At 46.4% G+C, this 124,690-nt stretch overlaps 2 protein-coding genes and 2 long non-coding RNA genes across 4 annotated transcripts; 1 reads left to right on the top strand and 3 right to left on the bottom strand.

Moving 5' to 3' along the window:
• The first annotated feature begins 30,133 nt into the window (after positions 1–30,133).
• Positions 30,134–36,537, top strand: LOC144163148 (uncharacterized). The gene is made up of 9 exons (XM_077693973.1): positions 30,134–30,279; positions 30,627–30,669; positions 32,987–33,083; positions 34,034–34,067; positions 35,314–35,379; positions 35,451–35,500; positions 35,574–35,605; positions 36,233–36,266; positions 36,398–36,537. Exons 1-8 carry the CDS (start codon positions 30,236–30,238, stop codon positions 36,251–36,253), a joined length of 387 nt encoding a protein of 128 aa, XP_077550099.1. The 5' UTR covers positions 30,134–30,235; the 3' UTR covers positions 36,254–36,266; positions 36,398–36,537.
• A 273-nt stretch (positions 36,538–36,810) lies between these two features.
• LOC144161756 (receptor-type tyrosine-protein phosphatase kappa-like) lies at positions 36,811–96,279 on the bottom strand. The gene is made up of 31 exons (XM_077692359.1): positions 96,114–96,279; positions 94,317–94,481; positions 88,644–88,774; positions 87,810–87,996; positions 84,627–84,700; positions 80,421–80,625; positions 76,188–76,478; positions 71,121–71,374; positions 70,570–70,645; positions 68,893–68,999; positions 66,872–67,052; positions 65,189–65,285; positions 63,987–64,299; positions 58,040–58,082; positions 55,472–55,568; positions 52,245–52,318; positions 51,835–51,998; positions 50,733–50,820; positions 49,075–49,151; positions 48,961–48,997; positions 48,648–48,745; positions 47,035–47,300; positions 46,187–46,322; positions 43,006–43,155; positions 42,780–42,879; positions 42,409–42,467; positions 41,638–41,775; positions 40,082–40,201; positions 39,055–39,197; positions 38,543–38,678; positions 36,811–38,167 (listed from the first exon to the last, which is right to left on the bottom strand). The coding sequence occupies exons 1-31, from the start codon at positions 96,277–96,279 to the stop codon at positions 38,090–38,092; spliced, it is 4,251 nt and encodes a 1,416-aa protein (XP_077548485.1). The 3' UTR covers positions 36,811–38,089.
• Positions 96,280–97,401: 1,122 nt separating this feature from the next.
• LOC144163150 (uncharacterized) lies at positions 97,402–109,919 on the bottom strand. The gene is made up of 3 exons (XR_013320842.1): positions 109,767–109,919; positions 104,008–104,124; positions 97,402–98,273 (listed from the first exon to the last, which is right to left on the bottom strand). It is a non-coding gene; the product is annotated as an uncharacterized LOC144163150 (long non-coding RNA).
• A 135-nt stretch (positions 109,920–110,054) lies between these two features.
• Positions 110,055–121,607, bottom strand: LOC144163149 (uncharacterized). Its single transcript, XR_013320841.1, has 4 exons — positions 121,529–121,607; positions 117,092–117,155; positions 115,187–115,329; positions 110,055–110,122 (listed from the first exon to the last, which is right to left on the bottom strand). It is a non-coding gene; the product is annotated as an uncharacterized LOC144163149 (long non-coding RNA).
• Positions 121,608–124,690: the final 3,083 nt, after the last annotated feature.

A 124,690-nucleotide genomic window follows, 5' to 3' on the forward strand; every position in this document is an offset into this window, starting at 1 on the left:
ATTATTTGGTCCCCTGGTTTACAAAAGAACAGGCAGTGCGTTTTCTTGCAGTGAAGGGGCGTGTGGTGTCAAGAAGCACTACGGGTGTGCTGCTAGAAGTTGAGAGGGTGCGTTTAAATTACTGCTTTAGTCGATCAAAATTCGAACACTTCTGCATTTACGTTCCCATTTCTACGCTCGTGTTTCCCTTGCGGCTATCAATTTTGAAATTGAACCACGCTGCTCAGTGTTACCTGTCAACGCTTTGGCCAATCCCCCCAGTGTACTACGCACTATCTGATTGATTGTGGGGTTTAACGCGCCGACGCAACGCAGGCGATGAGGCGCGCCGTAGTGGAGGGCTCCGGATTAATTTTGACCACCTGGGGATCTTTAACGTGCGCCGAAATCTCGTACACACGGGCGTTTTTGCTTTTCGCCTCCATCAGAAAAGCGGCCGCCGCGGCCGGGAATCGAACCCGTGACCTCGTGCTCAGCAGCGCAACGCCTTAGCCACTGAGCCACCGCGGCGGGTACTACGCACTATCTCACGCATAACAACAATCCCTATAGCTGAATACTACTACTACTTCTACTTCTACTACTACTACTACTACTACTACTACTACTACTACTACTACTACTACTACTACTACTACTACCCCACCACTACTACAAATACATATCAACAAATCTTTGAGCCCAGCGCTCATTAATCTTTAAAGGAGCCATGGAGACAAAATACAAGTTTGGTCCAGATAACAATGATAGCAATTCTATGGTAAACCTTGATCAAATAACTGAGATATTAAAGAAAACGTATGACGCAGTGGCGAGTTCTCTATGACGTCACAGATCTCTGCGCGTTTGATGGACGCCGACCAATTGCTTGGCTACTGTAGAGGGACCTATAGTTCGGTTCGAACTCATCACTTGAATGTAAATGAGCAGTTATCCCACTGACAAAACTGTTCCTCTACTGCGTCACTCCTGCACATAAAACGTCCCTGCGGCGCGAAATTTGAAAGTTTTTCATTATGTCGCATTTTTTTCCCGGTTCAAAAGCGTCTTTCACAGCTCGACTGAAGCTGCGTGAGTTACTAGGGGTTATTTGTATGATTCCAGCTCAACGAAGCTTTGTTTTGTCTTCATGACGTCCTTACGAAGGTGCAGAGAGACGAGTTTTTTATAACACCAGCCCTGACTCTCTGGATGGCTCGTGGGCGGGCCTCGAGCGTAGAAAACGAGGTCGAAGCGACGGCCGCGCGGGTTCAGCGCGTGCCACCTCGTTCCTCGGCGGAGGCGACCGGCAGGTTTTATCGTTCGCATCGGCACAAGTAGCCCCGAGAACGCAGGGGCCGCAGCCGTGGGCCGTCCGATGTGTCTCCGCCTCCCCTAGTCCCCCTCCGGGATCGGTACGCTGCAAAGCCCGACTGCACAAGTGAGTGACTCTTATCCTGGGTTCCTCTCAAGGCCTTGTCAGATTGAACGGTGTGCTAAAGAGCTTTCGATATGGGTTCATTATCATTTAATAATGCCGTGGCCATGCAACTTCGTCCAAGAGCCCAACGGCTCACGAGTGTTCTTTTTTGTTGCGTAAGCTACACTAGCCGAGGTTGAGCCGTTTCGCGTGGACCTTGAAGGGCCGTGCTGCGCAAGCGCGAGGAGCATTGAATTGGATTGGATTGGATTATATTTGAATTGGATTGCATTGGATTGGATTGGACTCCAATCCACTTGGAGTACGGGTGTGTAGAGAATTGGGTCTGCACATTCCAGAGCAGCGACGTCATAGCCGCGGCAGACGCACTGGCGCCGCCGCGTGTCTGCGCCCCCGTTGCGAGTAGCCAAGTCTGACGCTGCGCCGGAGCCGCTTGATAGCCGTTTCGCGTGGCTCCTGGAGAGCCGTGCTGCGCATGCGCGAGGAGCAGTGACTGGACTGGACTGGTCCAGACGACTGGATTGGATTGGATTAGACTGAATTGGATTGCTGAAACGAAGCTCACGCAACGTGTATCATGGCATAGCCGAGCTAAGCCACTGCTAATTTTTTCCCACAGACATCCACAGTCAGAGTGGGTAGAAATGGGCTTTTAGCTTCTGTCAGCTTCTTGGGAGACAGTGCGAGTGTGTGGTCAGCGCGCTCGCTTGCACCGCTCCGGTGCAGAAAATACACCTGCCCGGTGGCGTCGCGTTCACACCAGGCCTTGGAGAACTGCTTCGCCGTCGAAGGCGCCTATATTGCTACTAGAAAGAAGAAATCGGCAATGCTCGGAGCAGGTTCTGTGCGGTTAAACACATTTGACTGGCGCCCGCTTCGGAGTTCCGTTGTCGATAGTAGCAGCCCGCGCCCTATTGTATTGTATATACTGCAATATGTCGTCTTTCCTTCTGTCTAGTAACATTAATCAGCTCGAAAGCCCTTCGATGTAGACGAAGGAAGAGGTTGCACTATTTTGCTTGCATAATTAACGAGCGCAAACTAAACGGGACGAGAGAGGAGTACACAACAAGCGCTCGTGTTGTGTACTCCTCTCTCGTCCCGTTTAGTTTGCGCTGTTAATCATGAATGTGTACCAACTAGCCAAGTTTTCGACCTTGTTGCATCGTTGCTTGCCTTCTGGTCAGATAAGGAAACATTTTGTGTATGGGACTGCACCTAACATGCACTAGAACCGCGGCTAGGTTAGCGCCAATACGCTCGCTCCAGTCCTGCCAACCATTGGCTGCCGGCTGCCGTCGCTCCCACGCCTCTCTCTCTCTCTCTCTCTCTCTCTCTCTCTCTCTCTCTCTCTCTCTCTCTCTCTCTCTCTCTCTCTCTCTCTCTCTCTCTCTACCCCCTCCCGCACCTCGGATGCTGGCCTGACGCCCCTATTTCCGCTCGCGGACATTTTCTTGCTCGGTTACCACCACTGGGAATGCATGCGCGGCATTCACGTCGAGGTAAACATCGAGGTAAACAGCATCATTGCAAAAAATTCACACTATCACGCGCCACCGGCTAATTGACAGTGCTGCTGCAGGCGCGAATCTTATAGCGCCGAGATTTATTTGACTTTTTTAAAAGCTATATTCTTCCTTGGGCTACCCAAAAGCGCTACTTTAAATCAAAATCTGTCTGTCTGTCACCCAATTCAACTGCCAGTCAGACTTGAAATAAATCCTCAACAAGAAGTACTTATAGGCAAAACTATTATAAATAAAACTACCGGAATAAGGGATACATGTTTACTCTGTGCAGTGCCAAATAAAGAAAACAACCGACAGAAGCAACGTCCTTGTAATTAGGAATGCACGCGTAGTTGGTTTTACTGTAGAGGAAAAAAGGCGTTAAAGGAGGAGGAATGTTGCGCGATCTCCGCTCAGATGGTTCGCAAGTAGTGCGAGCGCGGGAAAATTAAAAATCGGCGTTGCATTAACAATGGGAAAAGCGCAAGGGGAAGCGAACGGCCCGTTGGTTGGCAGGGGGAGAGACGGCGGGCGTGTTACGTTCCAGTGGAGGCAGAAGGCAATTGTGTTTCGACAAAAGTCGAAGCGGAGCAAGCATATACGCGGCCATTTTTACCGTAAAATATGTCGTCCTTTCAATGATTTCGAAAACGTGAGGATTCTAACGCCTACACAAAGGCCACGACGGGGCATTTTGCTGTCTAATTAATGCTAGGGATTGAATTCTTATAACTGTGGTCTACAATGTGCTTTACCCCTTACTTTAATGGCGTTCTCTCTCACAAAAAAAAATGAGGCATGGTCCTTTCTGCAAGCAACCGTTGCATTTTCTGGCCTAAACTGGTCTACAGAGTAGTCTGTAGTTCACAAGGCCGCCTGCCGTGTATCTCCTTTTTTATACCTACCTGCTAATTTAATCGTGTAGCTTCCACTTCTTTGGTGCCCTGCAACAAGAAGGCGCTATAAAAGAATGCGAACTTTGCGAGCACTCGTACTGCTTTCTAATACAGCGGTTTGGATTTCGCACGAAATATGAAATGAGCGAAGAAAGGTAACAACTTGCTCGACCCCTACAAAAGCCTTGCATTTCGCTTTCAGGTCATTCCATGCTGAGGGTCCCCCTCGCCCAACGGCAGCGGATCGATCTGTGTCGAGGCATCTTCCTCTAGAACCGTTCGAATTTAAAGTAGCTCGCCTGCTGCCCGCTCACGATGGCCGAAGCTCCTCCGGGCCCACCGCTCGGAGGTTCGCAAAATGCGGCTCCCATCCGGCCCCCTGGGCAATCCCCAGGATTGGGTCCCCCGCCACCTCCGGTCCCAGCTACCCAAGGTGTCCCAAGTGCTCCTCCCCCGGCTTCGGTCACGCCTGCTCAAAAGGGATCCGGTCTTGGCGGTCTTGGCCTCTCAGCTTCTGGAACGCCGACTCGGCAATGGCTCGCTCAGCCTCTTCCCCCGGCTTCGGCCACGCCAACGAGGCAACCCCCCGGTCCCCCTCCCCCGGCTTCGCTCACACCGTCTCGGGAAGGCCTTCGCGTTGAACCACCACCACAGTACGCTGCGCCATCTGCGCCAAGGACGCCCGGGACCAGCCAGCAGCCGCAGCAGGAGGGGGCCGGCACCGCAGCCACGGTGCCAGGCGGGCCGTCCGAGTCTCCCAACAAGGAGTACCTGTTGGCGGTCAAGGCGTACGAGCAGCAGCTGGGGCCGAACATTCTGCGAGCCAAGGTGTATATCGAGAGCCTGCCTGCGAGCGCTGTGCCGCCCGAGCAGAGGTTCTCTACGCGGACAGTGGCGCCGGGAATGGTACCGGGTATGGCGCCCGGAGCGGAGTGCCGGTACAACGTGGCCATGGGCCTGGGACCGGGTCAGCACTGCGGCTACGGTAGAATCATGCCCATGGGCGGCGGCTCCAATGGCATGGCGCCCGGAGCGGAGTGCGGGTATAACGTGGCCATGGGCGTGCGACCGGGTCAGCCCTGCGGCTACGGCAGGGACATGCCCATGGGCGGCGGCTACGACCCGGGTAGGCTAATGGACGGCGGCTACGGCCAGCCCATGGCCACGGAACGACGCTCCAGTGGCACGACTTTGGCCGCACAGCGTAGCCGCGAGAGGTCTAGAGAGTTCGCGGAAATGGACACAACGCTGAAGTTTTCAGAGCTCGCCGAAATGGGGCCTGAAGTCAGAAGGCTGATAGACATGGGAGGCAGTTGAGAAGAGATTATGAACGTTCCCCGAAATTACGAGGGACCAATGGTCCCGCCTGGCAGTGGCTACGCCGGGACGCCCATGAGGAGGCGTGATCGTTTTGATAGACCAATGAACGCGCCAGGGGGCTTCGGAAGACAGCCCATGCCTGGATATGACGCGCCGATACGACTGCCTCCCCATTACGGCGGCCCGCCAGATCGCTACGACGGTCCACCTGATCGCTACGACCGTCCACCTGACCACTACGATGGTCCACCGCCAAACGCGAGGTATTACGGAAGACGTGCTTTCTCTGGTGACAATTCGCGAAGCATTACGGAAGACTACTAGCACTCGAGGGAGGCCGCGTCATAACAGCCACCGCAGAAAACGGCGTCGGACCTGCTGCGCAAGATACGAAAGGACATCGAGGAGCATTGCGCAGACATGTATACGGCCGCTATATATGCTGTAGCTGTAGCCCCCAAACACAACTGTGGACGATGAATTGCGGTAGTGTCGCACACAATCGTGTATTCAAAACGCAAATACGCTATATGAGCTCGTATTGAAGCGTTAGCTGTTATTACACGTAGAGAGCATTATAATCGTCGGTCACGAGGTTTCGGTTCGAAGTGCATTCTTTTCACGAGCCAAGCATTTGTGCGGTGGCTGCTTCGATGATGGCGAAGATGCTGATGGCTTACCGTCCCCTCCTTTCGGGGGCATCATGATAAGCTTGTCGCTTGCTACTGTCTTAAGATTTGTAGCATTGCTTTAAACCAGTTTTGCTAAATAATATTATACTAGAACCAGTTTCTTTTGACCGAATATTATGTGCGAAATTCACATTACCCGAACAAAAATCAACACTAGGATCTGATAAATGCACATACACTTACCTCAAGAAAGCGTAGAAATAAATGTATTGTGAGTGGAGCCATCGAGTCAGCCAGCAAGATAGATAAAAAAAATTCCCTCGCACTTCCCCGAGGGGGAGAGTGTGTAAGTGCGAATGCACGGTTGTTGATTGCGCGATTACGGTGGATATCGTGATCTTGGAGTGGAGAGAAGGCGCCCAACACCCGCAGTCACTGAGCGGAGAGAGGAGGAGGAGAGTAGCGCGCCCATCTCCCCCCGTTGCTAGGGAAGACGAGGAGGAAGACGAGGAGCGCGCGCACCCGCAGCTATTGCTATGCGGACGACGGCGGCGGACGATTCAGGCTCGCTTAAGAAGTGCATTCGCACTTAAAATGGGCCATCCAGCAGATATTCACCGCGCTTGAAAGGCATGGGCTCCGAAAAGGAGCTAGTGCTCAGTAGGGCTGCGAAAGGAGATGCAACGCTATAGGCCGCGTTGAGGCGCAGCCGTAAATCGGCCCCCGCCTACTGTGCAGGATCTTTGTCATTAAAGTCTCTTCCAATCCAATCCAACCCAACAATTCCAGCGGTGAAGGTTGGTAGAGCCACCATTGGTGCGGGGACTCTGGACTGCTCACGATGCTCCCCCTTCATCTGTTCACTATCATCACCCTTAGCTGCCGCACCAGTACTTCGTCCTAATCTCTGTAGGTGCTCATCATCATGGTGTGTGCGCAGGTTCCTCGCTCGAGCTTCCGAATAAACGGTCGCCCTGAACATCGACGTCTACAGTTGAACATTGTCTTCTGAATGTTTACAATATTTACGAGACGCGTGTTGGCACCACCAAAGATGACAGAGCCAGCAACGTCTGCCGCCTCGATCCTGATCAACCAGAAACCAGTCCCTCCAAAGCAGCGGCACCATCATTACCACGCCAACATAGGATAATTGTCGCCTGACATGACCGAAGCAGTTTTATTACAACTTTCTTCTTTTGCTTCACAGGTATACGCATCAATACGCGGGAAAAAGTAGGACGTCATATTTTCCCAATACTGCTAAGACGTTTTATTCACTAGGAAGCCCTAAAGCGTCCATATTGGGTTCGCAATGTCCTGAACTGAGCGAAAACGTTTCAGAGCTACCGCGAGAACGACTGCTGCCCGCTGCCTTGCGTTTCCCTCGTGGGCAGCGTTGTACCATTGCGCGCGCTCCCATGGCACCTTTGAAGGCGCCCTCGACTTCGCGTTCTTGCAACCCACGGCAGCCGTCGTCTTCGTGGTCTTGGCCTTGACGTTCGAGAGGCCGCGGCTCGGGGACGCCGAGCGCGAAGTCCCTGCTGCGGACCTGCGTGGCCGCCGCGTTGCAGAACGGGCGCGACCCCCTCTGGTCCCGGACGTCCTGGCCTCCTCTCTCGGGACCTCAGCGACGGCCTCAGCCTTGCTCTTCCCAGTGACGGCCCCGTGGCCCCGAGTCGCATTTCGGCACCCGGAGCGGGATTTGGCGCTGGTGGAACGCTTGGCCGTGGCCCCGCCCTTTGCTTGGACGAAAAGGGGACGCCGCTCTGATGCAAAGAGGGGGAGGCAGAGCAGGCGCATCACCTCCGGGATGGCCGGGGGCATAACGAAGAGCTCTTTGCGAACGCGCACTGCCAGCTTTGCCTGCCGAGTCGTGGTGGCGTGGTCGAGCTCCTCCAGAGGCGGGATCGACGTTCACGGGCTCGGGGGGCTTCGATGTGCCGCTCACCGGCCTTGGCTTCCCGTCGGGGGTCCAGTCGCGAAGGTCGGTTTGCGGTGGGCCGCTTGCTTCGATCACCGGCGTGGCTCGGACATTACTCGGCCTGAAAAGGAACTTCTTCATAGGCCACGCGAAGCACGAGACAGTGGCTAGTGACGACGACGATGATGATGATAATTATAATGACCGCACTTCAAAAACGATGCATACCCAATCAGGAGGCAAGGAAAACACAAAACGGCCGCCACTGTGACAATCCCCCCCCCCCCTGTCGAAGTAATTGTTCTAGTAGGTAGCGGACAGGCCAGCCGACCAACCTCGCACCAGTTCTGATAGGTGGTGAAGACCGGGGAGGCCAGAGAATCCCAGGCCTACCTCGACCACGGTCCCAACATCAGCTCTTGCTGTATAAAAAGTTTATTCTTTCTGGCTCCCTCTCCAAACAACTTTGCCGAGTGATGTTGGTGTAAACTAGAATCGGTAGTGACGTGCCAACAAAAACACTCGTTCTAATTATGATCGCGCCACACATCTGATAAGGATCGCCGCAGGCGATAAAATTTGGTTGGTTGGTTGGAACCAAAAGTCAGTGGCGCGTACCCACTCTGGGGGATTGGCCAAGTCAGATCGGGGAAACTGCTTCGTTCATCTTATTTCTTTATCTTCTTCATCTTCCTTCATCATGGTACGTCGCGTGGATCGGAAAAATGTGTCTGACCCTTTCTTTGCCACTTATTCTGTCTAATTTTGGGGCCGCAGATAGGTTGCGTAAAAAGTGAGATTTACAAGTTTATTAAAGCTAACGTTATTCCGACAGATTGTTTGAATGGTTAAAGAAACCACATTGTTGGTTAATTCTGGTTTCCATCACAGGGAGCTTTGTTTCATACGCCCCTATTTTCTTCTCTGGTGTGAGACAGGGATATATTTCTATTCGGAAAATAGATAACTGGCGCCTATAAGCTCTAACCGGAGCGCAGTCAATGCTTCATCACTCGCCGAACGCATCGAGGCCGTCATCAACACCATCGTAATCAACATCAGCGCCGTCTGCCGCGTCAGCTCGTTCCAAACGCTGGCTTCTAGAGAACCGTACGCTTCTCTGCCATTCTACTACACCCTCTGCTTTTCCGTCTGTCTCCGGCGAGGAGCTTGTACCCGATGGCGCCCAATAAAACGAAGACTGTCAAGCCTTCCTTGGCACCCCCTGGCAAGCAGCGCTGCAAGCAGACGGGCGCTAAAGCCGGTCCACACCCCGACACGTCGAACGACACCGGGCGAAACTCTGCGACACGCGACCCCTCACTGGGTAGCCCCTGCAGTACGCAGACGACGAGAGCCACGCAAGGAGCGCCACAAGACGTCGTTACTTACCCTTACCTACAAAAGGCCACGGGCTTCGATGACCCGGACATCGTGATGGCGGTGGAAGAGGACGGAACCGTTTGCTACTTCCTCCGTAGAGACTTGGTCATGCGTCTGCACAAGGAACTTGCTGGTGCTTGTTAATATAAGCCTGAAGTTGTTCCTTGTGCTGTGATTCCGCTAATAGGTGTGTCTCAACGAATTTAGTTCTCGTGATATTGTCATGCTTTCAAAAGAGCTTGAATAAATGGGTGATGTTGCATTTTTCTGGTATTTTACTTGTGTCGCAGGTGAGCCGAAAGGTAATTTTATTGCAACGGCCACATCAATTCGTCAGTCAAGGCGGTCATTTACGAGCACTGTGGTGGTGTCTCTACTGACTCGTAGTGCGTATTGAAGCCTCGATTGAAGCATTTGACCAGCGCATGCATTCCAAGAGCCACGGCCAAAGAAACTGAAGAACTTGACATCGCTCTCGCCATCGCGCAAACCAACACCACGACCGTTGTCACAGACTCACAAGAGGCATGCCGCAGCTTCATGTCGGGATGGGTATCACCAATGACGCTACGCATCCTGAAAAGCAAGACGCCGGAGAGGAAGGTCGCAATTGTGTGGACACCGGCCCACTCCTTCATGAGAGGCAACGAACACGCCCATCTCTTGGCCCGAGATCTCGCACACCAGGCCGTGGAGGAGACACCGGAACCCACGCCCCTCAGAACCTTCTACAAAATTACCCAACACTACAGGCTCAGTAGAAGAACATTCCCGACACCACACCCAGAGCTCAACCAAGAAACCACGCTTCGACTAATACAGACAAATACTATTCCACATCCAGTCAGGATGCATCTGTTATTTCCTACACAATTCGACGCACAATGTAAATTCTGTGCTAGACCAGGCACTCTACGGCACATAATATGGGAGTGCGTCAAGAACCCAGACCTGCCAGCCCTTTTTCCTTCCCCTACCCCGGAGCAGTGGGAGATATTGCTGTCCAGCTCCCTCCCTCAAGATCAACTTCTGCTGGTCGAGAGGGCCAGTCGAGCAGGGACGGCACATGATTACCTGAAATGAGGAACCACCCCACCTAAACTCAGCTCAATAAAAAAGTTTTGTCTCTCTCTCTCTCAATGGACAAGGCTAGCGCAACAAGTTCAGGTGCCTTAAAATGCGGCGCGTTGTAATTTAAACTCGCCGTTACTGCAACCAATAAACGCTTTGGGAGCTTTTTGGACCCGCCGGTCAAAAACTAAGAAATTGAATCCAAGCTGCGCGATCACAAAGTGCGATTTTCGTCTCTTTTCTTTAAGGCGAAAGACTAACTAAGTGGTTTATTGAGCGACAAAGCCGGCGTCTTTGGCGTCTGCAACGGGAGAAGGGCTCCTACGTGACATCGAAGCGTGCCATGGCTCGAGCTTCACTAGCATTAATTTTTTTTTATTCGAAAGTTTGCCCTGTGGCATAATAGATGTAGGCGCTTACAGAAACACGAACAAGTTAGTTTCGTGTATAAAGTTCAGGAGTTGTCGGTGACACGGTCCATGCACCCAGCGTTGCAGGTCAGGAGGGCGGCCAGGGTGGAGACCGGCTGCACGAAGATGCCGCAGGCGAACTTGATGCAATACCGGGCAGGCCCAGAGCAGGTGCTGCTCATTCACGTCCACAATGGCAGTAGTGCAGAATGGACAGGTGGATCCGTATGGGCAGCGGTACTCCGATGGCCAGGAGGGAGTCACGGACGGCGTAAGGGCCACCCCAACGCGTAATCTCCGCAGCGCAACCTCCTCTCGGCGAGTTAAGTCGCCAGGGAGGTTTGAACCATACGGTGGTATGAGTGCTTATGTGGTGCGCCGAAGATTTTTCTTTTGTCGTTCCAGGTGCCAGCGAGCGTCTTTGGGGAAAGGTAGTAGTGGCCGCATGACGGTGCTCGGGCGGCTAGCTGAGTCTGCCTCCGTATTGCCAGGCACAGATGAACGGGGCACCCATTCGATGCGTATCAGCAGCGCCGTGCTTCTTGCCAAGCGATGAATGGCATCTGAGAAGGCTGTCGATTGTGCCACGCGACGAATGTCATGTATGGCTTGCTTAGAGTCAGTCCGGATGATTAGTCGTGAGTACGGCCCCTCCCTGACAAAAGGTAGTAATGAGAGCAGTCCATCATGTATTGCAGCTAATTCAGTAAGATACACGGGTGGGAGTGGATTGGCGGCATATGAACAGGTTTGGTCAACCTCCGGTAGCTGGGGACAAACCAGTGCGGTGTGTACCATGCCATTTTTAGCGCTGGCATCTACATACGCAATGATTGCGTCGGTGTCTGTACAATAAAGACCAGAGACCTGTGACGTGGCCTTGCGAGGGACTGGGCGACGGAGACGATCGATAGGTTTGTTTTCTGTCGGCTGTACTCGCTGCCATAGAGGGAGTTCTGACCCTTTCACGGTTGTATCTGCTACAACAAAGCCCATGTAATGGGCTAGTGCAGCAGCTGCACCGATGTTCGAGAGCTTACAGGTGCGGGAAGAACGGCGTTGATGTACCAGCTCATCGATAGTGTTGAGCTGGGCCTCGGCCTGTAGAGTTGGTACCGGGGTCATTCGGGCAGACCAGTAACAGCCCGCATGGCATCTCGGTTGATTGCTTCGAGGCGATCCCAGTCCCTCATCGTGAGATGGTGGAACTGGGCCTGATACACGAGTCTGGGTTGTAAAATAGACTGCACAAGGAGGCGAGCAATTCTAGTTCGCGACTCGCCAGCCTTCGTTGCTATTCTGCGTATCAGGTAGATTGTGCGTGAAGCACTCTCCTTTGCCCCCTTCACCCATGGAGCCGCAGATCCTGACGAGGCAACGTCGAGGCCAAGCACCCGTAGACTTAAAATTTCTTGTAGTGGTTGCTGATCAATAAACAACCGGACAGGCCGGTTCCCAAGTTATCCGCTCACTGGTACGACCCAATGCAATCCCAATTTCCCGCCTTCGCAGTGCTCGCGCACCCCCTGCCTGAAACTGCAGCAGCCGGAGTTCTGTTCTTTTTGTGCTCGCTTTTCCTCCCGCACGTGCCGGCATTGCGCTGCCACTTTTTTTTTCGCCTATCGTAAAAACCAACCCAACGAGCGTTCCTAACTAAATGAACGCGGGCACTGCTCGGCAACCTCCGAAAAGCAAGAATGGTACTTCTCTCCCCATCTAAATTCATGTCACGGAGACACGCTACATATATTAGACAGGCGCAGACATTGTCCCTCCCCTGTGATCTGTTCCTCCACTACATACAGAAGTCACCAGGCCATCCGCACTGTCAAGTATGCGGTGGCTATCCGGACAATGAACATACATATTGGCGCTGTGTACGGGCGACCTCGTCTTCCACATTTCTGTCGACCAACCCCTTCCCCCCTGATATTCCCTACTCGTGGTCTAGCTGGGCCGCTCCCCCTGAAAATCTACGGGCAGCCCTGTGGTCCCTCTTGGCTGCCCACATTGAAACTCTTTGTGCACCTCCGCCAAGCCCGCTACCGTCGGAGGACCATGGGACACCCCCTTCCTCCGAGGACTCATAACTCCGCGGCTCGGACTTGAGCTGCAGAATAAAGTTTCATCTCTCTCTCTCTCTGCCGGTTAATTACGTATATTTTGCTTCAAGTGTACCTGCAGTTTTCTTTGCACTAAACAACGGGGGCAGGTAGGACAAGCGCCAGCGGTTCATGAGTTTCGAACGCGTATGACTATATAAGCCGTTTAGCTTTCGAAGCCTCTATGGAACGCCATGAAGACAGAACGCCCTGTGGCTCTACTTCGATCCAGCGAGCGAGCTGCGACGACAAGGCGAGCCCCTAAAGTGCTAAAGAAAATCTCGCCCGCGTCCTTGAGCTCAGCAGCACAACGCCTGAGCCACTGCTCTTCTAAGTCACGGTCATGAAAATTATGTCATGTAATCATGTTTTCGGGCACTTGTTTGGTGTTTCATTCACAATTGAAACTGCGGCGTATTCGAGTAGCTGCGGCACACCCGCCCCGTGCAGTCCACACGAGAGGTCTGCTTGATGTTGAATTGTAAGTTGAAATGGAGAACCTTAACCTGTGCACCGCTTGTGTGATCTTCAGTGAGTGGTTGGATGACGGCGTCATCGTGAGGATGTTGTCGACCAGCCTGGCTCTCGGTTGTTCCGGGCTGAAACATTGGAGTTAGGGGCGCAAAGTAATAATTGTTTCAGGCAAAGGGCTCGAGCTCTTCGAGCTCGAGCTCTTATGCATACTTTCTATGGGCCCGTGAGTTGCCGCAATATCGGCAGGAACAGGTAAGGGCACCTACCGAAAGCAAACCACCCTCCCCACCCCATCATTCTTTGCCCATCGTAGTCACCAATATCCTCTTCTGCAACATCAGCTGATAATGTCAGCTGCACGAGCAACTTTTTAAAGCGAAGCCTTCAGCCTCCTACTGATATCGTGTAGTCCACCCCAAAACTCGCTCCAGGAAACGCAGCCTTGTCTGACGACGACGATGTACAGACGCAGACAAATGAACCGCTGGCACGAAAATATGAACCAAAACACAGGAATGGCGCGATTTCTTTCCATGTGAGTCAAAATGACGCGTGGATTAATTACAAGAACTATGTTGCGAGATGTGTCTTTCCAAATACGCCCATTGCGCGTGTTATCGTCGGACCCCTGCAAATAGTATTATAGTCAGTTTCGCCCTCTCGGGTTCGTATTTTTGTGTTTTCATTTCATTTTTCCATGACTGTGCGTGGGGGAGGTGAAGGACACAACGCTACCCGCGGTGGAAATCGAACCTGGGTCCTTCGCATTATGAAGGTAGGGTATTACCACGGCAACCGTGAGAACTACTCTCACGGCAGTCACCTCTCATTGGCTAAGAACGTCATTCGGAGATTCTGTGGGATAAATACTCTCTAAAACTCCGTGCTTGTAGCCACCCCTGTAGCGCTGTGATATAGTATTTCGCTTTAAGTTCGAAGGCTGAAGTTCGAGTCCGACTTCGTGATGCTTTTTTTTTTAACTTTCGGAGTTTTTCGGTCATCGTGATTCTGTTAATGCTTTTTTTTACTCAGGTTTTTACTTTATCAAGATATTGACGCACAGGACTCCTAGAATGGGTTGAATTACGTTTAATATAGGTTGTGTTCTGTGTCGTTGGGTTGTGTTATTAGGTTAGTTCGCAGTTTGACTGGATTTGGGTAGGTTATGACGCGTTCGGTTAGGTTACGTTAGGTTCGGTGAGGTTATGTTACGCTAGTTCACGTTAGGGCGTAATATTATTCAGCAAATTTTAGCCCAGCCAGCTTTCATGGAAACTGCCGTGAGAATTTCCCGGTGGTAATTCTCACGGCTGCCGTGAGATTAGACACAGCCCATTATAAAGCCGACGTCTATGCCATTGCGCAATTCCGGCATGGTCGAAGCAGTTTGGATTTAGGGAGGAGTGCATGGACGTGCAAAAAGCTCCCTGTTCTCCCATCGTTGTCGTTTCGGCAGAAGCGTAGTTGATCTTTTCTTATGTGTTTACAACTGCTTCTGTGGATCCTGCGTTGTTGGAATCCATTTCCTGCACCACTTACCCCAAATTTTCCTATTAAATCCGTCTAGTCAATTGTCTTGCCCTACATTTAGCCTCGTCTCTCAATAACCAGTCTTTCAAGGAATGGTCACTTTGTAGTCAGTTCTCTAAATTACATATCCGGCTCAAGTCCACCTCTTTCTTTTAATTTGAGCTAGCATGTCTTCGACCAGACGTTTTTTCCTAGCCTGCGTTACCCGCTTTATTTACCGCTCACCGAACAAGCTTGGGGTGTGAGCGAAATTATCGGCGGAGAAAGGTTGTACAGCTGAATAACAACATATTTTGCGGCATCACGGGTTTCTTCGCTGTTCACGTACCCCGGCGCGAGTTCTCTGCTCTTCGAGGAGAAGCAGCCGCGAAGGCAAGGCACTGCAGAACGAGAATAGTTACTCGGTACGGTGGCTGTCTCAACATGGCAAGAGCAGCTTCACAAAACGTGACGTCAGGAGATCTCCTAACTATAATATTGGGTTTTCTGATCCCAGCACTTCCATGGTCTATCACCAGGGGGCGGGGACCCGGTTATAACAGGGTGCCTGAGAACCCGGACATACACGGGTATCTGCAGGCAGCAGGATGAAGCATGTGCATGCTGCGGCAGTGATCAGGAAACTAAAGACCATATTGTCAGGGGCTGCACAGAGGGGCGACCACCGCGGGGGGAGGGGGAAACGACGTTGGCGGAGGCTTTGGGATTTGGGGCGAGGGGAACCTCAACTTTAAGGTAATAGAGGTGACGAGCGTCACTAAATAAAGGCTTTTAGAGTATCGGCACTCTTTTCTCTCATGGTTATGTGCCGCCGGGATTTTCATTGATCGTTCGGCAACACGGGATACGTGCTTACATATGGGCGCAGCCATTTTGTTTCTGGGCACCGCCCCTCTCTCTCTCCCTCTGCTGCGCGGACGCTAGAGCGGTCGGTCCACGGAGAAAGAAGTATTTCAGGAGGGGAATCTGCTGGGCTGGGACAGCGCGGGCGGGCTGCGCGTTAATGTCACTGCCTGGCGAGGAGGAAGTGCAGCTTGCGGAGCAGCACGACAGATGGCGCGTCAAGCGCGTTGCCATAGTTTACATGTTCTTCTAGCGACGCGACGCACAAAAAACGTAATATCAGCGAATATATTGCGAAAATTGCCGGATTTATTTCTGTAAACTAAATAAATAGAAGTGCTGACATTTTAGCAGCAGTTATTAATAAATACTGCCCTAGTTACAAGCCGTACCGCGCTTTAAACGAAGCACTCTTCAGAAGAAATCTCGGAGCAGACGACGTCTGCCGACGGCGCCTTCCCGCCACAAGTGGTTCACTCACGCCGCTCTCGCCTCTCGCGGGCGGCTTCTCTGATTTGCGAGCGCTTTCCATGTTGCACAGGCAGGGCGGGGAAGTTAGGACAGTCTAAATATGAACCAATGGCATAGAAGATAAGAACCATCATTCACGGGAACTAATCATACCCAGCTTCTCAACCCCGTGTTTTTTTTATTTATTCTAGGTTTCGCGTTCTACAAAAATCGAAGCCCCTTCGTCCCACGAAAAATGCTTGAAACGATGATTTCTTCCGCCGCAAACCGACTCCAATGAAAGTCCAGTCGCGCGAGGGATTCGTCGGCGTCGTCTCCCCACGACGGCAGCCGGCTACGCACTGACTGACCTTGAACCGGCGAGCCTTTTCCCTTTGGCGCCTCGCGAGAGAGGGCGCGTCGCTGCCGTGCCCAGCGCCGTTGGCATCGTGGCTTTATCGCGCCGCCAGAGCAAGCCCTGTTTCGCCTCCTCAATACTTCTTGCTCCGTGGGTCGGTCACACTCTGCCCGGTTACAACCGGCGGCGGTTTCGTTGGCAGAGATGGAAGCACTGCAAGACAGAAACAAAATGGCCCCCACACGCTTCTGGGTGCACGAAGTGGCGGTACTCTTAAGCGTAGCTTATCTAGTGACGCTAGAGGTGACGAAGAGGCGACTGGAGTGGTGGTGGAGGAAAAGTAGGGAAGGGATGGGTCCGCAGGCGGAGTAATTATACGGATGAGAATATAGAGCAGCGGGGGGAGAAAAAGGGGTTTGGGAGCGATGATAGTTTAAAACGGGGGTGATGGGAGATTGGGGGGAGTAAGAAAATCTATTAGGTTAGCTAGGAGTAGGGCAAGTAAGTGAAATCAAACAGGCAAGTCGGTTGCTGACAACCGACGCCCCGATTTAAAGGGAGAGTCACTAATCATCATCATCATTACAGGCGACGCCATCTTGAGCAAAGGTCCTCTTGGATTTCCCCTTCAATAAGCGTACGTCGTCTTTCTATTCCTCCATGTGGAAGAGCGATGGACGGACATAAAATTGCTCGGGCTGCGCAAATAAATTCGCGCCTATAAAAAATTGCGCAGTGATTTGATGAGAGTGCTTACCTCCACTTGAACTGGGGCTGGCTCCGGCGTCCATTCAACGATAAGTTGTTTGTCTTGGACCTTCGCGGGTCATGACTCTTAATCTGAAAAATAAAGAAAATGACTTGGATGATTTTCACGTGTGCTCACTTTTCGCTAAATTTAGCCGTAAAAACTTGTTTTCTGATTGGCTGGTTTACCACGGGGCGTGACCCTAATTCACGCAGCCGTTTTTTACCCCGTCACGTCACCGTCGCATCACCGTATTCCGTCATGGGCGACGGTTTCTCGGACGATTTCTCGCCGAAAACGGTGCTACGGTGACGGGAAGCCGAGCTCTACGTTTCCATTCCGTCAACGCGACGGGACCACGCCCCCTGGTAAACCAGCCAATCAGAAAACAACATTTTAAGGCTAAATTTAGCGAAAAGTGAGCATACGTAAAAATCTAAGCCATTTTCCTTACTTTTCAGATTAAGCACGCTCAATTCTAGGCTAAACTGATCACCAGGCAGACGACCCTGTACTCTGACGGGGTGCTCCAGCCTCCAGTACGAACGCTACTCCGTCACGTCTCCGTCGCGGTTTTTTGACGTGACGGTGCCGTGACGGAGAAGGTGACGGCTGTGTGATTGAGGCCTTAGCCACACAGCCACTGCGACGGGTGTCATGGTAAATCGTAAACTGAAACATCCCAGGAGAAACGGGGCCGAAAAGCATATCCCAACTGTTCTGGTTAACGTAGCTCGAATATCGCGCCGTAACAGCCACGTCTCGAACGATGAAATTCTTCCTTCCGCAGCCCTAGCTGTAGTGAATGAAAGGTTACTTGGTGCAAAACGTTGCTGTTTAACAAACTTCGCGTACTTCTAGTCTTAGTCATAACTCTACTAGGAGCTTTTAATTCTGCCTATGCAGACGCGAAGGGAATTCAAATGTTCACGCGCGGAGAAACCAAGGAAATGCGATGCAGCGTGTTCCGGAACTTCATCTTTGACGCTCAGCGCGCTCAGCCTTGGTAAAGTTTACGAAATCTATTTCATAGCCCCCCTTTTTGGCGCTTCAAATACTAGGAACCATACTAGAAATCCTAGTAGTTTGTTGCAGCATATCGTGACGTGTTCGTTGCAGGCGCTCCTAAAAAAGCCACATTAAGCAGACGATCTCGCGGGTTGACATCCAAACCGTGCAGTTCAATTTAAAGCTCGCGCACACCTTTCTATTTGATTCTCAACGTTGCCAATGTTTAACAAAATTATTTCAAAGCCATTTATTTAGGTGTTTCAAATTCCACTAAAGCAGGCGATCTAATAATCCCATAAGCCCGTCGCCGCGCATCGTGTCGTGTTTTGTTGCAGGCGCTCGTAAAAAGCCACCAGCCGATTCAGCAGACGATAAACAAAACACCTAACGTGTTAACATCCAAATCGTGCAGTTCAATTTAAAGCTTTCGCATATCTTTTTATTTGATTCTCAACGTCGCCAATGTTTAAAAAATTTGTTTTAAAGCCATTCATGTGGGTGTTTCAAATTCAACTAAAGCAGACGATCTAATAATCCCATAAGTCCGTCGCGGCGCACCTTGTCGTGTTTGTTGCAGGCGCTCGTGAAAAAGCCACCAGCCGATCTGGCAGACGATCTCTCAAAACACATCAACGTGTTGACATCCAAACCGTGCAGTTCAATTTAAAGAACTCGCATATCTTTTTATTTGATTCTCAACGCTGCCAATGTTTACAAAATTAGTTTCAAAGCGATTCATTAAGGTGTTTCGAATTTCATCAAAGCAGACGATCTAATAATCCCAGAAGTCCGTCGCCGCACATCGTGTCGTGTTTGTAGCCGGCGCTCGTAAAAAAAAACACACCAGCCGATTGAGCAGACGATCTTTCAAAACGCATCAACGTGTTGACACCCCAACCACGCAGTTCAATTTAAAGCTCTCGCATATCTTTTTATTTGATTGTCAACTTTGCCAATGTTTAAAAAATTTGTTTCAAAGCCATTCATTTAGGTGTTTCGAATCCCATCTAAAGCAGACGATCTAATAATCCCAGAAGTCCGTTGCCGCGAATCGTGTCGTGTCTGTTGCGCGCGCTCGTGAGTTTCAGTTTGCACTTTAATTTATTGTTTAAGTATTGCGGCGATTAAATTAAGTGAGTGAGGTTTTATCTAGCACACCCGCTGGCAGCTTTTTGATATTTTGGTTGCCCTAAACTCAGTCAGAAAAACTCGCAATGAACAGACTGGTTTATTGCAACAACTGCTTCTCCGATTCCTCGAGTGCGTCCTCGTTGTTCGTTACAACATGCGCCCACGTCTACTGCCAGAGCTGCAAAGAAGACTGTGAGCATACAATTACTTTCTTTCCTTTTTTTCTTAAAAATTACCTCGCAGAGTTTTCTTTAACGTTGACGTTTATCCTTCGGCGCAGGCACTCGAAACGCATGCAAGATGTGTGGTGCGACTTGCTCGACCGCTGCGCTCACGCAGAATGTGTGTACCATTCATGATGGCGTGAGTGCCCGCCGTGTAAAAGAACAGTTCCTAACGCAGGATTATTTCAGATGAGCCAAGATGTTCGCGAACTTTTCAAGGATCCTAAGCACATCTTGCAACGGGCATTGATGGTGAGTCTACTCTAAAGGCAGGCATAATCTAATCGTCTGCTGTATTGACCCCCCCCCCCTCCCACTTTATTTTTTGTTTTTTGTGTGCCTTTATAGATATCCGATTTCCAAGTATCGCAGCTCGTCAGGCTGTCAACATATCTGAAACAGGAGGTAAGAGTCAACAATGTTGTGCAGTATTCGTTTAAACCCGGTAGTCTTTCTTCGGCTCCTTAAACCCGAAAATTTTGGTCACATTCTGTCTGTCTGTCTGTCTGTCTGTCTGTCTGTCTGTCTGTCTGTCTGTCTGTCTGTCTGTCTGTCTGTCTGTCTGTCTGTCTGTCTGTCTGTCTGTCCCTCGGAGCCTTCGGGCCAAAAGTTGATAGTATGCCTGAACGAGAGATTTATATAGGTACAGCTTTTACAAACCACTCGATCCGGAAACGCACTACATACTTTGTAAACATTGTTCAGCAAAAAGAAAACATCAGGCATATTTGAGGCAGAACATCATTACGTCAGTGGTATGGAGGCGAAAAGCAAAAACGCCTGGGTGTACGAGATTTCGGCGCACGATAAAGATCACCAGGTGGTCAAAATTAATCCGGAGCCCTCCACTACGGCGCGCCTCATCGCCTGCGTTGCGTCGGCGCGTTAAACCATACAATCAATCAAGCAAGTGGTATTTGCAGTGTTCTTTTATTAAATATACAGGGTGGTGCGACGATAACTGGAAAACTTTAAAAAAATTTCCGGAGTGAACCGCCGCTCTGTTCGCTCTCAAACTTCAAACGAAGGTCCCATTTTGTGGTCTATTTTGTTTGATACGGGAACAACGACGGTACTTACTTGTTTATTCTTAAAATAAAAAAGAAAACTTTTCGCCTATGGGAAAATGGCGGCTGATTGGGACGTGCGACTAGCGCAAGCTGATGTTGGAACGGCGGCGCCACCTGGGGCATACAGAGCGAAACACACGTTTGGGATTCACGGTAGGAAGGAGCCAGACGGTGTAGCAGACGATCAGAAAATGTGAAACCGGGTTTTCTGATCGTCTGCTACCTCATTCCTAGATTCATTTTCTGATCGTCTGCTGCACCATTTGTCTCCTTCCTACCGTGAATCCCAAACGTGCGCTTCGCTCTGCATACCCAAGGTGGCGCGACCGTTACAACATGAACTTGCGCTGGCTTGCACGTCCAAATCAGCCGCCATTTTCCCATTGGCGAAAATCGTTTTTATTTATTATCAGAATAAACAGGTAAGTACTGTCATTGTTCCCGGTGTCAAAAAAAAAAAAAAAACCACATAATGCGACCTTCGTGTGAAGTTTGAGCGTGAACAGAGCGGCAGTTCTCTCAGGGAAAATCATCGTCGCACCACCCTGTACATAACTGCCTGAATTTTGCGATAGGAAATTTTTAAAAATACATGTTGAAAACATTGTTCCGACCCAAAATACAAAACAAAAAAAGCGCTTGCGGCTATGAAACGTGGCGGCTTTCCAAGAAGTCACCCAGTAACGGAAGGTTCCAGAAGATGGCGCTAGCAGCGGCACGCGGGAAAATTGGATGGGCTTTAGCAAACCCCCTCCCTGTTTATCTTCTGAGGAACGAAAGTGCGCAGAAGAGCACGAGGACTGGGAAGGGGAGAGAAGAGGGGCATTGTGGCACAGGCGGCAGACGACTGTAGTCGTTCGATAATTGGCGGATCCAGAGGGGGGAGGGGGTGTCCGGACGACCTGACTCCCTTTCCCCTTAATTTCTGAATTTATGCCCCTATTTTTTTGTACTTGTTTTTTTTTTTGGGGGGGGGGCATCCAAAATTTCCTTGAATAAAAAAAGGCTACTATCCTCCTCCTTCTCTTAACCATGATCATCATCACTGACAGAAGCTGACCCCCCCCCCCCTTTCCCCACCCCCCTTAGAAAAGAAACCTGGATCTCGGCCTCCTTTCGATGAGATTTCAAGCGAAGTGAACAGATACGCGGCCATTTTTTTTTACTTTTAACCTTGAAACGGTGGTGCATCCAAAATGGCCCGCCATGCTTGGAGGCTGCAGATATGGCGGGAAGACAGGGGGCGTAGTGTCAAAGCTCGGGCCCGAACGAGGTTGGAAGATGCGCGCTGTAGGCTCAGCAGTGCTACCTTTAGAATTCGCTGGCCCTTCCTTATTAAAGCGAAGTTATAATGTCCTCATTGAGGCCGTTGTTCCCCCATTCGCCCTGCAGGAAAGCCAACTTTCTCTGACGATAATGGTGAATGACGGTGGGTGAAGCGAAAGAAGAAAAAAAAAAAAAAAACGCTTCCCGTGGCCGCAATCGAAAGTGGGTTCCACGCGTTGTGAAGCCGGTGTCTATCCGATGGCTCCTTTTCGTCTTGGCCGAAGCGAACGCCAAGCAGCAGGCACCGATTCGCGCCGTAAACCCAAAAGCGGAACGTTAGGCCTACGGAGTGCACAACTGAGAGTTGTTGTGGGTACTCTAGAAAATTGGTGCGTACCTCCAGAATAGCACATTCCCGCAGTGGGGGATTGACCGACCAAAGAATCCACCACGTGAAACTTGGCGTTCAACCATCGACGTCGTTAGACGGAGGGGTGCACTGTTAGACGAGAGTCTTTCTTGGGCTACTAAAACGCAGAAATTTTAATCTGTCTGTCTGTCTGTCTGTCTGTATGTCTGTGACTTGATTCAGCCACCCGGCCAAAGAGCAATATAATTTGCGCAATAGTCTTATATACTCACAGCCATAATTTGAACACCGAAGTCCGGTGTCAGTGTTCATACTTGTCATTATTGTTGAACACGAAGAAGACATTACGCAAATATAAGGCACAAAATCAATATATAAGTGATATCAGCAGTGTTCCTTTATTAAAAATTCATGGATGCTTGATTTTTGCGAAAGCAAATGAGATGCTACATGAACGCCAGAAAACCGTCGCCTGCTGTTGCCAGCGCTACCTCCTGGCGGCATTTAAGAAATCAAACTGCAATTGCAACAAAAGGTTCCACTAGATGGGATCCACGTTCCGCTTGGAGCGCTCGTGTAGTAGGACATCGTTCTATAAATGTTGTAGTATGGTGTCTCAATTCGTGCGCGTCTCCGCTGCACGGCAGCGCTGGCATCGAGACACCCGGCCTAGAACAGTGGAACGCGGTAAATTTAAATTGACTTGATCAAACGTCTAGCAGTTATTTTGGCAGGAACGATACGGGCGAGGAAAAGCATGAGATGTGAGCTGGAAAGAGAATGGAGGCCTTTACTTTACAGGGGCGTCAGTCGACTATCGTCTTTCGGCGACCTTGCAACAAAAGGAGCAGATACGCGGCCATTTTTTTTTCTTTGAACCAGTCACTGACGTAAAAGCCCTGCTATGGAACAAAATGGCTCCAATGGCAGAGGATGCGCCAGCGCAGAGCGCGAGAACTTCGACTGCCAATAAAAACAGTGCTGCCGTAGCTTTCCGGAGGAGTGTACCGCTGCCGGCCGAGCTATTAGGGCGGCAGAGCACGGTCTCTCACTTCCAATGTAGTCATAGAACGCATACTCGTACTCAGCACGTGGTCACCGCTCTCATCGCAACTCGCTCGACGTATTGAGATATCTAAACGTACCCGAGATGTCTTTGTAACGTGCTTAATGTTTGCTACAATCCCGGCTAAAGCACTGAAGTGACGAGAATTCCTCAGCTACCGCAGATGAGGATCCTGGGTGACCACTAGAATAGCATCGGGCCAATAGGAGTATGGACAGAAAGGACGTAAAAGGCTTGGAAGTGACACGTTGCGAAGCCCTCCCCGCCCCTTGACCTGCTGTCCAAAGCCCAGCAAACCACACAACCACTTATTTCCCCCCAATCGCTTTAAAATACCCTCTACGGATGGTTTTCACTGAGAAGTTTAGCTGTCAATTTCTTCGCTTGGCAACACGGGAAACGGCCACGGACATGGCGCGGCTTGTGCCGCTGGGCCCGATCACTGCAGAAAAAAAGAAACACCGGCGTGCGTCGTCTGCTCCGTTTCAACCCGATTCTCAACGGTGGTGTCAACACAGATGTTATTAATCGCACTCACATTGGAGTCGAGGCATTACTCTGCGTTCGGTGGGGTAGAGTTCGGAACGTCCAGCACACATCATGTGCTTAGGACGAACAAGTGCCGCCATCCCACGGAGCCCGGCGTAACTAGTGACTGCACACTCACAGGGTTGCCTGCATGCGTGCCTCGCCAGTGAATACAACGTATACGAACAGTCTAACCATACTTGCTGCTTTTGCTGTTTTCACTCTCGTCTATGGTCTAGGTGCAGATGGTCAGAGCGAACCTGCAGACGGTCAGAGCGAACCTGCAAAAGGCGACCGAACTGGGCATCAAATACAAGCAGTGAGTACCGCATGAGTTCTTGCGCCTTCCAGCTAGTGTACACTTCGTCGCGGAGTGGTAAATAAATGTTTGTAATTTCGCGCATAAGTATTGGTTTCACGATACCACTTTGGTTTCTATTAACAGCCACCGGAAGAGCGGTTCTCTCGCGCTGCTAAAACGAAACTATGCACATCAGAGCAGTTCTAGCTTCAATAACGAACTCAGACTTGTCATCCATTGCGTACCAAAGGGGTGGAGAAGCCTGCAGCCCATCCCAATAAGTTAATAAAGAGTAAGAACGGCGTCGGAATTAGTTTTTTGTCGTTGCTTCAAATACCTCGGAGAATGCAAACAACGATTTGTTGTGCACAGCTGTGATGCACAACGTGATCAGAGCTTCGGTTACGGCGCGAGGCCTCTTAGAAGAAATTTCTGGTTGCAAGTGACTCGCTAGGGTGACGAAAGCCGTCTATTTCGGCGATAGATCTTATCCGAAACGTATAATCACTACTATACCCTCCTTTCTATTACAGCATGATGTTGTGCCACACGGCGTTTCGTGCTGGATGATTCAAATTACTGAGAAAGTAGGATCCCGCCTTGACCGCGTACCGCGTACAATCTCTTCCAGACAAGCCGAGAGCCTGCGCAAGGAGGTCGCCGCACTCAAGAAAGAGTTGGCCAAGCGCCAGCAAAATCCCGGGTAAGAAATTGTTAATTTTGGCAACAATTTGTTATTATATGATTTTACGTGTGGGGAACAGGAGCCGAAAACCACGAACGGCATAGATTCAGTTTCATCGGTGTACGAAAGCCCGTAAGCTTGCTATGCCGCCTAGCGCAGGACGAGGGCACTGGTGATAGGCTGTCTTTGTCGTCCTCGTACGACTGGTTCGAGAACAGACAGCGCTTGGGGTGTAGTAAAAAATGGTTCCGGAACTAATGGTCCCGGAAGGAACGGCTCTTGGGTTGGCGTAGTTGTGGTAATAGTTTTCTAGTGCCGCTGCTGGCTTTGGCTCTGTGCGCAGGGTGGCTACACCATGAAGCAGAGCCCCTAATCATCTATGAGCCGAGCGAACGCCGGAACTACCATCTATTAACGTTGGGACAAAGGTGAAGGAATAAACGGGCTCCCAGCGCTTGTCCGAACCTCCTCTAACGCAAAAAATGATTGGCTTCGACACAGAAAGCAGGGCGAGTTGCTTTTAACTGAAGTTGACGAATAACTACACCCCGCTTATATTGGTGCATGCTACGTTTGCCTTCGAAAAAAAAAATGGCGTAGTTTGAACTATAGTGGTGCAAAGGTGGAGAAACAGCAGAGCTGGCGGCCCCTCTGCCTTCATCGCAGACCCGCCTGTTGCACCTCTCATGGATTTCCGAACTTGCCGCTGAAAGGTCTCCATGACTGACGGGCGCGGATCGTTTTGTCCGCAGCCTTCCTCCGCCAAACTGGACCGCGTTAGCGCGCGCCAGAACCGGCGACAACCAGCTTCGCGTACTCGGCGTCGGTTCCCCCCAGTTCGGGCGCGAGCGCATGTGAACTGGCGGGGAGAACAGCGGGCGAGAGAGAGAGAGAGAGAAATCACTTTATTTTCCAAGCAAGTTTCTAGGAACGCGTGGTGGCCACCAGCAAGGCTGGCGGCGACGGTGGTGGCTCGATCAACGAGTAGTAGTTGCATCCCCGGTTGCGATCTGCCCAGCGCGTCCTCCCACTGCTCGATGCTGGAGATGGGGGGGAGGGTGTCGAGAGGGCAGGCCCACATGGCGTGGGTTGGTGTGTCCAGGGAGTCACAGAGGAGACAGTTTGGTGAAGGGAGCTCAGAGGGATAGATTTTGTGGAGGCGGGAACGACTAGCGAGGGCATGGGTAAAGTGTTCTCGATGGTCGAGCTGGCCGACGCAGGGTCTCTTCACGGGGCGCACGCTCATATGCGCTTGGTATTTTTTGCGAGCTCCTCACGTGGCGCAATTCCTCGCGCAAGCCTAGGCGACGACGGGCGCTCCCCACGAGGCGCACTTGAGCGTGCGCTCGACATTTTTTCTTTGTATCTTTTTATGTTAACGCTATGCGGCGGAACTAAAGCTTAAACGGCTGTTAAAGTCCCAGACAACATGGGCTGCCAGTCGACCGGGAATCGTATGCGCCACGCGGCGCAGCGAGAGCGTGGACTATTTAAGGGCGCGCATGTTTACATGCTTGTTTTATAGACTTCAGTATGTGGAAAATTAATTCGTCCTGAACGTTGCCGCAGCCGACGAAACGCTTCCGTGCGGCCCTTGTGCGAGAGATGCAAGATGGCGTCCGCGTTCGGCGCAGGAGACTGCTGGCTTCCCTTGAGCTGTGCTTTGCTCGCTTGCTTGCTTTTCGGCTTGCTTGCTTGCTTATCTTACATTTGTTCACTAAAAATTAATAACTATTACAAGCGGGTTTATTTTTTTGCTTTTTTGGCAGGCACGCGGTGTCGCAAACGCAAATGTACTAACCGTCCGCAGCGACCGTGCAACGGCTCCCTGTCGCATTTTATGCCTTGCTTCACATTTTTACATTTTAGAAGTCTGCCGAGTTTCTTGTCAGAGTGGATGATTGTGCGTGGCAGTTGCATTTTACTGCCCTGCCCTGCCTGTTCTTCTGGTGGTCTACGTACGTTGCGTGTATGTATTAACGCAAAGCTGTTCAGTACGTATTAGCCGACGTGACAAGGCCTTTGCGAGCCCACATATCCCCCTACCCCCTTATTTATTTTCCCTTCCAGCAACGCGGCCGTCAAAGTGCACGGCGCATCGCCCCGATTCCTGACCCGGGACTTCCGCAACCCCCCGGCGTTCGGGGAGACCGGTGTGTTCCCGCCGTCGCGCCAGGACTCTTCGTCCAGCGGTGGTGAGGAGGAGGGTAGAAATAAAGTAACGCTGGCTCGGAACCACGTGGTCCATTTTCTGTTACGTGGATGCCGCGGTAGTGTGGTAGCCGCGGCAATCGCCGTCCCCACACACGGCAGCAGAGAGGCTAAGCTGTACTTCTCTGACACTTTCATGGCTTTCTTAACCCTTTTCCCATTATTATGAGGCCCTACGTAGAACCAGGGGCAGCAGCTGCCTTCCATGTCGATGGAAATGCTCTTCAAATAAAGTTCTGCGAATTCAGACATGGTGGGTTATTAGCCCTTTGAGGGTCGAATTTTTTCGCCAAATGTGACCCCTCAGGATCGATTTTTTTATTGCTGATTTAAATTCTTCGGATGAATCGATTTCGAGAAAAAAAGTATCGTAATTTTTTAGGGTGACCATAAAGTGACAAAAAAATCGTTTGTGTCGTTACATATATGTGGTTTATTTATGAGTAACTCAAGAAAAATTCTAAATAAAAACGAGAGAGTAACAAGCCGGCACCTTTTGAGCGAATCAAAATCAGATAGACATCAGTTTCGCGGCGCAAAAAGCGGGAAGCGCCCGGAGGACGATACCGAAACCAGCCGCTGCGCGCGCGCAAGCGCGCGCGGCCGGATGAGGGAGCGATAAACCAAGGTAAATATAAATGGTAGCGAAGGCTCGCGCGAAAAGCGGTTCAGAACCTATTGCCAGCAACATCAGCATGGGGGCTTATGGGAGTAGCGATTGAAGCGCGACTAGGTGAGGAGGGAACAAACACTAGTAACAAAAAACCAAGTTTTATTCAACAATAAAGCTACATTTATATTTTACGAACTGTATTTATTTCTGAATCACATTTATTTAGGCACAGTGTGCAAAGAACTTATGAAAATGTTGTTCATTCTTAAAAACCTTTCTTGTAGCGCCCTCTGAAGAATGGCACATGTCATTTTTCTGTGATGCAGTCATTGTAGTGTTCGGAAAGGAGCACCTAAAGTTCGTCTGCTAGGAAACGCCCCTCGCGTGTTTTGGTGGTGCGCATTTGCATTCGTTCTTCCTTGTTAATTTAGTGTGCCCTTAATTTTTGCTGTGCGTGGAGTTGCGATGTGCGTCGTATCGTGGGTGAACACGTTTAGTACCGTGCCCGGCGGGCACGGTGAACTACGGGACGATGCTGCCAACGGTTGGAGCGGAGCGCTTTCCTCGGTACCTACGGAAACGATGTGCTGTACAAGGTTTCAACAGCAACTCCCGTACGCCTGGCGGTTCACTGCACCATTTTCCTCTCTTTTTCACAGGTAACGCGAAAATATGGTACTGTTAATACGTGCACGGGGGTTGTGTAAGGGGACGTGGTGGTGCTTCGAAAAATAGTGGGTCTAAAGCTTTGTTATGTCACAGTTACCTCTTTATTTCACCTCAGGTTGCATCGGAGCAAGTGGTGTCAATTACTCTAGGACTTCTCAGCGTATTCACACTTGAATTCAAATGATTCACTTTAATTGTCGATCTCAGTGCCTTCTTTATTGCATTTCAACGCTTGTAGTGATCGTTGCTTCCCGCAAGCATTATTCCCATCGCAGTACTGTGTTGTGCTGCTCCGTGCTGCCCTGCTGCCAGATCTTTCCTGCTTTTTTTACTTATCTGTTGCGACACTTGCCTAAACAATGCAACCATGAAATTGCCGGCGTGAATCTTGGGTGAAGTTCTGAGAAACCCATGTCTACTTGATAAGACGCCGGAACAGCTGCGGTGTGCTCGCTTCACTTTCGTGAATCCGCATTACTGCGGCCCGGTTTTCGGCGTCAAGATGCAGTGCCTAGTTCTTTTCAGTTGTTTCGAAGTAGTTCTGCTGTTGAGGCTTTCATTGCTCATAATGCTATGTGTTACGGGTAAAGTCAATTTTTTGGCTCGTAAAAAAATCATATGCATGTGGTTTCCACGAACATTTTGTACTTATTGTATACGTGCTGATTTTGTACAGTGTGTTAAAGTTCTTTTATGTTCATGCTGGAATAAAATTCAAATATCTTGGTTATAGCTTGACTATGCGTTATTTCTTCTCTTAGAACTGAAGCACACAAACCGAGCAAGCATTATATAACATTGATCTATATACTTAAGGCACGCACGCAACCTGCGTATGTGCGACGCAATTAAAGAGCCCAGTAGTGGCGTTGGTAGAAATTTGTATCGGGGTGAGGAGTGGGCACATTTTTGGTATGAAGGGGGGGAGGGGGTCGGGGAGAGTGGTTGAGTGTCATTTTGTGCTCTGCATCCTATGGCAGAAAAAAAAATTCCGGTCGGGGGTGTACGTGCCCGGTTCCCGGTTTGCCACCCACTGCAATCAAAATAAACAACTGATTGCTTTTGTACAGCAGTTGAAGACATGAATACAGAATAAAGTTTCAGAGATAATGCAAGATGTTTTCAGCAACGCCGAGGTTGATCATACGACAGTATGCTTAAGTACGTTTCTGCAGTCACGAGTCTGTAGTAGTTAGGCCGGCGTTGACTGGAAGCACACACGCCAACGGCTGGCCAACTTGCGTCAGATGGCAATGACATGAGCCCTGAGTGATCGGAGGCGCGCTAAAAATATTTTGAAGTCAAATTTTCGCGCTAATGCCACCAAAATGACGTCACTTTTTGACCGGATCTTGCTTCACATCCGGTTTATTTTTTGTTCCGCCGGAAGTGTTCCCTCCTCACACAGATGGCGCTAAGCCCCATGAGCAGCTCGAGAGCCGCCATTTTCTGAACGTATGGGCTTCTATGGAACCTTCGCTACCAGTTACATTTACCTTGGATAAACGGCGCACCTCCCATAAAATACAAAAAAATGGAGAAAAGAACCTCATCGGTATCGCAGGCGACCTTGGTCTGTGGCAGGCGCAAGAAGTGAGAGGCGCCGGGGGCCCGGTGGGCGATACCCAGCGCGCCGCTGAAGTAAATCACAAAAAAAGAGCCATCGGCGCAAGAAAAAAAAAAAAGACGTATTTCCGAAGTGTGGCAGCAGTTTAGTAAAGTACGTTGCCAAGCAAGAGAAGTTGGCAAGCAAGAGAAGTACGTTGCCAAGCAAGAGAAGTTGGCGAAAAAGGCGCGCTTTTTAAAGATACAAGCAATGCCGTGCATGTACGGCCGTGACCCTCAAAGGGTTAGAGCCACCCATTGGTGCGACGCGGTGCGGCAGGGTGATAAAAGTGCCTGTCCCGGGCACCCGGCTGTGTACATGGATTTCAGTTTAATTACGCCTTCCATTCGAATTAGGCACATGTGATTCATGAAGGTATCGCCATTCCCCTTTCTCCCCTTGTGCAGTGTTCAGTATGCCGAACTCTGCGAGCCACAAGCACACGTCCCTCAGTCACGGGTAAGTGTGTGTGCTGGAAGACGCACATCCTGCTTCAGCAACAGTGCTCAATCAAAAGCAAAGCAGCGCCTCAGCTGGGTTCATCGCAACTCCGGTTGTTTGGAGCCCACAAGTTGCTCGCAGTATTAAGCTTCTAATTACGTGAGAGTAACGGCATGGGTGGGGATTATGCTATGGCTGCGCTGCCCATGGGGGCCAAGTCAAGCTCATGCTCACACCAACTCTAATCACCCAAAGTGCCCCAGTACTACTCCTTGTAATGTAAAACCTCTTAGCCACAACCTTCTTGAGCTCGCAGAAGCACATCACATCCCAGTAATCCCCACCCTCTCTCCTTTGTTCCACAGATTCACCCCAGGCCGACGTACCACTGCTATGGTTTCTCCCATGGTGAGCCCGTGACAACACATAACCGAAGTGTGGCTTGAAGCGACATATGAATAACCTGTTGCGCAGTTTACGTTGATGCTCACTGTCATATTCTTACAACACAGATTTACAGTAAAAGCTCGTTAGTTCGAACTTGGTTAATTCAATTCGAACTTATGGTTAATTCGAACTGACGCCCTGTTCCCAGCACAGCCGTGTGTATTTCAATGGGGGAAAACTACCGATAATTCGAACGCGTCGGTACCACAGCGGTTAATTCGAACTGGGATCCTCTTGTTTCCATCGCTCCTCGCTGAAGAAGTTGGCCCACAGTGATTACAATGTGTTGTAAATCCAAGCCAAACCAAAGTAACTACAAAAGCCTAACAACGAAATAGAAAAACAACAGCGCCGCGCGCGCGCTACGGTGTTGTTCTTCTGTTTTGTTCTTTTGATGCGACAGCTCATTTCGCTTCTGCAGCGGGCGTCGCACCGCCGGCGCAAGTGCTCCTGCGCATGGAGGAAGAAAACAAAAATTACGCCCATCTTCCCGCGAGGGAACCCTGATGTGATGCGACGCATCGGGGGGGGGGGGGGGGGGGGGGTCAATTGGCGTTTCCATTGGGTTGATTCTCTAAATCGCGTGAAACGTGTTGTGAACGCGTATGAGGCATTCCATCACATGCGGGTGTTCTCATACGCGGGAAGATGGGCGTAATTTTACTTTTCATGCACATGCATACGCGACATGAGAGAGTTGCCATGAGCGTTTGGATTGACGCTGGTGCTCGATTGTGTCAAAATACTTGCTGATGGGACTCTTGCTTCCATCGCACTACATCGGTAGAAGCAACGGAGTCGTCGTCGTCAAGCGAAGCACAAGCAAAGTCAAGCGCAGTCAAGCGAACGCACTTGACTGAACCGGCGCAGCGCGCTCACCGCTTTATATTCAGCACTTGAAGGAGAGGAGGTGAACGGAGGAGAGTTGCGCATGCGCAGCGAGAGCAAATGCGAGAGAGAAGCGTCAGCGAAGCGCGCACAGCTGTTATGATAATGAGACAGAGAGAGCGCGTTGCACACAGCTGTTGGCGAGAAGAACGGATGAGAGTTTGCGCATGCGCAGGTGGTGTGCGGACGCCACCGGACTACGCCGGAGGGACAAGGCGGGTGAAAGAGATGCGTCGCATCTAAAAGTTAGGAGACGGCATGACGTCACGCAGCTAGCCTTCGCAAGGCCACCGCCGTTGACGCCGCACCCTCCGCCGTTTCCCTTTATCAAGCCGCCGTAGTCGGCCCAGCACATGACCCCCATGGTCGGCTGCTCCATGGTCGGCTGGGCCGGCGGCGGCGGCGGTCTCCGACTCCGACGCATCTCTCCTGTTTTGTTGACGGTAGCTTTTACCCGACCTTCCTGTATTCGTCTGCTCGGCGATCTCATGCCGGCGTGCGTGCGGGTGGGCGTGCGAACGTGCGAAAGACGAAAGCCGTGGGAAAAAACCAAAATATAGCGGGCTTCGCGATAACGTGCCGCACAGTAGTTTCGAGCAGACGAAATTAAAGAGCGCGTGGGGGCCCATAAATCCCGCCGCGCGCACTCAGACGGCGGCGCGCGGCGGCGCGGTGGGGTCACGTGGTGCAGTGACGCCATGGGCTGACTTCGATTTTACTTTTTATGCTTCTCCGGTGGCGCCGTCTCCTACTTTTTCCTTCCTCCATGCTCCTGCGCATGCCGTTGCCGGTTTTATTTGTGCCGCGGTCGCTGGTCTGGGTCTGCGATCACGTGGCGTGCGCAACAAGCTCAGATGTTGCTTGCGCGGCGGCCGTTGGTCGTCGTAGTCCTGCTTTTGTTTTCGCCGCAGTGGGTAGCCAGTTTCTGGTGTCACCTCCTTCGTTGCCTTGGCGCTTCGTCACCAACACCTCAATAACTGTACCAGTGATGGCAAGTCCTGGAAAATACTCGGCGAAGCGAAGGACAGCTCCTAATTAGCAATAGCGAGTCAAGAGGTGGCTTCCTTGGGCTCTGCCGGCTCAGTGTGGTGCAGTGTGCATTCATTCTAGCGCCCGAACGCTAATTCGAACTCTGCTTAATTAGAACAATTTTATGGTACCCTTCGAGTTCGAATTGACGAACTTTTACTGTATCCCCTGCCTTCAACTTCTGAAGGTGCTTTCCTTGAAAGCAAATAAACTGTTAAACAGAGTGTAGATGAGGCTGCGCACAACACAGGCGCGCATTTTGTGCACTCCCATCGTTGCAAGTGTTTGCTGCATGCACCCATCAGCAATACATGTGGACCTGCCCGGCCAGTCTGTGATGAGGTCACGGACATATGTGCAGGGCCTGACTCAGCTCAGCAGCCAGCATGCCTATGCAGACGGCAGCCAGCATGGGAGCCAGCGTGGCAGCGTGGTACACACGACACCGGTGTACGAACGTAAGCGGAAACTACTACCTTTACCCCACCTCCCCCATTTTTGTGTGTTTTTGTAAAGAACTATAAAGTTTAATGCATGACATGACAGGCTAATTGATAGCGGCTTGTGAGTTATTCAGAAGTGCAGTATGAGAATATGCAACCGTGTTGCAGCCCTCACTGAGGAATCTTCCCAAGGTTCCAAACTTGTTTCGAAAAAGGTAGCTTACATGTTACACACCCGTTGCAGGAGCCAAGGAAATGATCAAAGTATGCCGTTAAAATATCTATCAATTTATAACAGTATTATAATCATGGGTTGATGTTTACAGGTAACTCTCATTACCAGTAGCCTTTTTCTATTAAGTCTTTTTCTTCTCTCTATTATTCCAACCTAGAGTCTTGGCCAAATGTCCTTTGTAGGCATATATATAGGATTCCGTAACGTAGCCGTAATGCTGAGCCTTATTATACGACAAGCAACATCAACCTCATTTTACACAAAGCTGCGGGTACCAGTTGACAACGTTACAACTAAAAACATAAGGTTAGGCTTAATGTGAGGTTGGTAGTAGTATAGTAGTGGTTCAGACCTTTATCTCGCATAAAAATAGGTGTGGTTCCTCAGTCCAGGAGCCCGAGTAACCCCAGTAATAATTTGGAAATCTCTGCCGTGGATATGCCCTCCTTGGAAACTGCTCAGCTGTTGTGACTGTGCTGTATGATCACAAATTCAGTTGTTGCTACATGGTGCGCTGCTCACATTAGGCCTAAGAACAAACCTAATGGCGACATTATGCGCAGCTCCAGTCCCATGATGTGAAGCTATTAAATCGGTACAACCTTCGGCTGCAAGTACTGGCGGTAAAGCCAAAGCTTTTTCTCCGCTGTCCTTCCTTGCAGGACCTCGGTCATTTATTTGTTCACAGAAGAGTATTACACAACAATGTGTTCTCTTTTATTTCTTCCAGGTTTTTCAACTGCAGAGGCTGGCGCACACCGCAGGTAACAAGACCACTTCTTTTGGTACGACCATTAAGGGGACATGGCTCTTAAAACTATTTCTTTTAATTTCTAAGTAAAATCAGGGAAACTTGCCAGTCTTGCTACTTTTTTCCACTGATATTGAATATGCCATTATTTCTTGAGCCAGTCAATTATTCACAAAACAATAAGAGATATTTAGACATTTTTGGAGGACCAATAGACAAAACAGGGTTGGTCATAAAACTGAAATCTTTGCATTTCCCAATACTATGAACCCTGGTGAATGCAAGAAAACAAGCAGTTTTGTGATGCGCTGCTTGGAAATAATTTTGCAATTCATTGAACTTTTGTGGCAAGTTTCACAGAGTTTGCTTAAAAATTAAAGGGAGCTGATTTAAGAGCAGTGTCCCCCCTTAAGAGCGCACCCTGAAATTTTAGATGCATTTCTTGTTTCCTTCAGCACTGGAGAGGAAAATTCGTGCAAAATTCTCAGTACCTTAGCATCTTCAGGCATGTCATTTAGCACAAATTGAGTTGCCTTTTTATCTCGGGTATTTTTATTTGAAAATTTTGCGTCCCAAGCCAATTTTCTTGAAATTTCGGTTTTAGCCACCCATTGTAAGAACTGGGCCAGCGCTGTCTCGTTACACTGTCCAAGCTTTTGTCTTTTGATTTTTATGCATCATATTAATAATTTAATGCGTCACAAAAAGCCATGTACATGTCGTCACCATTTTAGGGCAATGAGTTAGCACGCATTTTGAGAACAAACCATCTGATCATGGAGCATAAGTAGGTAAAACCAATCAAACCATGGGAAAAGTCATCGAGTCCGATTATCTCAGCAGCTGCAATGAAAGCGCTGGCTGAGAACCCAATCAAGCCGGCTGCAAACCACCTTTCAAACCGAATTCAACTTGATGCGAAAGATACTAAGCCTTACACAGGGTCAGTGATTACACAGAGCACAATGATTACGACAGCAAGCTTCGGCCTTGTGAACAGAAATTCCTTGATGGTTTGAGCCCAGTTTTTTCCTGCCAGGCATTTCTGATGCCCCCAAGGCAAGGAAGGAACATTCTGTGGCAGCAGCTTAACAAGCGTCACCAATGCATTTTTGTTAGCAAGCAGGTTACACCTTCCCGCTTTTCTTTCCTTTTTTCACACGCGACAAACAGTTTAGGGAACAGATTGCCACGCGAGGTATATGCAGCTCCTCCCGACTGATTATTCGCTGATGGGTTCATGGCCGGAACATTCACAGGTCACCCCCCCACTCTGGGATGTCCATGTCCAGCATTTTCCAAACACCAAGCACCGCTGCATCGCGGTGAGTGTGCAGAAAAAAAGAAATAGAAGAAAAAACAACATTCCCTTCTCCAATGTTTCCTGATGTTTCAGTTACAGCACAGGCATGCCACCAGTCGCCACTCCAGCTGACATAAGCGCCCGTACGTGTGCGTTCATCCCTGCTTTTCAGTAGCATGTGCTTTGCATTGAACAAAAAAATGGTTTCCATCGCAGGTTCAAGGGCCTACTTTAATCCATCGGTTCCGGTGAGTTTTTGTACTTTCTTGCTGCCTGCTACCTAATTTTGGGCAAAAATGTGAGCACATAATAACTGCGTACTCACTCTGTGCCAAATGGTGGGTTTGCTGAGAGCTCAGTCGCAGCTGGAGATAGTACTACGGTTGTGAAAGAGACAGGTCATCAAGGTGTGGTTGTTGCAGAGAGGAATCTAAAGCTTTCCTCACAAATGTCACTGGTAACCTCGAAGATGTGATGAATACAGTACGAACAAACACACGTATTTATGATGCCGATATATTAAAACGATGCATATAAGTGGTGCTGTATGAAAAACAAATGCACCATGATTGTCTGCAAAGTGCTTTTCTCTGTCACTTGAAGCGACAGGGGAAGGTAGCCTTCAGAATGTGTAATGTTTGTAGGTGCACTACCACTTGGTGTCATACCACAGCACCGAGCCGGACACTGTAGATCCATTATTTTGTTTATTGCAGATTTTAGCTAGAAACCCACTACACTTGCTAGCCACTTTTTAGAAATATCAGGTAGGGCACACTGCTTGGCAAAGAACAGCGAGTAAAGCTATTTGGAATTTTATTTCGTCATTTGCAACACGAAGTCAGCTGCATGAATACCCGCCTTCGTTTTTACAGGTGTACAATGACAGGCGCTAAAACTGGAACACTGGTAAGTATATTACAGCCCCATGCTTCTTTCGTTGAATCGGTAGTCTTTTTATAAACATCTGACATTCTCGCAACCTCAAAAAAGGTGTTCTAAAGATTCACTGACAGCTGACAGTTGGGATTTTCTGACAGCTGGTGGCAACACCTTACGATATTGGACGAAAGAAGACACCACCATCAGCACCTAGCTCACACAGGTGTTGAAGCAGCGGATTACAACTGTGTCAGTTTAGACAGGGTCATGTTTCCCAGGTTGTTTATTCCACCTCACCTAGTGACATCTACATTGGACCCTCTGGGAAAAGCAGTACACCAAAGACTACTGCTGCTGGAAGAGTTGTATTTATTAGTTTGTTCCATAATACTATGAAATGTACTGGACACATGATAGGTGGTACTTTTATTTCACATTCACGTCTTTAACTGGGTACAAAACGACGTGAAAAAAGGAACAGCAAGAACATGAAGGGACACCGCGTTGTGTGTTTCCACTTGTTTCTTGTCCTGTCATTCCGTGCACTGTTGAAGATGTATATGTACATTTTGTCATAGTTCATGGGTGTACTGGTTTTATGAACCTATGGCAGACACTGCTCCTGGGTTTTATTTATTTGCATCTGTTCACCACTGCGACATATGTCAGACGTGGAAGTTTACTGCTTTTGTTTTATAGTTCACTGGTTTTTGAAACCAGTTACATGTGTTGTTCATTGACCTCACTTGTGAAATAGTCTAGCTTATCCGTTGGTTTGTTCATCGTTATAACACATGGCAGATGAGCGATAGTTTGCTTTTTTTCCATAATTTGTTGGCCTCACAAATTAATCATACATGTACTCTTCGTTTATTTTACTTTTGAATAAGCTTTGCTTATTTGTTTTTTCACCACTGCGTCATGCATCTGACATGAACTAGTTTACTGCTTTTGCGTTATATTTCGCTGGTTTTATAAACCAATTGCACGTACTGTTAATTGATTTTACTTTGAAGTTGTTTCATTGTTTCAATTATTATAGCATATGCCTGACGTGTAACAGTATGTTGCTTCTGTTTCATAATTTACTGGCTTTGTTGCGTTCTTTAAGTTGTAAAGAACGCAAAATTCGCAAGTTGTAAAGAACGAACGTTCTTTAAGTCAATGGGATATTCTGTTTGTTAGTTCACAATATTTGTTTGTTCACTACGAAAAAACATGCTATAGATGTTATAGTTTAGTTTATTTCGTACTGCAATGGGTTCATTGGTGTCTTACCCAGTTACATATGTAGTACATGTTTTACCTCTTCTACTCTTCGTTGGTTTTAACCACTGTACCGTTCTTGTTGTTAATAAAGCTGAACCTTGTTCCATTGAAAAACGTCTTTATTCTTCAGCCGCACTGTCTTCGTAAATAAACACGGGCTTTGCGCGAAAAAATGGAGCACATACAGAGAGGCCTGTCTGTATGTGCTGTATTTTTAGCGCAAAGCCCATGTTTGTTCACCAAGACGCATTAACTCGCCCAACAAGTTCTTCCATACTGTCTTCAACCCGAGAGTGTGAGGTTTGGTTACCTGACTTCGCGGTCTTTTCTTTTTTGCTGCTTATTTTACTTCAGCATCCGCAACCTATGTCGGTATCCTTTAGCAAACAATTTTCCTGGGTTATCAAATCAAAGGAATGCAATCATATATCATAACTACTTTAGTTTCTAATTTGTGACCCAACACTGTTATTAATAGGCACATGTTTTGTTTGGCAGAATACTTTTTTCAGAGAGACTGTTCATTGCGTGTGGTGAACACAACTGTTGCAGGTGGCCCTTCTCCTTGTCTCATAATAGTGTCACTGCCTGAAGTTAGCGTACATCTCAAAGTTATCGAGGTAGGCGATGGCTGCGTCGTAGCAGAACTTGTACTGGTCCTGAAATAAGGAAAAGGTAATGTTTTTATTTCGAAATGCCCACTTTGGGAATGTATTTAGAAACAATCAGTGCGTGCATGAGTTATACTTACATCTCTGCAAGGATAAACAAAACGCATCCTAAGAATAACTCACCAAAACAAAAGCTTGCACAACAAGCATTGCTTCTTTTGCACACACGGGAGCAGGAAACACCACAAACACCTTGCATAGAAAGTGAAGTTGGTTTTTTATGCTGGCGCAACACGCAGGAAATCGCACAACCTTGCAAAGTGCACTTTGGGGCGGGCCATTTTTCAAAGTGAAGCTCAAGTTGAGAGCACCATCTTCGGCCAGAATGTGTCTCTCTTCGGTACGAAAAAGAATTGGGCTTACGATATCGACGATGAATTGTGGCCTGTTTTCTCGAACAATCCTCGTGGCATAGAAGACGTCCACCTCTTGCTCGCACTTTAGCTTCTCCAAGACAAGTGTGCAGCAACAGAAAAGCCCACTGGCAACGCATCCGTTCCTACACAAGAAAAACACAACCGTGCCTTAGGAGATGTGCGCTGATAGGCGTCATTTCCACTAAACTTCCACCCTCGCATAAAGACCTAGAAGCATATCACCGGGTGTGAAAATTATGATGCTTGGCACACTACAAATATTGGTAGCGGGGTTTTCCCGATTCTGCCCTCTATTTGTAACAAAATATTTGGCACTGAAAACACACCGAGTTTCTATTCCCCACTACTGTCACCTTAGCATCAAGACAACAGAGGAAACCAGTAATTATCTCAAGAGGGTCGAAGTAAATCATGTCACCACCAAATAATGGCCGCGCTTCTGCCCTTAGGTGACTGGGATGAAGAGGAACGAAGCATGTTACTGCCCCGCCACGCTACCTGCACTGCACTAAGATGATTTTGTCGTCAGACTGTTGCTGCCAGCGTTCCACGTGATACACCAGGTCCACCATCTGTTCTGGGTTCTTCCAAGTCGAGCGATGGAAGTGCCTCACTGTCACTGCACCTGAAGAACCGGGTTCCTGAAAAGAATCGTGCTGGTACACGCTGCCACTCCTTTCACCAGCCGTTTAGGTCAACAGCTGAAATGGCAAACTTTAACTGAGAAAAGTTTCAGCAATTTATCTTGCTAGTTCGCTTCGAATAGCACAACGCAAGACCTTCATAATAATCTGATCGAAACGCAATGTGAGCTCACTGAATAAGCTTTGTCAAAAGAACCCCTGCCACTCAAGGAAGTAGCTGTGACTAAGGTTCTGCCAACGTAATCTCTGGTACAACCTTCAGTGGTACAAGGTGCAAAAAAAAAACAATGCAAGCCGGCACTGTGAGGTCAGGTTCTACAACTGCAATGCTAGGCAGCCAGTATATCTACTTTTGTTCCGCTCAAGAAACATCTGCAGTGAAAATATAACCGCAGAATATTGGCACACAGGGAAAAATTCACGCGTGCGTCAATAACTCTCCCGACAGCCATTGTCACAGTTGTGCTTGAGGCACACTGGTAACGATAGAATGTTCCTTTTAATGCCACTGCTTAGCTAGTGCTATGCGTCATTATATAGCCAACAACTGATGATATAACTTGGTGAATGGTAAAATAAATCTTCTATTGCACAGTTAAGGGGAGCCCGCAGTACTACAAGTCTCACACCTTTAAGCTAGTTGTATTCAATGGGGTTGTATTTATAGGCCAGTTAATGAAATCACTCACTCCATTTCTGCATGTTCCGCAGCACGGCTTCAAAAGATCACAAAAATTGTGCTCTCTCTCTCTTGCAACAGAATCAAGCTGTTATGTCCTAACTTTTTCTCATACGTGAGCTCTACGGCTCTAGTTGGTCTGGTCTTTGCTACAGTCTGCTAATGCAACCAAACTTGCAGTAAACAGTCACACATGTCCCACCTTGTGTTTGGACGTGATCTTGAACACCTGCACAGACATGTCATTCACGTTCTGGCTCTCCAAGCACTCGACCCTGTGGTCCCCATAGCAGAGGGAGCCTTCTTTGGGCCAAAAGGGAACCTGCGGTGGATAGACCGACAGAGGCTTACAACAATTGTGGTTGGGTAGAATTGCAACAGCTTCCCGTAAAATACTTTTGAGTATTGCAAAGTATCAAGCATGTACACACTGAAAACTTGGAGATGATCGGGGGAAAATAGGGAGGGAGTGCTTGTACAGGGCAATAGAGAAAATGGAGGAGCGCGCGATCACATGGGCTCTTCTTTGGTCCAACTGCAAAAATAAAAGTGGTTGCAGCGTTAAGTTTGCAACTGAGGTGTTCTTTGTAGCCCTGACCAATAAAAAAAGGGGGAGAGTGAGGGATGGGGAGGGTCATTTCAGCCCTCGCCTTGGTAGACACCTATTAGGAAGGGCAATGTAATCTCATGATGTTCGAACAAACGAGCAATTTACGAGACACGCTTGCCATGAAAGGGCAACTATCTTAGCACAACCTTCCGGCTTTAGTGATCCAAAACTTGTAACCACACCAGTTCACTTATTTAATGGCTAATGATCAATTGAGGTGTCATTCTGTGGTATTACTGTAATTGTTCTTACTGTCTGAAAGTGGCCATGTAGAAAAAACAAAAGTATAGTTCATTCGAAAAATCGCCTCATTAGAAGCATAGTGACGCCATTTTTCACGTACGCTTCGCTCTAATAAGCCGTATAATTAGGAAAAATGCCAATGGCCACGCGACCCGCTAGCTCATTTCCCGCAACGGAACCTATGATATCATATGCCCTGCTGTGTGATTGGCTGAGGCCAGCATAAGCAAATGAAAACTAGGCACGGCTTAAAAGCTTGCCGAAGGAGCTGTCTGCGTTTAAATGTGATGCATATTTTTTTACAGTCGTAAGAACGGTGGAGTAAGCAATGCAAGCTACGAAAATGCACGTAAACATAGAAGTAACGATGCGGACTGCTGTTGGTAGTGTTCACACTAGGCTAGTCCGCCGCTATGGAGTTGCCTTACATGACACTGGCCGATCGACGTAAGAGATGTCGTACGTGACCCTGTTTGTCGAGCATACCCCATGTTTCACGAAAAGATTACTTTCTACCGTAACAAAAACAACCAAGGTGCAAATACGGTGAAAAATAAAGCAACGGCGGTCAACGGTCTGCGGCTCCGTATGGTATATGCACCTGAGGGGATTGATGTTAAGCAAGGCTGCAGAGTCTAATGACGCACTGGAAGTTCGTTTGAATACCCGCCCCTGTGTCTTCATGGCGAACGTCACGAAAACACGTGATCTGGCGGGATAATGAAAATTTTAAAGTAAATTGATCAATTTCACAGTGAATGCGGCATCTTATGCTGCCACACAAGTGGTGGGGCCGCTCAAAAACAGAAAATCTTTCGAATAAAACAAATTTAAATTTTGTCTGCATGGCCCCTTGAAACTTAAAGCTCGCCTGAATGGGCAATCAGTCTGTGCGGTCAACTCACCACCTCGCTGTCTTCACCAAAGACGTCCAAGGTGACGATAGTTCTCGTGCCCGACTCAATCACCATCTTCCAAAGGTCGTCGACGTCCCTGCTCGAAGGCGTCTGGGTCACCAGAAATTTGTCCTTCTTGTGGAAGCCCTGCATCAAGAACCAGCCGAATGCCTAACAGATTCGAATTCCAAGTTTCCACTTACACTCCCGTTCGCACATGCAAAGCACAAACAAGTGCACACACTTACAGAACCCACCGAACACAAAGAGTGATTGTGTCAAAACACGTTCATCGCCTTTAATTTTCTCTGCGTGTTTGGCTGTGTTTGGGAACAAGAAAAAAAGACAAGTTCAAACAAGCCTGTCTTTCATATATGCACTTATAACAGTGAAATAGTGTTATCATCAAAATTTAAAACACGCGGGTCTCACAAGAAGTGGCTGCGATATGTATAGCTGCAAATTCAATGCCATTTACATAATATGAAAACTGCCCACAGTCGCTCCAGTGGGACAGAAATTCTGTGCAAAGGAAGGGGAAGAGGAGGGATGGAGTAGGAGAGAACTCTGCCTCATCTTGGAGCAACAAGGCTTTCGATGCCATTTTCCATCCTCCCACCAGTACATTAGTACCATAGAAAAACACGACTTCAGTATATACTACTCTTTAAGCAAGCGTACCACCGCGGCGAGAATGTTCAACAATTATTTGCAATGCTGCCCTGTTGATGACTTCCACAATAACGATGCCGCTATGCGAAACGAAAAGAGCTGACTTACATTGACATACACGGCGTTTACAAATGTCCCGTCCCTTAGCAGTGGGCGACACCTGTCCGCTACAAAAGATAAGACATGAACAAAATAAGTGGGAATGTGAGCTGCAATACATGAATGAAGATGAAAATCACAGCCACCATCGAGGTCTTGTACAGAAAAGCAAGGTTCAAGTGGACTGTTACATGGGTGAGGTTAATTAAACTTTATAAAAAAGGTGGAGGGAGGAAAAACTTACGAACACGGAGTTCTCGAACAACACAAGATGCCCCTCAACTAATAGTACATCTGATCTTTTATGTGAGGCTTTAAAATTCATACACCTCCATTCAAAGTAGATGAACTACACCACAACAGAAGGTGCATTATCTTACGAGCAAGTATGGGCACATCCCGGCTTTTTCTCAGGTTTGCAGGGTCGTTGGCTGCTGTAAAATCGGCCGGACTAAAGCAGGGCTTCAGAGACCGGAGTTCCTGCGTGAAAATGTACGTTTATTAGATTGGTTCATTCCAACTTGCCTTATACCTATTAAACAGCAACATAACAAAAATTCTGAAGTAACTAAAACCCAGCTTCAGTTTCTTTTCGTAGTCTCATACCTCGAACTCCTTATCCAGATGGGTCTTTCCAGACACATCGTCCACCAAGAGCAGCTCTCGGTAACGTTGCACCACTTTGCTGCAAGGGACACTGTGGTCCCGCATACACACGCTTTCCATCAGGGCCCGGTGCACGAGGTTGTACTGCTCCTAAAATTGACAGGAATAAAACAAAGTTCGAGGTTAGACTTGTACGCAGAGAAGAAAGAAGCGTAATGCATTGACCCATGCTTCACACTTGGGAATTGGATAGCCAAACAGTTCAGGCAAGCATCTGTACTCGGCTCTGCAGAAAGGGAGCTCTGGCAACTTAAGCAAAAACTATTTCTTTAATTTTTATGTAAACTCCATGAAATTTGTTAGCCTTTGTTCTTTTACCCAACTAATTTCAAATATGCAGTTATTTTTTGAACTTATTAATTAGTTCCTAAGATAATTAGAGATAATTATCCATTTTTGGAGGAACAATAGACAAAACAGTGTTGATCATAGTACTGTAATCTTTAAATTTTCCAATACTATGAGCACTGGTAAATACAATACGAGAAGCGGTTTCTTGATGCACTGCTTGGAACTAATTTTACAGCTCATTAAACTTTGGTGGCACCAGTGGCAAGGAACCATTTCAATCACCCATTTCAAACACCGAAGTTTAATGAGCTGTAAAATTAGTTCCAAGCGGTGCATCCAGAAACCGCTTCATTTAATGCATTCACCTGGGTAAAAAAATGAAGATTACAGTGCTATGACGAACACTGTTTTGTCTATTGTTCCCCCCAAAATGGCTTTATTTATCTCTAATTATCGTTAGAACTAATTGATTTATTCAAAACCTAATGGCATATTGAAAATTAGTTTGGGGAAAGCAGCAAGACTGACAATTTTTGCAGAGTTTACTTAAAAATTAAAGAAGTTTTTACAAGAGCAGGGTCCACCCTTAAAGGCTGCAAAAAATCAGGAAACTGACTCTGCCACTGGGAATATTCACAAGGTACAACTTTTGCCGCAGTTGAGCTTAGCCATGAAGAAAAGCTAAGCCAGAACACCTGTTTTGTTTCACAGTTGTGCAGCCTTTATAGTACAACGCATGGTTCGATGATGCTCTATCGGACACAGTTTGAAACCGACTTAAACTGAAAAAAAATCTTGCCCTGCAGTTAAAACTTTGGGGGTAATTTTTAATAAGCATTTAACTGGGAATGACCATATTGAGCGCACCGCTAGCTTTCTGGAGAGGACGTGTGGTGTGTTGGGCAAATTACGACAGGTGATACCGTCCAATATTAAGCTTTTATTTTATCATGCATTATTTTCCTCTCACTTAAGTTATTGTTCTCTTGTATGGGGAACAACATCACGAACCAACATAAACAAGCTAGGTGTACTGCAGAACAGAGCAATCCGAAATATAGCTAACGCAGCATATGATGCGCATACCTACGAAATTTTTTGCAGCCTCAATGTAGTACCGATTCACCATTTATATGAAACTAACCTCATGCTCAAATGCAAACAATTTTTCCAATATAACAAGAAAGCCTTTATAGGTCTATGTAACCTAAATAAGCCAACTCTAGTACCGTATAGTTTTAGGGAGAGAAACATGTGGTCACAGCCTTTCTTGCGTACGAACTACGGATTTTCAAGATTGCAGTATCGTGTACCGTGTTTAATAAACAAATTACACAGAATTGGCCTAGAGTTAAGTAGTATCTCGAGGAAACGATTGAAATCGCATATGATTAAAAATGGAGGCCTTGCCTAAAACTAGCAAATAGTTATCTTTTGTGTGTTTGTCATTGGCTTGTATTTCTGCGTTTCAAGCCTATATACCTGTGACTCGCGCTGCGGCCTATGTTACTTTGTATAATTTCAAACACTCAATTTTCTCTGGTTGAGATTACGTGAAATATTGCTGTGCATTATACATAATGTATGTGCTTATCAATTCTGCCCTTAGTGTGCAAAGCATAGCATCGATGCAACAAGCTACATGCATATATTATTGATATTATGCTCGTAATACCATTGTGTTTTGTCCCAGTACAGCTATACTATGAATGGGCTACTATTCGTGCGGTAGCATCTGTTACGCGTTTGTTGTAGTTTTACTGCATTTTTCGTATCTATGAAAGAGTCCATACGCTGTATCCGTTGCAGACAACGGGGCAAGGACCTCGTGAAGCTGCTGTACTGCGGCTTTTTGTTCTTGTCCCAGCACTCCTTTATGAAAAGAAGGCTAAATTAAAGGTTGACTGATTGATTGTGAGGTAACTTGTCTTTACTTGAAGCGAAGGTCAAGTATACACCCAATGGCAGAAACAGTCATTTCAACTGTGACTCGTGAATGATGCTGAAGACAGCTGTAGACAACTCACAAGGCATCATTTTCAAATTTCGCAAAAGCTTCTGCACTCGTGTGCTCCAAACTGTACATGTAAACCTGCACACCATAAGCCTAGTGACTCATTCATCTGTGACAAAAACTGGCATATGCATGCTACAGGACACGTCACGATTGATTTCTGTCAGCGTATCAAAGAAAAATTACTCACTTCGATTCAATAGCTTGGCATACTTGTAACACCTGTACATTTTTATGCCTAATGTAAACTGGGGAGGCGTACGATGTAAAGCTGCTATAGTAAAAACCCTAAATTACATAAAGGAAAGAAGAAGAAATGCGAGTGTGGAAATCTGCACTACTGGTAATAGAAACACTTGACTGCTCTGCCCTGTTCCTTCCAAATTTTCACAAGGGAAACAATGTCGCCCACCACATTTCGGCACACAGCAGAGAGTGATATACATAATTATACTGTGTAATTGTTGAGTGAAAGTTTGTTGCTTTTGTTTTAAGCTCACAGGCCAAGACGTGTTTCAGTTAACGTTACGGTCCATTTGTGAATTTCTTGTGCAGCCCTGTTAACATCTTATGTCCCCATGGCACACTCCCCCTCGTATATTCTCTTGTTAAAAATCATCAGTGCGCAGACGATTCAGGTGTACAAGCCTACTTACGTGACTCCTTACCAATGTGCAACATCAGGGTAATTGGCAGAGACAGAGAGAAAAAAGAATATTACAGTTTTAGGTGTGGCTTATACGGGTGCAAGAAACCAACTCGCTGGGTGCAAAACATGCCACGCACGTTGTTTAAAAACTCAAAAAGAAAACGTACCAGTGTCTCGACGACGTTCATTCTGTTATGGCGCATGGAAGCCAGCTGGCCAACGACGTTAACCGCACCCTCAGCATCGGCTTGTTCCAGGACGTTGTCAAGCAGGATGTAGGCGCCAGTTCGACCAATGCCGGCACTGGAAAGTGGGCCTAGTTTTAGGTTCATCCCTTAAGCTAAGTGCACTGCCTATGCTTTATTCCCTCAGAAATTGCTACTCACTTTTTTCACCATTTTCCCGTTCCCCGTTCCTCATTCTTTTCAAAGAAAGAATTCAGACTGTTAATTAAAGCACCAGCTAATGGCGAGGTTGTTTGTGTTCATTACTTATGCTGCAAGCAACGGAATATTTGATGGCGGCGATTCACTTTACAACAAAATGGTGAGAAAAGGAGCAAAGTTGTCCCGCCGAGACCTCAAATGGGCACATCTTAGCCTTATGCGCAAAACAATCATACTGCAGATGCTCCCATTAACGGTGGTGCAAAATATGAACTATCGTTCCAGGAACAAATTGTTTATACAAAATATAGTGAGGTTTTTACCACATACACTTCACTGGAGGCTAGACCAGACAGGGGTGGCGAGTTCAAGTCATCCCAAATTTTGAATCAATAACCTTTTTCGCAATGACTATTAGGCAATAGTCAGGAAAATGTGTTGTTGCTACTTCAAACCAAAGAAAGGGCAAAGTTTTTCAAACCACAAAACTGAATATACTGTTCACCAAAATCCCTTGAAGAAAAAGGTCAGTGCAGTGGCAACTCAACAGTAGCGCTGAGTCACAGCAATGTGTTTCAGTTACTCGGAAAGCAAGATAACGGGCCAACGAAACGCCATTCCCCGCTGACCTGCAGTGGACTACGACGGGGGCCTCGTTGAAGGTCCTGTACTGGTTGACCTTCTTGCGGAAGCTGAGCAGCACGTTTGGGTAGAGGGGCACGCCGTGGTCGGGCCATGACTGCATGTGGAAGTGCTTCACCTCTCGCGTCGTGTCGGCCAGCGTGATGTGCAGCTGGTGCACCGTGTAATCCGGGAACGTCTCCTCTGCTATGAAGTGCACTTGCACCTCCCCGTAGTTGGCGCTCTTCTTCGGCCAGTACTGCTCGCACTTGGTCTGCGATGACGCGTAAAAAAGACCGTAACCATGCTGGCCACCTGAGAGGGCTATCAGTGCAGCACTAAACACTATCAATTTTAAATGCAGAGCATTTCTTTAACTCACGATGTCACCCGTTCTAGTTGTCCATCGTAGTCCGCACCCCTCCCCCTACACTATATAAAAAAATACTTACCGGCGCCTGGTTTCGATCCCACGACCCTGCGGGCGGAACGCAAGGTACATGGTGCTCTACCTACTGCGCCACAAAGCCGACACAGAATGGAGGGCTACGAACGCGCCTTATATCCTTGACTCATTCAAACTACGTCAAGAAGCTGCTGATACAACGCATTCACTACCTGTGGGCGGAACGCGAGGTACATGGTGCTCTTCCCACTGCGCCACAAAGCCGACACAGAATGGAGGGCTACGAACGCGCCTTATATCCTTGACTCATTCAAACTACGTCAAGAAGCTGCTGATACAACGCATTCACTACCACCAACTCCCCAAACACTAAACGTTAACGCAATACACCCACACCCTATGCGACGCATTTACTCGAGTCCCCCTCGCGGGGAGATGGGCCCAATTTTTGACAGGCCCAGGACTGCAAACTCAAACTTGTTGGCAGCTGCATTCTCACACACTTCATTGAAAAACCCGTGAAGAAAGTTAAAAGGTTTACTTTTCCTCGTTTTTACGCAGCGGGGCAGGACAATCTGTTAGGATGATTTGGTATTTGGTATTTGTGGTATTTGGTAGTGTGGTATTTGTTATTCAAAACGCCTAAAACTACTCACAATGTGCAGCAACAATCGCAAGGAAAACTTTCAAAGGTCAAGATCACTCGATATAACGTATGGTTTCAAAAAACAGAAGTAGAAGCACTTAGCTATTACTAAAGGCATTATGTCATGCTGCCAAGCAGCAAGCAGAGTGCACTTTTTGCAACTGCAGCATTGTTACATTCATTCCTTCTTTCATTAATTAGTTCTTCTATTGTTACATTCATTGTTACATTCATTACATTAATGGTTACAATCATTTGCAAAGTCCTGCATAATACATATTAGTTTAATTTTAGCATGCCTGAAGATACACCGCAAAGCAACATGCCATAATGCAAAACATGCAAAATTTCCCCTTATAAAAATACGTAGTTAGAATGAAGGAAATTACAGGTTAAACCAATAAAACAAAGTACTTTGTAACGTGATCGCGGGAAGGAGTACGAACAGGTATTGCCACTGTGCTACACTATTCCGAGCAGGCATCCCGTGTTAAATCTTGAAAACTCTCCGCTTTAACGCTGCAAAATCCTTACAAATTCTAAAGAGACATTCATGGAATAATGCATACCTTCCCATTTTCAACAAGGCCAGTCAGCATGACAATCTTACAGACATTTTCTTGCCACACCATGCGCCAAAAGTCATCGACTGTGCGAGAGTTTGGACCTGGGGAGAAAATGTTTCAAGGGCTCATTGTTCAACAACTATCTGGTATAGCACAAGCTTCTTCGTAAGTGCAACGTCACAATACCACTCAGTCACGTTCATAGCTTGCAACACGCACAGTTTACAAAGACGCGTTAGCATGCCCTCATGCTTTCTCTCTTTTAGTTGAGGAAAACAAAACAGAAAAGCTTTGATTCAGACTGTTCAGAAAATACCTTGCGTGGCAATGTAGCGTTTTGGCCGACAGTAGCCCTGAAAGGCAAAAGTGAGCACTCAATAAAGCAGATAAAAGTAAACAATAGTTGCTCTTGGGTTTTTTTTTCACTCACATCAATGTAGTTGGCGTTGATGTAGTCCGAGTATGGGACACCAGTAATTGGCTTCAGTTTCACACGGCTGTGGTCATCTGGGTAGAACAAGATGAGTATAGATATGTTACTCAAGCAACATGAAATTATGAAATTTTCACAAATTTTTTAGAAGTTCATAGGGTTTCTCACAAAAACTGTGTGAGAAGCCCTATGCCGAAAGCAAGTAGCACAGAGCAAATGCGAACATTATTACCTCCACGACTCAACTCTGCGCATGCAGCATAGATTTAACCATGCTTCACTGAAATGTTAAGTTTATCTAGTCAAGCTAGATATGTGTGAACTGAAAATTCTGAAGGGATTCTCAGAATTCTATGTAACTTGCTTAAAGAAACTTTGCTGAGTTTATAAAGAAGTTTGTTTTGCTGAGTTCATCATCTGATGCAGCAAAATTTGATGAGGCAAAAATTCGCATTGTCTAGGGTTTCTTGTCTTGCTGCTACCTGGCTTCATCTGCTCTTGCTTTAAAGGTGCCGTGCAGAGAAAACGCAAGTGTGGTTCATTCGAAAGATTACCTGGTTACAATCACATGACACGTCATTTAGCGTAAACTTCACTGAAATGACCTACATAATTAGAAAAAAGGGAATGGCCATGCAACTCACTAGCTCATCTCCCGCGCTAAAAGATATGACGTCATATGCACAGCTGTGCGATTGGCTGAGGCCGGAAAAAGCAAACGCAAGTTAGGCAGTGATTATAACCTTGCAGAACAAGATATTTTCACCTAATTGTAATGCGGATTCATTTTATAGCAGTAAGAATGGTGGGGTGAAACAATGGAAGTTACGAGATAATGGAATTTACGAAAGTACACGTAAATACAGAAGTACCAGTGCGCACTGCCCTTGGTACTGCTGTTGTTATGGCTTGCAAAGCAGTGTTTGCATTGTGATTGTCTCAGACGACAGTGGCAGGTTAGGGTAAGCGGAATTGTCTTACAGGACCCTATTCGTTGAACATACCCCATAGTTCACGAAACGATTCACAAAACAAGCCAGGTGTACAAAAACAAGCGAGGTGCAACTACGGTCAGAAATAAAGCAAAGGTGAATAGCGGTGCAGAGCAGTATGGTGGCGCCACCTAAGAGGACTGATGGCAAACAAGGCTCCGCAGTCGGCTGCAGACTGAACGGTGCACTTTAATTTCGCTTAAAGACCCGTACATGTGACGTCATGGGAAACGTAACGAAATATGATTTGGCGGGAGAATCAAAACTTTAACTTAAATTGATTAATTTCTCAGTGAATAAAGCATCTTTTACGGCCGGAAAAGTGCTGGGGCACTATAAAACACCAAATCTTTCAAATAAAACAAACTTGTATTTTGTCTGCGTGGCCCCTTTGAGCCTTCTTAGCATGCTTAGTCCCTGTGAAATAATTACAAGCAACCTGTTCCCATTTACATCCACCGGTTCCTGAGTCAATCTAACTGCCGTCCAGATGTAACTTATTTCGCAGTAAATAGAGGAAGAACTCATATGCATAATGTTGCAAAAGCCATCTGCCCCAAAAGAACAGCAACTTAAATTTGCCACCCCATCACTGCAACATTGAGACCACAGCCCCCTTATGATACATTTCGGTTCAATTTTTTAGCGACACTGTCAACTCACAGGCAACAAGGTTTCCGTAGCGATTCTTGATTTTGTTCTCAACTCTCTGGGCTTCAACTGCTGGGTACTGACGGCCTTTGGGTTGGCTCTGAAATCAGTCCACATGACAGAGTTTTTAGTTCCCCACAGCAAACTGTGTGCCAAGGAATACCTAGTAGACACAGTAACCGGAAAACAGTAAACAGAAAGATTGCTTTTGTATTCTTTGAAAATAGAAATTATAGCTAACACAACGAGGATTTGTGGTAAATTTGATCACTCTAGGCTTCATGATGGATCTCGTACAGCACAGTGCATATCGTGGCAAATAAATACTTCCCACGTATGCATATGGTCCATAGGTGCAATCTGAGCCATGGAATGGTCTTGGTACCGCCTATTGTTCCGGTGTACAGTTTGATCAAGAGATTCAAGAGTCCCTTTATCTTTCATTCTCTGACATTTAGTAGTCATTATTTAAGGCTGATTTCAAATTAACTGGGCTTTGAGAAGCTCTGAACACTTGTGCATTTACAGTGAAACTTGCTTATAACGACACTTTCTAAACACATCTGCTCAACAGAAGTTCCTGCACAGATTTATTTTACATTTACACGCTTTCATGTTTGTTTTGGGGAACTGCGGAGACAATCTCCACCAATGCCGTTTCACCATTCATGGTTTTTGATGTCACAAATCGTAGTATGACAAGCACATGATATTGCAATAACTGTTCTCATGCTTTCGGCATTCTGTACAATAATAAGCAACTAATGCTGCTCGGAGTGCTATACAGAAGGACCCCGCTCGGTTCATACGATTTCGCCGGTTACTACGCTCTCAACTGTAAACACTAAAAATTCCCAATTACACGTTTCTTACCCGCTAGTACATTGCCCCGGATTGTACGTTTCTCCCTAGCATTTAAAAAAAAAACGTATCAACGAGGTTCTACTGTATTTGCATTCACAGCACTGAAATCTACCGACAGTTGTCAACTTGTCTCCACGCTTTAGTGTCTATTTATTTATACACACATCTGCGTGCCCGAGGGGACAAAATGATAACTGACAGAACGCTCTGTCTCTCTATCAGACATGGGAGTAAAATGCGCATGGCTTACGATAAACTCTGACTTGAGGCCATCACAGGCAAGCATACGCTGCACATAATCCTGGAGCTCAGACACAGGCAGTGGCTTTGAGCTGGCTCCGTTTCTACTACCACTGATTTCTTCAATCTCAAAGTCCAAGCCATCATTCTCGTCCACGATCGAGAGGCTTCCAGCTGCAAAAGAGAAAAAGTAAAACTATGAAAGAAAATGGTGCAGTGGCAGACAACAGAATTGTTTACAACGTTCCTGTTCGCCAACTCACAGCATGTCGGTTATCCAGCAAGGGTGAAATAAAACTCCGCACTTAACTGGAAATGGACGGGTTGTTACTTCTCCGGGCTAAAGTTATCGCGCTCTGGTGGTGCTCCATATGTGAGAGCTTCATTAGGCGTAGATACTGAACAGGCAAGTTCTCTCACCATCGCTAGCCGGTGGCTTGGACCTCTGACGGAACCTTCGCGGTAGTCTCCCGACGAGCTTCCCCCGGAACTTCCTGCATGTTTCCAACAGAGCCACATGTGAGCTTCCCTTCTCCAACGCAGAGCAAAGGAGGGTCCGTCGCACTCCGATGCTCTCAAAATTCGCGGGGTGCTGCAACATTACTACAGACATTCTCAAATATTTTTCTTGGGAAAATCTTTCGGTCACAGGTGCTCAAATTTTTCTCAGTGCTCGCTTTTATGACCTATTTCGTTCATTAGCACTGTGATCGGTGGTTGCAAGTGAAGCAAAACTAATTACTACGCACTATCACACGGGTGTTCGAGCCAGCCCACAGATGCCTGGATGACACATGATAATTACGTTTTCATGCTCACTTGTAGTGGAAAGAAAGCCGTTACACAGGTGTACAACTGCACTGAGATGTACTTTTATCGCATTGTGGTGTTTTAAAATACAAACATCGGCAATAAACTTTGTTGGTACGGTATAACATTAGTTAGTTTGAGTGTGAATGTAGTGATTTGGGCTTTATTTGGGATTGTAATTGTGGAGACTAATACCGCATTTTCGCGATTTTAAGCCCTCCCCCAACTTTGAGACAAAGAAATGAAAAACATTTTGCATGCGAATCTAAGCACCCCCTTTTTTGCGAGGAGGCGCGCCTTGCCCAGGCTAGAGAGTTAGTAACACGGCCAAGGCCGCCAAAACACTTTCTCACTTTGTTCTTGAGCCTTTCACTTCACTTGAGTCATTTGAAGGTAATGTTTGATGGAACAAAAGGCGACCGGCTGTTAATTACTCAAAGCAGCGGCTCAAGCGGTGCTACTCACTTGAGTGGACAGCGGTCAGACGTAAGCGGTCAGTTCACTGTATCTGCCTATTTTTTTAATGTTTGCTGTACAAAACATTATTCTTTGCTCCAGTCTCATCTAGCTACTGCCGCGAAAAGAGTGTGTATGGGGGGGTCACTTCAGATTTCTCGAGTTAGTACGAGCATTCGTAAATATAAATAAACAATAAACAGTGATTCCGGCTAGTCGGTGAGCGGAAGCGGTCTGGACGGTTGGGTAATGAATCAAGAAAGACCGCTCTGAGCACGAGTTGGGAAGCTGGCGTTAGGTTCACGTCTTCTCTTGACGGAACGTTACAGCTGCCGTTCCGTCAGGACGGAACTCACTTTTCACTTTGGGTTCTGCCTCGACGGCACTTTAGCATTCCTTATCGTTCCAGCTGAATGAAGCTCTAGACGCAGGCTTTACGAAAACCCTTTATTGATGAAACTGCCTTACTTCCACGCAAAATAGCTCTGTACCTTCTTCTGCTTGAACAGCCTCACTGCCTGAGACAACATGAACTTCCCCACATTGTCTATAGAGTCGGGCAGCTGAGGCCGGAATAGGAGGCGAAACGGCCCATTGCGGCGAGCGCCCAGATAATGGCACAACGAGACCAGCGCAGACTACGAAGCTTCGAAGCCATGACAGCGAAGGACAGGGTGGGCGGCTCCAGCGCGGTGAAATGCCGATCTCGGCGCCCACGCAGTTTCTTCCACCGCGACAGATGTCGCCAGCGCACCCTAGGCCAAGGGGATATGACGTTACCTGCCCGCCTTAGAAAGCGCCGTTTTCCCTCCTGTCTTCTTACTCCGTGCGCCGGACTAGTTTGAGTGCACTAATCACCTCGGAGGATGTCGGCAAAGGACCGTCGCTGCGTCCGTTTTCACTTGCGCTCGATGCAATGTCAGCAATGTAGCCCTAACATCTCTGCCGTGGTCGTTACGCGAGGTTCCCGTTTGAACCCATTCCCGTTTCATCCTTCCCTCTCTTTCCCTCCCGTTCCAACACAGCTTGGTGGCGCAGTGAGGCGAAAGGAGCAAGCGCTGCTGCCCTTTCGCGGCCAGCCTAAACCACATTTAAAGTTCGCCGGTGGAATTTCTCCTCCACTGTGGGGGAAAGACAACCTAAGGGGGCACTTCTGCGGCATCTATGCATCGATACAGTTAGACCTGGGTGTAACGAACCTCTGTGTAATGAATTCCTGGATTTAACGAAGTTTTTAATTCCCCATTTCTGCACTCATTGAAGCCGACCTCTATGTAACGAAGGCATTGCTGCTGTTAACCTCGGTGTACAAAACTCGCTAAGCTGATCAGTCAGACTTTTTTGAGCTTCTGCTGAAAAATCGGCTTGCAAAACGCACTAACATACCGAATACTAGCACTACTTTAAAAAGCCAGCAGCCACAAAAACTTCTAGAATCGCTGTAAACAAAATTAGTTGTGGTGATGACGATGAACAGAGCGGCTAGCGCCATCGGATGGTTAACGTAGCATCCATTTGAGATTTCGCTTGTGTAGCTAGACACCACGTTGCAAGGGTAGATACCTTTCGCTTTTTTTGCCCGCACCACAAACAACCGTGCGTTCCCACTACTGGGTCTGCCTGTCGGTGTGTGGTCCCGCATCTCCACTGCTATCTGTGGTGTTGGTTCATCTGCGATGAGTTCTGGTGCCAGAAAACGAAAACTTCGCTCTTTTCAAGTCAAGCAAATAAATGCCATCGCCACTCGGTACAGTATCCGAGCTAGCACCCTCTCAATACTTTTGAGTGCGGAACTGAGCATGAGGTTCACGAAAAGGCGCCCTGTCAGCATAAGGTTTACTCTTCAAACCCGTTTTGAACCAAAAATTTTTGAAAGCAAAAGTGATAATTAAGTTATGCTCGTTAATACGGGGGTAAATGACCTTGCCTCTTTTGAGCGCCGCGTAGTGCCTAAGCTCTGCAGTTTTGTACTGTGAAATAAGTCCTTGAAGGGTGAGTTCACCTTCACTGATGTCTAGCATTCTGGTTTAGTTTCTGCTTCGTTCACGCGTCAACTCGAAACCTTCATGTAACGAAAACCAGTGGATGTGACGAAAAATCGAGAGATTTTGTCAACTTCGTTATATTTAGGTTTAACTGTATATTCGGAGTCGCCGGTTTTTTGTTCAACGTAGGCGTAATGTTTTGCTATATATTCTTATTGTAACCATACGAAGTCCGGAAATAGTTCGTTTCAAAGGATAACTTGATGCAAACGAGTTCAATATAGTCAGGTTCGACTGTTGGCCATGAAGTCCGACATTCGCGCACAATGTCAAAGAAAATGAGTGAGCACGGTGTTACAAAATGCACACGAAAAAATAAAGAAACTGAGAACCCACCACAAGGCCGCTATCACTGCAAGCATGAGAATGACGATGCAGACGATGGCAGCGGTAGGTCCAGAGGAGGAGCCGGTGCTAGGATCCTGCTTCCGTACTGAAATTAGCACATTGCAAACACCTGTGACCTCTCAAGGTCACTCACAGAAGTGCCTGTGCAATGGCAATACCCGCACACGAGGCTGCTGACACAGAAGTAGAGTTATGCAGTATGTCCCACATTGATGTTATTAGAAAAATTTAAAGGCACTCTGCAACACTTTTCTCAACTTTTTTTTAGAATCTTAAATGCTTGCAGAACATAGTAACCCAACACACCCAGTAGTTTGATTAGGGTGTCGCAAAGTACCTAAGCCAAAAATTGCTGCTACATGCCCACCAGATAACTTCGAAACTCGCTCAAGAGATTCTTCTCTATTTCCCGGTCTTGACGTTCTTCGGCGGTTTGAATTACGTCACTAGGGCCAAGTAGCAGCTATTGGCCGGTTTTTATTCAGTTGCAGCACTGAACGCTTCCCGACAGCAACTGAGAAAAAGTCACGAAAACAAAGCAGAAATAGAAGGCGTATCTGCTGCGACGAGCAAATCCTGCAGTGCCGCTCCGTGCTGGCGATAACTATAGCGTTCGCAGTGGTTCCAGAAGCGAAAACGAAAAAAAAGAGTGAAAGTGCTTACCGAAAGTGTTGCAGAGTCCCTTTAAATGGACACTGAAGTGATTTGTAAACATTGCGGGATTACTAGCGCAAATTGTAGTCCGGATTCCATAGTCCATGTTTCGACCGCTCTGAGTGCGTTTACGCGAATTTATTTAGTAGAAAAATTAATTCGAAAATGCGGTCCTCCTCTCTGCATTCTCGCCCGATTTTGTGGCATTTTAGTGTAACGTCAGGAGGTAATGACTTGGCTTGACTGCGCTACTGCACGGCTCGCCGGCCTTCCGACAGAGTCAGTCGGCCCAGCGTTTAGTCCGCCGGCCACCGACGGGTCGTCGCAATTCGCTCGCTCAGTTGAAACTAAGCCACGACACGTTTGTGAATGGAAGAATGTGCCTTTCTTTACTTTGTTAGTTTGTACACTGTATCAAGCTCCAAGTCCAGGTCGCTCCACACAAGCGCTCGCTTCGCTGACTCGTACGCTAGTAGAAAATCCAAGGCCACTTGAAGGCAGGATAATAGTCATTGAAGTCAATATAGGTACTAAGGAAATATAATCAACTGAATCTTTTACCGTACAGCGTAAAACTAGGGAGCAGGATGCCCTTTTTTAGGCTGGGTGAACAAGAACAGTGGTCAGCAGCACGACCACACATCTGCGAACGCTTTTCCGTCTAAGAAATGGAATTGCTAGACGTGAGACACTGTGGAAATTTGGGGACGCTTACAGCGCGAGCGCAATACAACAAATAGTCAGCTAAGCTGCTTGAAATGCTAAAACTTAATAAAAGTGTAAACTGGTTATACATTATATACCTTATATTTGCAATGGCGGCAGAGCTGGCTCGCGGCCGAGTGGTCTTAAGCGCTTGGTATATGATTTTGTATGTCGCAAGTTCAAATCGACGGGGGTACGTTCGTTTTTTTGTAAGTTGATTTTTTTTGTTTTCGGCCGTTGTTTTGTATACTGAGTTCACCATTTTTGGGCCGTAACGCCCACTTCTTCCCGAGCGAGTTCGCAGAATGCGCGCAGACTGACACTGACGCGCTAGCGAGTTCTTGTTGGCATGCTGTTGCCATAGGCCAGAATCAACAGACCCTTGGCCTTGTGCGAACACGCTTTCTACGATACAGGCATGAGTGAGACAAGCTCCAAATATGGGGGGAAAGCGCACGGCATTTGAGCGTCTGCGGGGATGCGGAGGGCGTTCATCCACTGCGTAGGTTTCGGCTAGTGATTGCTACGATTCCAAGCTGTCCTGGGAGGCTTAAATTAGGCATTTTACAGCCGACAACATGGTAGAAGCGCGGTACGGCGATTACTGAGATATCGAGAATGCCCATCCAACGATGGCATCGGATGTCAAGCATGTTGTTTTACAGAACCGGAACCCAAACTTGCTTGAATGCTAATCTTGGACGTCGTCTAATCACGGTGCACCTCCTCCTGACGTCACAGCCTTTAGTTAGTGCGGCCACCGCAGACAGCGCATGGTAGTTTTTCTTCTTTCGGGCTTTATAAAATAATTACCGACTTCTCAACCGCATAAAAGATAAAAAGTGTGTTAATTTGAGCCTGTCTAAGCAGTGCAAGCAAAAACGGGAGTTTGACAAATTCACTTCAGTGGCCCTTTAAAGAATTGATGCACTCGAGAAAATCTCCGCTAACGCATGCATGAGCAGACAGCTTGTACATTTATTGGACATGTGTAGGCTGTTAACAATAAATTACAGCCCTATGATAAGGTATTCCGAAATGTAGTACTCAAACTACATCATTTGAAAAACATTCACAAATAACGATTTGGCTGCCTGAGTGAGTTCTGAAAAAGAAAGGATGTTTGCATGCATACCACAACACAGTTACCTTTTGTCGCCCTGATTAACATAAAAATAAAACCTGATAATCCCTCACCTGTAATTGGTTCTGTCAGGAGTTGATATGATATCCTTCTGTCCTGAAATACCAAAAATGTGAATGAAGTCTCTCTTGGATATTTCACACCAGGTGCTATTTTATGTTTCCTGCACACATTTGCACTAAAATTTACCGAAAAATACAGCCTCCGTGAAGCACGTACATACCCACTGTGACCATGCTAACTAGATCTTCAATTGGCCTTTGACGTATTTTCCCTTCCAGATGACAATGTAGTCATTAAGCCATTCACTTCTTCCTCCCTTTTCTTGGCACTTTGGCACCTTTTTTCTACTACTGCCACTATTACAAGCCGCATCCTTAGGTATCGCACTTTATTTTGTAGGCTACACGAATGTGTAGACGAATGAGAGAACCTGGATTGGCAGCCCTCAACTCTTTCGTGACCGCGGGAAAATTGACCGCGCTTCAGGGGTCCAAGAAAACATTTTTTCGACTAAACAATTGGTTAGGCACTAATTACTTGAACAGAAAATTCAGTATATTTAACGACATTTCCAATAACACCAGTTTTTAAAATGTTTTCATACATCATAGTTTCGAAAAAAATATCAAAATAAACCTTTTTGTCCAGTTGTCGAAGGAAATTATAAAGGAGTTGTGTATAACAAACCACCGGTAGTAGAAAAAACTTAGTATACGCATTTTGTAGAAGAACATTTAAAAAACACACCTAAGAAAAAATGCCAACTTGCGCCGGACAGTTTGTCAGATATATAAAATAAATGTTAGCATGCATGGTGCTCGTGCTATGCGGTGAAGCCCGACCTTCATTTCAAAATGTACAGTTTCGGGTGGTTTCCTGGAACAAAGCTGGCGGTTTGACATTATCAGAGGCACCAATTTGCCCCCACTTAACGTAAAAACATCTTGTCAATGACGGACGTTGCATTTACGGCCAGCACAGTATTTGGACAAGCAGGCGATGCGGAAATACTTGCATGAAGTTGAAAACGGAACGCCGTGGTTGATGCTTGTTGACGTTCACACTGCCCGTTACCTCTCAAAACATGAAGTTGCGCGGTATTATCATCTTCTGACTCGCAATTGTAGCCTTGCTTGCAGGAATGAGGTGCGATGCCCTAGAATCGTGCCCTGCAAACTTTGGCCGAATAGCTGATGTGCAATAAAAAGACCAGCACTAGAAGCCTTCTGCATTGCAGTGCCATCTAACATTTTTTTAAAATGAAACAGTACAAAACCTTTTGGAGGCTCCGTCCGAATAGACAGTTCAACTAAGACGCAACACTAGACCCCCGGAAAACGAAAGTTGCACGCGAACAGCTGGCGGTGTGTAAGGCCGGTTTGAAGCGCTCTCCTCGTCGGAACAGACATCTCGCGACTGGGTGTTATCTTTCGACTTAATCGACCAGATTTAGGGGAAATCCCCAAGGTGGAGTAAGTTTCTGTGAAGGAAAGTTTGACATCCACCTAAATGCAGCCATACGGCTACAAAGGAAAGCTATACAGCTTTCTCAGAAACTTCGCAGTTGAAGAAAAATTCGTCCTGGTCCAGGATTTGAACCCGGGACCACTGCTTAACCGGAGCAGTCGCTCTACCAACTGAGCTAACCAGGAGGCTAGTCGTTAGTAGCGCGAAAGCGAATTGATCAACAACTCGAAGTGAAGGACAGGTGTTAATCGACCAGATTTAGGGGAAATCCCCAAGGTGGAGTAAGTTTCTGTGAAGGAAAGTTTGACATCCACCTAAATGCAGCCATACGGCTACAAAGGAAAGCTATACAGCTTTCTCAGAAACTTCGCAGTTGAAGAAAAATTCGTCCTGGTCCAGGATTCAAACCCGGGACCACTGCTTAACCGGAGCAGTCGCTCTACCAACTGAGCTAACCAGGAGGCTAGTCGTTAGTAGCGCGGTATCTTTCGACTTGCATGAAAAGTTTTAATCGAAGAAATCGGGTTAGCGTTGGGTGAAATCAGGAGCGCGATTCTTTTTTCGAGGATCAATTGCGGACCCTCAAGGCGCCATGGCAGGCGGGCTTGAAGTTGGGTAACCTAGCGCCAAATATGAATTTCATGATGCAGAAACAAGACCGAAACTGTTGTAAACTGTTCGCGAACGGTCCTGTAGTAAGTAGAACTACAACACAACTTAGAACAACGTCTCGAAGGCAATAAAACTGCCTAAAATCATAAAGTAGCTTTGCAAACAACACTGCTTGACATTTTCAGGCGATTTCAGGGATTATTACTGGAAGAGTGCAAACCTGACGACTGAAAATATCATTTTCTTATTCAGCATTCGTGCCCTGATAACAAAAACCAAACGCTGATGCATAGTAACTATGAGTAGAACGCATTCTTCTTTGGTAGCAGCGACACGCTATGACCTAGCCCCCTTTTCACACCCAGGTGATGCAAATGCGTGTCAAAAACCACGTTTTGTTGCAAAAATGTAAACAAAACTGATTTTGAAAGGGCATTTTCTGAGCTAACTCCAAAAAGCTTAACTTGTTCCAGCAACGTGTAGAACGCTATGAAAACAGGATCCCTAGGTATTGTTCAAATTGAATGATTTTGAACAGGTGCGGTAACGAAAGAGTTTAAGGGGCTGTTAGGGCAAGAGGACACAGGCAGCAGGGTTCGGTGTTATGGCTGACTGGAACGGGGTCCTGAGCGTTAATCACATGATTATGTACACGATGATGATGATTGGCATGTTGATAGCACATACCCCACACGGGGGATTCAACATACTCCCACCGCCGCAATATGCGCATGCCGTAAACGGTTACGGGAAAATCGCGCAGCGAGGGCAATCTTGCTGGCAGTTCGGAACTTTTCTTCTGACACTGCGTCTCGTAATGCTGCAGCGTTGTAGGCTATTGTGCGTGCCCGTACTCTATATAGCAAGTCCTTGACGGAACAATGCCAGCCCAGTGAATCCCACAGCTTGCTCGAAGATTTGAACGAAAGCTCCGGGTCCTAGCACTGCCAGTTTGCGGTGGAGAAGTGGATTTTGGCGACCTTTTCGCTGGTCGACTCACAGCCTTCGCAGCCCGCTTCGCAGCGCGCCTGGAAGGATCGCAGAGTAGTAGAAAGTTCGGGAATGTTGTGGCTCGGTAATTGGAAGCAGAAAATGCTTCTGTGGTGCTTAGGCACGGCTGGCTCCGATGAAGGCTCGCCATCCCCAAAGGTAGCTGAGCCTTGTCGGCTCGAAAGGCTTCCGAACTGTGTTGCCACCCGCGAGGCGATGATTGAAGGGGCAATGAAACCGTAGTCATAACATTTTGTTGTATTTGTGCAAGTCGGTACCGGTTCCGTGATATTCGTTGGCCTTCTACATTTTCTCTTCCATTGGTGCCTCAAACTTTGTTGCAGCTTCAGAAGCACCGAGCGTCGTAATGATGCCACGAAGAACAGAGGATTTGTACTGGTATTCCCTTTATGATCCTGCGAGCTTGTAACGTTCGAAGTCGATAGTGCACGTCTCCAGGAGACGGAAATACGGCCTTTCGAAATTTGTTGTCAATCTTTACCCTTCTTGTTAGGCGGCTCGTCTTCAGAAGTAGGCGGTGACTGTGACGGCGGTTTACCTGTTTCCGCGTCTGTATTTTGCCCTTAGAAAATTTTTTCCATGCGGTAACGGTGTTGACAAAATTCATCCGCAAGAAACGTACGGTCTGACGACGTTTCCTCAGAGACGAGCCCTGCCCGCCAGTAGCCATGTCATCATGGGCGAGCTTTATGCACTCCGCGGTTTCAGGGCATACGCTAATAAGCCGACCTCCGTGAAACGCTTGAGGTGCTGGCGGGTAGTTGCACGCACTCGTCGGTAGGATTTGAACAAGTTCCGGAAGGGCTTTATCCTGCATGAAGTCTGCAACAAATTTTTACTCCATCGCATGTGCTAGTTTCTCAATTCGCGTTTCTTCGGGAGCTCGCGCTATATTCAGTTCGTCAGGGGGCGCTGGCGTGCCCCGAAGTTCCGCTATCAAAGTCAAGTTCTTGCTGTCCCCTGTTGCAGCCTCGTGTTGCGTCGGCTGGTACAGAAATGCACTCGTGGTGTCGGTACAAATTACGTGCGGATCTCTCGTCCCTGTATTGGTAGGACTGTAGTCAAGTTTCGCGATTCGGTATTGCAGTGTAAATTCGTTTTACCTCGGGCAGCACTCCCTTCTTTGGGCAAGTTATGTAATGCGTTAGGAGTGCTTTTCCGCAGTGAAAGCTCTCGGTGTATAACTCAGTCTGTTCTACTTCCTCCTCAAGTTCGTCGTTGACTAGGTCTATTATTTCCGAATCCAATTTTCCTAGGTTTATCTGTTTACGTTCGAAGTTTCCGAGGCTAATTTCAAGTTTCCCGACAGCGGGTAGCGGAGTAATGATTCGGTCAATATCGGTAAGAGTAGCTACGAATTCTGCACGGGCATTGTTTCGCAACAAACGCAGAGCGTGCCGCTCACCAGCTTGCTCTTCGGTAGCGGTACTCTTGGTGCCAAGCATGGTGGACTGGTCGGGACATGGCTTGTCTGCGTCGGTGGACGAGTTGCGGTCGGTTTTTGTCGGTGCACCGGGGAGGGCCACGCCCGGTGTCGGTCGTGTCTGGTTAGTCACAGGTCCCTCGAGGTCGGTGGTAGGAACGCCGGTGTTGGCGTCGGTGCCTTCGAGGGAGTCAGTATGCGGTCGCTGGCAGCCATGGTGACTGTTGGCTCAGGGTGAGTCGGCGGTGAACGGTTCCGGGTCTGACTTTCCCGAAGCCACTGGCATCCCTGCTGCTCTCCCCGTCAGTCCCTGACCCTCCTCCCGCGTTTCGGCACCAAATGTTGGGGCAAGAGGACACCAGCAGCAGGGTTCGGTGTCATGGCTGACCGGAACAGGGTTCTGAGCTTTCACACGATTATGTACACGATGATGATGATTGTGATGTTGATTAACATACTCCACACGGGGGTTTCAAGAGGGCCCATGCAGACAAAACACAAGTTTGGTTCATTCGGAAGGTTGCCTAGATAGAATCATACTGACCCCACTTTCAACGTAAACTTCGCTCAAATATCCTACATAGTTAGGAGCAAAGGGAGTGACCATACGACACAACAGCTCATTTCCCGCAACAGAACCTATGATGTCATATGTGACAACTCTGGGGTTGGCTGAGGCCTGCAAAAGGAAACGCAAATTAGCCGCGCTTATAAGTTTGCCGAACGCCCTATTTGCACTTGCGTTTAGCCCACACTCTTTTATAGTCATAAGAGTGGAAGTGGAAACAGTGGAAAGTTATGCAAGTGCACGTAGACATAGAAGTACCGATGGGTACTGCTGTTGGTACTGCGCGCACTATGCTATTTTAGCTGCACAGCACTGCGGCTCTTTTTGTGGTTGTCTCAGAGGCCCCTGCCCGATTGGCGCAAGCGACAGTGTCTTACGTGATATATTTCTCGAGCGAACACATTGTTTCACGAAACAGTTATTTTATACCTCAACAAAAACAAGCCAGGTTCAAATACGGTCAAAAACAAAGCAAAGGCCGAAAACGGCCAGCCCCGGGATGGTGGCGCCATGTGGGTTGACTAACGGTAAACAAGGCTCCAACCTCATATTACATCAGTGCAGAGGTCATGAAAACACATGATTTAACGGGAAAATCGAAGTTTTTATTCAAATTCAGTAATTTGTCAGTGAATAAAGCATCTTTTGCTTCCGAATAAGGGCTGGGGGCACTACAAAACATGAAATCTTTCGAATGAAACAAACTTGTATTTTGTCTTCATGGCCCCCGTAAGGCGAAGGGAGAAGTTAGGTGAGGTTAAGTTAGGTAAGAGTAGGCTGGGTGGGGGTTTGGTGGGTTGGATATGACTGAATAGGGTAAGTTCACGTCAACGCGTTCAATAAATCGTGGCTGTACTGCAGTGTTCAGCCGCTATTATAGGCCCAGTCACTTCCGCCCCACGCAAGACACACTTACTCCTTGGAAGTTCACTTCGGCTGCCAGCCCCACGCTGTACGTAGCCTCCGGAATGAGTGGCGCGTTGTAGTAGCCCCCGTAGTAGCGGCCGTCGCCCACGGTGAACTCTCCCTGACTCTTCACTTCATCAGGAGTCATATTAGCTGCCATGTAGAACGAGAGGTTCATGGCTACCGACTTATTGTAGTCCGGCGTGCCACCGGTCCACTCGCGGAGGGCGCTATCGCCACCACTGGCCTCGCTGGAATCACCAGCCGACCGCCTGGTACGGTTCTTGCGGTCATCGTGCCTCTGGACCAGCACATAGTAAGCCCTGCAATATGGCAGAAAAGAACGCAAATAGCCGGTAAGCAGAGCAAAAACAGCACAAAGGACGGGACAAGGAAAAACAACAGGACGAAGCGCTGTCCTGTTGTTCTTCAGCGCTTAGTCCTGCTGCTCTTTCTTGTCCCATCCTTTGCGCTGTTTTTGCTATTCTTGAATATGTACCAACCAGCCCAAACTTTTACATTGTTTTGGCCGGTAATAAATGCAATTCAGTCATGCGGAACAAGTTCAGTGCTGTCATTGGATAAAACTAAACTATCCGATGCAAGCATTTTGGACACTCAGGAGTGCGAACAACGTTACACTTGGGTATCATACATAGTGCTCTGTCACCCGGAAAATGGAGTGAGAGGAGTTTCATCAATAGTGCTTTTTGCAATATCTACAACATTCTTATAACAAAGAAAAAAAAAGCAGAGCAGAATGCTTTCGCCCTAGTTCACGTGTTTAGTGGTTTAGGCAGACATTTCATTGCTGTCAGCAATTTCACACGCCTCGAATGAAATATGTTGGCAACATATTGGCAGCTGCTGTCTGTACAGCAAACCATTTTAGACAAGAAAGGAATTAGGCACTTATTGGACAATTGATGCAAAGCGTTTCACTTCCATTTTTGCAGCTCATAACATTTTGAGTTAGAGCTCACATTTATTGCAGTTTTCTTTGTTGCTAAATGCAGGAACACTTCAAGCAAATTAAAATGTATTCTATTTTTCTGCTTTTAATGCAGGTTCAGGAGCAAAATGTGCGGCAGTCGCAAAGTTAGTACGTTAAAAAAACACTTTGATCTTCATGCCTTTGCACCCGACCCACCGAGCCTTGTATATAGTGACGTGTAACTGTTAAAAAGAAAATAGACACCGAAAGAAACCTACTCGATGTCATCCGGCTGATCGCCAAGTGGTGCCAGCTGCAGCGTGATGGCTGTCTCACTGGCAGACTTCAGCTCGGCCTTTGTCTCGATCACAGGGACTGCACGGTAGAGGGACATTGTAGGCATGATGCCACTCCCCTATTGTGCACAGAATACACGTATAATTGCTTACATACCAATCATTTTAACTCTTTCTGCATTGTTAAAGGGGTCCCGGAACACGTTCTGAACACGGTCAATAAACTCGTGCAACCATTGATCAAGGATATCTCACACTAATGTTGCTTTTTCACGAACGACACGAAGACCACAATTTTGCTGCAAAGTTTGTTCTTCCCCTCCACTGCACATCTTTTTAAGGGCGATATAACTGCGTTAACACTCACTGAACTGAGAAAATTCCGGCGGGAGGATGTTACTTGAAACAGGCTGTGCGGGGGGGGGGGGCAGCCTATGGGCTCGATAGCGTCAGGAGAGAATACTTTTCTTGCATCATTGAAGCATGGCTTCTTCAGGAGCTCATTATATTTTATTTCGCATGAACGCAAAATATGCCGGAATATTCATGTGTCTCGTCATCGATTAAAAAAATTGGCTGGCGATTACGATGCTCCCTAATGCGATATTTGGGGGCAGCAGCAGTGCGCTGAGACAGCACTCATTTGTGGGTTCTTTCGACGGCAGCGATGATGAGCCTCTGCGTCAGCGGTGCAGTGCGTCTCAGGAAGGAACCGCAACCCGTGTCTCAGGCAGGGAACGCACGTCCCTCTCACGTTTTCGCCAGCATCGCGCAGACGAGCCTCTCGTGCGGGCACAGCATACTGCCCCCCAATCATCCCCCACCGCACTTTCGGAGAGCGCTCGCGCCGCCACGGCGAGCCGCCCTCCGCTCCCTTTTTCGCGACACTCTCCTCTTTTGCTTTCTTTCACTATTCGGTCTTGCCATCGTTCACACGGTATTTTCACTATTCACCCTGGAGAAAATGGTAGCTGGTCCCAGCTGGTTTATGGCCTAATTCCTAAATGGGCGCTGCTGGTCCCAGCTGGTCCCAACTGGTCCCAGTTGTTATTGCCATCGTTCACTCGGTTACGACAACGACGCAGCTCAGCCCAGACACGGCCGCCCAAGGGCTCCGCCCTAAAAACAAATGAACAAGGTTTGCAAAGACGCAGTCAAACTCATCTGAGGTTCTGAACTAGTACCCATTGGATTAACAAGCTTATGATTCGTGTTAAATGCAACGTTCCTATGCCACGTTGTGTAACAGCAGTATTTGTGTTCATTAAATAACAAGAGGAAGGAAAGAATTTGAGGGAGCGCTTTACTGGGGTTCTCCAAACTTCAATGTCAGCAAAATGATGTCACAAATGAAACATGACCCCTTTGCAGGTATAGTGCTGGGAGAGACTTACACGATCTGGCCATAACAAGGAATCTGTCTCTTCATCTGCAGTACACTGCCCATACAGTGATGATAACGTCACATCACAACCAATGCTGATATTGCGGTAGTGACTTGTGGTATTACTTACATATTTATAGTTTTTTAACCTGCCCCACGTGTGGGCATGTGCTTTTTCACAGGTAATAGTCTTAATGCCTCATGACTACAGATGATGGCCGATCGTCAGGGAATGTGGTGCTCTAAAAGAATGCATGCGTGGAAGAAATAAGACTTCTTACCCCGTGGCCTGGTGTAAACTGTGATCTTCACTGGCTTGCCGTAACCAACTGACGTCCTTGCCGACACTTCCGCTACGTACGCTGTGCCAGCTTCCAGCCCATCAAATTGCATCTGTCTTGCTTCTGGTCCCACTTCTGATGCGTTTTCCACAGTCGGTGAACTCAGATTAACCAGAGTGACCTACTTAGATACAAAACAACAAAAAAAAGTAATGACGAGAAGAGGAATGTAAACAATAAAATTTCAGTTGAGATCAAATTTGAATAAAACAGTTTTGAATGTTAGTAGCAAAAATTATAACAACGAATACAGTGAAACCTTGATGTAACGAACTTCAATGGAACAAATTCCTGCATTTAACGAAGTTCTTGAATTCCCCATTGCCACCCTCTATGTAACGAAACATCGTGGCGGTTAACCTTGATGTAACGAAGTCGGCGAGCTGATCAGTCATGTTTTTTGCACTTTTACTCAAAAATTGGCCGAATAAATGAACTAATTTAGCGAATACTAGCACTACTTTAAATATCTAGAAGAAATGAAAACGCCTAATATCGCCTAAATGCGAAATTCGTCATGACGCTAACGATGAACGTAGGGGCCAGCACCATCTCGCGGCTAAGGGAGCAGTCACTTTTGGTTCTGCTTGTGGAGCCTGACACCACACCACCGAGCAAGACCAACTACCATTCCCGTTTCTGTTTTTTTGCCCGCACCGCCAACTACTGTGCGTTTCCACGTGTGATTGCGGTTTTAGTTCCACACCTAAATTTTGAGGTTCCAGGCCGTCCTGTCGGCGTGCAGTCGTGCGTCTCCTCTTCTATTTCTGCTATCGCTTCTTCGGTGATGAGTGCTGCTGCTAGAAAACGAGAAGTTGTGCCTTTTCAAAAAAGCGCACAATTTTAAATGCCGTTTTTGCTGGCGAGAAAGAGGAATTCTGCCGCATTCTCTCAACAATCTTGAGTGCCGCAAAAAGCATCCCATTCGCAAAAGGCACTCTTTCAGCATAAGTTTGGTTCTTGTAACGCGTTAAAAGTGTCAAACGGCAGATGTGATACTTAAGTTATGTTGCGCTAATACGGGAGTAAGTGGCTTTGCTTATTTGGAGCGCCGTGTAGTGCCTAAGCACGTGCGAAAGCAGCAGGCGCAACTCACGCTGTTTTTCGCTATAGAAGAAATTTGTGAAGGGTGAGTTCACCTTCACTGATTTTTAGCATTTTGGCTTTGTTTCTGCTTCATTCCTGCGATACTTCACTAGAAACCTACATGTAACGAAAACCTGGATGTAACAAAAAATTGCGAACTTTTGTCAACTCTGTTACATCCATGCTTAACTGTGGTCTGCGTAGAGTGCATGCAAGCAGTCCCGCTATCATTACGTTACTAGCCGATGCCGGCATACAGAAGAATTGGTGTTCATAAGAAACGTCGCATACTTCAATGCAATCAGGTGACAGGCATGCTATGCCACGTTACGCAGTTGGAACACTGCTCCTTCTATTGCGGCAGCGATCTCACAAGTACCTGGGCTCATTGCAGTGCGTTACACAAAACCGGAAAGCTGAGCATTTGAAGTGCCGAAGCGATACTAAGGTTATGATGTGTGCTGAGGTTCAAGAAAACTGAGGATCGATTTGAACTCCCTAAGGTTCTTTGACGTGAACCCAATGTTGTGTAAAGAAGCGCTCCTGTCCTTTGCTTCCACAGTGTGTAAATGATCGTCTGCACGCACTGCTTGCTTTAACTTGTTAGAGGAGAATCTTGAGAGAGCATTTACCACAGAACCTTGCACAACAGCTTTCTAGCAAGCCCATATACATCAAGCTTTCGAGTTCCATAGAAACACAGCTCACAGGTTGGCTTACAAAAAAAACCCGCCTTAAAGAAGCTAGCTTTTCCTGCCACGAAAAATGTTTTCTTTCTTTCACCGAAGCAGAATGTCCAAAAGAATTATTTTTCTTTCTCTGGCTCTCCATAGCCTAAGCAGAATGCACACGCAAGTCAGTCCTCAAGTGCGCACCTTGTAGCCTCGAATGACACCGTTGGACAGACTTGGCTCCTTCCAGGCGACAACGATGGCAGTTTCCTGTCGGCCCTTTTGATAAACGTGAGACGGTGGCCCAGGTTCTAAGGATAGCAACACGGAAATAATCACGTTTGTTTTGACAAGAAATGCCGGCACAATATGATCACGTCTTAACTCCTCGCGACTCTTCTCGCAGTGTGGAAAAACTACACCAGAGGCATCAAAGTTCCCCATTAAATACTGGTCATTTGAAATGTCCTCTTTAAGACTAAGTTTCAATAGAAAAAAAAACTAGTAGTAGTTATGAATTTCCAGTACGGTACTAAAGATTAATTTGCGCCATTTTTTTAAAAGCAAATAACATATCGTAAGAGCTGCTTGTATTTCCAAGAATGAATACACTCAATATATGGTATTATCTGTACACAAGCTGACTGATAATGATTACAATGATGATGATTTCCCCCATTTATCCAATATCTCACACATGACTGCCTGCCATGGTTTTCATGGGCCTTTGTTTCATTTTTTATTTTCAAGCTTGTCGCAATTATCTTTGCAGTCTTCCAGTCCGTTTTTACTTAGTACTTTTGTAGGTTGCAAAACACAAAATTGTGGCTGAGCTGATCAGCGAATTCGATTAAAAATACGACTGTTTGAGAACAGCGTATGCTTCTCACAATATGCCATGTTGATTTTTCTTTCGGTGTGCACAATACATCTGCTGCTGAGATGGGGCTTCAAAATACGTATACTTTTTTCAGTCAACTCACTATGTGTAGATGCCTCTCGACAGCCTTTGTGTGCTTTTCCCACTAGACCCGTGATGCTTTCCATGGTTATTCGAAATTCCAATGACCACAAAATAAATTCATTGACAAATTCACAATGGGCGTTTTAGTGACATGAATGCGATATCATTACACCATGTTGACTCTCAGACCCCCGGGCAGATACAGTGTTCTGGGTAAAGACGTTTGGGGAGAAATTCTATCGAAAATAAGACTCATTACGTGAGAGAGCAATGAATAGTGCTCCGAATTGGCTCACAGCGTGTCGCTCGAATCAGTCACGCACCCCACTCACAGCTCCGAAGTGCTGTTTAAAGTGCGATGTACCACGTTGGCACTGGTAATAACAAAAAAATGCTGTGGTTTAGCTTTGGCTAACCCTAATTGATAGCGAAAGCTTCCTTAATCGCACACAGCCCTGAGCTTCACATGGCCTCTTGGCTTTCCTCTGTGGCGCGCGCTTATCGCTGCGGCGGCGGCATCCTCGCCTTACTCTGCCAGGTGGCGACACGGCTCCATTCCCTCCTCGCCTGTCTCTCCCGTCCCGCCTAGCTCTCCCCACCATCGGGCCGCTGCTCCGTTCCGGGCGCTTGCGAATGGGGGTATGGTTTAATCTCTAGATCTCAAGGTCAAAACTGGTCACTGCGCGAAGACTGCCAGAGATGGCGTAGTGTAGCTTTGCTACAAAATTGTTCCCGTGTGAACGAACATACAACCCCCTGCCACGTGTACACATCCTGCACTAGTACCCTTCCTTCACAACATCCTAGAAGTTCTCCGGAAAAGTGGCAGCACGTGGTCAAATATTTGAAACCTTTCATTTGAAGACTGCCTCAAGAGCACATGTTAACAATGAGTGGAACAAGCCACAGTCACTTACTTGACTCTGGTGTTTTGGCTGTTATCATATTGCTGCGTTCGCTCCATGGCAGCACACCCATATTCTTGGCCGTTACCTTTATTGGAAGGTGTGTAAGAGGAATAGAACACATTTCAGTTTGAATGCCATTTACCCTTTCGGCCTTCAGCAAGCACTCCAATCATGAGTACTTTTGAGGAAGTTTCCGGAGGAAAAACGTGGGCGCTTTTCAGTAGCATCTGCTCTTTTTGCTCTCATTCACTCAAACAAACCATCTCATAAAAGCTAAAATCATTTTATGAAGTTCAACTTTGTAAAAGTCAAATAACTAAATAAACAATTATTACTTTATTGTAAAATGAAGGTCCCGAAACCTTGACATCTGAAGTGGGTGTCAAGTGGGTGTCAACTAGCATTTCTTGTCTACGTTCATTCATCTGTTACTCTTAATTTTCTGTTGAGCAAACCTAAACTAGGCGGGGAAAACAAGTTTGCACGTCAAAATCATTTTCCCCCTGACCCTTCAAGAGCGTAACAATTAGCCCCAATACAAGTCCCTGTTAAGCTCTTACAAGCACTTGGTATGCCTTGTTGGGAAGCAAGGGAGACAGGACGGCGCAGTGGTGACCGGCCCGGACTTCGCTGTCACAACTAGCGTTCCCTGGCGTTAGAGTGAAGTTTGTGGGAAACACGTCCTCTTCGACCGGTTTGACGCGGACGACGTAACGCTTGAGTTCACCATTGGGCGGGTGCGGTGGCAGCCAGCTGACGAGCAGCTGTTGGCTGCTGGCATTGTAGACGGTCAGGTTGGTCGGAGGTGGAGGCGCTGGGAAGGACAGAAAAAGTCGGTTCAGACAATTGAGGCACTATTACTCGGTGCATGGTGAGAGAAAACAATGCAGAGAGAGCAGACTACTGGTCCAATCCTGTGTCCTGTGGATCCATACGCTTCCGCATGGTTTGTCATCCCATCTCTCACATTGAGAAGAAGTTTTAAAAGGACAAAGATGGAAATCACAGGAAGCAAAAGTAAAGAAACAAAACAATCCTCCGGGCACATGCTTTAATTAAAGGTGAAAGTTTGGTTATCCTTATTAATAACTTCTCTACGGCTACATTGTATTTGTGCCTCTGTCTTTGCTTTCGTTTCGTTGGCTCTTGCTGCAAACTACTTCAGCTGACATCTTCTAGATCTCCCCCACCGTTATGTATCTTTCTTCCCTTTCCCTTGTCCGTCTTACGGTTTGAATCATGTCAGCAAGCAGACTGGCACACAACACGCGCAGCTTCCCTAGAATCAGGGTTGAGCGTGGCTGGTGTGGACCTCGTCTAGTCACATGCAAATCACGTCAAGATGTCATTCACTATTCTACAACTGTTACGCCTCCACTTCAAAGTTTTGTGAATTTTGTGAAGCACGCACATAGCCCCTCAAAGCTCCCGATTCCTTGCCAAGTCCGCAAGTGGGTATGTCTCACATAGAAAGGAGCGACGACATTGGTTTCACCACTTCCAATATGCAGAAATGACAGAGTGCGCTTCTACCACACAGGCCCGCGTTCAAATTCTATTAAATCACACATGAATTCTTGCTTACTCTTTTACAGCAGAGGCCATATTCTTGGAGTGTAGAGTGCTTAAACTTTGACTAGTAGATCAAGGACGAGAAAGTCTACAAACAGAAAAAAGAACATTGCGCTTCGTTTGCGCTTCATCCTGTTTTGTAGTCTTTCTCGTCCTCGTTCTGCTAGTCAAAGTTTAGGCGTTCTCCACTCCAGCTCTGCAGCACCAACTAACCCCTACAAATGCCATATTCCTGCCCAGACAACTGCAATAACCGCAACAATGACTGTTTGTGGCCTTAAAGGCTCACTGAAGTAAATTTGTCAAGCTCCCATTTTCGCTTGCACTACGTAGACTGGCTCAAATAAACACACTTTTAATCGTTCATCCGGGTGATAAGGCGGTGTTTATTTTATAAAACCTGAAAAAAAAAAACTGCTACGCGCGGTATGCGGCGGCCGCACCAACAGCAGTGGTGTCAGTAAAAGGTGCTGCGTGTTTGGACGATTTCCAAGATTAGAATTCAAACCAGTTTTGGTTTCGGTTCTGTAAAACAACGTGCTTGGCATGCATCCGACCTAATCGTTGGATAGACATTCTTGACATCTCAGTAATCGATATACCGCGCTTCTGCCATGTTGTCGTCAGATAAGCTCGTCAGATAAAATGCGTCAGATAAGCCTAACAGCACAGCTTGGAATCGTACCAATCACTAGCCTAGATGTATGCAGTGGATGAACGGCCTCCACGTCACCGCAGACGCTCAAATGCGATGCGTTTTCCCCCCATCTTTGGAGCTTGCCTGGCTCATGCCTGTATCGTAAAAAAGCGTGTTTACACCAGGTCAAGGGTCTGCTGATTCCAGAATATGCCCACTGCCCACAAGCAGTCGGCGCTTCTGGCAACAGCACGCCAACCAGAACTCGCCAGTGCGCCAGTGTCAGTATGCACGCGTTCTGCGAACTTGATCGCAGAGCAGTGAGCATTACAGAGCAAGAATGGAGAATGCAGTATAGAAAACACTGCCCAAAAACAAATACATCAACTTTAAAAAAGCACTATCGGGGATTACAACTTGCGGCTTGCGAAACAATATGCTTACAGCACTCCAGACCACTCCGCCATAAGCCAGTGATGCCAGGGGCGGAAATATAAAGTATACAATTTAGAGCCAGTTCACATTTCAGCACGAAAGTGTTTTATACCGGGGTACACAAACCTCACCGACGTCATATCTATCACGAAAATAACATGCCCAGAATAAGTTCAATTGGCGCGGCGGCCCCAGGATTCCGGCCCACGATCACTCTGGCCTCAACGAGAAGTGTGATATGCTGTGCCGACTTATGACCTTCCCTCTAACTTTTTCATTAAGACTGTGCTGCCATCTTGGAGAGGTGAATGGAAGTAGTGCGTCATGACGCTAATGAGCGCCAATAGTTGCTGCCTCAAAGGGCAGCGTATAGCTGCGAAAACTGCTGTGTTTAACCGTCCGCTGCCTGTGTGGATCACCGGCGGCGTTCCACAAGCTGAGCTCGTTTGAATGCAAGCGTCTGGCGTACACGCCACGGGGCAGGACCAATGCACCTATGCCGAACCTTTGCCGAAGCGACCCGCCAGCAGGACGTCGCTCGCCAGCAGGATGTCGCCTGCCAAGCGCACTCACAAGACAGCTTCCGACCCGCAAATCATGTAGCGGACCGTGACTTCACCAAACGATTCGCTGACAACCCGTTCGGTTTCGTTCACACAGTGTGCGAGGGCCTGGGGTTTCAATCGGAGTTACGCAATGATCCGGCTCGTGTAATCCAGTGTCTAATGTTGATGCGTCTAACGGTGCCATACCGACGAAATATCGTGATGTGCAATTCATATCGATCCACAATAAACATTCCAATGCTCCTGTGAAGGCCCATTTCATTTTTGGCTTTTACCGATTCCCATGAAAGAACGATCAACCACATTTTCACATTCAGTTTTCGCATTTCAAGCAGCTTAGATGACTATTTCTTGTATAGCGCTCGTGTAGTAAGTGTCACCCGCATTCCCACAATATCTCATCTATATGGACTTCATTGCTTACAGGAAAAGGCGCTCGCAGATGTGTGGTCGTGCTGCTGACAGCTGTGCTAGTTCGCCCAGCGCAAAAAGTGCTTGTTGAAACCTGTTTGTACGCTGTACAGTAAAAGTTCCGGTAAAATTTATTTCTCTATTACCTATATTAACTTCACTGACTCTTCTTCCGCCGGCAATTGGCCTTAGAACTTTCTAGTAGCCTACCAGCCATCGAAGCGTCGCATGTGCGCCTGTGTGGAGCGACTTTGACTTCGAGCTTGATGCAGTCTACAAACTAACAAACTAAAAGCACGTTCTTCCAGGCACAAGCGCGCCGTGGCTCAGTTTGAACTGAGCGAATGAATTGCTACGGCCCGCCAGCTGCGGACCGAATAAACGCTGGGCGGACTGATTCTGTCGGAGGGTCGGTGAGCCGGGCAGTAGCGCCACCAAGACAAGCCATCTTGTTTTGCCGTCATACGAAACATCATAGAAATTGGCAAGGAGGATGCGGAGAAAAGGGCAGCATTTCGAATTGATTTTTCCACTCAATAGAGCCGCGTAACCGCAGCGAGAGTGGTCGAAACATGGCCTAGAGACTCCGGACTACAATTTTCGGAAGTAATTCCACAATGTTTACAAATCATTTCAGTGTCCCTTTTAAAGTAGCGATTACCTATGTGGCAAATTTCATTTATTGTGATAAATACGTAATTCTAGTTGAGATTGCGGTGCAGTATGGGGTGTTCTACGATTATTATTAGGCAAAATTATTATGTGTCGCATTGTGCAAAGAAGCACGGCTGCTGTTTGTTGTTAGCAATGCTATACAGTACTTCCTCACACTGTTCATTAAATGTTCCACTAATAAACACTCCGAAACTTCCTTACACGAGCAAGTTAGAGTAACACTTAGTGTCCTTGTACATTAAAAAAAATCTACTCGAAAAATAAGAGAGAAAATGTTAGGTATTATTGACTGAAACTATTGGTTGTTTGATGGTTACAGCTTTTGTAATTGTAGCTGATCGAGTCAAAAGGATCTAAGACATACAAGTAAGGCATTGACATCCCACTTTTTCATTACAAAACAAAACAAACTTAAATTTTGGTGGTTTAACGCACCGAAGCTACCCCTGGAAAATAAGGTGCACCATGGTGGAGGCTCCGGATGAGTGGCGGGCGCAGCATTTTGCATTGGAAGGGGCCGGACACCTCCCCCGCCCAAAAAAAAATAACCGAGGGAGAGAATTGAAAAGCAAACAAAAACAAAACATAAATAAATCAAAACATCAAAACAAAACAGGAGTCTATGGGGCGAGCTCTAGTTACCCTTCCGAACATGTATATTCTTTCAGAGCCATTGGGAAATGGCTGATGGTTGGGTTGGAGCAAACGTCGAATTTCCAGAAATTTCATGAGTGCGTCACTTGCGGCAGAAAAGTAATTATCACTATTCGTTATTAGATTTTAGGCGGAATAAGTGCTCTATTTATCAACCCCCCTAACTAAACATTTCGCAGGGGGCCGCAGCCCCTTGGGCCCCCCTTTGTGTACGCCACTCTCCGGATTAATTTTGGCCACGGCTGAAATCTCGATATGGGCGTTTTTGTTTTCTCCTTCGTCTGAAAAGAGGCTGCAGCGACTGGGAATCAAACCCCTGTCATTTCACTTAGCAGCGCAATGCCTCATTCACTGAGCCACCGCGGTTGGCGTTTGCCATTGAAAAATATGGATGTGTGCGTGCACGGGGTATACCCATCTAAGCCAGGCATCAACATGATTATGAAACATTTCACACCAGGATCGCAGCAATCGACCACTGACAGCTGATGCTATAAGATTTCCATATGTGATGAATGACCCGTGTGGCACGTTTTTGCGTGAAACCGTGGATATTAAGTGTGTCGGCAACACGAGGCCTCAAAACCTCTAACCCACAATATGAGGTGTGAACACCAAGAAAGTTTCCCAAAATGCACGCTAAACCTGGTTTAAAGGAATACCGCTCCTAAACATACCAGCAGGCAAAGTCGTGAATGTGACGTTGGCGCCCGGTCCAGTGCCAACACTGTTCTTGGCAGAAATGGTGACTGTGTATTCGGTGAACGGCGTGAGGTCATTCATGGTCACGTTGTTTGTGGCCACCTCTGATGGGACGGCTCTCGGCTCCCAAATGGCTGTGGACGAGCGTACGAGTCGGTAGCCGGTGATGACGCCATTAGCCAATTGGCAATCGGGTTCCTTCCACGACACCAGTGCCCACCTATCGCCTACTTGAGGTGCATCGAGGCGTGGTGGGGCCTCGGGCACTGGAAAAAAAAAGTTTTCAGCAGCGCAAGAATGTCACGAGCAAATAATGGGTATAATAAAAGCAGCTCTGAGAAAACGGCGCAACACAAAAAAAACCTAATTTAATCAACACAATCACTGACGGGGCTCCGAAGCTCATTTTTCCAGGAAAAGAATCTATTGTGGAGTTACCTGTACTTTCTTTTCTTAATGCTGGAAGCATTACTGGAAATTGGGATCATGGTGCGGCTTAAGCTCTTAATCCTTCCAACAGCGAATAGCGGCACTGTAATATGATTCATCATTTCATTCCTACAAAGACTACGTCGTTCCTTCTCTACCAAACATCATGTACAGCTTCCAGCATGGCACCTCAATGCTGCTCAAAGTGAAGCGAAGACCTCCCGTTTTTCACTTTTCAGTTCGCAGGATTATATTAGGTTCACAGTCAGCATTTGACCATGTTTGTTGTACAAAGCCTTGTATGTAGTGCAGATTTTTTTGAACAGCCAAGCTGTTCTTGGTCGAGGCTTTCACTAGACGAGCTGTGGTAACGAGCTGTGGTAGCTGTGGGGAGAGCACGGTGCGAAGCACAGATCGGATGGGTGGAACCAAGGAGAGGAGGAGAAGAGTCCGCCAATTGGAGTGCACGTGCGCAACAAATGGTTGGGAGGAGCGCGCAAATATATACCGTTCCATCGAGGAAGAGATAAGCATATCCTCGCACTCAGCGGTCGCGGTGCGTGGGTCGCCTTTCTCCCTGTCTGCAGTGTGCGCAGCGATCAAGGCAGGCCTCGCGCGGCCGCTCCTTTGCCTTGACTACGCTTTGTAGGTATGACGCGTGTGGGTGGGTTTACCACTAATTTACCCATTATTTTAGTAAAATGTTGCTAGCAAATGAGCCAGAGGAGCAGCTTGTGACTTGCTTGCGTGCTTCAACACAAAATATTTTGGCAATTTTGTTCTGCTGAGCTCTGCTGTACACCTATTTTGGAGTAGTGGCAGAAAATTTTATACCTTCATTCGAAACTAAAAGGGGTCACTGAAACTTGCCTGTGCCGCGGATGGTATTAGGTTCATCTCCAACGTTGCTGCAGTCACATTGCGGCATACCGAGCTAAGAGTCAGGGCTGGCCTTGGCGATTTTCACAGTGACTACTACCTCCCTAGGATCCTTTTCCCCAGCCAAACTGGGTATGGAAGGGGGGCTACTAAAGGGGATTCCACCCTCCTTCTTCACCCATCCCGACTCAGGCAAATTAAAGTTGTTCACTCACTCACTCACTCACTACAGCCAAGAGTTCGGTATATTACCCAAATGTGATGTCTCTTTGCCGGCAACATCAAACTATAGGCAACGCAAAACGAACGCTTATCTGGCTTCCCAATGGCGGACGCTAAATAAGTCCTTATATGAGGTTTTCCAGGAGCTGTGTTGTTTATTTTATTTATGTTGTACATTAGTGGCACGCTAAATTGTGCTGCAGAGCAGTTTAAAATTCTAGAGAGAGGAAGTTTTGTTTATAGTTGGCGGCAGTGGTGGCTGAGGGTGAGGAGTTGATATATCGATAAAATTTAATACAGACTATGTAATATGCCAAATACTTACTAAGTTCACCCAAAACAACCTGTATAAACCCTGCAGGGGTATGAAACTAGAAGCCTGTTACACTGACACGCGCTTCTGCTTGTTGCCCATGGGCGCCGAGCGTATCACGGTTAGATCGTTTCAGCAAAGATCCGTTTTTGCAGTAAAGCGGTCAAAATACCCGTTAAAGGGGTCCCGGACACACACATGTAAACAAAAAAATTATGAAAAGTATTGCAAACGTATTTCCGACAAGGCATCGCTTACCCACCGTGGACCACAGTACCTCAAGGCGAATTTCAGCTCCACCGCGACCCAAAAATAAAAACGATTTTCGCTTATGCAAGAGCGGCGGCCATCTTGGACATTTATTGCCAGCTTACAAAGGTGGCTCTACTTGCTGCTTGAAGAATGAGACGTGTGGTGGCCGCTTGTAGTAGGAAAACATCCCCCTCGCGAGGGGCACGATGAAATGCAGAGCATTTCCGGGGGCGCACGACGTTAAGTAGTTTGCGTTACGTTAATGTTGTTGCACTTGTGGCAACTGCTGACGAGAGAGCACTCGTCAGCAGTAATTTGAATGAGTCAACGATATAAGGCGCGTTCGTAGCGTCCCATTCTGTGTCGGCTTTGTGGCGCAGTGGGTAGAGCACCATGTACATTGCGTTCCGCCCGCAGGGTCGAGGGATCGAAACCGAGCGCCGGATAGTATTTTTTTTATATAGGGACAACGACGGTGCGGACTACGGACGTCAACGCGGGTGACATCGTGAGTTACTGAAATGCTCTGCATTTAAAAGCTGCCAGTTTAAGCCAGATCGCTTAAACTGGTTATACGCAACAACTTTATCATTTACAGTATATTACAGAAAAGAACGTACAACGCGCTACAATAATTCACCGATCCGCCACTGGCGCCCATGTGCTGCGGAGCAAACGCCAATGCCAGCAAATCGGCTCGCTACCAGAGGGCGCTGCGCGCGTAATATGGCGGCGCCCTCGTTGGAACGGTCTATCGACGAGTGCGCTTGGTGGTCGTTTCTTGAGCGGCTGGAAAACGGGTCAATTTACGCGCTGCCAGAAGAAGAAGCCACCTGTCGGTAGTTCCAGCGAGAGTTGGCACGCCAACGGTAAAGCTGGGATGATTTTTTTCAAATTCATCCCAACTAGGAGAATCAAGTAGACTGCAAGCCATATTGAATATCGCCTCACCTGCAGTAGCAGCACAAGTGCGGTTATTCTATTATTTAAAAAGTTTCTGATTTTATTACACCTTACAGCAGCCCCATCAATACTAAAGCGTTTTCAGGGAGCTCAAATAGAAGAAATCCACAGGCAACAAACCCTCCTCAGCGGTGACGAGCCGGCAAGAGGGCCTAACGTTATGGGGATGCATCGTTTGGCTGCCTAGCGAGCTGCTATGAATAATTAGAAGACATCTATTAGACGGGCAGCGTCATCTCTGGGTGCAGGGAGCCTTTTGTTGGTGGAAAAGCTAACTTTTGTACCTTGCCGGGCAATGCCTCTTATTGCTCCTGTTGAGAAGCTTTGAAAGGAAATGCATCCCCTATTTCGCTTCTTTTCATAAACGATATAAGCTCTGCATACAAACCTTGGTGCAAGTTTTCCCTAATTTACTTAAAGTTTAAATGGTTCAATAAGCTCTTTTGCCACCAGTGACGCGATAAAAAATTTCAGTCCAAAAGAATCCACAGTTATCTGCTGCTTCCCGCTGTTCTAAAAAACATTTGTTGCTACAAAATAACATTAAAATTAACCTTCGGTTACCTTCATAAAATATTGCTGCAAGAAGTACAAAAGTGGTCTCTGAAGCCCTATGGCATGGTCACCCAATTTTGAAGATGGTAGACGAAGTGTTCATAGCCACCCTGTGCTTGTGCAAAAGTGTTCGCCCATTAAACCACCATCTCATCGGCCACGGTTCTATTCACCGTCATTCCACTGAGTAGGATTACTTACGAGTAGGTAAACTTACGAGGATTACCTACGTCGTTGTTAATAGTTGTGAACCAGGAAAAATGGGAAATGATGAAGACAATTCTATATAACAGGGAGAAGCAGGCTTTGCATGACTTTTACCCTGGCATTTGTTTCAGTTCCGTCTCGCACGGTAACAAGTTTTATTTTTTAATAGATCCAAGAATATCACAAAGAATGAGATCCTTTCAGATTCAAAACTTCTTTTCTGATAACTTTAGAAACCTTACATGTTCCACAGCCCCACTCAATAAGGAACTTACCGGGTTACCCTGAGATACTGAACACGAAAAGTGACAAACGCAACGGGAAATCCGAAATCCCAGCCTGGTAATACACAACTGACAGAGCACTTGAATTTGCTAAGAGTTCTTACCTGCTTCTGCAGTGGTGAAGTTAAAGGGGTCTGAGGAAGGACCGTACTTTCCCCCTTGTGCAACGAGGCGGGCTTGAATGCGGTAGGCCGTAAATGGTGTGGTTGGAAAAGTCTGTTGGGTAGCTGCCGTGACGTTGGGTTCACCGTCATTGACTCTGACCTCAGTGCTCACATAATCGCACTGCCATTCTGACATGCGTGGAAGCTGAAAGAAGACGCATGCAACTCTGACGCCCCAAAACACAAAAACTCTAAGAGTCCCGCAACTATTACACACAAAAACACAAAAAATCTAACACACAAAAAAGTGTTCGATGCACAAAGGTCGCATTTTTGAAAAAGTGCTAGAGACTCGAGGGAGGTTATGAGCCACCATGCCAAAATCTCTAACATACCTTGGGAATCAGCTATGCACCATAACATGACGAGTTCATGAGCTAGCTCCTACCACACGTTTTCACAGTGCATTCCCTTGAGTGCATTAATTTATATATACGACCTAACATGGAAACCAAAGGGGGATACCTGGCAGCAGCAGCTAGTAGTTTGCTGGCTGATGGCAATTTCTTGTGCGTTTTGAAGTGACCTTCTTGCACCGTTTTGTTTAATCGTTTGCTCTCATTCATTTTTTCCTGAAAAAACTAATTTGCAAATGTCACTTTATCGACACCTGTGGCCCATACCAACGGTTCAGCTTGACTTTGCTACCAAGAACACCAACGGAGTTCCGTTCATGTATGCTACTAGTTACACTTGTTTTCTAATTTTCTTCATTACCATAGATTGCTCCTTCTTCTACTAAAATAAATGTATCTACGAAGTCATTTTCCATAAAATTTAATCATTTAGCAAAAAGCTCTTTTGTGTTCAAATAATGCAAGAAAAACGGCCTCCACATCTTACTCATACCGATACAGCATTTGCTGAATCAAATCGACAAAAAGTTTGTCTTATCGGGGCGAGCTAGAGCGACTAAATAAGCTAAGCCTTTATTTAGTGACACTACATAGAGCCTATTAACGTCTCGAGCACACGCCCTGTAAGGCATTTAAATTTCCTGACAAATAATTTTACATGATATTTGTTAATGAGTACTAAGCGTGCTTTATTGTTAAATCTGCCAGTTGGGCACATCTGCGATTACAGCTTTTGTTAGGCTGCACGATGGACGTATACCATTTATATGATTTCCCCATATGTTGTACGTTCCTACTTGTACAATCCTGGGTTTGTACAATATGCCTATTCAAACTAGGCATGTCCACTGAATAAAAATTTCCCCAATCGGAACATCAACGGTCAATAAACTAGTTGTATAAACAGCAGAATTGCAGATTGATAGGGTCACTGCGCATGCCGGGTATGCAAATCACAAGAGCATTATGTTTTTGTATTATGTCACCTCCACTAAGTGCACCGTAAGAGATTGTTCCCATAAATTCCCTTTATTCGAAATGTGACTGACCCATATTCATCATCATCAGAATACTCAGTCCCAGTGCTGGACGAATTCCTCCCTCCTTGAACTCCAACCGCGCCTGTCCTGCGCTGCTCGAGTCCACAGTTCACCCCCGAATTTCTCTTTTTCATCCCTCCAATAGATTACTGGACTTCTCTTTCTTCTAGACCCATCTCTTGGTATTCACTCTGTTGCCCTAATTGTTCCCCGGTTGTCGGTTCGCCTCACTACATGGCCAGCCGAAGTCCTCATTTCTTTACATTTAACCGTATTTATTTTTAGCCCCACGGCCGTGCCTTCTGATTGTAGTTCCTCAAGCACTGTTTGCATTATTCTGGCAGTCTCACTCAGCAATACTATGTCGTTCGCAAACTCCAAATGGCTCAAGTTGTCCCTCTTTATCCTTAATCCTATGTTTTCCCACTTAAGCGTTCTGAATATCCCCTCTAGACATGTTCTGAACAGTTTTATTTGGCGAGATGGTGTCTCATTGTGTTACACCCTTTTGGGTCGGCAACTTATCGCTTTGCTTGTGGAGCGTTATCCTGCCCGTGCATTCCTTATAGATGTCCCCTAGAAGTCTTATGTAGGTCTCTTCTATCCCCTGCTCCTTTAATGCTTTTTAGCACGGCTTCGGTGAGAACGGAATCAAGTGCTTTCTCGTAAACTATGAATGCCTTGCAAAGGGGTTTAGTGTACTCTGCGGATTTTTCTATCACTTGCTTGACAACATGGATGTTATCCATAGTTGAGTACCCTTTCCTTAGTCCAGCCTGCCCTCTAGGCTGCCTGAAACCGGTGCTGTGACTTATGCAATTAACTACATTACTTTGGTAAATGGTTTGTATACAACCGAGAGTACGATTATGGGTCTGTCATTTTTAAGATCTTTGGTATCTCCCTTCTTGTGAATCGTAACTGTGTTGGCATTTTTCCAGGCTATGGGCCCCTTTAATGAACCTAAGCATACTGAAAATAATTTATCGACCTTTTCATAACAATTTCGTTTTGTCGTCATTACCTGCAGGTTTTCCGCTTACCAAGTCCTTGAGAGCCTTTCCAACTTCCTCTTTCGTAACTAGTGTGAATTTGCAAGTTAAGCTTGTACTCTCAGTAGTTTCCTCTGATGTAACGCCGCTGGCATGCAGTCTGGTGTAGAATCGCTCTGCTACTTTTAGTATCTCGTCTAAGTTGTCATTTAATTGTAAGGTTGTCATTTAGCCTGTCAACACTATCCTTGTTCTCCTCGTTTCGAAGCACGAATGGGTTTTGACGGGTTATTCTATATTCATGTCATTTCACTGACTAAATTCATGCTTGGTTTGTTACGTTTCACGAGTTTCCTTTTTTCAGTTTTGAGATTAAGCATTACTTTGCATCTAACCCCTCTATGATCGCTGCATCAAGCCTTTTCTCGCACCTCTATGTGTTGCACAGTATCGGGGTTGTCCCTTATAATAAAGTCAATTTTGTTTTTTGTTGCACCTTCAAGGCTTTTCCGTGTTCATTTCCTATTCCTTCATTTACGGTAGACTGTCCATTACACTCAGGTCGTGCCTCTATGCAAATCCCACCAGTGTATCTCCTCGACTGTTGCGATTGTCTATTACAAAGTTACTCACTCACCTTTCTCTCTTTTATTCTAACCGACTTTTGAGTGAAAGTGCCCCATCACAATCGTGAACAGTGTTGTTCTCTTTTTCATTGGTGATTCCAAGTTCTCGGAGAAAATGTCTACAGCTTCATCCTCGTAACTAGTTGTTGGTGCATAGGCCTGTACTATCTTTAGCCTGTAACGCTTACTTAACTTGGTCACAACGGCGGCGACTCTCTCACTAATGCTGAAGAATTTTTCCACGTTTCCTGTAATTTCTTTGTGTATAGAAAATCCCACCCGGTGTTCTTTCTTCTCTTGGGGTCCACTGTAGCACACAATATGCCCGCTAGTAAACTCCATGAAGCCGTCTTTTGTTCTTATAACTTATAATATCCAACTTAATGTCCGGGAGCTCCTCTAAAGCTACAGCTAAGCTTCTCTCATTCGAGAAGGTGCGTGTGCTGAACGTTGCCAGGGTCACGTTCTAAAGGCGTCCTGTCCAGAGCCAGAGATTCTTAGCACCCTCTGCTGCAGCGCTGGCCTGACCGCCACCATGGTCGGGTGCTCTAACGCTGTTGGAACCTTGAATTTAAGTCTGACCCTTCTTGTTATTAAGATAATGAGCAGCCTCGACAATTGCCGTGCACAGATTATAACTTGCACAAGTAATTTAAACTGAACAGAAAAAATCAGTGTTTTAAATACTGTATCTCGTCAGCGATCATGAATTGAATCAGCATGCTGCAATTAGCCACACTTACCAGGGCAGTGGCTCAATGTTTTCTTGACTACAGCACAGTGTCACCTAATTTTGCTAAAATACATTCCATTGTGTTTTAGTGTCCTAATATCCCTGTACCCATGCATCTTTTACACCCTGCTGTATACAAGATATACTGCTATGTATTTCATTCTACCCAAAGAAAAAACTCTACTTTCTAAGACTAAAGACCAAAGTTACAGGTTCACAATACAAGGGTGAATAGAATGACCCCTTGGCATGGTGGCCTGGTTGGCATGTGTTGTCAACATGGTGGCGCTATTTTCGCCCCCACCTCTCTACGCCTAATGTCGGCATATTCATTATCTCTTCTAAAAAAGAAATAAAAACAAAGCACTTTGATTTTCATAACATGCAAACGAGTCTCACTTGCCACTTCAGCTCAGTTGTTCGCCTGCTTGGCTTCTCTTCATACGCAAAGCTGTGGGGTGGAGATAGTGGGGCTGAAAGAAGCAAGGAAAAAGCTCTTAGATAGACAGTAGCACTGACAAAAAGGCTGGCTTGGATTGCACAGAGCAGGGTAATGTAAGGTAGGTTAAGGTCAGGTTAGATAAAGTTCGATAAGTAAGATAGGATGGTGCATGGTATGGTAAATTTGGGTAGAGCAAGTTAAGATCAGGTTATATGAAATAAAAATCAATTCCGTAATGCAGAGTGGGGAAGGGTGTGGAAAGGTAAAAACGTAAGGCCAGGTTACATTAGCTAAAGTTCAATTAGGTCGGGCAGGGTGGGATAAGATACGGTAAAGTTGAGTAAGGTAAGATCAGGGTACATTAGGTAATGTTTGGTGGGTAGAGCAGGGTGGAGTATGGCATGATAAAGTAGGTTAGGTCAGATCATTTTAGGTAAGGTAATTGTCACTACTATAGAGTAGGGTAGGGTGGGGTATAGTCTGGTAAGGTAGGGTAAGATAAGTTTGGGTTAGGATAGGTTTTAAAGTTCAGTAAGGTAGGGTAGGGCCAAGTAAGACAAGGTAAGATCCCATTTGTTTAAACAAAGTGTGTCAGTTAAGATGAGGTGAAGTAAGGTAATCTAATATTATGCTTGGTTAGGCCAGGGGCAGTAGGATATGTTCCATTCTTGCCTAGGCTGGGTCAGGTTAGGTCAGGTTAGCAGGCTGGGTCAGGTTAGCTAAGGCTAGGCTAGTTAGGCTGGGGCAGCCTATAGGCTATGCTAGGCACAGTCAAGTTAGCTAAACCTAAATGAGGCTAGCTAGGAGGGGCTAGGCTGTGTTAAATGGGGCTTGGTTAGGTTGCTCACCATCACCATAAACCAAGCCCTCTTTCTCTTCATTTATTCTTGGTGTATTCAACCCGCTTGTTCCCTAATCAAAAAAGGGGGGCATTGTAACTGCTGGATGATAATGAAGACTATGGGTTTTAATGGCGCAAGGCCAGCGAGGGCCGATAGCACCAAGGAAATTGCTACATAGAAAACAGACCAAAGCGCACGCAAATGGGCCACGTATTGAGATCGGAAAATGAACACAAAATGTTGGGCCATCTCCCCAAACCTGGAATATGGGGAGGGGAGAAACATGCAGTGTGTGTAGTCAAAGATTGTAAGTCTCTGTCTTGCCACACGGTGCGCGCTGATTTGGCGCCAGAGAAGTGCTGGTGGAAGGAGCAATTGCTTGCTTGCTGAGGCGGTGGCGCCCTCTCTTGCGTTGAACCGTATGTAAGAAATCGGCATGCCCTATCTGCGGCGCAGCGCAATGCCCGCCCTGGAGGCTCGTCCTCGGAGATCAACGATGCCCCGGCACCAGGTTACAGTTGCCTTTTCTTCGATCGACCGACCACCCAACCCGATCAGGTCTAGCGTCAAAAGCCGGTGGGTATAGTTAAGTGTAATACAAATTATAACCCGTTTATACAAACAGCTTCTGCTTGTGATTGACGATTGCTGAAGTGCACAGGGAGTGTACCATACATCTTTATTTCGACAGATTTTTTGAATCAGTTTTATCCATTATACACTTTTCTTTTAGTATGCGTTACGTTCTAGCACGAGCCATTAGAAAACAGGTGCCCTGTGTTTCAGTACCGTGACTACATGAGACGATGATAACAGGAGACGGTGACAGCCCAAGACGCTAAGGGGCATCGCCTCTAAAAAAATAGAAACGCCGATACCTTACCAGTATATCTTCAGGACCATCTGCTGCAGTGGATGACCCTCAAGATAAATCCAGTACCCCTTTATAAACCTGGAGCCAATGCCACAATTTTTAACCTCTTGGGCACATAGAAACTGCTATTTGTTAAACTAAACTAAGCCCGTGTAGCGGAATATGAATTTGTCCTGAAGCACCGAGCTAGCACGACTGAAGGAATGGTCTCAATAAGTACTCCTTTGCATTAAATGAAAATACAGTAGACTCGCGATAATTAAATCTCTGATAATTCGTACTTTCAGTTATTTCAAACAAAATTCAAATTTTTGGTTGGCCCGCTATCCTTGCAATCTATTTAAAAGCCGCTTAATTCAAAATCCATCATTCGGTTAATTTGTACTTTTTGCGTGCCCCAATTGGAAATTATCTACTGCTTTCCTGCAACTATTTGAAAATTTGTGGGCCTGTATAATCATAATAGTCGAAAAATGAGAAATAGGAGCCTCAAACCTTTAAGAAACACAGCGTTGCCACTCAACTAATGTTTGAAACGAAGCACAAGTAAGGTATAGACCATGACGTTGCTCAACCTTCTAGCCTTATTTACCGTTTTTATGGTGCGACTTAGAAACCAAAACAACAAACACGCCTCAACAGAATCCGTAGATGATTGAGTGCCTATACTTGTTGAACCGGTCAACACCAGCTAACGGTCAACACCAGCTGCTAACACGGTCCACTGTCACAAAAACAAAAAAACAAAAACGCACAATCACGCATTCGCGTGTTGCGTGTCAGCAAAAAAAAAAAGAAATGAAGATGACGCGGCAGTTACGAAAGTGACGTGCAAAGAATTCGGCTTGTGGACCTCATGCTTTTCTTTCTGTTTCTTTTGTGCATTTAGGGTTTAAAAACACTTAGAAACAAAAAATGTGATTTAAACCAACGCCCTAACATAACGTGTGTTGTTACCTTCCCCAGAGTCATATCCACGAGAACTTCTTATAATTCAAGCTACGGATATTTCAAACAAAAGCCTGTGGGTCCTTCGAGTTTGAATTATCGCGAGTCGGCTGTATATTAACTGTATTCAAGCTCCGGCAATACCAGAGTTTAGTACTATGACAGCTGGGGTGCACGAAGCCAAGCCCTGCAGGCTATTTTGAGGCCCACCTAGTAAAGGCAGCTATAAAATCTTGCCTCTCAGTTTAAAATATTCACAGTTTAAAGGCCTTGGTTTTTAATTCAAATGCGACACATAAATTTGATTGCAATTAAGCTGCTTACATATGGAAGGGCTCTTCTGTGGATTATAGCATTTCCGAAGCATAGGTTAGTGAATGTACATAGGTGGCCATAAAACTGCACCTGTTTAACACTGAAATCCTCCCCTTTTATGCAGCATGCGAGATGAAAAAGGAATAATTGATTGCGCTGACCTCCACACCGAGTTTTTGTCCTTTCCGTATGTGCCGTCTGATGGTGGACGTGCCCGCTGGTTTCGTGCACCAACACTTGTACCTGATAATCCGTGTTCGGTTTCAAGCCAGTAATCACATACGACAGCGTTCCATTTCCTGAGTCTGGGATAAGGTCAGTCCTGTTCCACTCCATTCTGTCTAGTTCCTGATGGAAAGGATTCAAGAATTCATCAATAATGCATGAACCACCCAAGAACGTTCTGTATATATTGAAAACCCGGCTGACTTTCACAATGCAATGTGCCTGTCTGTTCTCTAATTGGGTGAATGGTCGGCGGGACTCAACTATGCGAACCATAAAGGCTGCATTTAACTCTATTTTATTGAAAAGGTTAAGACTTTGATACCTCATCACAATTTTATTCAGTGCAGACGTTTACATAACAAAAGAATTTGCATTTGAACCAAATGTTGCTAGTATAGTGGCGCCTTTATATTCTTCCCCAACCCCAAAAGGCCCGAGAAGAACAGGGATTTCCAACCATCCAGTATCATCATCAAAAACTGCACAGCCTCTGTAGTGTGTTGTGCAAAATAACACTTGTGAAGATCTATTACACGGAGATATATCATGGACCGATAAATCGCTTACTGTACCCCCCCCCCATCAGCTGATGACTTAATATGGGTATTCAGCTGCAAACCTAAGCTGTGAAACGCGTCTATTAATTTCCCAACCCCACCCAGTTCAGTAGAAGCTCCTTAGGGCACCTAATTGTGTTAAAAAAACAATTTTCTCGGTTCTAAGTTTCAGCCTTCTGGAAAAAGATCCTTTTGTACCCGTTACCATACCTTAAACTGTATGATGTAGCCATCAGGTTTCCCTTCTCCTTTGTCGACCTTTGGAGACCATGGGGACCACTCTGCTTCAATGCTTTCTTCATCGACAGCAACAACAGAAAAATTGTGCAGCACAAGGTAACCTGCAGGGAGTGGAAACAGGGACAAGAAAAAAACCTTAAGTTTGGCAACCTAATTCTTGATAGTTAAACGCATTCACGTTTGTCGCAGTATGGGTGGTCTCTATAGCCCTCCTTACACGTTAACTTCGAACACACTCCAGAATGTGGGTTGCAGCCCTCCTCAAGTAGGCAGTGGCACGTCCGTCTCAGCTTGCAGTTTGCGCCTTACGCCCCGCTCTTGCATGCTAATATGCGGATTAAGTTTATTCTGTAGGAGAACTCCAAAGACTTTTCTCGACAAACGTAGCTGCTAGAGACAGGCACCCTAACAGAGCCATCATTTCAAGGGGTTGTTGAAGCTGCACCATGTAGCAGGTGATGCGTGCATAGCCTTGCTTGTAAACCCAGCCGTTGTATGCCTTTGGGCTTTCAGTGTCTTCGGTCCCATGCTAACATTTAACTCGCATGATACATGGTAGCACTCATCGTGCTACGAAACTCCATGCTAGAATTCAAGTGGAATGACGAAAGTATTTATTTATTACTGCAAAGAAGTATATGTACTCCCCCCTCCCAGTTTTCATTCCGGTGTCATCGATTTACTCGGCGGAGCTCAGGGGCTCCTCCTCACCACCACTGAACACTCTTTCACAACTATCATCACCCTCGCCTCCACCGATGCCCCTTTGGCAAGTTGCGCAGTCGGGAGTTAACGGCAGCAGCGCGGTTATCAGATGATTGCGAAAAATAAACAGAAGCACGGACGGGCGTAAAAAATGCACTGACGATTACTACAGTCCGTAAAATAAAATCTTTGCGGAGCGCGAGCTGCAGTCGTCTCGGTCACGCCGCATTTCTGCTGCGTCTTAGGAAGTGTTCGCAGGATCAGCAAACGAAAAGCTGCGTGCGCTACTCGGCTGCTACATCGCAGTGCGCCGCCACCACCGGCCATAATGCTGCAAATCGGGTTTGCACCTCCCGCGCAAATGTCACGTTGTTCGGATTAGCACGGCACAAGGGAGCCGCGAGCATATTGTTACATTTTGTGTTTGGATTAGTGGAGAGTAGAAAAGCATCTGGGGAAAGGGTCAGGGGGAGGGAGCTCGTTGGTGTTGACGCATGAAATATGTGTGTTGGAAAGGCAGTGAGAGATGACGCTGTAGCCGCACGTGTCGTACTCCACTTCACCCTTCGCTAGACGCTCCTCTCCGTTTTCTTTCTTTCGTGGCTGCTTCGTCCGCTCACTCGGTTACGCGGACATAAGCATACCCCGCTCCCGCGAAGCCCAGGTGATGACTGCCAAATGGCTGCCCCGCGAAACAACCGAAACCCCCCGTCGCCGTTACCACTCATATGCACTTCGCCAAGTAGCTGTGGCTCCCTCCCGGAAGAAGAGAAACTTCCCCAGTCGGAACGTCGGCATGAGCCTATATTTCTTTTTCAGCTTGGAATGACTTCCGAGCGACGTTTTCACCGGTGTCTTTCACGCCTAAGCATGCGCCATCACCGATTGCCGGTTTATGCGTCTACGGTTTTCGGGCAGAAAAAGGGGGCCTGCACGTACAGCTAGGCTTCATGCCGCTCCTGATGAAATGCCGGTGGCGCTAGTATTAGATGTCGAAATTACACGGCTCAGCGCGGTTAGTCGGCTGTCCTCCTTGATTTGAGTGGCACGGGTATGGATTGATGTGTTACAGCGACATCTTACATACACAGTAAGATGCATACGAGGGGAAGGTAAACCACAGCCACATGTTTGTACGCGAGAATAGAGCTCAATGGCTTCCAGGTTTCAAATTGTTATGGGACGGATGTATGCCGTTCGTATTAGTACTATTATTAGTATTCATTTCTTCTTAAATGCACTAACGGGTACGTAAACTTGTCGCGCGCTTGAAAGTTTGGAAATGAGCTACCTTGACATGAGCGCTTTTAGCAGGGCTCTGAGCCTGGCTCTGCGCGATCTGAGTAGAAATAAAACTATAAATATTAGTGTTATTTCTACCCCTCCAAATTATCTACACTAGTTTCAGTGAGTACGGTTTCCACGGCAGCCTTAAAGGAGTACTGATACGAAAAATTTATATGCCACTTTATTGCTTTTATCGATGCCTAATGGCCTGGCGAACCCGAAGCAACACATTAAATACTCCAGTGCGCGATAATTAATTATATTGAACGGCCTGAAAATCGTTTATTACGGATTTCCACGCTTTCATCCCGAAAGGCGCGTATGAAAGAATTTCGCCATGACCTCACTGCTTTGTGCGTACGTTAAAACATTGCGGAGGCCGGTGGGGGCTTTGTTTCGACCACGCCACCGCCAGAGCTGAATGCCTGAGCTTCTTGAAGGCGCTAGGCCTACAATTGCGGCGGAAATTCGATGACCGCTTTCAATAAAAATTCTGATGGCGATATCTATTGCGATTCCGGGCTATATTATCGCTTGCTTTCCCGTGTGTGGAACTTTATTTTTGCCAACAGTGCCTTTCTGGGCAAGGGTTATGCCTGTAGCTGTGGCTACATGCACCCGTTTGTGAATGTGCCGGCGGCCGCTCGCCGCTCGCGGGGCCACGAGTGGGAATGACATCACGACTCTTTGACTAGCGCTGTCCGCGTCACTTATTTTGGCTACCACGGGATGATGTCACGCTGATGTCCATTTGGTAAGTGCCGCTGCGCGTGGTGTTCCGTCGGGGCGATAAATCAGATCCAATTGAAGTATGTTCTTCGTGTCGCAGGACGCTCATATTTCGGCAGGGTATTCTGTTGAGTAGAGGAAGCGAACTGTGCAATAATATTGACGCCGCAAATTGGTGCCAGTACTCCTTTAACGGTGGGATACCTCGATACCTGTGCTTTGAAAAGAAAGGCACTTACGTACGAGATCGATTACCGTGTGGCCGTGAAAACGTCACGCCAATTTACACTTTCTTTCTGTAACCATTAGCTTGTGCCTTCTGTTTTGGTGAGTGACACTGTGATAGCATTGGAGGCTGAGAGCCGAAGCGGAACTCCCTCATTTTTAGTGGTCATTTTATCAAGAGCCAAAGCTTTCCAACCACCCAACAGCCCAAGCTACAAACTATCTCCCCTCTGCTTACCAGTTTACCACCTACGTAGAATAAAGGCTGGCACCGATAGTTAAAAAATGCTACAATGTTAACGTCAGCGTGTGTTTTTTACGTCAAAGTATTCTCTGTCGAGTACCTAAAATATCGCGTAATGCCTTGCGAAGAAACCAAAAACGCGCGACTAGTTGCCTCAAATAGAGGTGCATCAGCCCGAGTCCTCCAGCACAGACGCATTTACGGCACGCTGGAAGCAGTTAGAATTTGGAGAGGGGTGCATGGTAGTGCAACAATAAACAGAAAAATCATCCAGCCTTCTGTCTAACGACGACGATGATTGCACGCGAAGCTTTCTTCTTGCAAAATAGAATGGGAAGGGGTCAAAGTCAAAGACGCGGCGATAAAAAGACCAAACTACATGCTGGTCAAATTCAAAGCTCAACTTGTCAAAGTTTAAATCCAGAAGGGAACCAAGGAAATCCACACGAGAAACCTTTGGGATAAACCATCATCGTCGTTAGACGGAGGAGTGCATTATTTTTTAAGCGTAGGTGGCAGCTTGTAAAACTCCACCGCAGCATTCAGTTGTGAAACTGAGGGCAAGTTTTTGGCACCCTCCCGTATCTCGTCCTTTACTAATGCGGGTATTGTTTTTGAAATAACCATTTACCAACTAGCCAGTAACCATTGCAAGACTTGTAAAGCAATGCTTTTCCACGACGAGCCATAATGTTCTACTGTCATGCGGTGTTTATTCTGTAAACGATTCCCGATGAGTGTAGTAACTGTAATTTCGCGAAATTGAACACGTTTCTACCGAAGTTATGAGGTTACAGAAGCGTAATTTATCACAATTTCTGCATTGAAGTAAATCTTAAAAGGCACCCCCAAATTTGTCTTTCGTTTGTGCACGACACCATTTCGTCATCAACTGCCAAAGGCAAGCGCCGCAGCATTCCTGGATCGGCTGCACACCCCGGCTTTGCAGGAGCATTTAACTTAAATATATTCTTCGATACGACAAACTGCATTCAGGCAAGAAATAGTTCCAGGAAGGAACGAATTTACACTTCCAGCTTGACTTCTAGCTTGGTGCATTGAGCGCTGTCTGCTATTTGTAATTACTGAGTGTGGGTGTAAATCACACACCTGGCATACCTCGTAAAGGTCACCTGCACGCTCAAGATTAATGAATCTGAAAAAAGTCCTTGTGATTATCTACTCTTTGCAAGCCGCAGCGCAGCAGAGTGACAGAAAGCCCTGCACAACAACCCTGTGTTGAAGGCCACCGTCAGTCCACTGACGAGCGGTTCGCCACGGGCGGTGCCGCTCGCTGAAGCGACGGTGGTGTCATGCAACAACTACCCGGTAATCCGGCAGTGTGGAAAAACTGGCAGGTGAGTTGCCGCCCTTTCACGCACATTATTTATTAATTGCCTTAAAGGGGCCATGCAGACAAAATACAAGTTTGTTTTATTCGAAAGATTTTGTGTTTTGTAGCGCCCTAGCGCTTGTCCGAAAACAAGCGATGCCGCATTCACTGAGAAATTAATGAATTTAGGATTAAAATTTGATTCTTCCGCCAAATAATGGGTTTTAGCGAAGTCTGCAATGACACCATAAGAACGGTTCTTCAAGCTAAACTTGGTGTGAAGCAGGGACTCGTTTACCGTTAGTCAACAAAGACGGCGCTGGCACCACCATACTGCATCGGGCCATTTTCTGCCTTTGTTTCACCGTATTTGCACCTGGCTTGTTTTTGTTATTGGAGAAAATAATTGTTACGTGAAACATCGTTTATCCGGGAGAAATAGAGTCACGTAAGACAACGTCGCTTGCGCCAATCGGCCAGTGTCGCTTAAGACAACTAACTTCATGGCGGTGGGCTGCTGTGCAGCTAAAACAAGCATAGTGCACGCAGTAACAACAGCAGTACCCATCGGTACTTCTATGTTTACGTGTGCTTTCGTAAGTTCTACTGTTTACCCCACCACTATTACTGCTATAAAAAGAATGTGCCTTATCTTAAAGCGCAAATAGCTCGTTCGGAAAGCTTTTAAGCCCTACCTAATTTGCGTTTGCTTTTGCCGACCTCAGCCAATCGCAGAGCTGGCACATAAGACATCATAGGTTCTGTTACAGAACATGAGCTAGTGGGCCGCATGTCCATTCCCTTTTTTCCTCATTATATAGCTTATTTGAGTGAAGTTTACGTTAAGAATAGTGTCAGTATGATTCTTATGTGGCAATCTTTCGAATGAACTAAACTTACGTTTTGTCTGCATGGCCCCTTTAATTATTTGAAGTTGGCATAAAAATGACCCGATTTGTTATTCTGATGTGGCAATCTTTAGCGTGGAATAACTTTTGTGTTGTTCTCATAAAGAAAATGTTTCTAGTAAGGTTTTGCTAGTATGCTATTGCTCCTGGTACTATGGTGGTGAGCTAGTGGAGGCCTCAGAACAGTTCCTCGGGAAGTCCACTGCACTCACGCGTGGTGCAGTCGATGCCATAGAAGCCAGGGTAGCAGGAGCAGCCGTAGGGATCAGGGAGGCAGAAGAGCAGGCCTGCACATTTGGGGTCGCTGCCTTCGGCTAGGGATTGTACCTCCGTGCAGTTGTGGCTGCAGTTCTGACCAAAGTGGTAAGGCTTGCAGGCTGTGAGGCAAGGACAACAGGGCAGCACTTCACTCACAAGACTTCTTGAAATATATCTTTTAGGGTGAGATAAAATTTTTTAAAATTTGTGGGTCCATCAATGCCTCGCTCAATGCTTAAGAGAGTACCGCAGCAGAATGCTGCGTAAAAGTTTTGATATATTATCCACTGCTGACTTTTGGTGCGGTCCACAAGATCGGAAAAAACCTACCTTTAATTTTGTGGGGGTAACGTGCGAAAGCTGCACCCATGCTATGAGAGGAGGCATTGTAGGAGGGGGCTCCGAGTAATTTTGACCACCTGGATATCTTATAGGGGCTTAGAAAGCTCAAAGTGCAGGCGTTCTTGGTCTCGGCCTACAAATGAAATGTGGCCACCGCGACAGGCGTTGAACCCGCGTCCTTGGGTTCACCAGTGCAATACCATAGCAACTGAGCATGCGTGGTGGGCTTGATGAAGAATCCCACCTCCTACCCGCTGGAAAACTTAAATTGTAGCAGCGGACGCAGATTTACCTCCTCATCCTGTTCACTTTGTAATGTCGGCTTTCACTGGAAATTTTGCTCATTTGTAATGTTTTAATTGCAGTTTTCCTTACCGCAATTCTTGCCCTTTCTATGGTAATTGTAATACTCGCACAGCCGTAATTGTGGCCGGCATTTTATTCAAGGGGAGTACCAAAAATACATCTACCCTCCTGGTGTAAGTGGAGATCGCGGTCGCAACATTTCCTCTTCCACAGACGCACTGTTTACCGCACCGGAAAGGCGCCACCGGGAGCTCACCAGAGCGGCGTCGGCGAAAGCGCGTGCGGCGTGCTGCTTTGCATATCACCTCTCAGGTGTATAGTATTGAGCAGCGGTATGTCATCAATCACAGTCATTTATGCAGTAACTGCAGTCAATCGGACTGTGTCTGCAGCTCCCCAGCAAGCTGAATTCAAATATATGTATGGAGTGGTAGAGCTCCTGTGGGTATAATGGAAGTTGTCAATGGAAGTTTCTATTCCAGTTCATGCCACCACAACACGTTCAAGTCAAACTAGATCCTCGCATGTATAAATTTAACACCTCGCTCATGATCATGAACGATAAGTGGAGCTCTCAGAGTGCGTCAAGTGTTTTTTAAGAGTTTATCGGCTCATTTGAACTTCCAAGAGGTATCAAGCAGCAGTAAACAATCGTTTTCTACCCAAAAGGCATGCAAGAGTCTTTCCCACAAACAAGGCAGTCCCCACATCATTCACACTGCTGCCTTCATCCAAGGTGGGAACAAAGTTAATGCAACAGACATTTCGATAATCAGTTTCTGTTAAAATCATGGTGAAATCGGCATACATTTATGGAGCCACATTTAGGCAGTGCAGGTGCAGTGCAGACTCTTGCAGGTGTTCAGGGCAAGGAGTAGCTAGAATTGCGAAACAAATTCTGTTTTTATAGTGTGTTTGTACCAGCAGCAATTCAACCACCGAAAAAACGCCTGTATGCGAGTTTGTATGAAAAGCCCGTGGTCAAAGTGTCATCCAGCAGCGTGGGAAATTTTCATGACTTTGCATCTGCCACAGATGCAAAATTTTTCCATCGCACCTGGTCAAACCTCAATGACGTTGAAACTGGAGAAAACTTCACTCACGTGTTTCACAATGCTCGCCAGTAAACCCTGGAGGGCAGATGCACACACCGGTGATGTCATGGCACACTCCACCATTTCGGCACCGGGGACAAGTCTTCGCGCACACATGACCATACTTTCCTTCTTCACATGCTGAAAGGGTATGAAAAGGTAGTAGCCGAGACATTTCACCTGCTTTGGTCACAAACTACAAGCCTGCGCAACAATCAGTGAGTAAACTACATTTCCAACAGACTACAAATACGCGTGCGGTAAGGCTCTAAGTAAATATTATCTTTCCTTGTATATGCAATAGCAAAATATATGTGGTTCTTCGCGAACCTGACCCCGCCAGACTAAGTGACGCCGACACGTAAGAAACAAAAAAAAATAACCGGTTAATTCCGGGACATCAAAACCGAAAATGGCATGCACAGAAACAGCAGCTTGAAACACAACGGTCATGGGAACGACGCCACAGGAGAACGTGCCTCAATTCACGCGCGTCCCCCGTACACGAAGGCGCTGGCATGGAGACGCCAACTGTCGGCGCTCATCAGCGCTATGCGCTATTTCGCTTCGTCTCTCCTAGACGGCAGTACCATCTAAATGAGTGCTAGGGAAGGGCATAAGGCGCGTTTGTAGAGCTGCTAAAGTCGCTGCTCATAGCACATACGGTAGAGCGCCACGTACAGTCGGTAAAACGCTTGTCTATAACAGCGATTTCAACTTCAACCAGCTACATCCGAAAAACTGCCGAAACATACTCGTTCCAAACATGTCGGAGGCAAAAGCGAAGGGCTCAGACTACAGAATTCCGCGGTAGTTTTATTCAAATCCCGCTCCGGCGGGGCAGGATAGGGCTGAGAGTACGAAAGCTGTGTTATAGACAAGCCTTTTACCGGCTGTACCTCGCGTTGCGACGAGGGGGCCCTGGATCAAACCCGGGCGTCGCAGCGTCAATGGCACTTTTTCTGACGACGCGACTTCCGGGACGTATATGACGTGAGTAAGATCTTAGTGCTCCCGGGCATAAAACACTTTCGTGTTATAATTTCGTGCTCATGGAGCACGTCCAGAAACAAGCCATTACGCAACATGCTACAGAGCAAGTTAATTGGAGCGGGAGCTAGTTGTTCACTGCCACCCATACGTTTCCTGCTGCACTGAATACAAATTATTAAAAATTTTAAAGCTGCAGCATCTCTATTGTAGCCAGTTTGCCAAAATTTTCCAGCTTATATTATAGGGAGAGACAACCAATTTTTCTGGAATGCATATCCTCTAGCTTATGAAAGCCAGCGCTTTATATAGTCGGGTAGCCACGAGGAATTTCTAAATAAATTGGCGGAAATAATTTTAGTTGGCATTGAACTTTCTGAAGTCTGAAAGGTCGTGTCATGTGGCGTCGAAACGTGGCACTACTGTACGCATACAGACGACTCCGTCTATTTCAATGCATGAGCGATTCAGAAACTGCATGAAGGAATAGAAAAGACTGCATTTTATTATGGTTTTTAGCTGGGGTTCTTAAATACCTGTTTTCATCTCTCGTACAGTTAAAAATATGTTTTGCAGCTCACAGTCATGGTTTACAGCATTTCTTTAAACATTATATTTTGGGATGGTACATGTAAAAATTCCGCCTTCAGATGTTCCAGGGCCCTATAAAGAAAATTTTCTATTCAAGGTGTTTCAAGTGATGCCCTTTCATTTGAGCTAGAGACCCCATATACCCAAGAAAAATCTATTGTCTGTTTCTTTATGTCTCAGAATCTGCATGTTTCCCCTGTTTGAGAACTGTTGCCATGTCCTAGTGCCTCTGCGGCAACAGCAATAAGTTTGCTGCTTTGCAATACAAATAGCCTAGCCGCTGGTTCAACGCAATAAGCAATGCTCGATTTCTCTCACCACTTTTACGGAAGCATAACTCACCCCGCACAATGAGCCTGGACACTTGCTCGAAATCAGTACCATTCGCTCGAAACATATACAGGCCGCCGTCACCCAGCGTGGCACGTGAGTCATTTGAGAATTTCACCTCCGAGTTCTTGCTCTGCACTACGGGCCATCCGAGGTTCAGGCCATCCTTTGACCAGACACCACCTTCACCGTTTGCGTTCTTCAGTTGGGCAGTCTCGTACAAGTTAATAGTCTGGCTCAAGGCGCTCAGGAAATTCCCTGGAAGAAGCACAGGCACCGCACCATGAAAGCACAAGTCCACAAAAACTTTGCTCCCTGCTCTATAGAAATGCTGCCTGTTTTTATCAGAACTGGGTGCTCAGAAGAGGAACATACAGCCATGCTGTTTCAGGTTAGGTCGGATAAAAGCAGTCATGGGCTTGTGGAGTGCAACACCGGCTTTGTGGCTGCTTTTGAAGCAAGACTTGCCGAAATGAAAAGAGTTCACAATTACTCTGTGCTGCAGACTGTATGCAAAATGACAAAAGCATTGCATGGCTTGACAGCAGGGTGATTATAAATGCCTGCTGTCACATTCCATACTGAAACGGTTTACGAACAACACCACTGTGTGTATTCCCCCGTGCCAATCAGCATTTATATTTTACATCATAGTTCTGCTGCAAGAAATGTTATTTTTCTGAAGCCTTCAATTGTTGGTGAAATAATGTTATGGCAATGAAGTATTCAGTGCCTTATCGTTGCTTTGCTTTACCACCACTTATCACAACCGAGAAGCCACAAGAATTAAACTGCAACCCTGTGAACCAACGAAATCTAGGACACAGTAGACAACTTGTTGAGATAAATCCGCAGCAATGTTAAGGATCTACAGAGTCCTAACAATGAAGATTTTCTCAGTACTTTGGTGCTTCCCCATGCGAGCCATGCACTTTTTCCTATTACTGAAACTGGGTAAAACATAAACATTGGCAGCATGAGAAAACAAAGCAATTACAGGTATTACTTGAAATGAAGGTCTTATCATTCTTTTATAAGATGGCGTTAGCCTGGCTTCATAGACAAATTAATAAGATATAAGAAACTAAAATAAATGGACCAGAAAGGATTAGCCAACAACCCAGAGCAGATGATGGGAGCAAGGAATGTCAGGCTAAAATGTCTTTTCGTAATTTAGAAGAAACAAGAAATGAAGGTGAAATTTGCTGCCGCTCTGCATAAGCTCTTCACGGCAGCCACAGCATTCAGGCATGGATTTAAATGATAACATGACCACGTGAGTTACAAGTTCATTTCCTCTACGTTTGCCAAACACACAAAATTAGGAAACACAAGAAGAAAGGGTGCCAACAACATGCATACAGTTGAACCTTGTTACAACGAACACTGATATAGCGAATTATTGGCTATAGCGAACTAAATACAGACTTTGGTTGGTCACGCTTTATTTCGACGACACTTATTCTTTTATATTAAAACTGAAAGTATAGAGCCGAGCGATATCGCGTATAACGAAGAAATATTTAACCAGGAAGCTGAGAAGCTAATTGGAAAAACCACGTCTAGTCTTAAACTGCACAAAGGCCCTTTTGTTCATGAACACTGTGGCAAACTTCATCCTGCTCAGTGCGGTGAGTATCCGCCATACAAAGATCTCATCCTTCATCAAATCAGTAAGGCCGCAGTCCTGTTTGTCAAGTGAACTCTGTTCTGATGTAATTTCACATACTCATGTTCCGATTCATTGAGCTCGAAATGCAACAAAGGGAAGGTAAGGGCTACCTTGTGGATAGTGGGTTCGAAGCCTCAAAAAATTCATTTTTGTATCAAGTATTTTTGCGCAACCCATTATGTCGAGTTGTTGTAGCCGATTCTCACATCTATTGTTATAACGAACATCGCCTTTAACGAACTAACTGGCTGTCTCCATACTGCTTCGTTATAACGAAGTTCGACTGTGCTGGCAAGCTCCCATACAGACATAACAGTGTATCGTCATCCTCATCAGCCTATTTATGCATCGACTACAGGACAAAGGCCTTTCCCATAGACTCTTAATGGCTCCTATCCTGTGCTACTTGAATCCATTTTTTGCCTTGGAATTTCTTTATCTCACCCCTCAACTGAGTTATCTGCGTTCCCCTGCAAAATACCGTAAACGGGTATTAAAACTAATTTTCAGTGTTAACGCTAGAACGCAGTTCGCTTCCTTTACTCAAAAGAAACCCTGGCTAAAATGTGAGCTATCGCACCGATGGAACAGCACACGAAGCAGCGTGCTGAAAATGGACATCAATTCGACATCCCTTCGTGGTAGGAAAAAAAGCGTCTGAGCCGTTTGCCTGTAACGACCCTCAGAAACTCGTGACGTCACTTCCCGCGCGCGACCTGGCGGGGGGCGATTGATCTCTGGCGCGTTCATGAACTGATGCACGTAGCATGGCCACTACATGAGAGCACACGCATGTTGCCTTTCATCCAGCGGCCGTGCACGGATCCAGAGCTGCAGGCATAATCGTGTGAGCGTGATGGCGCTCTTCGGGTGAGTGGAAGTCCTGTGAACCGGATCTTCCGGTACGACCACCCAGGAGTGTTTTGTTCGCCTTCGCGTGCACTTCTTTAAAAAAAAAACTCTACTTAGGGGGCATATGTTAGGTGTGGCACTCGTGACGACGACGACGAGGACAACGTGGCTGGAACATGAACACAGAGTGCTCGTGGCTCAAATGCGGGCTGCAGGATTGTCCTCAGTGTGGTTGCGCTGAGGAAAAAGAAGCAGCAAGCCCCATGAGGGGAGGACGTGGGCCAATGGGAAAAGACCACAAGCAAGGAGCAGGGAGGCCATGCGCGAACGGTGGGAAAATTTCCGGACGAGTAGAAGGAGCAGGGTCGCGGAGCGCGACGTCCAGGTGGAAGATTCAAAGCTCGTCGGGTTTTTGGGTCCCGAGCTCAAGAAGCGTCTAGCGGGGACCTTTGCATCCTGGGGCCGAGGCGAGCCTCCTGTTTCGGGAAAGCGCGCAACTCTGGCGTGCTCCGCCCTTGGATGACCAGCTGCCTGCTCCCCGTCCTGTACCTGCAGTTGTCGTTTGCCTGCCGCCCTCTGCCTTCTGTGACCTTGCGGCCGGTCGTGAGCTGGTGCCGACCAGACCGTTGTCTATAAGGTCAACGGTGCGTCTTCATCATCGACGTTCCGGCATGCGCGACGGCGTCATCGTAGCTCCGTCGTACCTTGCCTCACATCGTCGCTAGAACCCAGGACGCCCTGCAGACAGTGCGTCAACGCCCTGAACATTTGGTGGGGACTTGCCTGTATATTTTCTTTAGAACTGGTATTTCTCTGTGTTATGTACATTTGACGGAAATTTGAGTTGTAATTTACTACCGGGTGTAATTTATTCTCTAGTCTTCGGTATTTTGATGTGCGGTGTGTTATCTCAAGAATATAGGTTTGTTTGTTCCATCTCCAAGCGCCCTCGTCTAGTTATCGGCACTGTGGCAGGTTCCAGGTGCAACTGAATAACGAAGAATCGGCGGGGCTTTCCCTCATGTGTACAAACCGCTGCCCAGAAAGGCACTCTTACCAAAAATAAAGTTCCACACGCGGGAAAGGAGCCGATAATGTAGTCCAGAATCACAATACAAGTCTCCACCAGGACTTCCATTGAAAGCGATTATGAAATTTCCGCTCTAATGGCAGGCGTAAACTACTTCAGGCAGCTCAACCGCTCAGCTCTGGCGGCGGGGCAGTCGAAGCAATGCCTCCACCGGCCCTGGCAGTGTTTTGACGCACATCTGCACAAAACGGTGAGGTCATACCGTGGGCCTGTACATGCCTTCCGGGCTGGAAGTGCGTATACATGCGTTTACTCAGTGCGGGAAAAACTGTCACAAGGGTTTGTTCTTCGTTCGCGATTTTTGAAGGTTTTACGATCGATTGGACGCACTTTAAGTAGAGGTTGGATGCACTGTTAGCTTTTGTGTTGGTTTCAACTTTCTTTAAAAAGGAATGGTAATTTTTTCCCTTACACCAATGATCATGAACGTTTACACAGAAACAAGTTCGCCTGTCTATTCTTGGCCAAACTACCGCAACAGTATGTGACGTGTGGGTATAGCAGTATACACTGAAAGAAAAGGAATCTGCCCGGGGTAGTCTTTCTGCACATAGTGTGTTGCACACATCACAGTCGCTCATGACAGGTACCGCGATGACACTTTTCAAGAGAAGCAATGGCGTGTCGTTCGACCGTACTGGATACTCATCCCTCACCATCCATCATAATGAACAGGTGCCACTCCCGTTCCTCATTGGCACGAGGTCCCAATGGTGGTGATGACAATGTATCATGACACACAACATGCAGGAAAATTTCTGCATGGAGCCGAGCAAATATTGTGTGCTATGGTAGAAGACATTTTGGCATTTATATAGGCTTTTTTAGTTTTAATCAGAAACATACACCTTTTGCTTGCAGAGGACGCATTATTTGAACTTATTAGGACTGTGGACATATTTTCACTCGTGATTTCACCGTGACGCACACCTATTTGCTGACTACTAAGCCTATATGGTTGCATTAGGACATGTCCTTCCACAGGGTGCATCAATGTAAGTTAATAATGTAAACTGTGCATAACTTTAGATTGAGACCTTACTGCATAACAATTAAACAACACGATAGCATGCACACTTTCTTCGTTCACATCGGGCCTGTTCGATTACAGGCGTTGGCTGCCAGAAGCTTGCTCTCGGGCGGAATGTTGCATTATAATTACGTAGCTGAAGCGTCTCGGTGCAAACCAGAAACTGAAAAATCTAGGAGGATGCCAGCCGCAATGGGCACTCAAGGCAGCAACCTTTTTTTACTTTCATCTGCTGCAGTCAACTTCACAAAATATACGGTTTCTTTAGCCATTTTTTTGTCTGCGCGCGCGAAAAGGGTGGGCTTCTTCCTGTAGCTGAACCGAGGATGACGCAGTGACACCAACGCATTTCGGCAGCCCTTTGCCACCTCTGGACACCCACCCTTTTTCGACTTGCGAAATCATCATGGTCCTCCAGAAGACGTCATTATTTTTTCTCTGGAACATCCCGCACGTTTCGCTTTGTTTGAATCTTTTTTCGTGATGTCTATTGGGTAATGATGCGAGTCACTTGAAAAGATGTACGCCTCAAACCAATTTAAAGTTCCTATTATGCGCTTTCTGATGCCGTTTTTTGAGGAGCAGCTGGCATCATTTCAATGCGCACAAACGAAAACATTTATCTTCACGTACGGACAGCCTATGTCCATGCAAAAACACTTACCTTAGTAAACAAAAACGTATGTTTCCGACTAACTTTGGAACGTTGCTCTGATCTACGAGGTGAAAAATACTTGCCATGATTAATGCAAACTCAACCGAAAATATACGTCAGCCGAAGTGGGAAGCTGTAGTCTTCTATCGACCTTTCGGGACCAAAAAAAAAAAAAACAGAAGGCCGCGGGTTGCACCGAAAACATGCTGTATGAAAAGCCGTTTTAATAAAGCGAAATGCCGTGCTCGCAAGGTCAAGCTGCGCATCAGTTGAAGCAACTTTAAACTTGAAAAGCCGGAAGTATCAAAGAACTCTCCCATGTGCTGACACTGGCTGCACGACCCAAGTCAGTCTCCTTTTGTTGTCTGCTAGCTTCCAGACTGGAGCCAGATCACCGCCAGACCACATACGTCCTGGCGGTTCGGACAGCCCGCATTTTGCGGAGATTGCTAGACCAGAGAAAATCGAAGACGATCTGGCGCCACCAGAAGGGACGTATACAGCTGCCCTAGAAAAACAAATGACCAGCTCTTATGGCAGCCCGCAGGCAGCGCTGGGCAGCCAGAAGTGGAAAATCGAACAGGCCCATTGTTGATTAGAAAAGTTGCTTTTGCATTTTTTCCTTCAAAATAGTACTTCTGCGAGTTAGTGTCACAGTAACCACAATGAGAGTCTTCAGCAGCACCAACTCACTCATTCTGGGCATGGCCACGGATGTTGCAGAGGACAGGACACTTCCCTGCACAGCGCACACAAATGCTCCGGAGGAAGCTCCGTTATCACCAACAGGCCAGACTAGCTTGAAGACACCTGCAGGCAAATGGCATAAAAGCCGCATAGTAGTCAAAGATGTTCCTGTCTTCTCAATAAAGAAAAACTATGTATGACCTAAACTATACCTATGTTGTTCAAAACTCAGTGTGCTTACCTGCGGGGCTCATTTTAAAGACACCCTATTTTCAACAAACAAATAATAAGTTCATTGCACCGAGTGGCTGCTCCCAGTGCTACACTATTTTGAAAAATTTCAACTGAACTTACTTTGCTATCAGTCTCATTCTGACTACTATTACAGTGGTTGCCGCACATCAAACAACCTGCTACGTACCTTCATTTTATGATCAGCTCATCCAATGAAACATAGTGCCCGCTTTACTCACGTAAACAACCCATTTTTCGATCTAAAAGAATTGCAATGAATTTGAGGGGTGGACTCATTGTGCAACATAAATGTTTGACGACGTTTATATGCAGATTTGTCGCCCCTGAACGTTTTCAAACAACAGCCAAGGCTACGTTTTTGCGTGCGGGACTGTTGTGGACTACTGCGGCCATTACAAACTAGGAGGCGCTTGCATGCCCGTCCGCTTTCGAAAAACACTGGGAGGGGAGGCAAAGCCGGATAGAGGCAAGTGTTTCGACCGCGCCCGCTGCGCAGCCGATCGTAAAGCAGGGACGCATGTACGAACCGTTGAATTCGGGGGGACAGCGGGTCGGGGCTTCAGCTGAGACCAAAGGTAGGGTTCTCGGAACCGCCGTGCCTTGGCAGTGTGCGCGACTCGAGTCCTCAAGAGAAGAAAGAGGGAAACTGGGGAGTCGACGTTCGGCAGCGACAGAGCGTCACTGTCCACGGAACGCTCGTCCGGACGACGCATAGCCTAGGGCCTTGTTCGTTAGTATGTAGCCACGAATAAACGTCCCCTTCATCGTCACCGGTCCGCAGTCCGACCTCCTTCGCAGCAACGCTCATGCCTATTCTACGCGCAACACTCAACAGGACACATAGCTTGACATACAAACTTTGTGTGAAACAGCAGTAGTTAGAAGACTCTAAAGTGTAAAAGCAAGTTAGCCTGTATTGGCAGATTACTGTGTCATGAATGTAAATATACAACTAGCAGTAGGAGCTGCTTAATAACACAGAAAACGCCAAAAGCGTGGAATAAGGTATCACCGCCCCATACACTGCAATTTCTGACATCAAAAATCGCAAATGGTGAAATGAGATAGGTAAACCTCACCCGAGCATTTCTATAAGACAAAAATTTAGGAAGGGACTTGTAAATGTGAAATAAATGTATCAGGGAACTTTAGCTGGTAATGCATTTTTTAAACACATAGACTTTAGCAAGGAAACAGAATAAAAATGAAGCATTAGCCCAGGTTTGGTTTCCGTTTTGATTTTGTTTAAATGCTTCCCCTTGCGTGCATTGCAATGCATTGCAAGCGCAGTCAAGCGCTTGCTATGCAAAGAATTAAGGTGAACGCGTGAGCCTTATCGTACCTACCAAGCACTACCACATATGGAACAGCCAGTGGCAAAAGCGGATACTTTTAGGCCAATTGAGTGGAAACCAGACGACAGCCATCAACTTATGTGGTTCGCATTTTTAACATGTGCTTTCTGGTGGGGGCACATCCTGGGTATTCTCGGGAAGGCTTTGCTGACGTCATCAGGCGCCACTCATAAAGCACACATAGCTTGGTGGCCGGCTTTGCCCGTATTGTGCCACACCGAGACGGCATTAAAAGACCCTTTGCGATTGGCTGTGACGGAAGTAAAAGCCATCGAGAACAGGCTTTTAGAAATACGGCAACGAATTAGTAAAATAGGCTCGGCTGAATCTCGGCACTTTTTAACGTGCAATGAAATGGCACAAAAAAGCGAAAGGTGAACGGCCTAGGTAAACGTCAGCTTTCATTCTGTCGAACAAAACCCGAGAGCTACGAAAGGCATGATCTTTCAGAAAACAGAAAGTTATTCAGCCTTCATCCCTCCCCACTGCGTGGAACATGAATGAAAACTGCCTTTACTCCGCACAAAACATCGCCCGAGCACTTTTTATAATTTATTCTTGGTTTGAGTTCAAATGTAGGAGCAATATTCCGGGAGAGGGGGGGGGGCAATAAAGGCAAGGTCGCAAGTATGCTTTACATTGATTCCTATATATTGGCAGTGACAGCTATATGATGTCAGGGGTTAGTCCTCAGAAATGAGGTTACTTAAACAGATGCTAATAGTAGGACAGTGCCACCTGTTGTCCACACCCCTTTAATCTATGTACTGAAGTGCAGCCTATGTGATCACTTCTAAAGTGTCAAAATAAGGGCTTTTGTCAATTATGTGGCTACACGTGAATTTTATAGATTAAAACGTATTAAAGTACTGCACGGTTGGTAGCCCTGGAGTATCAATACATAAACATATAGGGGCAAATTTTTAGTTTGTAGTTTGTTCCTAGAAAGTCTCTTGAAGTGGGAATTTTTTATAAATTTTATTCTAAATTTTTTGCTACAATAAACTATTTATTATAATATCATTGAAGCTAAGACGTTATTAATGCTTGTTCTCGAATTTAAAATAGGCATCAGCTTCCTGAAGTACAAGTGCAGCAATGACTGTTTGAATGACGCTTACTGGAGTTTACAGTGGTGGCATTAAATGCACCTTCCCTTTTTTGTTAGATAACTGAGTGAGTTTTTTTTGGCCTGTGCTACTTTTTTCTCTAATCAAGAATAATCCCGGCTACTTGCCTTTTTTTCTTCCCTCATGGACGTCTCCGTACATTCTTTGTTCATGGCACTTACCTGTCCTCTTTCCAAAGTAGTTTTACCATTTGTCGGTTGTGTCTTGTTTCCTGATTATCCCCCCGCAGTTCTAGTTCTTGTTACCTGCACTTTTTGTGTGCGGTGTTGTTCCCCTGCTTTTTTGCAAGGTCTCTATCTCTCACTTTTTTAGTGTAGTTGTTCTGCTTTTCCCCAACAGGTTATTGCTCATGTTTTTTCTTTCATAAATAGCTTGCCTACTTCTTTAATTGGCATGCTCAAGGAGGCCCCATTAAATGACTCCAACACATCTTTCTCAGTGAAATGCCAACACAAACTCACGAGGTCCACACCTTTAGTCAGCTAGAGCCTTCAAGTCGTCTCGATGTTGGGAATGTATGCTCACCCGTGTCCTGGAGGCCCCAGGTTCGAATTGTACCCAAAACCAAATTTACCCGATTTTCTTTCCAACTTGATCACTTGCAACATTGGTTGATTCAGAAGATGCAAGAATATGCAAGATTGGTTGATTGAGAAGATTGCCTCGTTAGAATAACACTGAGGCCTCGTTTTAATGCAAACTGCACTCGAATAGGCTATAAAATTAGATAAGCGTGAATGGCGAGAAGTGCAGAGCCCTCCGAAGCTCTGCAGCAACTATGGATGTAGTCCAATCGTCACTATATTCTCCGAACGACTGCACCGGATAATGCGTGTAGATAAGGTAAGTTGCCCAGGAGCAGAGTAGTTGCTAGCCGATCGCTAGAGTTTTCATTGAAGGAGGTTTCGGTAAGCTTAACACAGGCGGCCGTGTCCGCAGCGCTCCCCGAGCATTTTCCTTATCTCTTCTCTAATAGCTCGGAGCAGCTGTCCAAAGAACAAGGAAAATTGTTTTTTACTAGCTTGGCGTGCAAGGCACTCACGAGATAGCAAGCGCGGAAGCTCTTGCAGGAACTTGAGAGTACCCCAGCGAGCGAGACGGAAATGGCGGGGAGCGACGTAGCCCGAGCTGCGAGCTGACCGAAAACTCTCGCGGTAGCTTTACTCGAACCACCAGCGGCCGAAGCGGGTTGCGCCACCCTCTTCAGCGGAGAAACAGAATCGGCGCCGCCGTGCGAGACGAACGATATGTTGTCCCCGGTCTCCGACAGCTCGCATGGGTTAATCAAGGTGGATCAAGCGATGTTCATTCGAAAACAGCAACATCATAGTTCGATAAAAGCCTTGCTAGAGAGCGTGAAACTGGGCGCAAAGAAGAACGTTTCCTTTCATGAGAAATCCGGTTTGTGGTATCGCAGCACACGGATGCCAAAGGTCAGAAGTACGAACAGCTTTTGATCCCGGAAAAGTATCGCCGTCAGCTACTGGAAGTCGCGCACGAAAACGCGTTGGCAGGGCACCTCGGTCTGAAGAAGACGAAAGCTTGACTTGCGCTAGAGTACTACTGTCCTAAAAGCTGGATAGACATTGAAGGCTTTGTGCGCTCTTGACAGACATTGTAGGGCTACTGCCAGAGTCCGACAACAGCTCTCGATACATACTACGTGCCTTGTGTGTCGCGACAAAATTTCCGGAAGCAGTGCTGCTCAGAGAGCTCAATTCTCAGGTCGTTGATGCGCTCCTTTCAATATTCGCTCGTGTCGGATTTCCTGCTGAAGTTCAGTGCGACAACGGTAGCGGCTTCACAAGCTGCCCAGCCTCGACGTTTTTTAAAGGTGCAGAATCAAGGTGGTGGGCAGCTCTATCTGTCACCCACAATCTAACCCAGTGGAAGAGCGAATGCTCTCAGTGTTAAAGCGATTATTGAGAGCTCTCTGCTTTGAGCGAAAATGCGACTGGAAAGCACGCGTACCAGCCGCTATGTTCGCTTTGAGGTCTGCTCCACACGAAAATACAGGCTTCAGCCCTGTGGTGATTATGTACGGCCGGAGTTTCTTGAACCCCGCTGGAAGTGCTGTGCGAGTCTTGGGAAGGTTGCAGTGAAGATCCAAACGAGGTGGACAACGTTCTTCACCTACTTCAGAAGGTCGGGAAAACTAAAGACCTCTATGAGATCCACTTGAAGGCTGCATAAGCATAGTCGGAGGTGTACTACGACAAGTCGCCAAGAAAGCGTACGTTCGAAGTTGGTAGCCAAGTGATGCTGCTGCACCCTTCGAAGAAAAATGGTCTAGGAGTTTATTGGGAGGGGACGCGAAAGTAGTGTCGAGACTTTCGGACACCAACTACGAAGTAAAACTAGGTAAATGGCAGAACAAAATCTATCACAGCAATTTCACGAAACCCTACATTCAGCGTCCCGCTGTGGTGAACCTAGATGTGAATGCCGAGGGCAAGGAAGGAGCAGATATTTTGACGTCTTCGAACCTGAAGAAGGCACTGCGGACCTCTTGCGGGAGCAAGTGGAGTTAGAGCCCCTTCTAGGTGAAGCGAAAAGGCAGGACTTGGAGAGGATATTTTCGAGTTTCAAGTTGTCTTTTCTGATCAGCCCGGAAGCAGCGATGAGGCCGGTACTCAACGGAGGCACCGAGTTGAGACGTCCTGTCGCCTTTGTGCGAGGCATGTAACACTCTTGTTACCCTTGTACATATTGTATATAAATGCTGCTTCAACTCTGTCAGCTCGGCAGCTTGGTCGCTCTGCTCTTCGCCACGTTGATAGCGGACTGAGCAAGGCAACTTGACAACACTGCCGAGTCAACCAATGCCCTTGCAATAAAAATATTGCGCACCAGTTGCAGCAGTGAGTTGAAGCACCACCGTGTTTCCTTTTCCCTAAGTTGCACGCAACTTTGTTCACTGCTTTTTCTACTGCTTCCCCCCTGTTTTTGGAAGATCCTGTACCTGTTTACAATATTAATAAAGAGAAAAATTGCAGGGGAGCAGATAGCAAAGTGGCACACCTACCATCATGTTCAGTCGGTGTGGGGTATGGTGACAAGCGGCGGCCAGGATGAGAGAAAGTAATCTGTTGTCCAGGCGAACCGAAGCAGATTTGCACGTGGCTTTCATTAGTTTTATGACGGTAACGCACATGGACGGATGTAAGGTCAAATATAGGCTCTGCAGAGAAAGAAAAGGACGAAACGAACTTGTAATCATGATGATTCTGGAAGCAACATAGAACTGTGTGAATGCCATGAGTATGCTGCATATCTCAGCCCGAGAATTCAAAACATCAAAAACTTGTCTTACCTGTAATACGTGGGCTAATAAAGGAGTACCATCCCTTATGCGTATTGTGCTCGTCCAGCTTCTCTGCACTAAAAAATAAAGAAAAGTTAAAGATTGATTTTTTCAGTGTCCCATAAGACATTTCAATACTGGGTCATATCAATGTTCTTTTGCCCTCATTTGGCCATATGCACAAGTGCAACATTTTTTAATATTTCTATACTAATACAGTCAAAGCTCGGTAATCCAAACTGCAAGGGGACGTCACCTCAGTTGGAATTAATGAAGGTTTGAACTAACAAAAGTAAGGAACAAAATCCGTACAATGCAATTGGGAATCAGTCCAGCATGTCAACAATTAATTGCTTGCGAAAGCCCGCGACTGTAGCCTCCGTTTTGTACTTGAATGTGAAAGCCAGCACTCTTTTTCTCGAATGGGCGAGTGCAGCCGAAGGCGTCCATTTAATGTATACTCCAAAACGGAAAAAGAGACGGGCAGCATTCAGCCCGGTCATTACTGCCGAGCGATGGCCGCACCGGTGATTTTTCCGCACCCTCCTCGCGCTCTGTGGCAACGACTTGTTGCATGCGTTTAAGTGGGGACATGGCTCTTAAAACAATTTCTTTTATTTTTAAAGTCAACTGTGGAAGCCTTGCTGCTTTTCAAACACGCAAACACGCCATTGCAAACACGCCATTATTTTTTGCGTCAGTCAATTAGTTACCAAGATAATTGGAGAGAATAATTCATTTATGGCGGAACAATAGGCAAAACAGTGTTAGCCATAAAACTGTAATCTTTATATTTTCCAATACTATGAACCCTGGTGAGTTAAACAGATGAGAATCTGTTTTCTATTGCACCGCGTGGAACTATGTTTACCACTCACTAAACATTCGTGTTTGAAATGTGCATTCGAAATGGTTCTTTGCTACTGGTGCCACCAAGGTTTAATGAGCTGTAAAATAAGTTCCCAGTGGTGCATCAAAAAACTGCTTCTCTTATTGCCCTCACCGGGGTCTATAGCATTGGACAGTTCAATGACTAACACTGTTTTGTCTTTTATTCTTCCAAAAAAGACTAATTATCTCTAATTATCTTGGTAACATACTGACTTACTAAAAAAAATGACATATTTAAAATCACTGGGAAAAAAGCAGCAAGACTCACAAAGTTCATAGAGTTTACTTAACAATTAAAGGAAGCCATTTTAAGAGCCGTGTCCTTCCTTTACCTCAGAAATGATGCCACCTGTCAGCCAGCCCCCAAACCTTCAACTTATGTCCACATCGACATAGTAATGTGAAAACGTCTTACAAAAAGGTCTGCCATGGGTGTGTTAGATTGCTTTTACCCTTTTTCGAGGGTGATGCAGCAGCTTGTGTGCGTTTCTCTAGCAGGTGCATTTTTCTAGCCGTGGGCCGGGCCCCCAGCTGCCAGCACGGTGGCACATAGTTCGCATTATCTGCGGTGGAGGCCCGTCGCTTTCGAATCAACGCCATTTATTATACATAGACTTCTATGGGAGCTCGGCAGGTTGAATAATCCTTAAAGGGGTCCTGAAAGGCGCTGATTACTAGGAAATCCATTCACCTGAAAATGTGAACACACATGTATTCGCAAAACCTCTTTCAGGGCCCCTCAAATTTCAATTACTGAAGTTTGAAGTGACGAGCTCTCACTGTACAAGAGGAAATCTCAGAGGTACAAACAGTTTGATGAAATTCTCACGATTACTGATATGAAGAATCAAACACTATTAGCCAATATAATTAAATTATAATGAATTACACAACGTTCATAAAGTTTCACTTCACCGACATTTTTGGATAAAGAAAGCTGACTTTAGCTGATTTTAGCTGATGTAAATAAGAAAGAGCCCGCTCTTTGTAACCTAAAAACAACAAACGAGCCATGTGGCAGTGTTTCCCAGAAATAACACAATAAAAACATAAAATGTTAGCAAATTCAAGTCAGAAATAAGTCCATAATGAATCTTCCTTCAGGACGCTATTCTCATAAGGTAACCAGCGCTGTCAATTTATCATAACTATCAGTGTTAATGTACATCATGAAAATCTCGTGCCTTTCAGGTAACTGGAAGCAAATGACTGATGTGATAAAGATAAACGTTCTGTAGAGGAATTGAGAGAACTCTCAGTTTTCGCATTGAAGGAGATAGCATTAAGAAAAAAATTACACCAACTTCCCATAGGGGGACCCTGAGTAGCATGCGAAGCAGCCATGGGGTCGATTGAAGTTCCCATTAGATTTCAGTTCGTCGTTTTCGTTGACGTTCAGCTTCGCGTGCCGTCGTTGTATCAGTAGCTTCTTAACGTAGTTTGAATGAGTAAAGGACATAAGGCGCGTTCGTAGCACATGCTCCCGTCTCAGTTTGTAGTGCAGTGGGAAGAGCGCTACGTACTTCCCGTTGCGGCCGGAGAGTCGTGAAATCGAAACCTGGCGCCGCCTAACTATTTATTTTTATAGTGGACTGCCCTGACCTCAGCCCAAACGCTGACGGGGCTGAAGAGACGCGCATGCGCAGTAAACTGCGGACGGCGGACAACGACAACGAGTGAGGGAGGGACACAGCCCCGAGCATGAGATGCTTCGCATCTAATATTAGGGATGAAGAAACTTGGCACTGCAAAGATAAGAGGCGCGTTGAACGTCACAAACTACATTGCTAGGCTTTGGGAATGTTGGAGATGAGAATGCATAATATTCGTGCCTGCCAAACATCGAACGAAATTTTGTAGCGCTACTCCCATGGGTACTGCGAGTGCTGCAGTGTCCGGTAAAAAACAAAAGATATCACATCCAACAGTTGTAAGAACAACCTTCCTGAGTATAAGTTAAAGTAATTTATCTGGACTTTTCCTTCAATAGTGCAGTGGCGTGGTTTCGCATTGGAGTGTCCTCCACATAATATGGCAATGGCCCGCACCGAATGCGATCACTACGTTTAAAGTAGTAATAGGACTGGCTTCTGTTCACTCATGTGTTGCCATGGCCATCCACGTGTGCAAAACTACCAGTGCACTCTCAAGACATCCACAGTACAGAAGATACAAATGTGCCCCTTGCCAACAGCATATTTCCAGGAAAGGAAAGTTTACATAAACGGCTACAGTCTATAGAACAGTGGAACTGATACAGCAAAATGTGCTTTACAGTGGAAAGTTCGAAAACATAAGGCAGCAACATGTTGAGGCGTTCTTTGCATTCACTGAATGATATAGCGGGAAAAACTATTTATTATGCTTAAGGTGGCTAAAAACAAATGCAAATTTAAGAAAACTGAGCAAGGATGCGGTAGCATCTGTGCACTGCCTATGTATCAATGTAATGCTACAAAACCCAAATGAAACATCAGGGACTTGTGTCACGTGTTTTTTTATTTCAACAATGAGCTCAAGTTGGTGAATTCTATAGCAAAATATAAACCTGAGCTTTAGCTAAGTACATCATCCTAAAGAGGCAAGAAATCCACAGACTGCCCAATGCGTCCAATGACGTGTTGTCCACATGCCAACTGCCCATTTCTGCCTGGTCCGTAAAGTAAACCGTTGGAACTTTTGGTTCAAAACAGGGTTTGTTTAAAAGGTGGATTACTTAAAACCCACCTTTGTAAATGCAAGTTCCTGAGCAATTGAAGCATCACTCTCTATCAAACAAAATGGCAGGTATGAATAGCCCAGTCTCTAAATAAAGCGAAGTTCCGCTGTGCCTATCATTAGCTTTTATTATAACCTTAGCTTTGCCACAAAGCATTTTTGTGCATGATCGGGCCACGACGACCCATGTAACTAGTCCCATGACAGCTTCATTGTAGAGGAGACTTGACGATATGTGGTGTCCCAAAGTTTTATTTACGAGTTCTGTTTACAATTAATACTTCTGAGTTGGTATCTGAAGTTCGGCTCAAGGACGATGTTGTTATGTAAAAGAGAGACATACAGTGTCAAAAGACAAGGTACTAATACTACACCGTAAATTAAAAACGCTTCGTCGCATCTCACAGCATCCGTGAGAATTTCCTCCGGGAAATTCGCACAGCAGTTACCATAAAAGCTGGGTAGCCTAAAATTTGCGGAATAATATTACGTCCCAACGTAACCTAGCCTAACATAACCTCACCGACCCTAACGTAGGCTAACCGAACGCGTCGTAACTTAGCCAAATATGGCCCAAATGCAACAAACCTAATCTAACCCAGCCCAACTACACAGAACACAACCGACATTAAACGTATTTCAACCAATTCTAGAAGTTCTGTGTGTCGATCTCTTGGTATATTAAAACCCACAGTAAAAAAGCAATAAGAAAGTCACGATGACGGAAAAATTCCGAAAGCTCAAAAAAGATCCCAAAGTTTAAAACCAAGAACTACTCCGCAGCGCTACGGAGGCAGCTGCGAAAGCGGATTTTTAGGGGATGTTATCTCATAGAATCTCCGGGTAGCGTGCTTAGCTTATGAGAGGCGACTGCCGTGAGAAATGTCTGACGGTAATTCTCACGGTTGCCGTGATAATAACCACTACCAATAAAAAAAAGCCAGACGGGGAGTTTTATTCGGTGTATGTTCCCGTAAATCCTCCAGCAGTACAAAGTTTACTACTTACTGCGGGTGCATAAAGCCCTATACGCCTAAACACTCCGTCAAACGAGTGAAGGTGTAAATACGAAGCGAAAACGTACCATTGCTCTGACCGAGGACGGAGTAAAGCACATAACCTCCAAACGGAGACAATGAGCGCTTATACCAACTTTCCCAGCTCTGCTCTTTGACTGGGAGAGAGATATGAGCCTTGAGTACGAATACAGGCAGATTTCACAGCGAACGGGTGTTATGTAAATTCTTGATAAATCGTGTGTCAACAAAGGCAGCGACAACAATGATGGTGACTGTGTGTGTACACGCCGATGCCACAAAGAAACATGGACGTCCATCTTAAAATGCTTCACTGCAAAACAATCTGCCGAAACACAGGAAGCACCTGTAACGTGTCTGCTCAGTACCATGCGTCTACCAGTTGTTGTGAGAGCTAAACTGAACAGCTCTGATAACCACAGCCACCCTTTTGTAAATGCACATGACCATAATTGGCAAAAAAATCAGATCCGGCAATCTTGGAATATACCCTACCTGAGCGATCTGAATCCATTACGATATGATCCTTTATATCGTGTGACTGTTGTGTTCAACCTATTGAATTTAACAGTGAGAGTCGTTTCATTCCAGGGGGACAATCGTAGATCATGGCCTGCAGCAGCGCAGATTGGGGAGTCCTGCGGAGAGCCAGTAGTCATTTTAGGTGTACCAGCCACATCACCAGATACAGCAGCTACTGCTCACACTGCATTCAGATGCTTAGTTGCAATCAATTTCTCAAATATAAAGCACAGATTTCGAATAGATGACCCTTTATCAACCTGGCAATGCGATGCACTCTGCAACTTTGTCATTCCTAATTTTTGCACAAAATTACTTGCAATTCTCGTTACAATGACGACTGCCCAGCAGTAGCAACGTGAAGCGACAAACTCTAAAGCAGCGATGATATTGTTACTGTAAACTACTCAAGGACTATTCCTTTTCAGCTGTAAAAATATTTTCGATTCACCTTTTACAAACACCTGTAACAAAACAAAAGACGATTACTTCATGCCTAATAATGGCAAAATTATTGCAGTAATTCAATATGTGGAAATGAAGAAAGAATCAAGTCGAGGTGAATAAAAATAAGAAATAAAGGTAAGCATAGGATTACATGAAGGCTGATGTTTGATACCCACTAAAAATACCCTACAATAAAACTCAAAGATATCATAAAATAAACTTAAAAATATTTGAAATACTATAACCTAAAAGTATATGCTGTTTTACTATCTCCTTGACAGCATATCAATAACCTCTTTTAGAGACGGATGAGTAATGTAAGCAGGAGCTATGCTCCAAAAGACACTGGACTTGTAACAGCTGTAACACATCACCAGATCAAACTTATGACGATAACTACATAGCATACATGACACCAGTTAGCATTCTCCAAAGCGTTTAAGATATAAAACTGCGAAAATGTTGCCATCTTATTTTTTTCGCCCACGAATTTATCATGAAGTGTTTCCTGTTTTCCGATTCCCCCACCCGAAGAAATTCAGTGTGAATCGATTTCTTTTTTGGCCATTTTAGAAAAGTGAGTTCATAGCACAATACCGTTCATATAGTAGGCACATTTATGATTAGTTACAAACTTTCATTGTGTCGGGTGGAGAGCATTGCGAGCTACTTCTAAGCTTAACTACCGAATTTTCCCAAGTAACACCTAATTTTTTTACAAACATCCATAATGATTAAAGCGGGGAGTGCCGCTTAGATTTTAAGCAGATTGTTCTAGGACAAAAACTTTTTTGAGAAGATTTATGTGTATAGCTAAAAGAGGAAGAGTGCTCAGAACCAAGAAAATACCCCCGTGCTAGTTTCTTTTTGTAATTCCACTAACATGACAAAAATCCTACAACACCAATGTCTACCGGTGTATACGTGTCTTCCCGTACAGAAAATACCCTAGCCATAAATGGCATTATACATCGAGCAAGTGAATTGTATGACTTCATCCAACAAATGGAAACGTTAGCCCACATAGGATTTTAAAAATTAGAGTTTCGCTTGATAGTGCCTTCACTCGTTCCTGCCATTAGTGCTTATCTAATCATTCTTTCATTTTTTTATCCAACTATTCATACGATGCAAACTTTCAAAGTTAGAAAATATATGCGCAGGCATAAAATCGAAACTGATTCCATTAAAGTGAAATGCAGCACTCAAGTGGGGAAGCACCAATTGGTTATGCACGGTAGCAAGCAGTGCACTTCTCCCACCTCGCAAAACATTTTTTTCTTTGATCTTGAAGGCTTCACACTATGACAGAATGATATTTAGCTGGCAATGACCTCTTTTGCTTTTTATCGCCACAAGCTTCGTACACACGCAATGCAATCTTCAAGGTCAGGACCTACACACTGACATGCAAAAACATGCAAAACTTACGTATCGGTAAAAGTATGTTCCGTACAGTGTAACATTCTTTGGACAATCGGCTGGACATGTTACCCTAAAATTGGAATACAAATGGCTGTATTACGCACACGAACACTTGTTTTCATACCAAGTAAGACTCCGGGACAAATATGTACCACATTTGCATGATTCGAACGCACATATTTTTTTGCTGAAAACAGCCTTCAAATATAAATGCGTATTACAATCGGGCTACTAGCAGAAATCGGCGTTAAAGCGACCAGCAGCATCCCCATGGACACTAACTAACCCAGGCGCAACGTATTTTCGCTGCCGAGGTTTCGTGCGTCAAATAGAATGTCTAGAGAGGTACGCGATTTTATTTCATTTGCATATGCACGGTAGACCTGGCGTCAAATTATTAGTTCTTTAAATTTTCCTAAGTAAACTTGCCAGGGAATTACAATTGGGGGGCTCGTTAGAATCGTGCAAAGAGGGTACTGCAATTCAATACATGAACAATTATAGTGCAACACCGAGCTCAACTTAGAAACATCTTCAGTGTCCTCAGAAGGCCTTGTAACCAGTCAATCCATGCCACTGGAATGTAATCGCTGCTCAAGAGCCAGATAATTCGGAGATTAAGAAAGATGAAGAACTAATTAGTGAGACAAGCTAAAGTAAGATCCTCCGCACCATCTACAAGTGTAAACCATGTGTAACCCGAGTGTAATTGTGGGTTCTAGCCCTCCCTTACTTGAATTGGAACTACTCTCGCTGTCATAGACCAGTAAAATATTCCCGTGAAGAAAACACCCTCTCTTTTGCATGTTTTGTGCAAACACCAATATATTTACAATTCTATCTGTGAGCCAGAAATGGGTGACAGATCACCGCTGTACCCGGGCTGCTTAGGGCAAGAGCTTAGTGCAGCAGCTTTTTTTCCAGTGAATCACTCGCATTCTGAAGCAATATCTGACCTCAGGCTGTTGATTTAATTCAGTGATATGGATACTCAGTTGGATATAGCTGTGAAGCAACCTAATATAGGAAGGTGTGAAAGAGGGGCTCAGAAGCTGAAATATGACACATTTGATTTATGAGTGGAATGCACAAAAAAACTTAAAAGTCAGCAATCACTGCACCATTGATTTTTCTCATTGCAACAAGCTAAAGCCATAGAGACCACGTGTTACAAATAAACACAGGCACAACCATTTTTTCCACTTTTCTGAAAATCTCCGATGTCTTATGAGTAATGTTTAAGCAAAAATTTTGCAAATCATTGTAACTATGTTACGAAAACTAGTAGTGGATTGAGCGCCTGCATGTTTAGCCAGACGGTAAAAAGCGAAAATAGTTTTCGTTTGAAGTACAGAAAAGGGGGTTTGTCAAAATCCATGCTAGTCAAAAAAAAAAAAAAAAAATGACGCCGAATGCAGAATTCGTATATGTGTTGTTTTGTAGTTACTGTCTTTATTCATGCTAGTTTAACCTCATGGGATTACCAACGTGGCCAGTCCTCTAAGTAGCGTGCTGTTAAACGGCTCAAACTGCTAGGATTGCCCAACGGCATGCTTCTGAAGCTCTGTATACCTGGTTTGGCTGCCATTACGCTATCTTCAATGCAGCATCAGGCGTGTTCAGCAATGCTCACCAAGGGTCACCAAGAATAGGATGCCGAGGTTTTATTATTGATAAGTAACATCATATACTTTTACATGGGGTTTTGTCACTTCTCGGTGCCCGAAGTATTTAAAAATACCCTGGTTCTAGCGTGTGATCATGAACTGAAACATATCATTGTGCGTGCCAATGATATATGACAGGTAGCTCGGCTTTTGCGTGTGTGGTTTAGCGGGGTGGCGTGTGCAAGCCCGTACTGTCAGCAGGTAGGGCTAAGGTTTGAGAAGTGCTTGGCTGTTTTGTACATATTTGTGAGACCGCCTACGTTTTACGAGATTAAAATCGAGCGCTCAGAGGTGCAGTTTATGCGCGGTCGCTCAAAGAAACAGCAGTCAATGCGCGAACAGCAGCTCTTCTGCCCTAATAACCACTCGTCTTCAAAAATGCGCGATGTCTGCAGCTCGTACGTCCTTTGTTCATGGTCATAATCGTGCACTTTGACTTTACTTCAACACGTGGGAAGCACGAATAGAGCGCCAGTTTTTTCAACTGGAAATTCCTTTTTTTGCCACAAGTTATGCAAAGTCAGGAAACTTGTATGACCACTACCCTTATCGCTTGACGCTTCTTTCTAATGATTCCCACAATGGGAATCGGCAGTGTTCAATAAAATCTTTGAAGAGAGCAGTTCACGCCAGAACTCTGGCAGTTCAACATGGGTTGGCATGGCGTACCCTGACCAGCGTTCGCCGTCATGATGAAGATGGCGCAAACGATCGTCGTTGAGATAGCAGCTGCTTCGCAGAGATGCTACAGAAATATCTATCCACACAACAGAAACACAGAATATAGACGGCACTGCAGTGAAACGGTACTACTAAGGTGGCTAGCCACCTTAGTTCTTTTGATGCATCAGCGATTTCTCTCAACTTTTGAACTTGCTCCCAAGTTCCCCGCCTCCAAACTGGATCGGTTTTGATTGGATCCGTTGGACCACATTGTATGGGAGTGCCAGCAATCCCCTTCTCTCACATCTAACCCCAACCCTACCTATGAGCAGTTGGCGGAGCTGCTGACCAGCTCCGACCTTCCACACCAGCGACGGTTGGTGGAGAGGGCAGGGATGGCCAGCATAGCCCAAGGCATCCCAGACTAAGGAAGCCTCCCACCGGGCGGGTGCCCTAACATCAGCACCTGCTCTCCAATAAAGTTTATTCATCATCATCTAAAATTCTGTTCGACCAAATATCTCAATTTACGCTATTATAACGGTTAAAGGTAGAACTTCCGCCAAATCTGCATATTTGTGGAAATGTAGGGCCTCTAACGGGTCCCCATTGTTGGTAGTTTTAACAGCAAAGCTGTTTAGCAAATCGCAATTTTTCGTGTCCGCAGTTAAAAACACCAAGAACTTGCCGAGCGCGCGGGCCTTGCGGCGACCACGCGGCAGTTAACAAAACCAAGAAAATGCCTAGCGCTCATGTGTGCGTGCCTCGCGATGACCGCCCAGCGTCCCCTTCGCACGTTCGTGAAGCCAAGCATACCCACTTAGGGAGATCGGTTAAGATTGCGGTGACCTCCCGGACGTTAAAAAAACAAGAAAATGCCAAGCGGGCGTGTGTGCGTGTTCGTGCCTCGATCTCGGCGTCCTCCCAGCGTGCCACGCGCACGTTTCTCAAGACAAGCATACGTACTTAGGGAGATTGGCCAAAAAGTGGCAAAAAAACACCAGCGTTCGCCGTAATCTTGAAAAAACTGGCTCGGAACGAGAAAGGCACGTCATATCGTACACCCCTCCAAGGTGATGTCCAATGATTATCACTTAAAAAGAAAATGTAACAAGCTCACACTTATAGCACCAATGATAGTTTTTAAAAATTTCGTTCAAACAATTGTCTCCATTTACAATATTCTAAAGATTGCAGGTGGAACTTCCGTGAAATCTGCATTATTGTGGAAATGCAGGGCGTTGCACGGTTCGCCATTTCCCATATTTTTTTTTATTTGTTGTGTTTCAAAATTTCGTTCGACGAACGACTGCCTTTTATGATAATTTAACGACTGTCGGTTGAATTTTCCTGATATCTGCATTTTTGTGGAAATCAGGGCGTTTCACAGTCCTGACTGTAGGGATACTCGGCAAAGAAAGCTACGCAACAATATAATACATCCGCAATATGTGCACGAAGTATTGATCCCGTCAATTTTCTGCTATATAATAAACTCGAATGCCATTTGCTGTACTTTCAGTATTGGATTAAATCCGCCCACTCTACATAGTTTTACCAGAGTGTTTCAAAAGTATTGAGGGACTGTGACTTTGCTTAATGTCAAGTGCTGGTTAATATCTTCTAAAGTCTTGGCAGTTGGAAACCCCCTTTTTTTTCTGAAGTTCAGAGCATTACCAGGGACAAAAAAAGTGATGAATTGTATATTTCTGGTGATTTGTGATCGCGGATTGGTGAGGAAGGTGCGGTTTTCCCTCTTTTTGCAGTTCTCGTCTATCTAGAAGGGATAGGGGTTACATATGAAGGGAATAGTACTTTATTGTTCTAGGAACAGGTGTTGCGTGTTAAGTAAATCGCTTAATTGGCGTCTTGTGGTTGTTAATGTTGGAGTATGTGCTCAGCCAGTACAGAGCCGGAGATTTTGGAAAGAGGTCCCTCCGCTTAGGTCTGGCTGTGAGATAGGCATGCTATTTGCTTATCTCCGTGTTGTTTCAAACCGACCCCTGTGTCGCATGCTTTTGGTTTGAGGTGAATATCCGTGCAACCGGAGCACATATGTGCAGGGCGTTCAATGCAGATTCTAGCTCTCGGCGCATGGCGAGAAAATGCTTACGAGCAAACTTTGCCGAGCGAGCAGTTGGTAGATGCTGCGTTGGTTTGGCAGTCAATTCTTTCAACTTGATCTTGGCCTGAAACAAAAAGAACAAAATTAACCTAGTTAGTGGCAATGCACTTACAACTGGCTGACACTGTTGAGCAGCGGGTCGTGCACCCAGGGCGTCCAATTGAACAGAAAGCCGCAATAAACAAATAAATAAAATAAATTGTCACTTGAAAACTGGATAAGACAGCAGGAATCCAAGAAAAAAAATCTGAAGAAATTCAGAGAATTGTCTACTAATGCGTAGCATTCTTATGCCACTTGTCAAAAGTGTAAATTCTTTTGAGCCAATTTCATGGGTTTCTTTAAAACCATCCCGTCCAATTCTCTCCATTTGAGCTATTATACTGATTTGGGCTGGAACTTCTGCCAAATCTGCACTATTGTGGAAATGCTGGGCGTGGAGGGTTCGCCCTTTTTCGTATTTTTAATATTTTTCTTATTTTCTAGTTTTTCAAAATTTTATTCGACCCACTATATTTATTTACGCTACTAAAACGATTGCTGGTGGTAATTCCGCGGAATCTGCATAATTGTGGAAATCGAGGGCATTACGCGGGTTGCCATTTTCCGTATATTTTTTTATATTTTTCTTATTTTTTAGCTTTTACAAAATTTGTCCGACACATTATCTCAATTTACACTATTATAACGAGAACATGTGGAACTTCCGCGAAATGTACTATTATGAGCAATATAAAAGGGAACACAGGAAAGGGTAGAAAACACCCTCAGACCTAGCTATGAGGGATACGCAGCGGCCACCGTCGGAAACAAAGTGGAAAGGGGACGCTGTTCTAACCACTGTTCCCATTCCCGCCGTGCGTCTTATTGGCTGTCCGACGATACCATATTATCGGCGTAATGACGTAAGCTGCTGCTTAATAGAAGTGCCAGCGTGGCGCAAGTGACAACAGTTAGTGGACGAGCGCCATTTTTTCCCCATTTGTTTTGCAGCGTGAGCTACACTGACCGAGGTTTAGCAGCTTCGCGTGGCTCCTGGAGAGCCGTGAAACTCTCCTCGCTGCCCGTTCCTCGCTGCCCGGCGTCTCACACAAAACCCACGCGCCAAGTGTCTTCGCCGACCTCCGTTCCGCACGTGGTGGCCCGGTGCACTTGATCAACAAGCGAGCGGTTGCCGGATGTGCAACCGATGGCTCGTGCGTCGCAGCAACACCGGCGTGCGCCTACGGAACCAGCTTAGCTCTGGGGTGATTGGTGACGCTGCGCCAGAGCAGCTTGATAAATATACATGTGTCACATAATGCGTATAACGTGCGTGTGTCATTGAAGAAGCAGTAAGCATGATAATCAAGCCAATTCTAGACAACCAGGAAAGCTAAAAATAACCAGCTGAACCTTAGCTGAGGCTATACGTATATTCTGGCGTAGCCGAGCTAAGCCACTGGTAATTTTTTCACAGCGCCATGCGCCCATCGCTCCGAATCTGTTTCGAGGCTGTTTGCCACGCGTTCCTGTGTTCTCTTTCGTATTGCTCATAACAGTAAATTATTTTGGAAATTCAGGGCGTTACTCGGTTCGCCATTTTCCGTAATTTTTATGTATTTTAATTTTCCCACGTTTTCAAAATTTCGTTCTACCAATTATCTCCATTTGCGCTATTAAACGATTGAAGGTTGAATTTCCGCGAAATCCGCGTTATTGTGGAAATGTAAGGCGTTACACGGTCCTGGCTGTGGCAAAGAATGATACGGCAAAGAATTCTACGCATTAAATGATCAATGCCATCCCCTTTTTGATAAGGAGGCTGAATGAATGAATGCACACAACCGACCGCGTGCCCGAGTTAGTCTTGTAGCAGCAGCTCCAGCGACATCGATCGAGCGCCGCAGCTCGCGCGGCTGCCCGAGCGACATGGCGTGACGGGCTGCGCGGCCGCGCAAGCGCACGAAGTCACGGGATCTCCCTGTGCTCCCAAAATAGCATGTGCACAAAATAGGAACGGTCGTCCTGCCTGAGGCTCCTTTCTCTCGCCCCGACATAGCGGTCTACAGTCTCCTTGCTGCTTGATTTAGGGATAACAACTCCATGTAGTTACGAGTGAGCTGCTCGGAACGGTGGCTGCGGACTAAGCGTTATCGAGTAAGTATTTTAATGACTTTGTTTGCGCGCTTTAGTTCACCTGAAAACAGCGCGCGTGCATTTATGAGCACGACAAAAATGCAGCGAGTGCGGCATTGGGAATGCTGATAACCTCATTCTGTAAAAACGATAAAAGACGTTTGTTGGCATGGCAGGATTGAACATCGCAGCTTCGGGCACTGCTTGATAAGCGGCGAGTCTCCAGTCGCGCTAATAGAGCGCTAATTGTCGGAAAATATTACAATAAGGACACATTTTATGACACTTAGAATAATCAGAAGCAGAGATAACGCAGGGAGGGGATGACCGAGCCACTAGCTTGTCGCCGCTGGGACAAATAATTTTTTTAACACCAACCGGCAGAAAGGTTCTTCATAAAATTGGAATTCCCGAAGCAAACCCGGATGACCTCCCCGAACAACCACCTTCAGACGTTCGCAGGAAACGGAGTGGCGCCTTTTCCAAAGCACATGTACATCCAGCCTTCAGCAAGGGACGACCCGACATAGTTGTTCCGCCGCTCACCAGGAAATACGGAATGACTAACACAAGGTAACCGAGATTGCACAGAGTCGTTAAAATCTCATCACAACTTTCGCGGTGCCCACCCCAAAAGGAGACATACTCACCGCGGCCTCATATCTTCACCTCTCAGTTTTCGCCGCAGAGGCAATGGGCATTGCTCATGACACCGCCACTTACCGCAACGAACCATAGCTCACAATAATCACAGACACTTAACCGGCCTGTTGCCTGTATCAAACCTGGCTAGCTCCGCCCAAGGATCTTCCAATCCTAAAAAAGCTTCAAGACGACGTCGAAATCACTATTGTACCGGCCCCAGGCCACTCACGCCTCGTCGGGAAAGAGGCAGCACGTGCTGCCGCCCGCGACTTTCATATCCTGGCATTCCCAATTTCTGTATAGGACACCCCAAGTGGGACGGAACCTTTGGCCAACAGTGCAACACCTATCAATCCTACTTATGAGAAGAACATGTCCTTTTCCATT

The sequence above is a fragment of the Haemaphysalis longicornis genome, unplaced genomic scaffold (assembly GCF_048455015.1).
Source record: "Haemaphysalis longicornis isolate Haplotype H1 unplaced genomic scaffold, Haemaphysalis longicornis Haplotype H1 scaffold_12, whole genome shotgun sequence".
NCBI classification, from domain to species: Eukaryota; Metazoa; Arthropoda; class Arachnida; order Ixodida; family Ixodidae; genus Haemaphysalis; species Haemaphysalis longicornis.

Bases quoted from the DNA above. Each gene is read 5' to 3' on its own strand.
- LOC144163148 (XM_077693973.1), top strand. From the start codon at position 30,236: ATGCCGAACTCTGCGAGCCACAAGCACACGTCCCTCAGTCACGG. The intron at 35,380-35,450 runs GTGAGTGTGCAG...CTGATGTTTCAG, and splicing joins CCAAGCACCGCTGCATCGCG to TTACAGCACAGGCATGCCAC. The intron at 35,501-35,573 runs GTACGTGTGCGT...TTTCCATCGCAG, and splicing joins TCCAGCTGACATAAGCGCCC to GTTCAAGGGCCTACTTTAAT.
- LOC144161756 (XM_077692359.1), bottom strand. From the start codon at position 96,279: ATGTCTCGGCTACTACCTTTTCATACCCTTTCAGCATGTGAAGAAGGA. The intron at 70,646-71,120 runs GTAAGAGCTTAA...CTTCCAATAAAG, and splicing joins ACAAGGCATACCAAGTGCTT to GTAACGGCCAAGAATATGGG. The intron at 38,168-38,542 runs GTAAGCCCAATT...TCCTTATTTCAG, and splicing joins CACAATTCATCGTCGATATC to GACCAGTACAAGTTCTGCTA.